The 144,179-nt window shown below is 45.4% G+C and overlaps 1 protein-coding gene across 1 annotated transcript; it reads right to left on the bottom strand.

Moving 5' to 3' along the window:
• Positions 1-42,498: 42,498 nt before the first annotated feature.
• On the bottom strand, positions 42,499-94,008 carry LOC124556443 (arrestin-C-like). Its single transcript, XM_047130392.1, has 3 exons — positions 93,939-94,008; positions 76,710-77,034; positions 42,499-42,682 (listed from the first exon to the last, which is right to left on the bottom strand). Exons 1-3 carry the CDS (start codon positions 94,006-94,008, stop codon positions 42,499-42,501), a joined length of 579 nt encoding a protein of 192 aa, XP_046986348.1.
• Positions 94,009-144,179: the final 50,171 nt, after the last annotated feature.

The following is a 144,179-nucleotide window of genomic DNA, read 5'->3' on the forward strand; positions in this document are numbered from 1 at the left end:
AATTAGCTTTTCCTTTTAAAAGAGAAATATGTTAACACCGAATTAACTTAAGGGCTAGAAAATCTTTTTCGGAAGTATTCGTTTGGAGTGTAGCGTGTAACATTACGCGTATGTAGGCAAGTTAATCACCCACCCAAAATTGGTATGCGGTGAATTGGTTTGAACGGCAGAACACTATCGGGCCGAGGGCTCAGGGCTCGGCCAAGGTACCGTGGTCGGGCAAGCCACGGCGACCGCTCCAGGAAAGCCCGTGTGCAAAGACGTCAGCAGAGGACCGCATGCGGGTAAATCCAGGTAAGGTCGACTGGATGACAGTCAGGTGCTCAGAAGAAGAGACGATTCACCAGAAATGGTGGAGTATCAGACAAGCTGAAAAAAGGTTTCTTACAGCACTTTAAAATTCGATAATAAATGGCAGTTACATAATAAAGCAAATCTGAACACATCGGCGATCTCAGGTAAATGACACGCATCTAATGAAACAATAATACTTTAATATCGTTAAAACTACATGTGTTAATATTTTACAGTGACTAAACAATTTCACAACGAACCTCTGAATGAACAACTTATAAACACTTATTGCGATTTCAACAAACGATATGTTATATGATATTATTGCAGTATAGCTATAATCCAGGAACGCTATGTATCTATGTTTATTTCATTTCTTGATTTATTACGACTTTCATTATTCCCCACGGTAACAGAGCAATTGAATGTAGCACGAATACCTCGTATCTTGTCACAAGTTCTGTATTTGCTTAATGAATATTTTACTATTTTTGGAAATATTTATTTAACTACTGATTACAACTGCTAGTAAAAAATCATGGTACCTTAAGAAGTTGTCAATCGTAGATGTTAGCTTACACCACTATTGTACAATAGGGCCAAAAGACACTTCTGTAACTCTGGCCTATATAATTGTTTAAAAATATCTAACGACAGTCTGTTGCCATGTAACCTGAGCGCACTTGCAGAGGAATACTGGCTTATTTGTTAATGAATAAACCTTTATTTATATTTATTGTAAATGATCTGACTGTTTCCGAGTGTTTATAACATTTGTTTATTTAAATAGTGTTATAATATACGAGTTTCGTGCAGAAATTGGTCAAGTTAAGTCAAATAATATCTGTAGAGTGTGTGTGTTGGGGTTTATGGGCGCTCAACATCGCATATCTGTAGAACCTAAGAACGATGTATTTTTGGTGAGGACGGCCTTCAGCCAATGGAAGAGCAGACAGTTGCAGAACACCACTGAAGTCAAGTGGAGACCTTTTTTTTTCGAGTGGTGCACTTAAGGGAGCGGTGTGGACACTTTTAGTTTCTGTCTTGAAGAAGGCAGACGAGCCGGTGGCATCGTGGGTGATGGATTCTGGCCGCTAAAAGTGTCGAACTTCTTCGGGATTGAGATTAGACAGAGTATGAGTTTCTCCTCGTTGCCTCGTATGTGTTAATTGTCATGTTACACTCTCAACTATTTTGAGCTTGTGAATATTACATGTATTGTGATCACGAAATGGACGTGGAAAACTGTTTAGTTTTGGGATTCTGCTACCATTCTTGTAATGCTCTCCACACAGCTCTACTGCATTCAGTACCGCTATTTTCTGTCAGTATTTTAAATGGGAATTGTAGGAACGCTTTCCGTTTATTTGAGATGTCCTTTCTTAAATAAACATTATCAAACATATGTCTCTGTTGTCTGCACCAATTACATGTGTTAGAATGCACTGTTTATTATATTATTCATTTATCTTTTATTTTATATTCCTGTGGGTTTTATTAATTCGCTATTCTAGCCAGCGCATAGACTCTCTTACTGCAGTATCACAGCTACATATTATTATTTGCAGTGAGCTAGCTGTCGGGCATGAAAGCAGTCATGAGTGACTCGACCGTATGACTACATCGAGCTTCCTTTTAAAGAGAGCCGCTCATAGTCCGACAGCCTAACGGCGAGCAACATCAGGTAAATTCGGAATTGGTCTGCTATTAAGGACTGCTGGTTAGAGAGCAGCTACTCAGCAGAAAACTGTTAGGTGACTGAAACGTGGACGATGAACAGTAAAAATATTAATATTTTTGAAATGCGATGTTACACATAAATGCTAAAGATTAGCTGAGTAGATAATCAAACCTAGCGAAGTTGCGCAGTGGTAAAATTCTGGATTCGTATTACACAGAGCGACTCTTCAGATCTATATCCTTCCATAATTCTAGTTTGTGTCCCATCTTTAGTGACCTCATTATCGATGGGACGTTAAATCTTACACTTGGGCTCTTCTTTTGGGTGATCGAGGAAGAGGTATAGAACCGAATTGGCAGAAAAGAGTCTTATGGTAAAACTTAACTAAAGTAATGGATAGGTTGACAGGACACATCCAGAGGCATCGACGAAAAACTGAATTTGAAGTAAATAATGGGAGGATGTAAAAATTGTATAGGATCAGAAAGTCTTGAATACAGTAAATAGGGGAAAAGTGTGTAGGATGTACACTGATGAGGCAAAACAGTATGACCATCCGCTTAAAAGCTTGTTTGTCAGTCTTTGGAACCAAATACAGCACTGATTCTGCGTATATGGGATTGTTGCTAGGTTTGGGGAGGTATGTGGCATTAGATGTCTATGCACAGGTCATGTAAACCCCAGGCCCGCTGATCTGTGTATGCGGTGATGGCACTCGATAGCGGCAGAGAACTGACATCAATCGAATTTGGTCGCCGAGACATCAACATGAGTTCACAATAGTGCTCCTAAAACCGCTGTAGCACGGTTCTGGATCCAAGACTCGAACAGTTATACTGCTGAAAGACGACATCGTCGTCAGGGAAGACATCAAGCATGAAGGGATGCCGGTGATTCGCAGCTGTCAGCTTGTCTTCGATTAATACCTCAGGTCCCATGCAAGAGCAGGAGAATATCTACCATTGTATAATACTGCATGGCCCGCTGCACGTTTCGAGTCGCCATTCACCTCGATGACGGCGTTTGTGGAGAAGACTAAAATGTGATTCACCCGAAGAACCGACACGTTTCCGTTGATCGACTGTCGAATCCCGATGGTCCCGTAATTGACTACGTCGTTGGGTCAATATGTGAACCCGTAGGGGTGGATGCTGTGTGTGAGGTAATGGGCGAGTGGCGCCCCGAAAATATTCTAATTTCGGACTTGGCGTGGCCTCACGGGCCGCTAGGCAAGCCGGGGCTCGTCAGCAACCGCGTGGTCCGGACGGTAGCCGGAGCAAGAGGGTAGCCCCAGCGCGTGGTCCAGGCCTGGGAATTCGATGTTGATGCTGTGACAAGGACTGTGCTTTGTGTCGATGAAGAAGATTTGTATGCCGGGAGAGCCAAAATGGCCAACTTTGTGAAACCGTATGGCAGAAATTTCATAGTTCATGTACAAATTAATGATAGCCAGAGGAATCATGATACCCTAAAAAGAAACTTGTACATTACCATTATTTCCACGACAATTCTGATGGTGTAATCAGATTGTCAATATCTTTATCAGTTTAAAGTTTAGTATCTGACTGTAAATTATACAAGTAACACGCAGCAACGAATTTCCAAAATCTAAACGGTTCATCCGACTTTGTCGATCGACGTGTTTTTAGAAAGCTATTAGTGTAATCCTCAACTGGTATGAATTACAGGCATGTAACGTGAATAGCACATGAGTTACTGGAGGTCTAAGTGGCAAAGTACTACTGATCACGTCAAGGCCATAAGTACTCCACAGTTACACGAAGAAAACGATAGCAGCATGTTTATACATATATTTATTCGCCTATGTCTTTATTTATATCCGATATATACTATTCATGAAGAAATTGGTCAAATATTTGGCTCTGAGCACTATGGGACTTAACAGCTGTGGTCATCAGTCCCCTAGAACTTAGAACTACTTAAACCTAACTAAGCTAAGGACATCACACACATCCATGCCCGAGGCAGGATTCGAACCTGCGACCGTAGCAGTCGCGCGGTTCCGGACTGCGCGCCTAGAACCACGAGACCACCGCGACCGGCGGTCAAATATTTTCTGTGTTTAGAAAGCACAGAACATTAGGCTACTGGTCTACTTTTGCTTCTATTCCTTTGATATATGTTTATTTGACTTGTTTATGTATTTAATAATGCGTATCAGAGCGTGTCTGTGTTCCAGCCGTAGGAATATTTATTTATTTTCAAGTTATTTAAATGCAGTATTTCGTATGTGTTTCAATGTTTTTGAGTGTGCGTTGGCTTGGAAACATGGCGGGAATGCTCTAGCCAAACACAGCGCTCGTTACTACGGTAGGCGACTGACTACCAAAGTCAGTGGAGGGAGTAGTGAACAGGACGGTCTCACAGGACACGGGGGAGTGCTGGACGGGAAGGCGTGACGGGCGGTCGCGGGAAACACTAGGAGAGTGTTGGGCAGTTTGCGCGTGGTCGCGGAAGATAGAAATATTTCGTAGTGCCGACTTGTGCACTTGTGACAATTCCATGGTTTCTGCAGTGAAGACATAGTATGCGTTTAGAAGTGACTATCTCGCGAGCAACGGTGTTGCTCATAACTAATTACCTGAAGTAGAAATCTATTGGTTCCCTGTTATTCAACTTATATTTTATTTAATTGCTGGACCATAGACATCAATAAGTGTTCTGCAATAATAAACGGTATTCTTGAAGGTACTTCTGCTATCGTACTCATCATCTAAAGTCGTTAAAAATAGTACCTGCAGATTTTATTTATTTGCAATCTTTCATTTGAAAATTTTTATGTCACATTCAAAATTCACAATTGACGAGTGATAGGAACCTGCGACCATTCAATTCATGTGTATATTCATATTGTATACTGTAGCCTTGCAATCTTTCATTTGAAAATTTTTATGTCACATTCAAAATTCACAATTGACGAGTGATAGGAACCTTCGACCATTCAATTCATGTGTATATTCATATTGTATACTGTAGACTTGCAATCTTTCATTTGAAAATTTTTATGTCACATTCAAAATTCACAATTGACGAGTGATAGGAACCTTCGACCATTCGATTCTTGTGTATATTCATACTGTATACTGTAGACTCATCAGTATTTGACTTATAATGCGGCAACTACGTATCCCAGCCCCTAGACAACGAAACCAGCCAAAACTTTAAATATTTCAACTCTGAGTATGAGGGTACGTAGTTGAGGGCCAAGCATCATTAATTTCATTTGAAAGCCCCCATGTGGAGCTTCCTGTTCAACAACTTTCGATAAACGGTGTGCTCCAAAACACTTGAGAGCGTGCACCAGCATTGTGCTCTTTCGGCAGAGATACCAGAGACACCATCTATCTTACTTTACATAGCAAACAAGCCTCCGCAGCCCACATTCTGAGAAGAGTCGTGGACGTCCAACCATTTAGCGCCTAGTGATAATTTCATTGTCCTTCTGCCTCTTTCCGTAGATGCTCACGTCAGTAGCACGTAAAAATTCGACCAGCTTCACAGTCTTCAAGATACTCGTTCACAGGCTCTGCGTAATAATAATCTGTGCTTTGTTAAAGTCGCTTGTCTCAATGGATTTCCCCATTTGCGGCCCATATCTTCGATAGGGTGATCCCCCGTCCGTGTCTCCTCCGTTTACTTACTTCTGTTACCGCGTCACTTGCACTCAACGCCACCAGGCGGCATCAAAAGCGCGGTGTGCAGTAGTCATAACGTTTAGGCTTATCAGTGTAGAAGTTATGTAGATATTAACAGACTTACACAATTAGACTGACCGCTGCATCAAACAAGTCTTTGGTCTAAAAACAACAAGACGAATACAACAAGTTTGAATCTATTAGAAGACAAATGCAGCAATAGCAGCTTTACGGATGTAAAATAGTGGAACTGTAGAAAATATAAGAGGGAGATAGACGGTAAATGACTCACCGGTATCAGAAATAAGGGCGGTAGGAGATGGAACAGAGAACTTCTAGTGTATGGTCAGCATATCAAGACGTATCCAGAAGCTTTGTCAAGCCACCCAGCCCCCTTGATGTGTCATCGTGCGCGTATCCTCGTCCCGTATTCTGGCTGAGCGACAAACGGTGCGTTGTGGTCCAGTCTCCCAACCACCCCCCCCTTCTCTCCCTGCCCCCTTAGCCGAACCCCCCCCCCCACCCACACACTCACACCAACCCCTCATTACGTCATCACTTCCAAATTCCGCCACTGCGTGCTGTTTCCTTCTCGGGAGAGCGTTTTTCCGGCCGTAACGACAGCACGGGATGTAGTACAGGCCGGACTCCATACAAAAATTGAGAGACGGACTCAGCTCGATGCCTCCTTCGGATTCTCACAAAGTCACGCTGGAGAACCTTGCACAAATGTCACGGTTTGTCAGAATTTGAGCTTTCTCAGCGAATTTCATCGACGAAAATTTCTCGTGTTACTAGCAGATTGATTACTCTGCCATTCATACTTCAGTATTTGGCAGAGGATGCCGGACATCACTTTCAAACTACATCCCTTCCGTTTCATTCTCGAATAACACGTGGAAGAAATAAACATTAAATTTTCCCGTGAGATCTGTGTTTCCTTATTTTATCGCGATGGTACTTTTTTAAATTTTATTTATGGTCCTCGGACATGATTCACCCATTGTTCGTCCGCTAAATAGGTTTATATACAGGGGATAGGCAAAATAAAGTTAACACCTGTACTTACTTGGGAATGGTTTATTAATAAAGGGTTGGACCCACATTTGTCCTTAATACAGCTGCGATACTTCTTGGGATACTGGCATATAATCATTGTATAGCCTCCGGTGGAATGTTATGCCACTCTTCGATTAGGACATCTTCTAACTCCTGTAGTGACGAGGGAGGCGGATATCTGCTCCGGAGTGAGCGCCCCATTAGCGACCACAAGGGTTCGACAATGTTCAAGTTCAGGGACTGTGCTGGTCAGGGAAGACGCTGCAATTCAGTTGCATGCTCCTCATACCACGATTATACTGTCCAGGCTGTGTGAATGGGTGCATTATTGTCCTGAAATATGGCATCATAGTTGTGGAACAACATTTGAATCATGGAATGCACCTGATTACACAAACTGTTCACGTAACTGTTGGCTGTTACACGGCCTTTGACAGTAATGATGGGACCAGCAGAATACCATGATATGGCTGCCCACACCATCACACTTCCAACTCCATGCTTAGCCGTTGGAATCAAGCAATCAAGATTGTAGGCTTCTTTCGGCGTTCTCCAGACTTAAACTAGGCCTGATGGTGGAAATAACGAAAACGTCGACTTGTCGGTCCATATGACTTGTTTCCACTGGTCAGCCGTGCAGGATTTATGCTCCTGGCACCACCTTTAACACTTCTTTGCGTTGGTTGTCGTCATTAATGGTTTCAGTATAGCAGCTCGTCCACGAGTATTCGCTTTATGGAGTTCTTGGCGGATAGTGTCGATAGATACGGGGTCTCGAAGATGGCTATTCAGCTCTGCAGTCACTTTAGCCGCCGTAGTTTTGTGTTATTTTGACACAATTCGTGTTAGCGTACGACGATCTCTGTCATTTGGTTTTGATTTGCTGCCACTATTACGTTTACACGATGACGTATTTCCATGTTTTGTGTAGGCCTATCATGACTATTGAAACAGTTGCTGTTAAAACATTCAATACGTTGGCTCTTTTGGTTACCGATGCTCCAGCTAATCGGGCCCCCACAATCCGCCCTCTGTGGAACTCTGTTAAGTCTTTCATTGCACGTTGACGTCGGCCTCTGAATGCAAATACGAAGTGTGCACTACTCGTAAACAACCTGCACTGATACCTTGTCCGTACTGAACACGCACAGTCCAGCGCGACCCGTGTTTTACCTACGTTGTTGACCGTCAAACACGACCATCCCATTATTACCACTGTTCACATTATTTTGCCTATCCCTTGTATGTTTATTCAGAAACACTTTATCCGCTATGAGTGGCTTCTACACTATGGTGGGAAGTTGTACTCAACGAAGCACAAAACGTTGCAGGAAACTGGTTGCCGCGTGGTCGCTGGCGGGCAGCCCTAAATGACGAGGTCGATGTTTCCTCCGTGCCACTATCGCATAGGGCGGGTCAATGAGTTCTGGACGATGAAGCTGCTGTTGGAACGGCCCGCGGAGGCGGAACACGGTGAAGAGATTCTACAGGAGTAGCACGGTCATTCAAGGATACTGATGCTGAATAAGTGTTTGAGGAGACCAAACAGCTAAGTCCCTCTTCTCCTGCAGTGTAGCCTATCTATGAGAAAGTGTTCTAAACGTTTGCACAGAGTGTATCTGAGGCTGGAAATGGCGTTAATCTGCCGGACGGATTCTGTCCGGGACTGGCATACTTCACCATTCCGGAAGCTGTCGCTTTAACACTCGCAGCTACCCGGGTGGGTAGTTCAAGGATGTTTGGTCATATAGCTACATAATGACCTCCCCTTTGTTGCCACGCTCTGTCTGCGCGGGAAGTAGCAGAAATATTGGCGATCGGAGAAGAGAGTTTTTCACATATATTTCGTTAAAATACTTCGCGTCTATATTTTTATAACAGCCGTCTGAACTCGCTTATCGCACCAGCGAAATACTCTCTCCGCGTTCGTGATAATAGAAAAGGAGTTCCCCTCTTTGGACATTTTCGATGCCTTCTTTAAATCATATTTTGAAAAGATTCCACACTGTGAAACTATACTCTAGAAGAGAATGGACAACTATCGTGTAAGCACAGTAGTTCTTTCACTAGATTTTTTGCAACTTCTAAGTGTTTCGAAAATAAAACGACGTCTTTGGTTCAGCAACCCTATAGCGTTTTATATATGACCATTCCAAGTCCAATTGTTTTAAAGCGTAACACGTAGATATTAAAGTAAAACTGTAACCTTTAAATTTGTGTCATTTCTCATGTAAGAGAACTTCTTAGAACTCACGTGGAAGGCCTCAAGCGTTTTACTGTTGAGGTTCAATGGCCACTTCTTGCACTTGATATATCTGGCGTAGATTGTTAAATCATTTTGTATTTTGGTTTGACTTTAAGTTGTTTCCACTCGACGGTAAACGGCAGCATCATCTAGGAGGGCTTCTTAGGTGGTCTCCTAAATCTATTACACTACTGGCCATTAAAATTGCCACACCGAGAAGAAATGCAGATGATAAACGGGTATTCATTGGACAAATATATTATAGTAGAACTGACATGTGATTACATTTTCACGCAATTTGGGTGCATACGTCCTGAGAAATCAGTACCCAGAACAACCACCTCTGACCGTAATAGCGACCTTGACACGCCTGGGCATTGAGTCAAACTGAGCTTGTGATGGCGTGTACAGGTACAGCTGTCCATGCAGCTCCAACACGATACTATAGTTCATCAAGAGTAGTGACTGGCGTATTGTGACGAGCCAGTTGCTCGGCCACCATTGACCAGACGTTTTCAATTGGTGAGAGATCTGGAGAATGTGCTGGCCAGGGCAGCAGTCGAACATTTTCTGTATCCATAAAGGCCCGTACAGGACCTGCAACACGCAGTCGTGCATTATCCTGCTGAAATGTAGGGTTTCGCAGGGATCGAATGAAGGGTAGACCCACGGGTCGTAACACATCTGAAATGTAACGTTAACTGTTCAAAGTGACATCAATGCGAACAAGAGGTGACCGAGACGTGTAACCAATGGCACCCCATACCATCACGCCGGGTGATACGCCAGTATGGCGATGACGAATACACGCTCCCAATGTGCGTTCACCGCGATGTCGCCAAACACGGATGCGACCATCATGATGCTGTAAACAGAACCTGGATTCATCCGAAAAAATGACGTTTTGCCATTTGTGCACCCAGGTTCGTCGCCGAGTACACCATCGCAGGCGCTCCTGTCTATGATGTAGTGTCAAGGGTAACCGCAGCCATGGTCACCGATCTGATAGTCCTTGCTGCTGCAAACGTCGTCGAACTGTTCGTGCAGATGGTTGTTGTCTTGCAAACGTCCCCATCTGTTGACTCAGGGATCGAGACGTGGCTGCACGGTCCGTTACAGCCATACGGATAAGATGCCTGTCATCTCGACTGCTAGTGATACGAGGCCGTTGGGATCCAGCACGGCGTTCCGTATTACCCTCCTGAACCCACCGATTTCATATTCTGCTAACAGTCATTGTATCTCGAACAACGCGAGCAGCAATGTCGCGATACAATAAGCCGCAATCGCGATAGGCTAAAATCCGACCTTTATGAAAGTCGGAAACGTGATGGTACGCATTTCTCCTCCTTACACGAGGCATCAGAAAAACATTTCACCAGGCAACGCTGGTCAACTGCTGTTTGTGTATGAGAAATTGGTTGGAAACTTTCCTCATGTCAGCACATTGTTGGTGTCGCCACCGGCGCCAACCTTGTGTAAATGCTCTGAAAATATTTATATATCACAGCATCTTATTCCTGTCGGTTAAATTTCGCGTTTGTAGCAGGTCATCTTCGTGGTGTAGCAATTTTAATGGCTAGTAGTGTACATAGATGAAGAACGGTAAAGGGCCTACCATAGTTCCTTGTGTAACGTCAGATATAATTTCGGCTTCACTAGATGATTTCCATCAGTTACTATATTCTGTGACCTTTGTGATGCGAATTGGCGAATACATTCATATAACGAAGACTTCTTTCCATCGAAATTTCATTAATATTTCTGTTCGCTTTTTGTGCTAAAATGACTTCAGTGCTAGGAATTCTCCTTAAACAAAACTGGTCTTGTAATTGACCATGTAACTTAGTAATAACAATTTGTGCACGGAGGTTTTGCATATTATTTATAATCGAGCAATTTGAGGTATGCAGTTAAAGGCTCAGTGGGTGTTTGCTTGTTCACTCAACTGACCGAGGTACTTATCTGTACACCATTATCAATCCTGCTGTGGGTCTCCACCCTTACAGTCATGTAGCAGCCATAAGGAAGAGAATGGAATACAATTTCTACTGAAACCCCCCCTAGGGGTTGCCTCTCGCTCGTCTGTGTACAATGTTTGGGAGTGCGAGGCATTTGACATGCGTATATCAATGTAGTCCAAAAAGGTTGGTTTTGACTTAAAGAAGTGGCCTCAACTGTTGTGACCACGAGTCGCAACGCCCGCAAGACCGACTTCTCTGTACCTACTGAGGTTGAACGGGCAGCCTGCACGCCAGCTGGAAAGAGTCCTCTAGCAGAGTCTAGCTGCCTACGCAGGGGTCTCTAGCAGAGCAGCAACTACAAGGTGTCAACAATTAAAATTTCGTTTTCTAAACGCTTCAGAAAGTGAACCAATGCTCAGGATGATTTCAAATTTGAACACCATATTATTGACGCAGGGGGGAAACGACATACAACGAAATAGAAGGTGCTGTAAGCGCCAGAAAATGCACACCAAGGGACACGTACAACACGGCTGTTCCTCAGTTTGCGTCCGAGACACCCAGCATGATTGTCTCCATGAAGTACTGGCAAAGTTCTTCTAGAAGAACGGTACCAGCGTGCCAGTAGCCCTACAGAAGTTACGAACACTCAAGGGTATGAGTTGCAATGTCTGGAGAAAATAATTACTAAACTTGAAAAGACTGGTTCTTTTAAGGGCAATGTGGCAGAGGGAGGAAGGCAGTTTATCCGGCGTCTGTCGAAGATGCGGCCACAGCACTGCTGGAGGGGTTGAGTGGTGGTGTGCAAAAATGCAGTGCGCGGGTAATTGCCCGAGCGTTGGACGTGCCTACGAGCACGATGCATAAAATCCTAAGAAACATTTTGCATTGCTAACCGTAGAAAATCACCCACGATCCGCAGCTGCCTCCTGCTGACCTGCCAGCGCGACCTGCAAGCCAGCACGAACAGCTACTGAAAATTCTGTGGATATGTCAAGACGCAGAATAGCAGAATACGGGCAACGAAAAGTTCGCACGCATATCAAACAGTACATCTTCATTCTGCAAATGTGACAGTGTGGTGTTGGTTGACGGCATCGTTAATGAAATGCCGTATTTTTTCGAGGAAATGAGTTCGGCGGGTGCTGTTACCTGTATCATCATTAGTAAATGCTACCTTGCGGTTTGTTCTCAATGTCAAATGAAGTTACAGCATCAAACGTGCAACGCATGATTTTCTAACCCGTTAAACACAGCCAAGAGGGCGAGTTTGCGCTAGGACAGTAGCTGACTGTCCGTTTTTTGTGGGCCTTTTTGTCGTTGCATAACTTTCCATCGAGACGAAACCTCAATAGGGATGGCTTCTGTTCGATACAGGAATTGTAGAAATATTCGGCAAGGATCGTGTTCTAGAAACCATCACGGCAATCGCCTGCAACTACCGAGAAGGACCACAGAAATCTAAACTTGGATGAGAAACCCAACTGATATTAGCATTCACCCTACGGCTCATCGGTCGATATTTTCAAGGACTCATTCGAATGTTTGTCAATTCCAGCAAACAGCTCTGAAACTGTTTGGAAGGCTCTGCTTTGTATGCTCTGCTAGGCTTATTCAAACTTGGCAATCGTGTATTGAATGAGCTGTTAATAATCTCTCTGAGGTCTCGGAATATGTGCACTTCCCTGCGTGACTCCGTACGCACCCCGCAGCCTTTATCGGCTTACATCATTTCTTGGTATTGATTCCGCCATCGTCAGTACCTCGAACGTTTCCCTCTACAAGTACTGTTACAGCATTCTCCACATTACGTTACTCTGCGCTCTATCAAGGACCTTCTACACATCCACGGCAACTGAAGAAGCTCAGGACATTATTCATCAAGCGAGAAACTGCGGAAACAGGTTCTGCTGCGAAGTTTTTTTTAACATAAAATCGTGCTCCGGCAGCTGCTCACGTGCTTTCTTACGAGACGTATTTTTTAATTACGTATGTTGCTTAGAGTACAATTTACGAAGAATTAGCTACTTAAGTGATGGTTTACAGACAATGAAAAACAATTATTTAAAGAAATCACGAAGCTACTACAAAAAATTTGTTAAAATCTGTTATATTTCGAATGATATGAGTACTTGATGCTTGACGGGATAGTTACAGCGGCAAGAAAATGTCTACCCAGATTTTAATATATGAGCTTCCACTGAAAAAACGTGTCCAATATTAAAATTTTTTCAGTGTCACTGAAGCTAGCCACCGAAATACATCGTATTTCCTAACTTTTAGACTGAAAATACGTTATACTTTTGGTTCGAAAAGCGCAGCGTTTACTACGCATGGTTCCAGTGGAAGCAGTAACTCCTACCTTTCCCAGACTTTTGAACTGAATTATCCAACCAGTCATAGGGAGACCTGCAGCTGAACTGTGCAACGTGACATTTTTCTCGTTAACATATCATTGTCAGAGATGAAAGAAGTGACAGAAAAGACTCCTAATACCGACTGAGAACCGAAGTACGGACCTGTGGACTGGTAGCCTGTCACGTACCCACTGATCACGTTTTTCTGACTAATTTTATTGAAACGTTTGAGTCTGAATTAAAAAAGCTCTTTTATAGAAGAGGGTCCTAATCTTAATATAATGTATAAAACAGACAAAGAAAATGGTGAAAGCTCACAGACTATTTCCTTCACGCAAAAATCTATAACAGTTGAAATTAAATTCTCAAAAGTACCACACGTTTACACTAAAACGTTAATTATAATGTTACAAGGAGCACTATTCATAACGTAAGCTATTAATAATTCTTCACGTCGACACTTTTTCTTTCTGGGGTTTCTTTTCATCTCTCTGGAAAGACAAAAATCTAAATGAATAAGATCCGACGAACTAGATGGTCAACGAATCTAAAAGATAAAGTCCCTCCTTGGGTCAGAGAATGTTAGATTTAGATGTTTTCTTGATTGTTACAAGTTTTTATATTAAATTTTATTGCAAGCTGGTGTACGTACCATGGAGAGAGTACCATCTTACATTGGGAGGGCATCTGATTATAATAAAATATTTATGAAGGTAAATCCAAAGCACGTGGTATATGACAATTACACAGGTTTATTCATAAATACCTCCTGGGTGACTGTAAGAACTACAAGACATGCAGAAAAATGAGATGTGTCGGTGGGCAGAGCATCTCTCCAACCTTTGATTCGTAACACGCCCCGTGGTTTTGCTGCACTTGGGGGGAAAACGTGTCAGAACATGTAGGAAAATCATCTGCTCCTCATTGTCGCATCGAAGTGCAAGGGGATTCGGGTGAAGTCTTACCGGTCGCGAAATGGAAACGATTGATAAAAAACCCTTTATTTGCAACAGTTGGCTACACCTTCCACCTACTTCTCCACAAAGTCGCCGCTCCGACTTTGACATTTGCACCAACTTTCGAATACCCTCGTAATAAAAAGCACCCGCCTGTGTTTACCGCCAATTGTCTTCGCTGGTCTACAGCTCGTTGTCTGTGCCACAATGTTGCCTTCATAGCCAGCGTTTCATGTGAGCAGAAACGAAACTCAGGAGGAACCAGTTACTGGAAGTATAGTGGGTGATTAAACAGTTCCCACCGAAAACGCTGCAGAAGCATCATTTCCTCTGCACAGTGCGGCCGAGCATTGTCACGAAGAAGGAAACGCATGGCACTTAAGTCATGTGGGCTGCGTGACATCAGGCGAAATCTCTCAATAGGTCCACATACTTGGCGGGAGAAACTATCTATGTAGACATTTTTACGCGCTCATTATGTGCTCAGAACTGAAAAGAGCGACGTGAAGCTATGGACGGGCATACTAGAGGCACTGCGCAACAAGCAGCGCGAAGCTACATCGGATTTTCACTGTGGTTTTCATTTCACGCTCGAGCAGACCTTACTTTCCGAACAGCCCTCGTAGTTCGCGTTTGGAGATAGGCAACAGAATAAACAAGTTTCTAAAGCGGACTACTGTCGCGTGTTCCTGGCATTTTAGCGACTAATTGCACACACGATTGACGATATCCACATCGCAAATGGCGCCTTGTAAAACCCCAGGGTTGCTTACGAATAACCCTGCGCGTGTAAGTTATAATCTCTTACAAAATAATCGTGGACTTTTAAGGTATTTAATTTTCCTATGCAAGGATAGTTGTGATGGTAATAATAAACTGGTGATTCATTCGCGCTTAGCCCCTTGCTGAAAGTTACTTCCTGCACGTGATAATATTCACAAGACAGGAATATGTGAGACACCTCACCTTCTGATGTTGAGCTGCAGAAACAAGTGGATGAGTCTTTAACGCGTATCCTCTGGATCTAACTGGAGCCGTTAGCGTAACTGAAATACATCCTTATTATTGATGTTACCTATTGGCCGCCTCACATTCTATTAGTGAACCGTGATCTTACAGGGGAGTAGGTTCCAAATTACAGTACTGATAGCCTCTGACGTCATATGTCTTTCCATGTTTATTTACAGGAATTATATGTCCTTGCTAAGGTGCAGTGATCTGATTGGAAGTCAGAGATAAACAAGCGCCAGTCACACGGTGCATCCTGTGCGAGCACAACCACGTGGCCGATTTTTTGGAGACTCTGTACCATTGTATCCAGAAAGCTCACCAAAGCTTCATATGGTTAGAGTTCAACCACATACTGCATTTTGTTCATCAGATGAATTTTCCTCGTGAGGCTACAATCGGTATGTCTCATATATGTGAATTAACCACTGAAATAAAGGCTGAGATGAACGGCAAGTAGCAAAAGTGTTGCAGCGAGGCAGCGGAATTAGGCAGCTGAGGTAGTTTGCGTGCTGGGAAAGAGAGGATGGGGCGACACTGCGCGGGAATCCCATCTCACTATGTACACCGTACTGCCGCCTGCTTGTGAGGCACGAGCTAACTTGGTCAATGTTGGATTGCGCCATTGTTTAAAGTCTCAATCATTCACCAAAATACTAAACTTGCTCCCATAAAAACTACAACAAAGGTGAGTACAACACTGAAGTCGTAATAAAGAAACAATTCCAATAAAATCAAAAGTGTACAACAAATATTAACGATGTTATTAACGTTTGTGTATAAAATTGTTTGTAATTACAGCAACAAAGTTACAGACATACTACACTTGCATATGGTACACCATCAGATAGAAACTGAAGTCAGCTACAAAATGAGCATACTTAACATACCGATAAACAAACCAATTATTTTTTATAAATAAATTACTAAATCATTGTTTACTAACTGCCAAAAAAGAGTTATGCACATATACACTAAAGGTTAAATTCAGAATGAATTATTTATACCATTGTTTATAGCTGTTTATGTTTATTCAATAAGAAAAATTGTCAATCAATATTTGTAAAACAGTTACTTGAGTTAATGTAAGGGAAGCGGCAAGAGAATAAAGCTGCACATTTAACTAGCGATTGCGGTTCTGGTTATGCGATGTATGAAACTATTACTTGAGGTTAATTACGTGGCAGTATTTAACTGTAATGAAATAATATTCATTTACAATAATCCAGACATGTATAAGGAACATATTTGGCATATGTAACACGCAACAGATTTAATTAAGAAATAAAAAGAAAGAATTTGCTGTCCCACAAACATATATTAAAGAATAAAGCAATTATTATACGTAAATCGTCTTTCTACGTTGCTGTACATAGTCTAACTCACGAGAACGATAAGTCAGATTTTATCTGATACTGGGAAACCAACGTTCACAAGAATTGGACTGACCCTTCTAATTGATCTACTTTTTAAATTGTATATATAAGGTTGCTTTATGCAGTATTCATATAATCTCTCCCACATCCCCCTCTCTCAACTAACTTCACCGCATCCCTTCAGTTCTTTCCCCGGTTCTGCCTCCCCCACTTCTATCTTTTCGCTTGCCCTTCTTCCATTCTCCTCTCTCCTTCCCCAGGATGGTGGTTAAATTAGAAGTTTTGGCATGCCGTTAAAAGAGACAACTTCTAGTGTACCAGGCTGGGTGGAAACGCACTCACAGCAGGATGAGTGGCGGGTGGTAACGCGTTCGCGTCGCTCAAGACGGAGGACCAATGTGGAGGCTAACTGGCTGGCCACAACCATTCACCCTGCGAGTGAACAGCTGGCCGCTCCTTCACCAGGGTCCGAGCAGGCACACTCAGGGAGGGATTTACTAGTTATCGGGAGCTCCAACGTCGGGCGCGTTATGGAACCCCTTAGGCAGATAGAGTTCATGACTGGAAAGAAAGCCAATGTGCAGTCGGTATGTCTGCAGAGGGCTCTCATCCGAGATGTGGAGGCGGCCTCGGCTGCGGCTATCGAGCGTACAGGGCGCAGCCTTCTGCAAGTTTTGGCTTACGTCAGCACCAACGACGCCTGTTACATGGGTTCTGAGGCCATCCACAGTTCATACAGGCAGCTGTCGGAGGTGGTGAAGACTGCTCGCCTCGTCCACGGGGTGCAAGCATAGCTCGCAATCTGCAGCATTGTTCCCAGAGTTGATCAAGGTCCTTTGATGTGGAGCTTAGTGGAGGGTCTCAACCAAGGGCTTCATCGACTCTGTGACGATCTTGGCTACAAATTTCTAGAGCTGCGTTATTGTTTGGGGATTTGCAGGACTTCTTTTGATTGGTCAGGGGTGAAGTAAACAACGGAAGCAGCTACTCCGGTACCAGAGTACTTGTGGAGTGAACATAAGGGTTCTTTAGGCTAGATGGTAGTTTGAGGTGCTCCGACGAACACTCGCCAGTCGATACGCAGCATGGGAAGCCAGACAGAGTTCAGAGAAAACACACTTCTGCTGTCAAAATTTCATCAGTAAACTGTTGAAGTGTTCGTAAGGAAGTTCCGAATTTAGTGCCCTCCGGGAAACCTCTTGCTCTCAAGTTATCCTTGGAACTGTGACCTGGTTGAAAACCAAAGTGGAAAGCTCTGAGATATTTTGCGAGTCGTGGAACGTATATCGAAAAGACAGATTATAGGCCGTAGAAAGAGAAGTGTTCATTGCATTTGACAGAAATATTGTCTCTATTGATGTCGAAGGTGGGTGTGACAGTGACGTTATGTGTACGCGTATAACAAGTGTAGGTGAAACCAAGTTGATGGATGTTTTTACCGGCCACCCCATTCCGCTGTGACAACTCTAGAGTCATCCAAAGAAAGTCTACGGTCACTAGTACTTAAATATCCACATACTAGTTGGAGGCGACTTTAAACGACCAAGTGTAGACTGGGAGGCTATGGATTCATTGAGTGAGGGGGGCTGGGGGGATCGGTTGGTTGGTTGGTTGGTTTAAAAGAGGGGGTAAGGGACCAAACTGCTTGGTCATCGGTCCCTTGTTCCGCATAAGACAATGCCACAAGGGGGAGAATAAAAGAAACGAGACGAACAACACAAAACGGAAAGAAAGGAAAAACCACAAGAACGAAGGAAAGGTAACAAACACTAAAAGGAATAAAAGAGGGCAAGAAAACAACAGAGAGACTCAAGAAACAGTTAGAAGAGAGTAAAACAAAAAGCAGATTACAGTGGCTGGCCAACCTTGGGAATACAAAGGAGAAGCCAGCCACTGTGCAACACATTAAAAACTCCACCCTAAAAACGCTAGGATGGAGGACACACAGGGACAAAGGACATGTGCGAAATCTTACATCAAATGATAAAATCCACCCTCACGAATAAAACGTAAAACTAAAGCTGCTGTTGGGACATTGTCGCATAACACCGAAAGCAGGTTGCTGAGAAGGATAGAGTCCGCCGCAGAGCGGCTAAAAGTGGGCAATCCAGCAAGAGGTGGACGACCGTCACTTGTGAGCCACAGCGGCACCGAGGTGGGCCTCGCGACGGAGGAGGTAACTATCAGTTAGCCACGTATGGTCCATGTGGAGCCGGCAGACGACAACTGATTCCCAGCATGGAAGACTTCCACACATTGGCAGTCTCCTTAATGACACGCAGTTCCGTAGCCTGTTTGGCCACCCTGTCGGCAAGTTCGTTGCCAGGGATTCCGACGTGACCTGGGGTCCAGACAAACACCACTGCACGACTGGACCATTCTAGGTTCAAATGGTTCAAATGGCTCTGAGCACTATGGGACTTAACTGCTGAGGTCATCAGTCCCCTAGAACTTAGAACTACTTAAACCTAACTAACCTAAGGACGTCACACACATCCATGCCCGAGGCAGGATTCGAACCTGCGACCGTAGCGGTCTCGCGGTTCCAGATTGTAGCGCGTAGAACCGCTCGGCCACCGCGGCCGGCACCATTCTAGGCCATAGATGGACTTCTGGATGGTCATTACCAAAGTATGACGACGGTAGTACTGGACGATAGCTTGTAGGCTAATCGAGGAGTCAGTACAAAGAAGAAACGACTCCCCAGGGCATGAACTGATGTGCTCAAGAGCAAGAGATATAGCCACTTGCTCTGCAGTGAAAACACTGCAGCCATCGAGCAAGGAATGCTTTTCAGTATGTCCTCAATGGACATACGCGAAGCCGACGTGACCATCAGCCATCGACCCGTCGATGCAAACCACTTCGTGGCCTCTGTACATGTCAAGAATCGAGAGGAAGTGGCAGCGGAGAGCCGCAGGGTTAACTGAGTCCTTAGTTCCATGTGATAGGCCCAGGCGAAGCTGCAGCCTGGGTGTACACCATGGAGCAATACGTGAACAGACTTCAAGTATAGGTGGTAAATGCAAGGACCGCAGTTCGAATAGAAGGGATCGGACGCGAACTGCAATTGTAAGCCGTGACCTGGGCCGCCGATGCGGAAGACGAACCACCGTGGGTGGGAAAAGGAGACGGTCATTCGGATGCGCAGCAGAACTACGAACGTGTGAAACGTAACGGGCGAGCAGTTGTGCACACCTAACCTTCAATGGAGGGACCGCAGCCACCACCAGGGCGCTGGTCACCTAAAAGCTCCCGTCGCTGGTCGGTTCAAATGGTTCAGATGGCTCTAAGCACTATGGGACTTAACATCTGAGGTCATCAGTCTCCTAGACGTTGAACTACTTAATCCATGCCCGAGGCAGGATTCGAGCCTGCGACCGCAGCAGCAGCGCGGTTCCGGACTGAAGCGCCTAGAACCGCTCAGACACAGCGGCCGGCTGATAAAAATCGGGAGCGGCCTCAGAGACCCCAATCGTATAATGTGGCAAGGATATGATGTCGCCAGGTGGTGTCATACGCTTTTCGTAAATCAAAAAAGACGGTAACAAGCTGTTGGCGTGTGGAAAAGGCTGTTCGGATGGCAGACTCGAGGGACACAAGATTATCAGTGGTAGAGTGACCCTGGCGGAAACCGCCGTGGCATGGAGCCAGTAGGCCACGTGACTCCAGGACCTAACCGAACCGTCAACACACTATACGTTCAAGCAGCTTACAAAAAACACTAGTGAGGGTGATGGGTCGATAGCTATTCACATCAAACGGGTTTTTGACGGGTCTGACTACTAGTATGATGGTGCTCTCCCGCCATTGCGTTGGAAAAACGCCATCGCACCAGATCCAGTTGAAGATGACGAGGAGATGTCGCTTGTAGCGAGACGAGAGATGTTTAAGCATTTGGCTGTGAATCCTATCTGGCCCAGGAGCTGTGTCGGGGCAATGTACAAGAGCACTGAGGATCTACCGTTCTGTAAATAGGGTGTTGCAATTTGGCTGTGAATCCTATCTGGCCCAGGAGCTGTGTCGGGGCAATGTACAAGAGCACTGAGGATCTACCGTTCTGTAAATAGGGTGTTATAGGGTTCACTGTGGTGTGTCGTGAACGAAAGGACTTTCCCTTCCATCCGCCGTTTGAGAATGCGAAAGGCTGGTGGGTAATTCTCTGATGCAGAGGCTCGAGCATAATGCTCAGCAACGTGCTCGGCAATCGTATTTGCGTCAGTAGATTACACGACACCGATGGTAACGCCAGGAACACCTGTTGGGGGTCTGGTACCCAAAAACAAGTCTGGTCTTCATCCAGGCTTGGGAAGATGACGTATGGCACCCAATGGTCGAGACATACCTTTCCCAACAGTCCTGTTTCCGCCTTGTGATAAGCTGGCGAACGCGGGCATGGAGCCGTTTAAACACCATTAGGTGCTCTTCAGAAGGATGCCACTTATGTCGCTGTAGACCTCGCCGACGCTCTTTAATTGCCTCAGAGACTTCCGGCGACCACCAAAGTACCGATTTTTGCCGTGGGCACCCCAAAGAACGCCGGCCGCGGTGGTCTCGCGGTTAAGGCGCTCAGTCCGGAACCGCGCGACTGCTACGGTCGCAGGTTCGAATCCTGCCTCGGGCATGGATGTGTGTGATGTCCTTAGGTTAGTTAGGTTTAAGTAGTTCTAAGTTCTAGGGGACTGATGTCCACAGAAGTTAAGTCCCATAGTGCTCAGAGCCATTTTTGAACCCCAAAGAACGAGGGATCGCATTTTCCGCCGCGGAAACGATCGTTGTAGTTGCTTGCCCCACCCCAAAATCGATGACACCATGTGGGGGAGATTCAGCGGTGACAGCCGAGGTGAAGGCTTCCCGGTCTGCCTTGCAGATGGCCCATCTGGGTAGGCGTCCGTGGGTATGACGCCGTGGGAGTGACAGGTTGGTTTAAATGAGGGGGTGAGGCGTAGTGCCTTCGCATCGCTCCTGTCACTTGTTAGGACGACATCGTTACGGGCATGAGTCATCGACAGATTTCACCAGCTGACAAGGACCTGAGTTACAGAGCTGCACGTAGCTGTACTAGTAGGCAGCAGAGGTCAGCAGTTGACGGACAGTGCTAGCAGTCGTAGTCAAAACAATGCTGTAAAGTTATGTTTGATTAATATTTTATATATTTGCATAATTATAATTGTTTTATATGTGTAGTAATTAGCAGTGTGAGTGTTGTATGAGTGAAGAAGAACAGAAGGAAATGAAAATTGTTTTGTTTATTCATGAAGTACCAGTTACTATAGTTAAATGTGCAGTCAGTTTATGGTACTAATAAATCGTGAGTAGAAAACAAATTAATCGGTAATTTCAGTAGGAGTAATTTTATATTTGATACGTTTCTAAATTTATTTATTTAGCAATTGCCATAGAAAGAAATGTTTTACTATGATTGGTCATTGAAGTAAAGCGCGGGTTAGCGCGGGATAATACTGCAACCTGGTTTGCTGTTTGTGATGTCAGCGAATCAGAAAAATGCAGGCTCGCGCCAGTCTATGCTGGGAACAAAGCCTTTGGTGTGATCTAGGGGGGTCGGGACTGAGGGTTCGAACTAGTAACATCTCATTGAAAGCAGCTCCGATGAAAGTACTCTAAAATCGCGGAAAAATGCTAATTAGCAGTTCGCGAAGTAGTACAAAGTGTATTTAAGTGAACGGTATAGTGGAAGTCGTGTGGAATTTCGGACGGAATATCAAAATTATTGCTTTTGACTGTTAGTTAAAACCACGTGGCGTGTTGTGCGATCTAATACTGGAACAGGTATTACGTGTAGAGCAGAGTGCACAACATCTGAGCGAGCATTTTCATAACTAAACGATCCGGTGAACTCTGTTAACTTCGATAGTGGGTGTAAATACCATAAACTGGCTACGTGTGTGATTGTGGTGTGCGTGTGAACTTTACATTGTGTTGCCAATTAGTACGGACTTGGCAGTATTAACAGTGATCTTTATCGTAAAAATACACCTGAAAATTTACATTGCCAAGTTAAAACTTTTATTTCAGTAGCTAACCACATCCCGTTTACCGGAAAATTCTATGTATGTTGCGACCTGCAATAGACAGTAGTGGTCTAGTATTTTCTACTACAGCTTTTAGCTAGACAAATGAACATTGCTGGACACTAGCGGGTCGGTAAGAAGAAACGTGCCGCGCCGCCGAGGGAAATGACCAAACTGCGAGGTCATCAGCCCCTTGTTCCTGGTAAAATAATTACATAAGGGAAAGAAGAAAAGAAAGGAGACCTACAGCACAACAACAGGAGAATGGAAGAACCAGAAGAACGACAGAAGGGCAACCAACATTACTATGGACAAAACAGGAAAAGAAAACCACAGAGAAAAGCAAGAAACAGCTAGAAGGGATAAAAACAAAGAGCAGATAACTGTGACTATCCGAGCACGAGAATAAAAAGGAAAAGCAAGCCACTCTGCAACACATTAAAACATCCAGCCCAAAAGCATTAGAGTGTAGAACACAAAAGGGCAAAGGACATGTGCGAAAACTTATATAGAATGATAAAACCCACTATCACTTATAAAGTATAAAGCTAAATTAGCCGATGAGGCGTTGTCAACTAAAATTAATGGCAATGAGTCCGGTAACTGAAGAGTCTGTCGCAGGGAAACCAAAGAAGGACAGCTCACCAAGATATGGGCCACTGTCAGCCGGCCGCCACACCGACACTGCGGTGGGTCATCACGGAACAGGAGGCAGCCATACGTCACCCAAGCAGAGCTGACAGAGAACCACAGAGTCACTACGAGAGACCCGCGTGGAGGTCTTCCACACATTCATAGTCTCTTAATGACACGCAGTTTGCTGTGCGTACTGAGGTTATGCCATTCCGTCTCCCAGAGCCGCAAGACCTTGCGGCGTAGTACTGAACGCAGGACAGTTGCAGAGAAGCCGTTCTCCATAAGCGGTTTCCACGTAGCCTGTTTGCCCAGCCTGTCGGCAAGTTCGTTGCCTGGGATTCTGACGTGACCTGGGGTCCAGATAAACACCACTGAGCGACTGGACCGTTCCAGGGCGTAGATGGACTCCTGGATGGTCGTTACCAAAGGATGATGAGGGTAGCACTGGTCGGTAGCTTGTAGGCTTCTCAAGGAGTCAGTACACAGAAGAAAAGACTCCCCAAGGCATGGAACGGATGTGCTTAAGAGCACAAGGTATAGCCACCAATTCGGCAGCGAAAATACTTCAGCCATCGAGCAAGGAGTGTTGTTCAGTATGTTCTCCACGTTCATATACGAAACCGACGTGATCATCAGCCATCGGGCCATCGGTGTGAACCACTTCAAGGCCTCGGTACAAGTCAAGAATTGAGAGGAAGTGGCAGTGGAGAGCCGCGGGGTTAACTGAGTCCTTAGGGCCATGTGAAAGGTCCAGATGAAGCCGCGGCCTAGGTGTACACCATGGAGGTGTATGTGAATGAACCTCAAGTTTAGGTGGTAAAGCAAGGACTCCAGTTCGGAAACAAAGGATTGGACACGAACTGCAATAGGAAGGCCTGACTTAGGCTGGCGATGCGGGAGATGAACCGCCATCGGTGGGAAAAGGAGGCGGGAGTGACAGGAAGATGGGGAAGTGGCCACTACCACACAGGTCGTCATGTGCTCTCTAGTGGATAGATGGGAGAAGTCCTGGGCTGAAAGGTGATAAATCATTGGCCAAGTAACTACCATGAGCCACAATGAAATGTGTGGTGGCCACAATATTTAAGAGGCAGAGGTCGAACTGAGACAGTAATGTTTCGACATCTGTACCTCGGCCAGTAAGCACGATGCCACCCCACAATGGGTTATGATCAACAAAATCTCCCAAAGGTAGGAAAGGTTGAGCGAGTTGAGCAATCAGTGCAGCCAATGTGTTCATGGGTACTGCACCATCTGGAGGAAGATATATGTTGCAGACAGTTATTTCCTGTGTCGTCCATATCCTGACAGCCACAGCTTCAAGAGGGGTTTGACAGGACACAGGCTCACTACATACTGAGTTCAGGACATAGGCGCAAACTCCACCTGACACTGTATTATATTCACTATGGTTCTTGTAATATCCCAGGGGACTGCATTGCCAGCAACCAGTTTTCCTGGAGGGCAATGCAGAAAGCAGGTGTAAAGCTTAACAACTGCCGTAGCTCAGCCAGATGGTAGAAAAAACCACCACAATTCCACTGGGGAATAATGTTATCATGAGGCTGGGAAGGCATGGAACATTCAGTGAGGGAGTTTATGCTTCAGGGTCAGCTGCCGCTACCGACTTATTTCCTGAGCAGTCTATATCCATCGTTTCTGAGGGTCCAGCAAGATCTAGATCCCATGCAGAGCTTGTAGGTAGCAGTGGTGTGGGTGCCACCGCAATTCCCTTGGTATTGGGAATCTTCTTTTTGGGTTTCTCTCACTGCTCCTTGGGATTCTCTGTCTGGGAGGGCTTCAGTTATTCATTCACAGGAACTGAGGATGATCGTGAAGCCCTATGACCAGCTGCTTTTGGGCACTTCAGCCACTGGCAGGTGTCATCTTACCCACTAGCAGAAACCTGGGAAGGGAGTGACCCAAGGGACCCCTTCCTAGTGAGAGAAGCCGAAGAACACTTACGCTTCTCCAGCTGAGAAGTACGAACTGGTGTCCCCGATGGTTGGGGGGGGGGGGGGGCAGTGCTCCTGAGGTAGGTGGTGCTGGAGCAACAGGGAGGGAAGTGGCCCCCAACATCAAGGGTGCACGAGTAGTCTTCCAGCCCTGAGAGCCGACTGCAATTTGTGGAACTGATGGGGCAACAACTGTTCTCGTAGTGGCGTAAGAGGAGGTCATAGCCACAAGATGGAGGCACTGAAATTTCCTCTTACCCTCAGAGCAGGTCAGTTGGTCCAGGGTCTTATATGCCATGATTTTCCTTTCTTGCTGCAAAATCCTGCAGTTTGGCGAGCAAGGGGATTGATGCTCTCTGCAGTTGACACAGATGGGAGGCGGGGCACATGGAATATTGGGATGTGAAGGACGTCCACAATCTCGACATGTGACGCTTGAAGTACAGCAGGACGACATATGGCTGAACTTCCAGCACTTAAAGCACTGCATTTGGGGATGCATATATGGCTTGGAATCACAGTGGTAGACCATCACCTTGACATTCTCGTGCAGTGTGTCACCCTCGACGCCAAGATAAAGGCACCAGCGGCAACCTTGTTATCCCTCAGACCCCTATGGATGCGCTGGATGAAATGAACTCCTCATCGCCCTAAGTTGGCGTGCAGCTTGTCATCAGACTGCAAAAGAAGGTCCCTGCGGAATACACACTACTGCCCATTAAAATTGCTACACCAAGAAGAAATGCAGATGAGAAAACAGGTATTATTGGACAAATATATTATACCAGAACTGACATGTGATTACATTTTGACGCAATTTGGATACATAGATCCTGAGAATTCAGTACCCAGAACAACCACCTCTGGCTATAATAACGGCCTTGTTACGCCTGGGCATTGAGTCAAACAGAGCTTGGATGGCGTGTACATGTACAGCTCCCCATGCAGCTTCAACATGAAAGCACAGTTCATCAAGAGTAGTGACTGGCGTATTGTGATGAGCCTATTGCTCGGCCACCATTGACCAGACGTTTTCAATTGGTGAGAGATCTGGAGAATGTGCTGGCCAGGGCAGCAGTCGAACATTTCCTGTATCCAGAAAGGCCCGTACATGCCTGCAACATGCGGTCGTTCATTATCCTGTTGAAATGTAGGGTTTCGCATGGATCGAATGAAGGGTAGAGCCACTGGTCGTAACACATCTGAAAAGTAACGTCTACTGTTCAAAGTGCCGTCAATGCGAACAAGAGGCAACCGAGACGCGTAACCGATGGCACCCCGTACCGTCAAGCCGGGTGATGCGCCAGTATGGCGATGACGAATACACACTTCCAATGTGCGTTCACCACGATGTCGCCAAACACGGATGCTACCATCATGATGGTGTAAACAGAACCTGGATTCATCCGAAAAAATGACGTTTTGCCATTCGTGCACCCAGGTTCGTCGTTGAGTACACCATCGCAGGCGCTCCTGTCTGTGATGCAGCGTCAAGGGTAACCGCAGCCGTGGTCTCCGAGCTGATAGTCAACGATGCTGCAAACGTCACTGACCTGTTCGTGCAGATTGTTGTCTTGCAAAGGTCCCCATATGTTGACTCAGGGATCGAGACATGGCTGCACGATCCGTTACAGCCATGCGGATAAGATGCCTATCATCTCGACTGCGCCCGCCGGAGTGGCCGTGCGGTTCTAGGCGCTACAGTCTGGAACCGAGCGACCGCTATGATCGCAGGTTCGAATCCTGCCTCGGGCATGGATGTGTGTGATGTCTTTAGGTTAGTCACGTTTAATTAGTTCTAAGTTCTAGGCGACTGATGACCTCAGAAGTTAAGTTGCTTAGTGCTCAGAGTCATTTGAACCATCTCGACTGCTAGTGATACGAGACCGTTGGGATCCAGCACGGCGTTCCTCATCACCCTCCTGAACCCACCGATTCCATATTCTGCTAACAGTCATTGGATCTCGACCAACGCGAGCAGCAACGTCGCGATACGATAAACCGCAATCGCGATGGGCTACAATCCGACCTTTATCAAAGTCGGAAACGTGATGGTACGCGTTTCTCCTCCTTACACGAGGCATCACAACAACGTTTCACCAGTCAACGCCAGGCAATTGCTGTTTGTGTATGAGAAATCTGTTGGAAACGTTCCTCATGTCAGCACGTTGTAGGTGTTGCCACCGGCGCCAACCTTGTGTGGATGCTCTGGAAAGCTAATCATTTGCATATCAGAGCATCTTCTTCCTATCGGTTAAATTTCGCGTCTGTAGCACGTCATCTTCGTGATGTAGCAATTTTAATGGCCAGTAGTGTAATACCCTGGACCATATTTTAAGCTCTTATGCAGCGTTATGATAACAGAAACATCCCCCAGCTTGTCACAAGCGAGTAATGCCCGTGACTAGGCAGAGGATGCCGTTTTTATCAAGTCTGACCCTGTCCGCATTTTGGACAAGTCCTCCATCTCCCCAAACTTGTCCTCTAAATGCTCAACAAAAAACTGAGGCTTCATTGAAACAAAGGAGTCCCTATCAGCTCTCGTACATTCAAGGTACCGGGGCGAATAAGGTTCACTACCATCCTTATCATGGCGTTCCTCCCATGGTGTGGCCATGGAGAGGAATGATTTAGGGTCCTACGTCCTTCTGTTGTACTGAGACTTGGAACGCTTAGAGACTGCTGGAGTGTGATCACCACAAGTGATGACATGGTACGCTTCATCGCCGTCATCCGCTCTGATGCCACCCACTCTGGCCATGGCCCTCCCCACAGGCGGCAGCCAGTTACAGCAAAGGCCACCAGCCAGGATGGCCATTGCCGGGAGGCCCGATGCCCCAGGGTGATGGCCACTTATTCCTTGGCGTACGTGGGGGGTTAACGGCGCAGGCATCAGCAGAGCGATCCCTGTGCTGTCAGTCGGCTACATGGCGGCCCTACCACAACGGACTGGCTATCGTGCTGGATATCAGGTGCAACCAAGAAAACAGGTCCATTATCATCGTCAGTACAGAAAATGATACTGCACAGGGGCTGGAGGAAAACGTACCCAAGAGCGTGACTTCGCGCAACAGCTGGAGAATGAGCGGAAGTGCAGATACACGTCGAAGAAGGATGCGAGAGGTGTCAGTGCATGATGGACAGGGTGCACCATGTAAGGCGCCTTTCCCCAACTGGCTCGCTCTTCGGGAAAGTTTGGAAAAATGGAGGTCAAGCCTGACAAGGGACCATTATATAAAGGCCTAAACGTGTGAGTCTCCTTTTAATCGCCTCTTACAACAGGCAGGAATACCTCAGGTCTATTCCAACCCCCGGACCCACAGGGGGATGTGGGGTACGGACAGCCAGCCATGTGAAATAATTTTGAAGACGTTTTCTGAAAACTGTCTTGAGCAGCTAGCTCGGCAGCCCACAAGCAGTGGAAATATCTTAGACCTTGCATCTACAAATTGACCAGACGTCGTTGAAAATATCGGTACAGAAACAGGGATTAGCGATCATGATGTCATTACAGCAATTATGCCTATGGAAGTTCAAGAAGGGTAGGAGAGTGTTTCTGTTATATAGAGCAGATAAGCAGTTGTTAGCATCTCACTTAGAAAGTGACTCTACATCACTTAGTCCCAGTAAGATTTACGTTGAGGAATTGCGGGCAAAGCTTAAGCAGGTTGTAAATCGTGGCCTGGGGAATTATGTGCCTAGTAAGTGGATCAAGGATGCAAAAGACCCACCATGATTTAGTTACAAAATTCGGAAGATGCTGAGGAAGCAGAGGCCGTTGCACTCTCGATTCAAAAGAGAACTCACAAATGACGTCAGGCAATGGTTGAGAGAGAATCGGGCGTCTGTGAAAAGATCTATGCGCGAAGCATACAACAACTACCACCATCATACCTTAGAAAAAGATCTGACAGAGAACCCGAGAAAATTCTGTAGTTATTAAAATCGTTCAGCGGGTCTAAGGGTTCCATTCACTCCTTGTTGACCATTCTAGTGTTGCAACTGAATTTAGGAAAACGAAATTCGAAATTTTAAATTTCACGGTCAAGAAATCATTCACACAGGAGAATCGTACAAACATACCGTCATTTGACTATCGGACAGACGTCTGTATAGACGACATAGTAATTAGCATTCCTGGCAAAGAGAAACAACTGACAGCTTTGAAAGCAAATAAACTACCAGGGTCAGAAGGAATCCCAATTCGGTTTTGCAAAGAGTACTCTAAGACATTGGCACCTTTCCTAGGTTGCATTTATAGTGAATGTCCCGCCCAGCACAAAGCCCCAAGCGATTGGAAAAAAGCGCTGTCCTGTATATAGGAAGGGTAAAAGAACGAAACCGCAAAATTACAGGCCAATATTCCTGTTTGCTGCATAATTCTTGAATATTTCTCAATTCCAATATAGTAAACTTTTTTGAGACAGAGAAGCTTATGTACACGAATCAGCGTGGTGTCAGAAAGCATCGCTCGCCCTTTTCTCACATGGTGTACTGAGAACATTGAATGAAGGGCAACAGCAGATTCCATGTTTCTAGATCTCCCGAAAGCATTTGACATGGTGTTCCACTACAAGCTGTTGACAAAAGGTACGAGCATATGGAATAAGTTTACAGATACGTGAGTGGCTCGAAGACTCCGTAAGTAACAGAACCCAGTATGTTGTCCTCGACGGCGAATGACAAGGGTATCGTCAGGAGTGCCCCAGGAGCGCTGTTGTTCTCTGATTTGGCGGTCAGGGAGGGCAGCAGTCTCCGGTTGTTTGCTGATGGTGCTGCTGAGGTGTCGAAGCTGACCGACAGTAGGAAGATACAAGGCGACTTACACTACATTTCTAGGTGGTGTGATGAATGGTAGCTCGCTCTAAATGCGTAAAAATGTAAGTTAATGCGGATGACTAGGAAAAACAACTATTTGATGTTCGGATACAGTATCAGTAGTGTTATGCTTCACACAGTCAAGTCGTTTAAATGTCTGGGCATAACATTGCTAAGCGGTATGTAATGGGACGAGCATGTGAGAACTATGGTAGGGAAGGCGAATGGTCTCTTGAGTACTGCTCGAGTGCTTGGAACCCATACCTGGTGTGGATTAAGGGCAGTTAGAACGGAAATTTTTTTCACATTTTCGGATTTTTATCTTATTATAACATTTGCAATTTCCTGAATAAAATGATACGTAAATATCACTTATAAGCTCACATGGGAAGTACTTTTTTATTTTTTAAAATTAATCTACATCGGTTAAAAATGTTAAAATATTTAGTGCATTACTTAAAGATCTAATAAAATCGTTATTTTTTGTATAGAAGGCTGTGTATTGCTGTGTTATAAAGGTTAAATTACGTGTTTGTATTGGCAGCACTGTCAAAACAGTATCGTATCCTTTCATAGTATAAACACACGTTGTATGTCGAAGTGCTAACGTTTCTCCGAGAAAAAGTGACAGACAAAATGATTGATGAACTGCATTAGTACTATGGGATGGCCATTAGCAATAATCCTGACGAATTGTTGAAAATGAAGAAGGCAGTATGGGCTGCCTTCTTCCAAAGACTGTCAACTGTTGAAAAACCAGTACACCACCTTTGCCCTCCTGGACCTGAGTAATGGCGCAATTACCGCACTGCCCAGTACTCAAACAGTTTATACAGCCATAAACATTCCATCCCAGCAGCAGTCGTGGATATCATAAAACATATTTACAGAGACTTGGCCAATCCTGAATTACTGGAGAAGTTTCTGCATGGTCAGACTCAAAATCCTAATGAGTCGTTCGGTAATCTTATATGGACTCGCTTACCAAAAAACGTTTTTGCTGGAATGCAGACACTAAAGTGGAGTCAGTGATGCTGTTATTGTTTTTAATGGTGGCAACATTGGTAGGATGAAAAGGCTACAGCATTTCGGAATAAATCCTGGAGCAAACTGCATCAGAGAACTTGAACGGATGGACAAAGTTGGCATTGATAAACCAGAGTATGCAGCACAGTTGGCCGCTAAGGAATACAGAAAGAAGAGAAGAAGAAAAGACTTGAAGAAAGATCAAGATATACAGTATGGCGCAGGGTGCTTCTGAGTGACTAAAAGTAAGTCTTTTGAAACTTTAGAAGCCGTTCCTAAAAATTTACATTTTCTATTGTATTATTCTCTAAATCTCAGAAACCACTTCGAGTAGAGTATTCAAATTTTCAGGGAGTAATAACATACAAATCCTGAGTCTACTGAACTAAAAGAAGAACATAATGCTATGTATAATTAAAATTATTTAGGATAACGTACAAAAAAGTACACAAAATTTTAACCGTGTAGTTAAAAAATTGTATTTCCGAAAGCAGTGGCTGAAATGCAGTTATTATAGTTTAGTAGACTCAGAACATACAGTTTAATATCCTGTAAAAGTTTCGTGTCAACAGCTACAGTAGTTCCTGAAATACAGGGAAGCCAAGTTACTAAATTTAACATTGTTGGGATATGGCATTCCAACTCCTCTTAAAGGAAGACATCAAAGTAATTCAGAAACGAGCTGCTAGATTTGTTACCAGTAGGTGTAGGTTGGAACAACATGTAAGCGTTACGGAGATGCTTCGGGAATTCAGATGGGAATCCCTGGAGGAAAGGCGACGTTCTTTTCGGGAAACAACACTGAGAAAATTTAGAGAACCGGCGTTTGAAGTCGACTGCCGAAAGATTATACTGCGGCCAAAATGCAATGTGTTCTGGCGTAGCCACAAGCGCTGGAAAGAAGAGGACGAACTGAAGACCAGAGAAGGTGGTGAGGAAACATCGACCAATGGTGCGCGGAATTGGACCGCGCCGCGCCAAGAGCGACACCTGGAAGAAGCGCATATTAGCGCCGCTCCTGGTAGCCTCGGCCACTGACATTAGTGAAAGGTCTTTGCGGAGCATGTTAAAAGAAGAATTAGTTGTCATCCTTATCAGTTACTTGTCTGGAATTTGACTATAGCAAAGACTATTACTGTTCAAAAATGGTTCAAATGGCTCTGAGCACTATGGGACTTAACATCTGAGGTCATCAGTCCCCTAGAATTTAGAATTACTTAAACCTAACTAACCTAAGGACATCACACACATCCATGCCCGAGGCAGGATTCGAACCTGCGACCGTTGCGTTCGCGCGGTTCCAGACTAAAGCGCCTAGAACCGCTCGGCCACACGACTATTACTGTTCGCATGTCATTTTCGACACCGATGCAACTCCAAAGTTAAGTATTTCAATGTGCTTTATAGAAATAAAACTACTAATGTTATGTGTGAATTGTTGTGTAGCATCCCTTAGGCACCCTGTAAGCGATGAGTGGGCAAGATCTCATACATTACGCTTAAGGATCACGAAGATAAGAGACGAGAAATTAGGGCTCATATGGTGGCATATAGAGAGTCGCTTTTCTCTCGCTCTGTCTGAGAGTGGAACAGGAAAGGAAGTGACTAGTGGTACAGGGTTCCCTCAGCCGCGCTCTGTTCTGCTTGCGGAGTATCTATTTAGATGCAGATGTAGATGTAGATGTAGAAGATGGTAAATGGTTTGACCCCTGTCATTGTTTACGTTGCACATCAGGTTGTTTTACCAGTGAGAGGGGTTCTGTTCTCGTGAAAGTATCCCAGGATGTTCTTTGTACGTTTTTAATACTTGGTCGGGTCTATTCTGTTTTTCGCAATGATCGTAAGATCATTAGTAGTGTACTACTAGAGGGGGGGTTCTGTTCAGTATGTATGGACTTTAAGCATGATGTTGTACGTTTTATTGCTATAATGCAATAGGTGATGCAATAAATTTGTTCTGTTATGTGTGTAGTTCGAATGAAAGTGGATATATTGCAATGTGTTTTATTGTCAATAAGAAGTAATGGAGCGTTGTTATGCTCGTGGCTAAGTGGTTTTTGACACTTTAGCTTATGTGGTTAGATACATTGGACTATATATCATCATGTACTATACATTCATTTAATGTTGTTCTGATTGGGCACTGGTAGTGCTACGAAGTATGGCGTAGAAGCGTTCGTAAAATTCTTTTTGGGAGTTGTTACCTGTTATATTATGACTTGGATATTTGACAAGATTGCTTTTGTACATTCATCTTTTGTGTTGTGACTATGTTTTGACATCAAATTAAAATGGATATTATTTATGGTCCTATGTAACCGCCATTCTGTAATTTTGTAAATTAAGACAAACTATCTCCTCTTGGCGCACTCCTTTCAGTGCCCCCTATCTGAGTTTACCTAACGATGTTGAGTGCTCACGTAACGTTGTTTTGACGAATGCAACACTAGCCTGTCGTATGCAGATTGTACGTGGCACTTAGCCACTCGTTCGAGCAATGTGGCGAGGTCTACACAGTACGGTGTTATGATAGGACTTAGGTGGTATGTAATCATCTTGTCAAATGTATTTGTATTTTGATTGTACTTATGTACTGTATATATGTGATATTGTAACATGGTACACTCTGTTCTACAGGATGGCTCCATAATGGACTTAAGTCTGAAACTGGTCGCCATTTAAATAAAAACAGACTTCTTCGAAACTTCGGCATTTTATAATTTCACTCAATAATAGTAAGTTGCTGCCTATTGCCATCCAGCATCTTGGAAGTGAGTAAAAACTTATGTCTAAAAGAATGGTGGTCAAACTTGCAGATGCTAACTTCACCGAGTAGTCGGTCACGTGGCAAATTTTAATAAATAAGCGAGCAGAGAATTTGTCAGCGTCTTTTTGTCTCTACTCTTAGATGAGTAAGATCTTTCGATGTTCGAGTTTGGTAAGGTAAGCTTTATAGGATTAGTACGGCCTGTGAACCTGAATGTTGAGGTGATAGCGTGGCGTGAAAACATTCTGAGCTCACAAGCATGTAACGTCGCGAGTCAATCCGCAATAGTGTTTTAATGCAGTACGGGCTCGTAGCGTTGGAGCCGGTGGCGGTGACAGCCGCTTGTATCTCAGCGTGATTCACTCGCACCTGTCGCTAGCGCGGTGGTTGGAAGTGCTACTTGTGTCATTTCAGGCAATTTGGTAAAACTTAATATATAGCCTTTTGTTATTAAAAATAAGCTCGTTACAAAATCTCAGCTTTCTGGCTGGGGTATTTTCAAAATTAGAGAAAATTACCTAAAATACCAAAAACCGAAACTTAGGGAATTAGATTCGGTTAGGAACTATAATAGTTTATGTTTTGGTATTATTTGAAAACATAAACAGAACTCTCGCCGTGCAGAATTAATTAATTGAGATTATCATATTAAAACTTTAATTTTCATTTTCGTAATTTAAAATTCAGACAAAATTATTAGTTGTGTCTTATGTCGTTGTGGGAGTAAATGAGAGTGAGTGAGAGGGTGTATGTGGGACATACGTTAAACTTCAAGAGTAACTTCATGTAATGCATTATTCAATCATAGTGTGGGAAAGATGTTTGTACCCACATTGCTGATGACGTATGTCCAAGGTTACTTGTTTTTGTAAGGAGGCAGCCAGAATAGTTATTTGTAAAGTAATGTTTTCCTAAAATTATCTCAAGATTAATTTTTGTTTAGTTCAATGGTTCAAATGGCTCTGAGCACTACGCGACTTAACTCCTGAGGTCATCAGTCGCCTAGAACTTCGAACTAATTAAACCTAACTAACCTAAGGACATCACACACTTCCATGCCCGAGGCAGAATTCGAACCTGCAACCGTAGCGGTCGCTCGGTTCTAGACTGTAGCGCCTAGAACCGCACGGCCACTCCGGCCGGCTTTTGTTTAGTTTCAGTTAATAAGCATTATAGTAATAGCCTGCTTGTCGAAGTGACGCCAATGAATCTGATATAGTGACTGGCTCAGAACAGTTTAGGCACGAATATGATCTTGAAAGATCGATCTGATTGGCTTTTCATTTGATCAACCAATCAGAGTGAAGTCTTTCCCACGCTCTATCAAGTAGTAAATGCGCTGTAAGCAACGGCGTTGAGAGACTCGTGGACTAGCTTTTGAGACGCGAAGGTCATGTTAAATGTGTCCGTCCGTAAAATGTGTAAGATGAAGAAATGTTCGGTGCTTCGCATTCTGATGGATTTGTAATGGTAGCTTTTGTTGCTATCAACAATTTGTAAAAGTTTGAGAGTCGTGGGATATTTTGCTCGGTAGATATACGCGTGTGACTTGTTGGACTTAGAAAATTCCGCATGGCGATGTTCTATGTTCTACTACAGAATATACACAACTGGCCATTAAAATTGCTGCACAAGAAGAAATGCAGATGATAAACGGGTATTCATTGGACAAGTATATTATTCTCGAACTGACATGTGATTACATTTTCACTCAATTTGGGTGCATAGATCCTGACAAGTCAGTACTCAGAACAACCACCTCTGGCCGTAATAACGGCCGTGATACGCCTGGGCATTGAGTCAAACAGAGCTTGGATGGCGTGTACAGGTACAGCTGCGCAAGCAGCTTCAACACGATACCACAGTTTATCAAGAGTAGTGACTGGCGTATTGTGACGAGCCAGTTGCTCGCCCGCCATTGACCAGACGTTTTCAATTGGTGAGAGATCTGGAGAACGTGCTGGCCAGGGCAAAAGTCGAACATTTCCTGTATCCAGAAAGGCCCGTACAGGACCTGCAACATACGGTCGTGCATTATCCTGCTGAAATGTAGGGTTTCGCAGGGATCGAATGAAGGGTAGAGCCACAGGTCGTAACACATCTGAAAAGTAACGTCAACTGTTCAAAGTGCCGTCAATGCGAACAAGAGGTGAAGGAGACGTGTAACCAATGGCGCCCCATACCATCACGCCGGTTGATACGCCAGTATCGCGATGACGAATACACGCTTCCAATGTGCTTTCACCGCGATGTCGCCAAACACGGATGCAACCATCATGATGGTGTAAACAGAACCTGGATTCATCCGAAAAAATGACGTTTTGCCATTTGTGCACCCAGGTTCGTCGTTGAGTACACCATCGCAGGCGCTCCTGTCTGTGATGCAGCATCAAGGGTAACCGCAGCCACGGTCTCCGAGCTGATAGACCATGCTGCTGCAAACGTCGTCGAACTGTTCGTGCAGATGGTTGTTGTCTTGCAAACGTCCCCATCTGTTGACTCAGAGATCGAGACGTGGGTGCACGATCCGTTACAGCCATGCCTCTCATCTCGACTGCTCGTGATACGAGGCTGTTGGAATCCAGCACGGCGTTCCGTATTACCCTCCTGAACCCACCAATTCCATATCCTGCTAACAGTCATTAAATGTCGACCAACGCGAGCAGCAATGTCGCGATACGATAAACCGCAATCGCGATAGGCTACAATCCGACCTTTATCAAAGTCGGAAACGTGATGGTACGCATTTCTTCTCCTTACACGAGGCATCACAACAACGTTTCACCAGGCAACGCCGGTCAACTGCTGTTCGTGTATGAGAAATCGGCTGGAAACTTTCCTCATGTCAGCACGTTGTAGGTGTCGCTACCGGCGCCTACCTTGTGTGAATGCTCTGAAAAGCTAATCATTTGCATATCAGAGCATCTTCTTCCTGTCGGTTAAATTTCGCGTCTGTAGCACGTCATCTTCGTGGTGTAGCAATTTTAATGGCCAGTAGTGTATTTGGCGAGCAAGCTCTGTGAAAGAAATCCACTGAATGACTTAACTAAGAAAACAACGACATATGTAGAAAGTGACTGTATATTCGCGTGATTATTCTCGGAATGGACTTAGGAGAATTCTGGCTGCTTTACGGGTGACATAAACTGGGAACTTATAATAGCAGTTTTGCATACTAAATGTGGGCTGATGACACATGTTTAAGCAACGAAAAAAAATCTACTTTTATCAGATTTCCGAACTTCCAATGAAGATCAGGACTCCATTTTCCCCCCGAAAATTTATTATGAATATTTATAGGAACAATCACAACGAGATTTACGCGGCCTCAGTAATTGTAGATATTAGGTGCTGTTCTCATCAACGCTGCTTTTTCATCACCTTGTAAGTATTTACGTTGCAGAGTGAAGGGACGCTGAGCAGACGCCGATCTGTGGTAGGTGAATATCAACTTGCAGCTTGCTTCAGTGACACTGAAACTCACAGAAGCAGTTCCGCCGCAAGCAGACCGCACAGCAGTCGGATTTTTGTAATTCTTTATGTTTCCGGTACGTCAAGTTCAGAACTTAAACATCCGTAGCCCAAAGCAGTTCACTGAACTCTAAACAATTCTCTAGAAAGATCGATGTTGAAGTTATCGGAGCGTCTTTAATAATGTAATTCCCTGCTTAATTTATGGATGAGGCACATGGCTCTGTGATAGAATGCTCGCGCGGCCTGTGTGCAATTCCTGGATGATGCAAATTTTTAGATAATGGTGCATGTTCTACGAGCATTTCCGCGAATCGTTAATAACATAAAAATGAAGGAAATTATTTCTAATGTTTTTCATCCAAACGATCTTTATTACGATATTTTATAAAATATCGGTAATTCCGAATTTATATTTTGTGTATGATGCGTGTTCAGAAACTGTACATTTTTCATAAAAAAAGTGACAAATATATTTGTGTTATTTTTCGTATGTTTGATGCAGGTTACATATAAATGACGTAGGTATTAGATGAAGAGAAGATGCAAAACAAAAAGGAAAAAAAAATACCGAAACGAGACTCGAACCAGCGCTTACCAGTATCAAGCGCTACCGATTTCCTTTTTTCCCATGTTTACGTATTTTATGCTTCACGGGAATGTTTGTAAAACATGTAACATTGTTAAAAATTTTACATCACATGTAAATCGAACTGGTCCACCCACGGAAATGCTTGTAGAACATGCACCGTTGTTAAAAAACTTACCTTAACCGAAAATCGAAGCTGGGCCAGCCACGTTGCAGGCGAACGTCCTAACACAGAGCCACGCGACCCAGCGGCAAAATCGACCGTAAATTACTGAATTAACGACGCTCGGAAAATTTCAAAGTCGATTCTCTCGAGAATTTTTGAGAGTTGCATCTAATTGCTTTAGGACACTGGTATTTGTGTTCTGAACTTTATGTACCATAAATATAAAAAAATTACAGAAATTAAATTTCTGTGCAGTATCCTTGGTAGTTTCTTCAGTGCAACAGTTCGCCACTTAGAGAGAGTATGATCGATGAGTGCTGGTATAGATTATTTTGTTTCTGAACAATGGTATAGCGAATTAGTTAATGGATACAGACTCGAGTAAACTGACAGAGTCTTAGGATTTGGTACAGGTTTCTGATTCTGGTGCACTGCACTATGCTTGTGGCTTATATTCGTCGTTGGCTGCGAACGCTCTGCTTGCTCATCTAGGTCATTTATTTCATATTTTTTCATTGTGCATAAAATTAGCATGTGTAAGGTCACCATTCAACGTAATTTGTCTTTGAGTTAAATAAATGACTGGGAGTGCATCTTAACACTGTGCTCAGGTATTATCTTTGTCCCGTGGAACTATTACTATATATCCTCTTTTTAAAACTGTCACTTATTTGTGTTTTGTATATCATTAATTATTCATAGGGCTTGGCGTATGTTATTTAAAGGGTTTCATAAGGGCACAATTCAAGAGCGCACAACTTAGTTCGTTTACTTGTCTCCATTCGTTTGAGTCCCTGTGTGTGTCGTGATGTTCGGGTTGTGATTCCCGTTATGTTTCGACGTGTATGTGAGTATCCCTCGCAGTACAGGACGATGTGTTCAGAGGATCCGTGTGCACCACATTCGCAGTTGCTACCCACAGAAAGGGACAAGCGTTGTAGGTGCGCTGGATATGCATCATGACCAGACTGGAAATGGACCATGCCACGGCTGGGATTGGCATGACTCACCCATAACCGTTCCCTGAAAATCGGAAAAGTGTGTGCACCCTACTACCTTTATCACTTTGATACCACTTCCGTTACCGGTCATCAGGCTGCCAATTATTCATTTATGTTTGAGCTCGATGTCTCCCCCTGTTAGCCGGCCGGTGTGGCGGAGCAGTTCTAGGCGCTTCAGTCTGGGACCGCGCGACCGCTACGGTCGCAGGTTCGAATTCTGCCTCGGGCATGGATGTGTGTGATGTCCTTAGGTTAGTTAGGTTTAAGTAGTTCTAAGTTCTAGGGGACTGATGACCTCAGACGTTAAGTCCCATAGTGCTCAGAGCCATTTGAACCATTTTAATCTTATGTCGTCTCTCTTAAGTCAGTAAAATGGTTCAAATGGCTCTGAGCACTATGGGACTAAACTCCTAAGGTCATCAGTCCCCTAGAACTTAGAACTACTTAAACCTAACTAACCTAAGGACATCACACACCTCCATGCCCGAGGCAGGATTCGAACCTGCGACCGTAGCGGTCGCACGGTTCCAGACTGTAGCGCCTTTAACCGCTTGGCCACCCCGGCCGGCGTTAAGTCAGTAGCATGCAGCTTGATATCTTAGTGCGTCATGCCCCGACAACCTCAGGAGTTCGATGTCCACGTCTCACTGCTGTCCTCTTGCTAACAAAAGCAATTCTGTGTGTCGATACATTTACTGCGAAGCTCACCACCGATCGATTCATAGAAAGCGCAGTGGTGTGCTGTGATTTGTGTGATTGGTACTATGTACGAGTACTGTGTAGTGTTTATGCGTGCAAGTTAGTAGATTATTTTCTCTGCTTTGCTGGTAGTTACGCGAATGTGTTGGATGTAATGGTATTTTCGTATTATGTGGCTGTTTCTCATTTAATGTTTATGTTGTGTATTTTAATCGGTGGGCATCACTTTAATGCGCATTTCACTAATATATATGCTATCTTGTGTGCTAAAATTATTAGTTTATTCATGTTGCAATAATATTGTATAGTGTTTATGATACCACTGGCTTTGCTCTTTAGTGACGACACATTGTCTGCGGAAACCAGTACTAACAGGTCATCGGCGTATGCCAAGACTCCGCCAGTATTTCAGTCCTCGTCTATGAGATGCATGAGGGGCTCTATTGCGTTGTCTCAAAATGTGGATTTACAAATCGAGCCTTGCTGATATTATAATCGAAAAAACAGTTGCAGGGGGAAGCAGGTAGCTGAAGGTTACGGAATCGAGCAAACAGTGCAAACTGCCAAAGACTGTCGAAGCCGCCTACAATACCGATTAAGATAGCAATAGCATACTAAAGTTGAGTGTTCCCTATGATGTTAAACACTGTATTTACTGCATTTTCCATTGATTTTCCTACTCTGAATGTGTACTGATGGGTTAAGGACGTAGAGTTCTCTATGTTCCTGTAAGTGGTTACGTGGAAGTCATTGCTGCGCCTTAGCTAGGGAGTTTATGAGACTTATAGGTCTGTTATTCAATCTGTATATTGAGCAAGCAGTAAAGGAAACAAAAGAAAAGTTCGGGGTAGGTATTAAAATCCACGGAGAAGAAATAAAAACTTTGTCGTTCCCTGATGACATTGTAATTCTGTCAAAGACAGCAAAGGACTTGGAAGAGCAGTTGAACGGAATGGACAGTGTCTTGAAAGGAGGGTATAAGATGAACATCAACAAAAGCAAAACGAGGATAATGGAATGTAGTCGAATTAAGTCGGGTGTTGCTGAGGGAATTAGATTAGGAAATGAGAAGCTTAAAGTAGTAAAGGAGTTTTGCTATTTGGGGAGCAAAATAACTGATGATGGTCGAAGTAGAGAGGATATAAAATGTAGACTGGCAGCGGCAAGGAAAGCGTTTCTGAAGAAGAGAAATTTGTTAACATCGAGTGTTGATTTAAGTGTGAGTAAGTCGTTTCTGAAAGTATTTGTATGGAGAGTAGCCATGTAAGGAAGTGAAACATGGACGATAAATAGTTTAGACAAGAAGAGAATAGACGCTTATGAAATGTGGTGCCACAGAAGAATGCTGAAGATTAGATGGGTAGATCACATAACTAATGGTGAGGTATTGAATAGAATAGGGGAGAAGAGGAGTTTGTGGCACAACTTGACTAGAAGAAGGGATCGGTTGGTAGGACATGTTCTGAGGCATCAAGGGATCACCAATTTAGTACTGGAGGGCGGCGTGGAGGGTAAAAATCATAGAGGGAGACCAAGAGATGAATACACTAATCAGATTCAGAAGGATGTAGGCTGCAGTAAGTACTGGGATATGAAGAAGCTTGCACAGGATAGAGTAGCATGATGAGCTGCATCAAACCAGTCTCAGGACTGAAGACCACAACAACAACAACAACAGGTCTGTGGGACTAAGGTTCGCCAGCCGGTGTGGTCGTGCGGTTCTAGGCGCTTCAGTCTGGAACCGCGTGACCGCTACGGTCGCAGGTTCGAATCCTGCCTCGTGCATGGATATGTGTGATGTCCTTAGGTTAGTTTTTCTTCAGAGTGACAACTGCCAATGAGACCTCTTCCCTAGCAACTGGGTATGTAATTCATTAAGTTATGTGTTCCCTGTACAGTTCATTCTCAGTCTTTGTTGTATTGTGCCAGTCATAGGATCATCGTCTGGGAGTAGATTATTAAGCGGAAATTGCGCCAAGTTTCTCCATCCTTAGCCCATAGGTTCATCGTCCTCGCTTAAGGTATGGAAATGGAAATGAGCGTTTGGCGTCATTGGCCGGGAGGCCCCTCGCGGGGCAGGTCCGGCCGCCATATCGCAGGTCTTATTACATTCGGCGCCACATTGGGCGACCTGCACGCCGGATGGGGAGGAAATGATGATGAACACAACACAACACCCAGTCCCCGAGCGGAGAAAATCTCCGACCCAGCCGGGAATCGAACCCGGGCGCAGAGGACGGCAATCCGTCACGCTGACCACTCAGCTACTGGGGCGGACCTCGCTTAAGGTGACCGGAACTGAGGGAGATTTTATTTTTTCGGCCTTTATTTTATGTGGCTGACCCTAGGTGTCAATTTGTAATTGCTTTGCTACGTGTTCCTCCCAGTGCTCTCTTCTTGTCTCCTTTAGTTTGCCTTGAGTAGGTCTTTCCCGTTGTGTAGTTCTGTTGTGTCATTTGTCTGCCTCTGGCTGTGTTTGCCCTCTGGCAACGTCTCCTTTTCCGTCTTGTGTCCTGTTAGTCAGGTTAGTTCAGCGCCCTCGAGGGTGCAGCAGTCTCTGTCTTGTTTGTTAAGCGTGATATAGTGAGCGCGAATCAGTCTTTGTGGCGTGGTTCTTTATATTCTGTTGAACACACTACTGCTGCAGGCTAGCCTCTGTGGGCAACTGTCGCTGCATCCTGCGCTGGGGTCCCTGGTTCCCTTCTGTAATAGGGGTTACCTGCTCTCTGCCGCACGTCTGCACTAGCCCGTGTGACCTCTTTCAGCGAGGCCTGTCATTGCCCAGTGCTGGCCTTCTGCGTGGGGCCGGATCTCCACCTCACTCGCTATAGCGCTATCAGAGTGTCTCTGCGTCGCCGCCACCTGTTCGGCGACACAACACTGTGAGCTGGCCGTGTTTTCAAGGCTGCTTGTTGAACTCAGCACACTACCGACACACCAGAAGCGGCGTACATAGCTGGGCGCTAATCGCCGCAAGACAACATTACGGCTGCTGTACTCTACGTACTGAATAAACACACTTCTGTTTATTAGTCCTATGATTCGTCAACAGTCGAACACATGACCCCGCCTTGCCCTACCCACTTGCTTTCAACGTAACCGCAAGGTACCTAAATACACCAGCCATATCCCGACGCCTGGCACAACGTGAAGGAAACACTGAGCACGAATTAGCTTTGGTCTCACCAGTAGCCAAACAAATAGAACAAGGTCGAGGAATGTTCAATACACTGCCAGTACAATGTGGTAGCGATGGAGGATTGTATACTGTTCAGTGTATGGATCTCCACCGAGTGGCTGCAGATGAACAAATCTGAGCAATGCTCAGTCGCACGGTCATTATGATGTCTGGAGGAGAAGGTGTGTCCGAAGTTCGCCATACATTTCTAATAATGGTAAACGCAGCCATCGGTTTTTATGCTTTCCAACCGAATGATATCAGTGGGTACTTCGTCTCAACAATTCAGGTCGCTTTTAACTAATCGTGTCGTTTTCAGCAAAGATCTTGTGAAAGAGCTAATCTCTGAGACTTGTGACTCACAGCTATCGAGTATACTCGTGTGAATTACGCATCCCATAGCAAGGATTTTTGTTTCCCAGCTTTCAGTTTCTGACAAGGAAAACTCCCCATCGTAAGCCCTCAGATTTAGTGGTGAAATGTCCTAGTGGACAGCCCTTCAAAAACTGCAACCAGTTCAAGCATGACCCAAGAAGAAGGTGTACTGAACCGTGAAAAATGAAGCCACATAGAAACAGTGAACGGTCCCAGCTCAAGATGTGCAACATCAAGCAATTTGCACGTACTGTGGCGACGTGGCCGTGTAATCACGGTGTTGGGCTGCGAAGTGGGAGATCCGTTTTCAAGCCTACTTCGTGTCAGTTTTTCATTTTTTTCACAAAATTATGACCTGTCGGCCTGGTCATTGACGTAGATGTTCTCCTTCTGTAGTCATGGCAGCCGTGGTGATTGCTGGTGTTAAGTTCCTACAGGAGGAAACAGCTGTCATCGGTCCCTATGCTTACACGCTACATAATCTAACTTGTGCTAACTTACGCTAAGGACAACACACACACACACACGCACACACATTCTCGAGGGAGGACTCGAGCCTCCGACGGGGTAATGGAAATGTCGTGTGGCTAGGGCCTCCCGCCGGGTAGACCGTTCGCCGGCTGAAAGTCTTCCGATTTGACACCACTTCGGCGACTTGCGCGTCGATGGGCATGAAATGATGATGATTAGAACAACACAACACCCACTCTCTGAGCGGAGAAAATCTCCGACCCAGCCGGTAATCGAACCCGGACCCTTAAGATTGACATTCTGTCGCGCTGACCACTCAGCTACCGGGGGCGGACCTCCGACGAGGTGAGCGGCACACACCGTGGCAAGGCGGCCGGGACCTCGCGGCTACACCGGGCGGCCCTGGCAGTCGTCACACTACATACTACTCGTAATTATAGAATATGAGTCATATGGTAAGAATACAGCACCGTCACAAGTAAATGTGATGAATAGTGAGTGCCTCATAGACCTCCCACAGAAATGATAAAGCAAATAAACGGATGTGAACTAAGTTACAACGAAGGAATTCAAGAATCAATATTTTCAAAATGGAACGCAAGAAACAGTACATGTGGTAGTTGTGTAGAACAAATAGCAGGTACGTACGTCTGGAGGTCCCTTCGTTACACGTCGCTGTTGTAAACGTATGTTATACACGACACAGACACAGATTTGAATACAGCGAACAGACACGTCGATAACCGGACGGACAGTTCGCAATTTTCTGAAAAAAAAAAGAAAAGTTATAAATGAGGGAAAATTGAACCCGGATCGCCCGCTTCGCAGTTCAACACCGTGACCACATGACCACGACACCACGGTGATGAAATGTTGCTTCGACCGGTCACTTTTTCTATTTTGCTTCTTTTTTCCACAGTTCAGTACACGTCCTTCCTGTTTTCATGATTCAACTGTGTTCAGTTTTTGACGGGCTATCCAATGAGCCATCTTACCACTATATCTGAGGGGGGTGCGATGTGGAGCTTCCCTTGTGAGTGATTAACCGCACCGTGTGAAGCCAGCACGCTGTCACAATCCAAGCTGTGAGGTCTGTCATCACACATTGGCTGTGGCCTGGAGGGAGGGTTTGTCCTGCGCTTGAGATACTCACACACAGAGCTGCCGCCTATGCCTTTAAACTGGATGGGCATCGAGCTGAACTGAGCTCGGATGGGAGATACGGGTACGCCACTCCATGTTGCTCGTACTTCTGTTGTATGCTACGGTCCACCAACCTTAGTAGCTAGAGTGATCGCGTGCCTGTCTCTTGGCTCGGCTATCCGAGACCAAATTTATTCAGTGGATGAGCGATCTGGAGTATATACTGTCCAGAGAAACAGTCGGACACAATCTATACTTTTGTTTAGAAAAAAAAAAAAAATAGAACACCTCGAATGACGAGAGAGAGGACGTTCCTATTCACAGGACATGTACATTAATATGTTCTGCAGAAATAATTAGCACTTCAATCATCTCGGTTCAGCATGTGTCCTGTTGCCTAGTAGGCATAGGGTCAGCCATGGGCCCTGATAATTTGTTCCATGCGTGATGGCATCGACGCGTATAAGGCGCCAAAGCTGTCCTGTGGTGTAGACATCCATGCTGCATTCTCCTGGTTCCAAAGTTCATCTACGATGATCGGCATTAGGCCACAGTGCTGCACCCGTCGTTTCACCATATCCCACACATCTTCTATTGGCGACAAGTCTGGTGATCTGACGTGTCAGGACAAAAGGCTGCCATTCTGCGACACCAACAACGCACACGTGTTCGTGCAGCAACATGTGGTGGTGCATTGTCTTGCAGAAAAACGGCGTCCGGTGTGTCGTTCAGAAGAGGTATGGCTACGGGTCGCAGGATGTCATTCACGTCGGTCACAGTGCTCTGGACACGCACCAACTGCGATTAATGTTTGTACCAAAAGCACCCCACATCATAAGGCATGGAGTTGGCGCTGTATGTCTTGGGTGAATGCAGTCACTGTGATGCCACTCCCCCTGTCTGTGACGAACCAAAATGCGGCCATCATTTCCAAACAAACAGAAACTCGATTTGACCGAAAACACTGTCTAATACCAGTCCCGACCCCAGTGAAATCGTTCCATATAGCTTTGCCGTCTAGAACGTTTCTGCACATTCATCAAAGGCAGGAGGAAAAGTGGATGACGCGTACGAAACCCATGGCGTAATAAACAGCGACGGACTCTCACCCCTGGTAATGTACGATGTGTTACACTGTTCCACTGTTGCGTAGAGGACGCAGAATCTGCCCTGCAATGCGATACGGATGAGGTGTCGATCTTTTCACGAGTTGGTCTGCGTGGTGCGACCTGACCCATCTCGTCGTGTTCTACGGCCTTCCGTGAACCATTCTACACACATCCGTTGCACTACCGAAACACTTCGTCTCACACGAGCAGTAATTTAGCGGACGGATGCATCTCATTCTCTCGTGCCATTAATTCGCCCTCTTTCAAAGTCATTGAGATGATGGGCGGTTCGCGCATACATCGGCGAGGCATCCTGCACGTTTGCTCAGGTCACACTGATCCATTACCTTCAGTTTGTAGCGACAACGAGGGTCGCACGCACGTTTTACCGGTAGGCGGTGTTGCACCGCAATATCGATGTTGACACTGAACCCTCGACCCGACATGGTTCAAATGCTAATCATTTCTGTGGAACATACTAAAGTAGATGTCCTGTGAATATGAACGTCCTACTTCTAGTCTTTCAAGGTGTCGGTTTCTTTTTTCTGAACACGAGTGTATATCACAGTAGGTCACGGCAGCATGGAGATTATGTGGTCTTTTGTTGTCTTGCGGAAGATAACGTCAAGGACACCTCGGTTATAGAACGGAGCCTCCGGCCTTAACACGTCATAAATATAACATATGCTGCCCATATTACTGATTATTCGAACCACAGGTGATCGTGTTATGTACACAATGGCACCCCATACCATCATGTCAGGTGCTGGGCCCATATGACGAGGACAAGTTCAGTCTGGAAACGTTCTTTCTCAAATGGCTCTGAGCACTATGCGACTTAACTTCTGAGGTCATCAGTCGCCTAGAACTTAGAACTAATTAAACCTAACTAACCTAAGGACATCACACACATCCATGCCTGAGGCAGGATTCGAACCTGCAACCGTAGCGGTCGCTCGGTTCCAGACTGTAGCGCCTAGAACCGCACGGCCACTGCGGCCGGCGAAACGTTCTTTCTCCTCCGAAACTAAACACACAAATATGTTCACCACTGAATGCACAAATGAGACTCATATGAATAGACGACGTTCTTTCTGTCGTGCATCCAGTATTGGCGTTGGGCGCATTTGTGTCGGCGTGCGCGTATCTGCTGCCGCGTCAAGGGCAGCCGCAACAGTCGTCACTGAGTGCTCCAGATGCTGTCATATTGTTAGTGTGCATTATTGTATTGCTGGATACAAGCCCATTTCCTTACTAAATTGTATGAGCCTGCATTGCTGATAGAACCATGTAACTGCATGCTCGGGCGCTATTCTGCTGTGGCAATGTGACCCCTTGAATGGTGCCGAATACTGTCCTCCTGAATCCATCGTTCCAGATTCGCATTTTAATGGTGACATCCCGAACAACGCAAGCATAATATCGCAGAACGATAAAAACAGTCACCATAGTTGTCGAATTCCAAAATTTGTTGGTAGACGCTTTTCCTTCATACAAGGCATAACACGATCTTCACACAAACACCCAATACTCAAATGAAATTTCTCAATGAGCAACACGCTGCTTAATCTCTCTTTATATACAGAATGTAGATGGAATTACTGCTACCTACCTTTTGCAGATGTGCTGATATCTTAATCATTTTCATATCCAAGCATTTAGCACACTTCGTGCCAAATTTTTGTTGTAGGCCCCTTTCATGATATTGCAATATTAAGGGCCACCAATGTACATTCGATGTTCCATTCCATTCTTCAACAAAGCTTTATTATGGGCGGATATTAATTAGAATTTTATTAATTACATTGTCCTGAAGTATATTTCACTAAACAAACATCATTTCTCAAAATTGCTACCAGCGATGTGAAACGTATGATCCGAATTCGCTAATTCCACTTTGACTGAACGATTTATTCCAGCGTGTGGATTACTCTATAATGGAATTTCCATACAGCTGATTACATCCAGACAATGCCCAGAAAATTAATAACGCAGCGCAAAAGCACTGTACGCAGAGAGATTCAGTTCAGTATCACCAACCGCGTCAACCTATTAGCTATACACACTATTTATTCGTCCGTTACTTAGTAGACTAAGAAAGCCATAAATATACCAGCAGCTCCAAGCGTATGAAGGTTTTTACATACACGACTTTTTCCGCACTTCTAATACATTGAAGTTGTTTTTTTTCATATAAACCTAAACATAAATTTCCACCACCTGCCAGTGTCCAGCCAACTTTTCTCTGGAATTTCAGTGTCTCATTTACCTGCAAATTATTTAATTTGAATCAGTTATTGAAAAGTACCTCATGAGGATCACTGAAAAAATAACGCGCAGTAATCTTGGATTCATGGAGTGGTTTTTCCACCTCAAGAATTTACTCGATACTTTCCTACTGAAGCTGGATGAGAAATTTCCCAGCAGCCATTTGCGAGGACATCTATAGCTAGTTTAACGTGGAAAGAAAACAGAGAAACAACATTTTTTACAGATACTCAGACTTTCAAGAGGTTAGTCACCGTAAGTGCCGAAATAAATCCAAGAATGAGAAGGAATCGTTGCACTGTTACGTGAATAACCAAGATTCCATCCGGAACCTCGCAATGGTCTCACACAAGTTCGCAGAGACGGCTTATCGTGGAGGAGAGAGATTCCTTATCTCAGTGTCTCATGTCGCTTGTTAGTGGTGCGTAACAATTTTGAGTAATTTCGACAGAACTGCAGTGAACTGCGAATTCAACATTTTGTCCTACGTGCGGGTTATCTTAGGTCCTCGGCATCCATTGTAACAAGAGCTAATGACAGTCTAAAATGTACGTCAAAAGACCGAAATATATTGGTTTTGAAATATTCAAACTTCTGTGGAAGGTACAAGTGATTTTCTTCCTCACTTGCACATGAATGTAGATAACGATAGCACCTCTATGGGTGGCAGCCCCCTTTCAACTCTCCAAGGAGAAGAATTTATGATACTCGGAAACGGAAGTCTCATCCTGCCCCTCTACACAGACAGAAATATCAGTTCAGTGACAGTTTGGAAAATGCCAGAATATGTAATGGAACTTCACTAAAAATCAGCATACACAACGAAATCTAAAAATTACTTCGCCGTTTACCGCTCTTCTCCTTTACATGAAAAAGCCGGATGGCTCTGGGTTTTAACGGCTTCCAGCAGCCTTTATTGGTGCAGATATGTGCAGTCTAAGACAAATGTAAAAAACCGGCCTCTTGCCCTAGAGTACTTATTTAAGCAAACAGCTCATTTGGACCTTGTTTTGATTATTATTAATAGATTACAAAAATGATTCAAACGCCTCTGAGCACTATGGGACTTAACTGCTGAGGTCATCAGGCCCCTAGAACTTAGAACTCCTCATACCTAACTAACCTAAGGACATCACACACATCCATGCCCAAGGCAGGATTCGAACCTGCGACCGTAGCGGTCGCGCGGTTGCAAACTGTAGCGCCTAGAACCGCTCGGCCACTCTGGCCGGCAATAGATTACAACTGTAATTATAATTAAAATTAATAGTACGTAACTGTTCTTATAATTGCAATAATTTATAGTCAAGATGGCGGCTAAGTAGTGCACTTGCACTCATGTTTACCTAGGTGTTACTGGTCAAACGCTTTTAGCAGGAAGTTATAACTTCCAAGACAACACACTGCGTCCTCTCTACCAAAAAAAACCTCAGTTCAGTCACAAATTCTGTTTAAAATCCCATACGATCGTACTTTTGTTAATAAGCGCTGGTGTTGACCCAGTCAAATGCTGTTTAGCAGCCAAGAAATATGGCACGTATCTAATAGCCTTAATCCATAGCTTTTAGGACGTTATGTGAGGGATGCGTGAGTTCGTTTTCGATAGACCAATGTTTTCAGAATCCATACTGGTGCTCATAGAGGATGTCATCCTGTTCAAGATTCTTCGTTATGCTTTAGCTTTAAATATATTTTAGGACTCTACAACGCATGGACGTTAAACAGACTCTATGGTAGTTTTGTGGATCATTCCTACAGACCAGTGTGATCTGCGCTTACTTCTAACCACTAGACGCAGTTTTCTGTTAGAGGGATCTACGGCATATTGCTTTTTCTCCTATTGCTATCCACAGTTTGGACTCCTGATCTATGAGTGTCTGGACACTAACATTGGTGCGACAGGCAGCCTCTAAGCATGAGCTAAATTTTAAAATGATTTTTCTGTGGAAGAGTCTGAAAGCTTCATGTACTGCAGTCATAGGTGTTTCATTCAGCGTCTTTCATTTTGAAGCCATGTCTTTTGGTTTCCTTTCTTTATGCAGTAGTCGCTGCTTCTTTATGAGTGATTGTAGACGGTATGTATCGGTTTCTCCCCTTCCTATTCCATTCACGGATGTTAGGCGTCAAGTAAGATCGTCCCAGCGCTTTTGTCTGAGCTTGAATTTCTCTTATTCTAGTGGCTCAGTCATTAGGCACAGTACGACATTCATTCTTCCCTCCACGAATCAGCATGGATTATGGAAAACCATTAGCAAGAAACGCCACTAGCTTTCTTCACACACGGTATCTTCCAGATAGTATTCCTTCATCCTTAAAATGGAAAGTAATTTCTCCTTCATCTGGAACCCCATACACCTCTCTTATTTCTAAAAATTCAACGTATAGGTCTTTATAAATACAAACAATTGTGATAGATTGTCGAATTCTAATCGCTCATCATCTATAGCAGCTGCGGTTCTTGTTTCTTTTTCATCAAAATTCGAGAAAGAGATAAATCAAATTTCTCCTCCTAAGTTGTGGCAAATTTTCTTTCAACTGCGTGTATCCTACTTTGAGACTATAAGGTGCATTTAAAATGCAAGTAACATAATGAGTAAAAGTATTGCTGTTAATTACAAGGTAAAGGTAAAATTGTACTGATAATTTCGTTTGTTTTACAGCTCATAGTGTAATGTTGCCACTTTCAACTTAAATTCCGCGAGACTCGGTGTTTCTGATGTTATCATATAGTGTACAAATTGACCCGATAGTCAGATTACCATACGGTTTTTCTAGCTGGAGCATCGATTTTGGTCTGGGATCACAACTTCTTGTCTCCTGACATACTGCGGTGACACAAGTTTTGCTGAGTCCATTCGCATATTCCATGTGCGTGTTGACATGTGAACTAGTGTATATGTGCATTCTCTTCATTAAACTTATCACAATTTGGTGAATCCGCAAGGTGGATAGAGTATAACTTCGTGCAGACTGCAATCGTTTCATTGACTATCGTGTACCATTCTGTCGTAACAGCTGACGTAAGCTGTTTGTTGTGAATATTCTTCCACATCTCAGGCCCACTGAAATGGGTGTATTTAGTTCCTGTTCTGGTAGGACCTGAACGTTTCTTAGTATGGTGGTACCATTGCTTTGCACGTTTTATCTTCCTGAGCTATGTAGCTGTATTCAACTATGGTGGTTTTGAGAAAGCTGAAATTTGAATGTACTTTGCCCGTACTGACTGGTGCTACTTGGTTTTTCTGGCTGAACCGGTTTTAGAAGTATACTTGTCAGGCCGATAGGGCTCAATTATGACCGTTCAAGGACATTGTGTACTAGTAATGCTTTGCCTTTTGCTTCGATATCTATTGATCCGATCCCATCTTCTTCAAAGGGTGATGTTATTGTAATGCATTTTATCTTGATAATGTATCTATGGCATACGAAACATCCTATCGTTGATAGCAGACTTTGGGCTATCGTCACTCGTGCTGGCTATGTAATACACATTTGTTAATATGAAGAAATTCACTAGTTTCACTTTCTGGATCATACTGAGACTTCGCTCGGATGTAGCTGTATGCTAGCCCTAACTTGGTTCAACATCAATCGATAGTTGGTAGTCTGCATCTTTCATGGGTCTGACATCACATATAGCCGTAGACCTCGTATCTCTGTTGCTGTGGTAACCATTGTTGTTCTTCCAGCAGTAGGCTACAAGTAGCCGACTTATCTGTAAGTCATTCTATCATCTTCGGAAATAGTATTGATGCAGTCAATCGTTGTCGGAAGACAACGACGGAGGGGGCTTGACACACTTCCGTAGCAGTTAACGTAGTAGCACCATGACGCGTAATCGGTATTCCTTCGACGAATATGCCTGTATGCATTTACCATACGGCTACGGGTCAAAATGCTCTGTATTTACGGCACAAGATTTCCGAACCCCGTTACTACATCTACGAATACGTTTCTAGCGGTCGATAGGCGATCAAGGGAGATCGGAAGTTCTGCTGTAGACAAAATTGAGCTAGACGACAACGCTTAGTGCAGACAGTTTAATACGAAAAAACATTCTTGATATGGTTGTTGCAAATCGTACTACCAGCTCGAGGGCCAATGGGAATTCGTCGAGAGTAAGTAATGTTAATGCAAAATGCATCTAAATTTCAAATTTCGATGGGAGAGTGTTGTGGACAGAAGAGGCATGTTTCACCAGAGAACGATCACTCAGCTCTCAGAACAGTCATTTTTAGAATGTCGAAAATAGGAATGACACGTATGTGAAGTCATATTAGGTTGCCGTGAACATTTGGCCAGGTATCTCAGGCGACAGCTTCCCAATTCCTCCCCGTTTAAACGGACGGACGTATTCAGCGTTCCATGTAAACGTCGTTCTGTTGCATTTAGAAGATGTTCCTCACGTCGTCCAAGGGTACAGCTAACAAAAGTAATGGGATACCTCCAAATATCGTCTCGGACCTCTTATTGCCCGGCGTGGTGTAATGACTCGACGTGTGATGGGCTCAAAAAGTCATTGTAAGTCCTCTGCAGAAATATTGAGCTAAGATGATCGGGACTGATCTGACCGAGCCACTGTTTTCCAGTCGTCTGGGCTTCAACCGACATCGTCACGAGGCCAGGAGAGCCGCTGCAGGCGATGTCGTACTGTTTGCAAAGGCACTCGCTCCCGTCGTCTCTTGCCATAGCCCTTTAATTCCAAATTTTGCCACACTGTACTAATGCCGTACGTCCGTCACTCATTTCTGCAGATATTTCACTCAGTGTTGCATGTCTATTATCACCGATAACTCTACGCAGCTGCCGCTGCTCTCGGTCGGTGTAGGCCGTCGGCCACTGCGTTATCCGTAGTGAGATGTATTGCCTGAAATCTGGTATTCTCGGCACACTCTCGATACTGTACATCTCGAAATACTAAATTCCCTAACAATTTCTGAAATGGAATGACCCTTGCGTCTAGCTCCAACTACTGTTCCGTGACATTTCAGACTGTCCCGACGGATCTGTTGCAAATACACTCCCAGGGTTTCCCGCGAGATCGTATATTGCAACTCGCACAATATTTCATCGACGAAACTGCTCGACATTTTCAGGTGGTGGTAGTTGCTGCTGTCACTGCTGCGAGACGCTACTGATGATAGTCGCTCTTTTTTTTTTTTTCATTTATTGAATTTCAGTTCCCCCCGAAGGGGGCGGGCTGGCAGCAGCTTAGTATGCCGCTCTTCCGCCGACAGATTTTGTGACAAAGATCAAGAGAGCGAATAATAAAAAACAGGCGATAAAATCGGAGACTTAGAGAGTAACAAGGCGAAAAGAAATCGTGGAACTTAAAACAACAACACAGGGATGATTACGCTAATAAAAATACATACGAAGCAGACAGGGAAAACAATAGACAATTTAAAAAAAAAACACGGCGACAGTCTGGATTCTGTTCGCAAAGGACATAAAATTCACACCTAGCGACAGCATGGTTTCTGTTCGCAACACGAGAAAGACAAACAACACTGAATAGTCACTGGAACACTGCACTAAAAAGTGGGCAAATGTGACACCACAGTCGAGAGCAGGTGGGGGGAAATTGGACAGAAGATGGGAAAACAAAAAAGGGGGGAAAGGAGAGTAAAAGCGAAGGGGGGAGCCGGGGAAAGAGCTGAAGGAGGATGAGGACCCATAAGAGGGGTGGGGGCAGACGCGACAGGGAGTGGGGTAGGCAGAGGAGGGGAATACAAAAGGACTGGGGGGGAGAAGGGAGGTAGGGAGAGGTTTAGTGGGGAGAAAACAGGACGGAAGGGGGGGGGGAAGAGGGAGCCCAGGGAAAGGACAGAGGAAAGGAGGGGGATTGAGGATCAGAGTTGATAGGAAGGATAGATGGAGGGAGAGAGGGCATCATCCGGGAGGGGGAGTTGACGGAAGCCACCTTGGGAAAGGAGATGGAGGGTGTAGAGATGGAGGGTAGGGGGGACACAACGGTGAAGACGTGGCAGGGGGCGGGGATGGGAGAGGAGAGGAGCAGCCAGGGGGTGAGGGGGTTCAAGACAGCGGGAGGTGTAGAGGATGCGGATATGTTCGAGGAATAGGAGCAGATGGGGGAAAGGAATGAGATCATAGAGGGTCCGCGTGGGGGACGGGAGGCGGATACGGAAGGCGAGGCAGAGTGCATGACGCTCAAGGATCTGGATGGACTGATAGAATTTGGGGGGGGGGGCAGATATCCAGGCAGGACTGGCATAACAGAGGATGGGACGGATGAAGGATTTGTAGGTGTGGAGGATGGTAGAGGGGTGCAACCCCCATGTCCGGCCAGAGAGGAGTTTGAGGAGTCGGAGGCGGTTGTGGGCTTTGGATTGGATGGAGCGGAGATGAGGTATCCAGGTGAGGTGACGGTCAATGGTGAGGCCAAGGTAGGTGAGGGTGGGGGTGAGGCGGACAGGATGTGCGCAGACAGTAAGGGAGAAATCCAGGAGCCGGAAGGAGCGAGTGGTACGACCTACGATGATTGCCTGGGTCTTGGAAGGATTGAGTTTCAGGAGCCATTGGTTACACCATGCAGAAAAAAAGGCAAGGTGATTCTGGAGAAGGCGTTGGGACCGTTGGAGGGTAGGAGCGAGGGCGAGGAAGGCGGTGTCATCAGCATATTGCAAGAGGTGTACTGGAGGGGGGGGGTTGGGGCATATCTGCCGTGTACAGGAGGTAGAGGAGAGGGGAGAGGACAGAGCCCTGGGGCACACCAGCAGAGGGGTAGAAGGTGTGGGAATTGGCATGATGGATGGTAACATAGGAGGGGCGGTGGGAGAGGAAGGAGGCAACCAGACGGATGTAGTTGATAGGAAGGGCGTAGGTTTGGAGTTTAAACAGGAGACCGGGATGCCAGACACGGTCGTAGGCCTTTTCGAGGTCAAGTGAGACAAAAATGGCGGAGCGACGGGAGTTAAGCTGGAGGGAGAGGAGATGAGTGAGGCGGAGGAGTTGGTCATCAGCAGAGAAGGAAGGTCGAAAGCCACATTGGGTGTTTGGGAGGAGGTGGTTTTGGTGGAGGTGGAGATGGAGATGGATGCGCCGGGAAAGGATGGATTCCAAGAGCTTGCTGAACACCGATGTGAGACAGATAGGACGATAGGAAGAGGCATCAGATGGAGGCTTATTGGGTTTGGAGAACATCAGGATACGGGAGGTTTTCCACAGGTCGGGATAGAAGCCAGTGGCAAGGATGACAATGTAGAGGGTGGCAAGGAGGGAAAGGAAGGAGGGAGGGCAGTGTTTGAGGTGGCGGTAGGTAACGCAGTCGTGGCCGGGAGCAGTGTTGCGTTTAGTGCGGAGTGTGAGGCTGATGTCCTGTGTAGTGATGGGAGTGTTAAGTGCAGAAGGTGGGGTGTGGCCCAAGTACTGGAAGCTAGGAGCAAGGGGAGGAACAGAGGTATTCGTATGGTCCATGACATCAGGGAAGAGGGAATAATCAAAGTGGGGATCATCTGGGATGGAAAAAACATCAGAGAGGTGGGAGGCAAAGTGGTTGGCCTTACTGAGGTTGTCAGGAAAGGGACGGTCATTAAGGAGGAGAGGGTACTGGGGGGTGGGGCGGTTCCGAGTAAGGCGGTGGAAAGCAGACCAATACTTGGAAGAGTTGATGGGGAGCGTGGTGTTGAGTTGTGTACATGTCTGGCGCCAGGCTCGGCGTTTCTTTGCAACAAGCAGGTTGCGGATGTGTCGCTGTAATTGCCGGTGGCGCGTAAGTGTATCCCGGTCACGAGTGTGGAGAAAAGAGCGGTAGAGGCGGCGGGACTCTCGAAGGAGAAGGACGGCCTGCGGAGGCAGGGCGGGGCGGTGAGGGTGGATGGCTTTGGTGGGGATATGGGTGGCGACGGCGTCAGACAATGTCTGGTGCAGAAAGGCAGCAGCGCGAGCGATGTCATCAGGAGACTGGAGGGTAAGGTCATGGCCGTCAACCTGGGTGTGAATGGAATCCCGGTAGGCATCCCAGTTGGCACAGGAGTAATCATGGACAAGTTTAGGAGGGACGTCAGGGCGAGGAGCGTGGCGGGGATGGCGACCGTTAGAGATAGTGAGGAGGACAGGAGCATGGTCACTGCCAATGAGGTCAAGGACATCCGCGGTGATGCGCCCAAGGAGGTTTGGAGAGGCAAGGACCACATCAGGAGTGGTGTTGGATTCGGGCCGGGTGTGCTGAGGCAGGGGAACCAGGTCTCCCTGGAGAGTGGTGAGAAACTGATGCCACCGCCGGAGGGGCGGAGGGCCAGGAAATCGTACGGGATGGGGGTGCGAGGGCGGACATAAATGGTGGCACAGGTGATGGTAAGGGTGGGGAAGAAGAGGCTGAGGGTGAGATGCTCGGCAGGATTGTTAAGGAGAGGTTGGGGCCGGACAGGGAGGTGCTTGAGGTGGCCTATAGCAACTCCGCCATGCGCGAGAGGGTACGGGTTATCGGTGTGGTGTAGAGTGTAAGGAGCCGTGGAGACGGAGATACGGGGTTGAAGGAAGGTTTCATTTAGGACGAAGGCATCCACGCGGTGCTGACGTACGGTGTGGAGGAAGAGGAGTTTGTGGGTGGGCAGGGAGCGAATGTTGTGGTACAGGATACGGTACGGTTGTTGTACCATGGGAGTGGAGAGTTAGACAAGGGTGGTGAGGGGGGTGAAGGTGAAGTGGGCCTGGTTGTGGGAGTATGTGGCATAGGTGGTAAGATGGAAGATGGAACGGGCAGCGAGGGCGATTTGGGAAAGAGTGTGTGAGCGCTGGAAGGGGTGGATGTTTTGGAGCACAATGGTGGTGAAACAGATGATGTCCTCAGCAGTAGGGGGAGGGCGGAGCAAGTTGTTGGGGTGGATGAGGTCATCAACAGGACGGACAGGCACAGTGAGCTCAGGGGTTACCGGTGGAGGTTTCGCTTTACACTTCGAGGAGTAGGTAGGATGTGGTTCGTTGCAAGTGCTGCAGGAGGGGGGAGAGGTGAGGTTGGGGCAATGCTTGAGGAAGTGGGAAGCTTTGCAGTGGGGACAAGTAGGGGGGTTCCTGCAGGCAGAGGTAATGTGGTTGTTGTAGGTGAGACAGCGTTGGCAGCGGTAGGATTGGACGGGGGAACGGGAGGGATCCACCTTATGGCGCTGATTGTAGATGAGGGCTCCCTCGGTGAGGAGGCGGTCAATGGAGGAGGAGGATTCGGTGAATATCCGCATGAGAAAAGTCGGCCCGGCATCATTGAAGATGCGACGGGCCGGGCGGATTTCAATGTCGGGCCGGGAGTTGAGTTCCGCCAACATCTCAGCCTCCGTGATCACGGGGCTAAGCTTCGTGATCACAGCGGTGAAGGTTGGGGGACGCCGGGGAGGTTTTGGCTGACGGGGAGAGGACGGGGTGTGGTAGGGGGTGAGGGTTGCACGTTGGCAAAATTGGATACGGGGGATGCGGGAGAGGAGATTGGTGTGGAGGGAAGCACTGGGGGATTTGATGAGGACCGAGTCCTTGCGAGGAATCAGTTGGGAGATGGGAGCATTGGGGTAGTATTTCCGGATGGCGAGGGTGAGGGAGCGGGCATCAAGGAATTGAGGGTCAGGATTGGAGAGGACAAAGGTGTGGGTGGCAGGCGGGGCAGGGGCGGGGGTCGGAGCCGCGTCCATGGGGGTGGGTGGGTCACGGGGGTTGGGGGATTTTTTGGAGGAGACTGCGGGGGAAGGGTCAACATTCGGGCGCTTTGAAGGTTTCGTGGGCACGACCGGGTGGAGAGGGGGCAGGGGTACGGGTTGCAGGGGGAGATGGCGGGGGGCAGGACCACCCTGAGCAGCGGATGACGCAGACGGAGGGGGCATGGGTGTCACTGAGACTGTGGAACGTCGAGCAGAGATCCGTGCTGGCTTGGAGCCTGTCGGAGGCGGTGCGGGGAGCGGCGGAAAGTCAGTAGCTGTCGATGGGGCGACAGTGATAGGGGAGGAGGAGTTGGGGGTGGTTACAGCCGAAAGTGGTGCAGGGGTGGGGTGGACAGGGAGAGAAGGAAGGACGGGAAATGGGGTGGAGGAGGAGCTCCATGTGATGGTGGTTGGAGCAGCGGAGGGAGAGGTGAAAATGATAGTGGTGGTGGTGGTGGGTTGACGGCGACGGCGGCGACCGGCAGGCGGCGGCGGCGGCGGCGGCGGCGGCGGCGTGCACCGTCAGGCGGCAGGTGGCAGGCAACGGCGGCGAGCACCGGCAGGCGGCGACCAGGCGGCGGCGGCGAGCCCCGGCAGGCGGCGACGGCGGCGGCGGCGGCGGCGGCGGCGGCGAGGACCGGAAGGCGGGGACGAAACGGCGGCGCAGACGGCGACGGCGGCGACCGGCAGGCGGCGGCGGCGGCGGCGGCGGCGGCGGCGAGCACCGGCAGGCGGCAGGCGGCAGGCGACGGCGGCGAGCACCGGCAGGCGGCGATCAGGCGGCGGCGGCGAGCCCCAGCAGGCGGCGACGGCGGCGGCGGCGGCGGCGGCGGCGAGGACCGGAAGGCGGCGACCAAACGGCGGCGGCGGCGAGCACCGGCAGGCGGCGGCGAGGAGGGCCGGACGGCGAGCAGTATGGACGGCAAGCAGACGACACGGCAAGGAAACGGCGGGAATCTTCCACGTCGAAGTTGCACCCTGAGAGTAGCCCAGGCAGTGAAACTCTTCGATGAAGGAGAGAGGGAATCCAACCCTCGAATGATAGTCGCTGAGCGGTGTCGAAATTTATCGGACCAGGAGCAGGCAACACGCATGCGCGGGAAGACGCTCGCAGCTGGAGGAAAGCAGCGCCCCTAGTGCCCCTAGCTGGAAGCCTCGGAACCGCAGAAAGGCCTTCCGCACATTCACTGTGGGAAACGATTGTGCTGTCGGACGCTCCTGTGGCTAAAAGCTGAATAAAATCTCAGCAGTGCGTTGCATCGACTCACGAATCGGAAGTTCATGTTTTCCCTCTTTTGATTTAATGTTGGCAAATGCTGGATTCCAGGTGGCGCTTAACTGAAAACCTACATCCCTATAAGACTGTCCGCCCTACGGATATGAATGGCCCTCTTAACAACACAGATGAGGTCGGGGATACGATGCTCCGTGTCCAGGCAATGCTCTGCCACCGGTTGCCCCAGGCGTGTATGACGATGGTGTTCGACGCAACGTTACTTCACGGTTCGGAATGTCTGCCCAGTGTGAGATTTTCCACACTGGCATGGCTTCTCATATACGCCACGTTTCCTAAGGCCAAGGTCGTCTTTGACCGAGCACAATAAATTCCTCAATTTTACTGGTGGCCGGAAAACACACTTGATGTCGTGCCTTCTGAGGACTCTTTCTATTCTTGAAGAAGTGCTGCAAATGGGGCAAGAACTCCGTTGTAATGGATGCCTCTGCATGTTCATTTACATCCCTGCTTTGAATTTGCTTAGAACGGAATACACGACGTATCTGTCTAGTGGGATAGCCATTCTGTTGGAATACCGCTCTTAGATGCACACCAGGTAGATTACCGGCATCTGAGACCACATGTGCTCTATGCACCAAAGAGCGTAATACACTACCGCGTTGTCCAGAGTGATCACAACTTGTGGCCTGCAAATACAGAGCTCCACGTGAGTTGGTTTACGATAGACTCTATGCCCCAGTATATCATCGGCTTTTCGTCTGACCGTGACATCCAGGAACTTTACGCCATCTTTTTCAGCTCCCATCGTGAACTGTATTCGGTGGAGCGAGTTCAGATGCCGGAGAAACACAGGTAATGTCTCTACTCTGTGGGGTCACAACTCAAATATATCGTCTACATACCGCCAGAAGCAGGAAGGTTTGAGAGTTGCTGACTGCAGTGCTTTTTCCTCAAAGTTTTCCATAAAATGCTTGCTCACCATGGGAGACAGAGGACTTCCCAAGGCGACACAGTCAACGTGTTCAAAATATTGGTCATTGAATAAGGAATAAGTTGAGGTAAGTACATATTTAAACAATGCCACAATGTCTTCCTCAAACTGGCTACGGATAAGCGCTAACGAGTCCTGCCGAGGTACTCTCGTAAATAAACATACAACGTCAAAGCTGACCAAAAAATCAGACGGTTGTGGCTTAAGTGTCTTTATGCGGCATGTGAAATCCTCTGAATGTCGGATGTGGTGGTCATACCTGCCTATGAGAGATCCCAACAGCGTAGTAAGGCGTTTGGCCAGAAAATAGGTAGGAGCTCCATTGTTGCTCACTATGGAGCGAAGAGGAAACTCAACTTTATGTATCTTCTGTACGCCGTACAGTCTTTGGGGAACTGCAGCCTGTTGGCGCAGGCTCTTAATGACTGTAGAAGGAATAGATGTCTCATTGAGTAGGTCTAACGTTTTCATGTGGGTCTTGCCAGTCGGATCCTCTCTTACCTTGCAATAAGCAGGATAGTCGAGTAGCGCCTCCATCTTGCCGCTGTATTCAGCTCGTGAGAGAAGGACGTGACGTTCTCCTTGTCAGCAGGTAAAATGACGAGGTCTTTATCCCCTCATAAGTCTCGCAGAGCCTTCCTTTCTGCTAAGCTGAGGTTAAACTTTCTTGGTGGGGCTCGTGTTAAAATTCGGCAGGTGTCCTTTCTAATCTCTTCTGCAACGTCACTGAGAAGCTTCATAATTGCATGTGCTATACCAGCGATGACATCTCGGATTGGAGCTGTCCGTGCTGTTGGTACGCAGTTCAGACTTCTCTCGAGCAGTGAAATGGCTGCATCGTCCAGGATTCTATTCTTGAGAATAAACACGGTTCGTCGACGTGGTGCATTCCGTTCTTGCCGTTGGGCTTCGAGACTAGTATACTTTGACATTTGGCGAACCTTGTTTTGACCAGTCAGCTAGGGCCCAGGTGGCGCTATCTACCCAGTTCCGGGATACAGCTGGGAGTTTCGAAGAGGTCTTCAGATGCAGTAGCGTCTTGCAGTAGTGACAGCAGCAACTACCATCAACTGAAGATGTTGAGTAGATGCATCGATGAAATAATGTGGGATTTACAAAATACGGTCTTGTGTTAATATTCGTTGTGCGGCCATAATCACGTCGGAAAGCTGTTCATATGAAGTACCTGAGTACAGATGACAGCTCCGACAATGCAGTGCCCTTTTACGCCTTGTGTTTTCGGTACTACCGCAATCTGTATATGTGCATATCGCTATCCCACGACTTTTGTCACCTCAGTGCAGATACGTTGTATCCGCAGAGTTTGTCCTTGGACAGTTCTTTAGATATTTATCTGTGGGAGCATGTGCAGAAAATTGTCTACGCGACTCCAATAGACACCGTCGAAGAGCATCAAGGAAGGATGATTTTAGCCTTTGATGAAATCTGGGAAACCTCTGATTTCGGAAAAATTGCGGTCTCCATGACGCAGCACTGCAATGAGAACATCTAGGTTGGAAGAGGACGCTATGAGCAACTGTTGTGAATAGTTAGTGTTACTCTTCGACCTTGACTATTTTGCAGTTACATGAGCGACTCGAGAAAGTGTCTTATTTATTGCTTCATTATTATTTTCCCTGGTTTTGTTGCATTTCTCGTTGTTGAGTAACAAGGAGAGGTCCCTGGAGATGGGATCCTCGTTTTGAAACCATCGCAATTTCGCGTGTTGCGTTAGTATCTTATATATAAAACTAGTGGATAGATTGGTGGCGTAGCGTATTGGTCAGTGGTGAGGCGAGTGCTTCTTGTCTGCGTCTCGCCCGTTGTGCTGCTTGCGAGCGAGTGCGCATTTGTTTACTCCCGACTTCGTCGATTGTCATGGCGTTTCCCTACCGCAAGGCCACAATTATATTAACTTTTCCTTAGTATAATGAAGGACCAAAGGAGTATGAAGTGGAACGGTTTATACCGGACGAAATGGGTCTCCCGCCGCAAGGCCTTCTCGGAATTCATTTTCCGATCCTCGGTGCTATTGTGTACATAAAGCTGGCGAATGAAGAGTTGTGCGTCGACTTTTTGCGGCGACACGATAACGATCTCAAATTCCTATTCTGACGGCCATATAGGGACTGTCGGCCGTCGGACGTGGTGGTAGCTGGCTTCAAACCTTACGGCAACGTCGTCAGACACATCGCTAAGGGGTGGAAGACGTTCGAAACCTACCACGTCCTCAGTGGTGTCCGTCAGATAAAAATTCAACTGAGGAAACACGTGCCTTCCTTCTCGGTTATTACCAGTTGCACGGCTGTCGTCATGACATTGGCCAGCCGAGCATTTGTTCACGTTGTGGCCAGGAATGCCGTGTCCCTTCTGAACTTCTCCTACCTGGACTGGTACAGCCGCCGATCGGAGACGTCGCTCTGCCTGCGGCACTCACTGTGTTGTCTCTGGCTTTACGCGTCTGCTCGCTGCGTCCGCTCCGAATCAGTCGGCGGCAGTGTCGACTCCTCTCGACGTGGCGATCGGCGTTTCGCTGTCTTTCCTACACTGCCGTACCAACGGACGATAGCCTTCAGCAGATAGAAGCTGTCATTCCCGACTCGTGGTAGTTGATCGTGGAGGTATACCGACATACGCTTTTCTGCCGCCTGTCGAACGGCAGCCGCCCCCCATCCGACACGGAAGAACATGTTGGCCGAGAAGACAGAAGAGACAAGCTGTCCTCCGACGCTCTGGCACCAGACGACGTGACGTCTCTCCCCGCCTCCGTCTCAGCATCCACCTGAAGATATCGACCTTCCCCCGTCTACGTCTGATGCAGTTGCCTCCCTTTCTGTGTCTGACGCTACCTGCGGGCACACCTCCGATGGTGTTCCACGGAACTGGCCTTGCGAGATGTCTGTCTGCTGGCCGGAAGATGTCGATGCTGAGGATGGACCTTGTGGAGAGGTACAGATAGATGGAACCCCGTTGATAGGGTCGGCCCCTATCAGTTACATTGATGTGCTCTTCCACGGGGGCCTAACAGGAAGCTTCACGTGCTTCCCCCATGTTTGCATCCCCTGCGCTCCTGGCGATGGCAGCTTTTCAAACTTATCGCACAGCCGCAGTCCGTTTCAGTACCATCGATGCACGCCACAAACTGCCTTTACTCCGTGAAATGCTGCACGCTGCGGACGTTGACGTTGCCCCCCTTTTTCTGCTCCGCATGACTTAACAGCCCACGTCTCCCGTGCTTCCCCTGCTAGCATCTGGATGGTGATCCTCCTAAATGGCGGTATCATCGCTCTTACTGTTTCCAGAGATATGGCTCCCACGTTTAGTGACGTCAGGGTCATCGACGTCTATGCGCCATTTGGTTCGGATCGCCGCCGCGAACGTTCGACTTCCTTCTCTGGGGCAGTCACGTAAGTCTTCCTGGGTCGGCATGATGCATTTATCGTGGAAGGCGACTTCAACTCTACCCAGTCGCCCAAGGATCAACTGCCGTGGCATACTCTGTGCGTGGCGCTAGGAGCAATTCTCCATTACCTCAATCTTGTTGACTCTTCGGACCGTGTTCATGGTGATCGTTTGGGGTTTAAGCATTTCGCTAGCCATTTTTCCAGCAGCCTCGATCGTGATTATATCTCCCGCGATATTAAGAGTGTTTTTTTTTTCATTTGTTCCTATTATTCTTTTTGACCTACCATCTAATTTCTTAAGATTAGTCTTTATTTGCCTCTTGCGCGCTGTGATGGTGTGTGAGGTCTGAAGGAGTCTCTTTGAACCTCCTGGCTCTCACTTCCCATCACACTTTTCCCCATGTCCCACCCCGTGGAGGCGGGTTTTTCATTTTTCATTCCTACTGTTTTCCTTTGTTTTTTTATTTGTTCCTTTTTGCTTATTTACTTTTGTTTCTTTGTTATTTATTTTTCTTGTATTCTTGTGTCTGCAGTTAATGGAGATATCTTTTAAATCAACAATATTTGGAAACTGAAATGTTGCAAAATGTGTTATTTTAGAAGAGAAAAATAGGAAGTTAGGAAACATGATGGAAAGAAAAGTGTCCCTAAACCAAATGTGTGTGGCTGTGAGTGTCTTGGAATTAATTTCAAGCCGTCGACCGCCATTCACATAACTACCAGTAATCACTAAGTCTATTTACTAAGAAATCTACCTCACTAATATCTAAAAACTACGTACAACATTTCACGACATACAGTTGGTAGTCGACCTTATATACACAGTTGTGCTTATGAACTTAATTACTGTTAATTATTTATAGTTATGTTTATATCGGTGTGGCACAGGCAGCTGAAGTCTGGCCCGTTGCCTTCTCTGACCATTACGCTTATATCCGTGCCATCAGTCTCTGCCGCCAAGGGGTGTGGCGCGAGCGGGAACCGTGCAAAATGAATACGATCTATCTTACTTTCCCGATTGCTGGCAGCTTATCTAGACCACGTGGACAGTTTGTCATCAACGCTGTGATGCATATCAGTCTGCTCTGTTATGGAGAGTCTTCTACGCAAAGCATGACCTCCACAAGGTCGTGACTGGTTACGGAAGAGTGGTCCAGTGTGGCGGCGACGAACCCGGGACCTCTACTTCATTGTTCTCCGGGAATGCACTATGAGGCCAAGGCGCAGCTCACATCCCTCTCTCGACGTAATCTTGAAGGATCTATGGTCAGGGTGCGCACGCACCACGGGTTAGCGTGCGTGGCGTCAGAGTGGACGGAAATTTGCCAGGATCTTATTTAACCTCTTGTGCAGATTCCAGACGGTTTCCTCGATGGTCTCGTTATTTCCATCCACAAGCCTCAGGATATATTATGGATATGCGATTACCACCCCTTGACGTTACTTAACAGCCACACGAAGATCTTTACCTAGCCGTTGGGCTGCACAGCTTAAACGGACGGCCCTGTACGTGGTTTCCCCTGGTCAAACTTCTTTGGAAGGTGCCAAAAACATCCGCTTTGTCACTATCGAGATTTAATCGCTCTTGCTCACGCTCGTCGTGTGCCTGGACTTTTGGCAGCTGTTCATTTCAGCCGGGCATTCGAACGGGTCGGTTACGACTTCCTTTAAAGGGTGTTCCGTGAACCATCGACGTCGTAATGCGTCTCCTTCGTGGATCTGCGTCCCGTGTACTCTAAAATGGCCATCTCACTCCTCCCATCTTTATCCATCGTTCGGTGCGTCAAGGCTGCCCACTCTCTGCACTGTTGTGTGCGTTCGCCATAGAATGGTTGCTCTGTGACCTCCACCAACGCCTGTCTGCGATGTCTCTCGGTAGCCACGTATTCAGATGCACTGCTGATGCGGACGAACTCGTATCGTTCTTGCTAGCGGTGTTGAGTTCAGGGAGTCACTGGCATGGGTTACCACCTACGGCGAAGCCTCTGGTAGCTGCCTTAACGTCCACAAATCTACAGGTGCGGGGCTTCCTGTGGACAGCACTGCTCCTTTCCGTGTAGCCGACGCTTAGGAATCGATTTCGCTATTGATCTGCGGTTCACGATTGTCCTCAACTGCTGGCGCCTGCTGGCCCAACTACGAGCTGGGCTCCTAGAGCATCGTTTACGAGCCCTCGATCTCCCCCAACGGCCACAATATGTGAATGTATCTTTGGCGTCACGTATCCCCCACATGCCACAGACACTTCCTATTCCGCCGTCCACGGTCCGCCTCATGATAGCGGCATTGGGTTCATATGTTTACCATGGCTTGCTGGTCAAGATAAGCTCACCCTCCCACGGTGCAGGGACAGTTTAGATCTGTATCATGTCCGTAAGAGAGCGATGACCCATTTCGTCAGCTGCCAAATGATGCTGTGGTGCCACTTTCGTACGTGCCTTATCAGGCTCATGCTGCAGGTCTTTGCACCGTCCTCTCTCTCTGCTTCTATCCTGCTTTTGTACGTCCTGCACACGTTCCCTTACTTTCGCCATTTTTTCCTCGAACTGAGCTATGTCCGTACTACAATATTGCCTACGCGCTTGACATCCACGAAGGTAATCTATGGCTTTTAGCAGCAGCACAGGTCACCGAATGAGGTTGAGGGGAAGCATCCTTATGTCGACTGGCGTGCCGTATGTCGATAGCTCTGCGCCCTCTATCTTGCCACTGACGGGCAGTCTGCATGATAACCTGCCGTCAATAGGAAGCAAGTATGCCGGTCACTCCTTCGCGGGATTCACCTTGCAGACACCCAGCTTTATGTCGCCTATGATGTTCTGGACACAGACCACTATCGTCTGGTGTGCGGATAGGCGATAGGTGTCTGGTTCTGCCGTGCGGGATTAGCCGAGCGGTCTAGGGCGTTGCAGGCATGGACTGCGCGGCTGGTCCTGGCGGAGGTTCGAGTCCTCCTTCGGGCATGGGTGTGTGTGTGTTTGTCCTTAGGATAATTTAGGTTAAGTAGTATGTAAGCTTAGGGACTGATGACCTTAGCAGTTAAATCCCATAAGATTTCACACACATTTGAACATTTAGTCTGGTTCTTGGTGCGGCAGATGCTGTCTCTAATTAGACTACAATTCCTCATTAGATACCTCGTCACCGGATCCTCTTTCTGGACTCGGAATATTACGCAAATACGGAGACGAACTCTGTGAAGTGGATTTGTGGACACACAGTTCACTACTTGTTTGCTGACTGGGAGAAATATCCCCTTCATTTTTTGGCACCTCTTAGTGAGCGCCATTGTGTAGTGGACCGCAATCCCAAATACAGGCAATTTTTCTCTAATTTTCTATGTTGTGTCTTTCTAAACCCACCCCAGAGTTGGGGTGTTACTGCAATGAAGAGTTGATCCACGCCATTTCCACTCTTAGAACCGGTTATTCTCTGCTCATCGGAATGTTCTTCTCCGTAAAACTATTCGGCGATAGTCTCATCGAGTCTGCCAACTTTCCTCTCCGTCCTCACGACATCGGGCTCCTGCTGTTCTGGTTGGTATTAATAATTATTAAAAAACAAAGAAAAATATGGAAATATAAATAAATAATCACTGATGTTATTTGTGACTTTATCCACGTTCACTACGCTTTCTTTGCTTCCTTGGGAAGGGAACGGGACATGGTGGCCGCGTCTTGGGTTGAGACCCACTTTGCCCCCAACCCTCTCTTTGGGTACCCGAAAGTTCCTTAAAAAAAGTGGTGAAGGCATATTTTTCACTTGGATATTGTTGTGGGCTCGAATCTCGTCGGTTACTTTGGCATTTTTTAAATTTTTAAATCTTTATCGAAGTTACTTTGATCATCATGTTTATTCAGTTACTTGGCTTAAAGGTAAATTTTAATTTCTATCATTTTGTCACATGATTGTAACCATCGTATGAAATTTCTCATTTGCTCCCACTGTCAATTCTGTCATTCTTTTCCATTTGCCATCTTTTTTACTGATTTTGATTATTTTTATGCGCTGACGTTGATTTCATTTTGTCTGTTTTAACATCATTTTCGTCGCGTTACTACTTTCATTATTTCTGTTTCTCATTGTGGTTGAATTTCGGTTTTACATACAATCCGTTCTTTCGTTTCGATCACCATCTGCTTTTCTTGTTCCGTAGTACAACAGAAATTGATGTTTTAAATGTTTGTGTGACGATTACTATACGCAAGATCCGTATCTTGTACCGAAAAATACATTTTTGATGCCACTGCACTGTCAGCATAAATGGGTTATTTCGTATTTTGGTTTTTAGCTGATGAATCGCCCATTTCAAATGTCTAAGTATTACGATAGAGGAATAAAAATAATGTAAATTACTTGCAAAAAGATTTCAATAGATAAAACAATGATAGGAAGAAGAAATGCAGATGAAACGTTGCTACTACAGTGATTAATATGACGTTACACAAAAGAATAAACAAAAACATTACATTCAAAGCAGAATGAAATTTTCACTCTGCAGCGGAGTGTGCGCTGATATGAAACTTCCTGGCAGATTAAAACTGTGTACTGGACCGAGACTCGAGTTCGAGTTCGAGTCTCGGTCCGGCACACAGTTTTAATCTGCCAGGAAGTTTCACAATCAAAGCAATTAACTGCATACAAATAATGATAAAAGTCATTTCGATATCCAATTGCAAATAAAAATTTCAAATCACCTAACGATATTCGAAGTCCCTTTACAATTACGCTATGCCTGCACTCAGTGCAGTATTATTATTTTTAAGGTACTAGGGTATCACGCGGAATCCTGCAATTTTTGTTGATTACTCGCAAACGAGGACCCACCTGTTTGAATGGCTGGAGGTTCGATCCTCGATATCGTCCAATGATTTGCCGTGTTTTGTTTTGTTCGGTTTCCGCTAGTCAAACGATGGACACGTTTGTTAACACCGCCTCTGGAAAGCCGCTTGAATCTGGCGCACGACGACGATCGGCTAACTTAAGTGCTAAGCTCTGACATGGTGCAACGTATGGAATTTTTTTCTTAAGTTATTTCTCATCATAACGTCCCTGGTAAACCATTGCAAGCTTTTGAAACTGTTTCTGACTACCTTGTATGGATGTGTAAAGTCAGGAGTTCCGTGTGGCTTTTCGGAGAAGTTATAGTATCAGATGTCGCGATGCTACAAAACTGTAGCGACATGCCGGCCGGGGTGGCCAAGCGGTTCTAGGCGCTTCAGTCTGGAACCGCGCGACCGCTACGGTCGCAGGTTCGAATCCTGCCTCGGGCATGGATGTGTGTGATGTCCTTAGGTTAGTTAGGTTTAAGTAGTTCTAAGTCTAGGGGACTGATGACCTCAGAAGCGAAGTCCCATAGTGCTCAGGGCCATTTGAACCATTTTCGTAGCGACATGCAGGAAGTCCCGCAGAGGATCGACGAGCCGTGCAAAGGCTGACAGTCGACATTCACTGCTAGCAGAGTTCACGTATCGCGCACAAATAGGCATAAAGTCCCACTGTCGCAGGATTACACAAGTACAGATCTATCACTGGAAGCAATAACACCCACAAAATGTCTTAGCGTATGCGTACGGAGCTATTTGAAATGAAATGAACACACCATCGTAGATGAAGCAGACTGAGATTCATTAGAACAATCCCCGGGAAGAGTAATCAGCCCACACAAGAGATAGCTTACAGAAGCCTCGTTCGACCAGTACTCCAATATTGCTCGCTAGTCTGAGATCCGTACTAGACAAGACTGTAGGAGGAAACAGAGAAGATTCGAAGAAGAACAGAGGTATCCGTCCCAAGTTTATTTAGTAAGCGTGAAGGCGTCACGGATATTTTCAGCCAACTCAAGTGACACACGCTGCAAGACAGGGTTTCCACATAATAACGTGATTTGTACAGAGACAACCAACATCATGTTTCCTCCCACGTACTCTCGCAATTAGGCAGATCAGCGCTCACACGGAAGCTTACCGACAACCGACAGGTTGTCGACAAAGATACGGAAACACTGCGAAAATGCGTGGCTGAACTTGCAGGCACTAGTCGAGACTACAGGTTGTGCCGCTGTGTTTAGCCACAAACAGCACCAAATGTCCTCAATACGTTGCAAGCGTCAGTTGTGATGATCAGAACAGTGTTCGATACGATATTGTAGCGCCTGTGTTATTCCAAATTACGATGCAAAATTCCTTGCACGCATGTTATGAAGTACAGAAAATGTATTCAGAGTGTATATGGACTAACATCAGCTGTATAATGGAAAGAAGATAATGAAAATTTCTACCGGACCGGGCCTCGAACCTGCCGATGCCGAGCTGGCGACTTTGAACTAAGATGTCTCCTCTGGACAGTAATATACATAATGGATGTAAGAGTACAGGTTGTTGACGACATACGGAAGTTAGGGCTCTGGTCGTGAGTCGTGCTCGGATAGCCAAATGGTAAGATGACAGCTCACGGTATGTGGGAAATCCCGGTCCGCCACCTATTTTCATTGCCTTCATTCCATTATACACCTGATGGTGGTCTATATTCGCAATTGCGAATACATTTCCTGTATTTCATGACGGCTGTAGTCGCCGCAGTGCCTCTTCCTTCGAACATGCATGCATGTCCGAAGGAAATTTCCATCGTAATTCGGAATAACACAGGCACTGCAATATCGTACATATCCGCCGACGCTGGGCAAGCGGATTTTCAGTCAGATGTCTCCCCTGTACACATAATGGATGTATGAGTACAGATTGTAGACACATGGTTGACGACGTATGGAAGTTTGTGAGAAAAGTGCACAGTACTGTGAACGTATCCCATTTCTGAATTCAAAAATTGGTTCAAATGGCTATCAGCACTATGGGACTTAACATCTGAGGTCATTAGTCCCCTCGAACTTTGAACTTTACCTAACTAAACTAACGACATCACACATATCCATGCCCGAGGCAGGATTCGAACCTGCGACCGTAGCAGTCGCGCGGTTCCGGACTGAAGCGCCTGAACCTCTCGGCCACCGCGACCGCCATTTCTGAATTGTCACGGGGAAGGTGCGAAGCAAGGCCAAAATATCGAACAAGAAAATGAATGAGTAGCCAATGAACAGGATTCTCAGATAACTGAATACTGTCGTTTAAATACTTTGTACGCTTTTAGTTAAAGATAACCTGTTGCCCTGCTATTCTACGGCGAGAAACTATGTAAGAAAAACGGAGAGAGCAAAGCGGTACACAACAACAGATCTAGAAGTTGCTGTGGAGGGGATGCAATCTGGACGAATGAATACATATGGCGTTTCTAAGATATAAATTATACCAAATTTTACGTGAAGGGATCATGTATAAGGGAGAAGTGGGACCAAATCATCCTCTCGTGGTAGCTCAACCACGTTTTCACCTGACGCCGAAAAGAGCGTGTCAGCAGAGTTGAAAATTACGGTTTTCGACTGTCGAGACAGGAGCTTTGGTCATTGGCAAGCGAGTTTCTTAAAAGTAGTAAGGTGCGCGGAGTGGCCGCGTGGTTTGAGGCGTCATGTCACGGTCTACGCGGGCCTCCCGCCGATGGTTCGAGTCCTCCCTCGGGCATGGGTGTGTGTGTTGTTCTTAGCATAAGTTAGTTAAAGTAGTGTGCAAGTCTAGGGACCGATGGCCACAGCAGTCTGGTCCCTTAGGAATTCACACACATTCGAACATTTGAGCAAAAGTAATAAACTGAAAACGTCATTCACAAATGATATAAAAAGCTATGATTGGATACAAACGTTCATGAAACGCTATGCTTTATCTGTTAAGAAATCTCAAAGCATTGAAATGTGCAGAAAAAATTTTGTGGTTCCATTTATCATCCATCCCTATTTCAGCCTCCTCGAAGTCACCACAAAAGCCTGTGGGCTTGAAAATACACCAAATATAATTTTTAGTTTATACGAGAGAGGATTCTCTAGGGATTCTTCAAAAACTAAAGTTGTGGGAGGTAGGGAGTTTCCTCAACAACAACAAGTTCTCCAAAAGGGGATAATATTTCTGTTTTTTTTTATTGTATGTATGTGTCTTTCAGTATATTTGGTTGTCATTTATTGTTTAGTAAAACTACTGCTAGTTTGGCTATCATTGTAGTGCTGAAGATGACGAGATTTGCTGTCAATTGTAATTTTCCCCTTTATTGTAAGCTATTTATGTGTAAAGATGTGCATCTTTACCCTTTGTTAATCTTTTATCCTGATGAAGAAAGACTGTTTTCTGTGATACCTCATTAAAATATACTCTTTGACACAATAAATCTTGCCCGCATCTCGTGGTCGTGCGGTAGCGTTCTCGCTTCCCACGCCCGGGTTCCCGGGTTCGATTCCCGGCGGGGTCAGGGATTTTCTCTGCCTCGTGATGGCTGGGTGTTGTGTGCTGTCCTTAGGTTAGTTAGGTTTAAGTAGTTCTAAGTTCTAGGGGACTTATGACCACAGCAGTTGAGTCCCATAGTGCTCAGAGCCGTTTTTTGAACAATAAATCTTGGTATTAACGTTACGTATAATCTAGAGCTCCACAAGGATTGTGACACATCAGGGCACAGAAGTTGATAACTGAAAAAGTTTTGTTTCAACTTTGTATCTTCAGTCATAAAAATAAATATCAGAATATGTACTATGCGGAATTTGCCACAATACTACTGCCAACTAAAAGGAGAACTTTCACAGGCTATCTTGTACACTTACCCCGCTTTGGCGTGGTAGGCGCGTAACTAGACATTTTTCAAGAATCTTTATATCGTCCACAGTAAATGCTTAGCAAACAACAACTATTGAATATGTATATCTTGAGAAAGGACAGTCTCATTATCACAATTCAGGAAAATAAATTGATGTAACCGTATAAACAAAGGTTGTACTCCCTCTCGAAATCTAACTTCATGAATTTACCTACGTACTTATCCCACCTTACCTTACATTTAACATATTTCGCACGTATTTGTACACACATTTTACCTGCATCTCCAGCGAATTTCGCCTTACACTTTCGTTTTCAAGCATCTCAATTTTTTATGACGCCATCTTTCCTAAATACGTGCTGTGCAATAATAGAAACTTATTTTTCTGGTATATTGAGTAGCGTATGTGAATAATGTCAGTCAAATGTGTCCCGAATAAATTTAGTTGGAAAGAATTAATAAATTAGAGCGTCATGTTTCATGCGGCAGTATTACTTCAAATGGTTCAAATGGCTCTGAGCACTATGGGACTTAACATCTGAGGTCATCAGTCCCCTAGAATTTAGAACTACTTAAACCTAACTAACCTAAGGACGTCACACACATCCATGCCCGAGGCAGGATTCGAACCTGCGACCGTAGCGGTCGCGCGGTTCCAGACTGTAGCGCCTAGAACCACTCGGACACCCCGGCCGGCGCAGTATTACTGCAAGAATAGTGAAAATATATGATTTTGTAGGGGCTGTCAGTGAGAAAAAGCTTCGTAAGGGTTTGAAATTATGTGTGAAGTTTGTTGCAGGTCTCTAAGCGCTCTCATTCTCAAATACTGGATGACTAAAGTATGGGTATTCGCGCACTGTGGGCTACACTGCGTATTCACCCTCACCCCCGTCCCCTTGATGAGTACGTGGATCTTACCCCCACATCGATGGTTTCCAGGCAGTAAATGATACGTGCACAGAGTTTGGTTGAAATTGGTCCAGTGTTTTAGGAGTTATATGGAACATATGAGGGCCGTTCAGAAAGTAACCTCCGGTTGATTTAAAAAAATACACCAAGTTAAATAAAAATATTTTAATATACGAGTATACATCTTACAACTACATCTTTGCACTATTTTTCTACATAGTCTCCATAGCGATTGAGGCACTTATTGTATCTCTTCACAAGCTTTGAAATTCCTTCTGCATAAAAATCACCCGCTTGTGCCTGGAGCCAGCCTGTGACCGCATCTTTGAGCTCTTCGTCGTCATCAAACCGCTGTGACCCGAGCCATTTCTTCAAATGCATGAAGAGGTGATAATCCCTTGGCGCCAGGTCTGGGCTGTGAGGTGGATGGTTGATAACGTCCCACTTGAAGGACTCAAGAAGGGCCGTTGTTCTGCGAGCAAAAAAACGATACCGGAAGTCAGCATACCACGGCGTTTGTTCTGTATAGCCCGTCGTAACTTTTTTATTGTTTCACAGTACACGTCTTGATTAATGGTCGTACCACGTTCCATGAATTCAACCAACAACACCCCTTTGGCATCCCAAAACACCGTTGCCATCAGTTTTCTGGCAGAAAAATCTTGCGAGGCTTTTCTTGGTTTGGTAGGCGAATTTGAATGTGCCCACATCTTTGATTGTTCTTTTGTCTCAGGGTTCACGTACTTAATCCAGGTTTCGTCACCAGTCACGATTCTGTTTAACAATGGTTCTCCTTCGTCCTCATAACGTGACAGAAAGTCTAATGCAGAGGCCATTCTTTGAGTTTTGTGGTGGTCGGTAAGAATTTTGGGCACCCATCGTGCACAGAACTTACGGTAACCCAATCTTGCTGTCACTATCTCGTACAAGAGAGCCTTAGAAATCTGTGGAAAACCAGTAGACAACTCCGACATTGAGAAACGTCGATTTTCACGAACTTTTGCATCAATTATCTGAACGAGTTCGTCAGTCACCAATGATGGTCTACCACTTCTCTCTTCATCATGAACGTTTTCTCGTCCACTTTTAAATAAACGTACCCATTCACGGACAACTCCTTCACTCATAAGTCTTGGTCCGTACACGGCACAAAGCTCACGATGAATAGCTGCTGGAGAATATCCTTTGGCTGTAAAAAACCTTATGACAGCACGCACTTCACATTTGGCGGGGTTTTCTATTGCAGCACACATTTCAAACTGCCACAAAAACTAAACTAGCGCAGGTACGACGTTCACTCGACCACGGCTTGATGCCGACTGACCTGTTGAGTGCGTGAACGCACAGATGGCGTCGCTACTCCCCCCACAACCCGCACTGTGACCAATCAGAGGTTACTTTCTGAACCGCATACATATATTGATGTGTACATACATACAAATGATGGCTGCAAGTCCTAGTGCATGACGCATGCCTTTCTGGTGCACTCTCTCAGAGATCTCTGGTGTATGTTGCACACTGGAACAGCCAGTAGGAGATAAACAGCATACACCACTATGCAGTCTGATCGACTGCACACCGACCGGCGCAGCGCCATGAAATGGTATCGAGAAGGCAATGACTATTACACCAATGGAAAGAGCGGCCAGAGTTGAATGCCCTCCCCCTTCCCTGTCAACACTGATTTAACTAGCCGCCCATCGCTGGTCGGCCCAGTTCGGCCACAGAGTTGGAGAGCATCAGTACTGAGTCTTAGGAAGACAATATTAACAAGGAAACTCCCATCCCCCCCTCCCCCCCCCCCCTCAGATTTAGTGACAAAATGGCCCAGTGGATAGTCCGTCAAAAACTAAACACATATCAAGCATGAAAACAAGAAGAAAGTGTACTGCACTGTGAAAAAAAAAGCAAAATAGAAAGGGAACGGCCCAAGCTCAAGAAGTGTAACATCGAGCGGCTTCCAACAACCACGACACGACGTAGTAGCTGTGCGGGCGTAGTGTTGGAATGAAAAGCCAAAGATACGTGTTCAAACCTCCCTCGGGCTCCAATTTTTTTCCACAAATTCACGAACTGTCCGTCCGGTCATTAACGCTTCTGTTCTCCTTCTGTAGTCTTGGCAATTGTTATTCTATACCACGGTTACAGAATATGAGTCGCGTGATAAAACTATGTTATCGCCGCAAGTTAATGTGATGAATAGTGATAAAAGGCGAGATCCTGCATAGACCTGTCGCAGAAATGAAAACAACAAATAAACGGGTGTGAACTATGTTACAAAAAAGAAATTGAAGAGTGACAACTTCCAAACGGAACGCAGGAGGCGTAACATGTAGTGTTTGTGTAGAACATATAAGAGGTACGTACGTCTGGAGGTCCCTTCGTTAAAGGTTGCTGTTGCAAACGACACAGACACAAATTTGATTACTGCGAACAGACGTGTCAATGACCGCATGGACTGTTCATAATTTTGTGAAAAAGAAAAGTGGAGCGTGAGGGAGATTTGAACCCCAATCTTCTCCTTTTCAGTCCAATACCGTGACCACATGACCAAGACGGCACTGTCATTTATAGTCGCTCGATGCGCTACATGTTGTTCTTGGACCGTTTACTGCCTCTGTTTTACTTCTTTTTTCCACAGTTCAGTACACTCCTTACTGTTTCCATGCTTGAACTGCGTTCAGTTTTTGACCGGCTGTCCAGTGGTCCATATTACGACTAAATGTGAGGGGTGAGGGGGGAGGGGGCGGCGGGAAGTTTCCCTTGTTAGCCTGCGTTCTGCGAGTAGTAATAGATTGTCAAAGTACTTGCACGTATGAGGCACAACAAGTTATGCAATGGTCCTCTTCTTTATAGAAATAAAGCTTTGCATTAATGTTAAAGTTTAACGTACAGACCATTTTGGATTCCTGCCTCCCGGCCATCGTGACTTTTCTCCTTCCTCGTTCGTGTCGGTGCTGACTCCCACAGTAGCCGACACAACCCCTACCCACCAAACGGACATACTGTACACATCTTAGGTCGTGTGACGACCACACGCATCGCACTGGCGCATTACCCACAGCCTCATCCCCGGTATCATCTGCAGTATACGAGAACACACCTCACCGTGCACACATCACAAGCTGTTTGATGCAATGGACAACTGACACCAGGGCAGGTTAATGCACCGGGGCGATGCACGCAGTCGTCACGTAATCCGTGCGCTACGAGCAGAACTCGGTGTACTACGTCTCAATGGTGGTCAGGCGTATTCGCTGTTTATCACCCACTGCCTTTTCAGTGTACGACAGACACCTGGGACCTTCGAGAGACTGCGGCAGAACTGCAAGCGCCGTTGCAATGCGTGCAATGAGACTGGAGGTCGCCACTTGGAAAAATTACAATGAACTCCGTGTAACAGAATAAATACGAATTTCAGACCATTGGTTTCCTATCTCAATATAATCGGTTGTGGAGCCACTATCACCTGTTTCGGTTGAGCCCAAAAGGCTCGAGGCGCCCAGTATACGTACACTGGTTTCTATAGTACGTACAGATTTACACGTAGATGCAGAGTGATTGGAAGGAGAAGCAGCCGCGGTACACAGCTGAGCAGCAGGCTGACCTTGATGCGGCGCACGGTGCGGCTGGAGTCGTTGGTGACGGCGACGTGGACGCGCACCTCGTCGCCGTGGCAGTAGGCGGCGCGGTCGAGCGCGGCGCGCAGCTCGACGCGGCCCTCGCTCAGCAGGAAGAACGGCTTGAAGGCGTCGCCCGCCGGCGGCTCGCTGGGCAGCGAGGCCTCGGCAACGCGCTGCACCACGCGGATGCCCATGCGCACCGTGTTGCGGCGGTGCAGCTGCTCCTCCGGCCGCTCGGCTGCGCACACAACACACACAAACACACTCCTCAGCGGCGTACGCGAAAGCCCGGCCCGGCTGCAAAAAAGCACATTGCTTTGTCTTCGTGCGGTCTTTGTTACAAATAACGTTCGATTTAATGTAATCGTCGAATTCTTAAGCTCATTTTACACGTACGACTTTCTGGTAAAAACTCAATAAAAATTGGTTCAAATGGCTCTGAGCACTATGCGACTTAACTTCTGATGTCATCAGTCGCCTAGAACATAGAACTAATTAAACCTAACTAACCTAAGGACATCACACACATCCATGCCCGAGGCAGAATTCGAACCTGCGACCGTAGCGATCACGCGGTTCCAGACTGAAGCGCCTTTAACGGCACGGCCACACCGGCCGGCCAAAACTCAATACTCATTGCGATTGCGATTTTCATGCCTGCGTGTTAATCGGCAGCCAACCGCGTTACGCATGTGTGTATGACGTCAATGATCTATAGATTGTGTCGAGTACGGAGTTCTAAATTACCGAGCACGTTTCACAGTGCGCGTGCGCAGAAACGTGAGACTGTGCCGGCGTCAGCTACCACCTGAAGTTAACCTATTCTGTCCGCGCTCACTCCTATTATAGAAACGAATTTTGTGCTTTCGTGTCTACATAATCTTTATCGTGTAGTTTGCTTTCTTTTCGTGACAGACAGTAAAGGTTGCACGTGGTACTGGTATTTTTGCTACTAGTGTTCTCCAGCATGAGGGACATAATATATGAAAGCAAAAAGGAGTTGAAATTTTACAGAGAAAAGACCTACGCTATACATAAGTAAGAACGTAAACAAATATAACTGTTTTAATGTCAATTATTGCAACGGTGAAAGGTCAGAATTCTTTGATGAGAAAAACAGTTCTCGATGTTATACATAAAGTAAAAAGGCGTTATTTACTGCCTTCTAGATACTGTTTGACGTCTTTGCAAGTACATATTTTCTCGAGCAAATAAATATGCTTGTTTTGAAATGTTTGGACGACACGTTTCCTGTTCTTCCAGTTCTCAGGATTGTTGAGGTTTTACCACACGACCACTGACAAGAGCATCCACTGTAAATTTTCTTTTGGTGATTAATAAACTATATTCTACAGTTACTGCAGTGACAGTATTTTACAGTGTCCGTATAGTTCGATGCATGGATGCATGTCTGAAGGAACAAAAAAAAAAAAAAAAAAATGGTTCAAATGGCTCTGAGCACTATGGGACTTAACTTCTGAGGTCATCAGTCCCCTAGAACTTAGAACTACTTAAACCTACCTAACCTAAGGACATCACACACATCCATGCCCGAGGCAGGATTCGAACCTGCGACCGTATCAGTCGCGCGGTTCCGGACTGAAGCGCCTAGAACCGCTCGGCCACTCCGGCCGGCTCTGAAGGAACAGACACTGCTGAGAACCGCCGTATTAAATTAACGAAACGTATTCGAAAATTACATCAGCTGTACAAGGTACTAGCGACACATGCAAACGTGTGCCAGAATGCGATTCGAACCCGGATTTCCAACATATCGCGAGCAGTCATGCGTGCATGTCTGAAGGACATTTGCACCAGACTATACAGACAATGTAAAATAAATTCTCTGCAATAACTGTATTTCATGGCAAAGCAAGGCAAACTGACGAGAAAAGCATTGTCGTTAGCTGTGGGGGATCACACGAACTGTGTGCAAGCACTATGAGACGGAGAGACTGTGACATACGGAAGTTTGAGTCAATCCGGGAGTCGTGCACAGGTAGCCGAAGTGGCATCTCTCCTCCGTTCATCGACGTCTTCCGGCGTCTTTACAGCGGTGCCAGTTAGCGACTTCAATTCGACGAACGTTTGGCAGGGCCGGTACCCATCCTCCGCTCAAACTGGTATGTGTATCGCCTCTCTATCCTCCTACATGCTATTGCCCAAGAGCCCCTCATTGGGAGCCCGTCGACCGAATTCTCCGGACTCACCCTTCGCCAACACACCTTTCGTTACCGGGCCTACACTGACGACCTCCTACACTTCGACCGCTCCGGCTCCGAGATTCGAGCGGTACTTGACTTGATTACGCATTATGGGGCTTCTGCTTGTCACACGTCATCCGAAACGACGTCCGCCAGAACATCCTGCAGCGCCAGAATTCATTAATCGTTATGTGACGTCTAAATTAGTCCTCGGTGCACAAGTGCTCCCTCTGGCGATTGGGCACGACCTTCAGGCGACCTTGTCCATTGGCTTTCGGTTGTTTCCATGTTTGAAGTCCGTTACGACACTCTTACTCGCCTCCCACGTGTTGGTGGCCTCGGAGTCGTCAGTGTGCGGATACGAGCCGCGGCCTTACACACTGAAGAGCCAAAGAAACTGGTAAACCTGCCTAAAATCGTGTAAGGCCCCCGCTAACACGCAGGAGTGCCACAACACGACGCGGCATGGACTCAACTAATGTTTGAAATAGTACTGGAGGGAACTGACACCATAAATCCTACAGGGCTGTCCATAAATCCGTAAGAGTATGAGGGGGTGGAAATCTCTTCTGAACAGCACGCTGCAACGGATCCCAGATATGCTCAATAATGTTCATGTTTGGGGAGTTTGGTGGTGAGCGGAAGTGCTTAAACTGAGAAGAGTGTTCCTGGAGCCACTCTGTAGCAATTCTGGACGTGTGGGGTGTCTCATTGCCCTTCTGGAATTGCCCGTCGGAATGCACAATGGACATGAATGGATGCAGGTGATCAGACAGGATGTTTACGGGAGTATCACCTGTCAGGATCGTAACTAGACGTATCAGGGGTCCCATATCACTCCAACTGCACACGCCCCACACCATTACAGAGCCTCCACCAGTTGGAAATGTCCTCTGCTTGTAACGCCGGAAATGCATATCCTCCTATTTCCATCTATTGTACTATAATTTTTTTCCTTATTTTGTCACCTGAAGATATGATATTTCTGTCTCTTTATTGTAATTGTGCCGGCCGCGGTGGTCTAGCGGTTCTGGCGCTGCAGTCCGGAACCGCGGGACTGCTACGGTCGCAGGTTCGAATCCTGCCTCGGGCATGGGTGTGTGTGATGTCCTTAGGTTAGTTAGGTTTAAGTAGTTCTAAGTTCTAGGGGACTTATGACCTAAGATGTTGAGTCCCATAGTGCTCAGAGCCATTTGAACCATTTTATTGTAATTGTTTTACTGTTTGTATGCATTTATGTCGGTGTATAATTGGTTTGTTTTGTGAATATTATTTGTATTTATACGCTCGGTCTGGCCTAGGGAAAACTATGCTATCGAACGAATACATCGATAGGTCGGGTGGAGAACCAAAGTGTTTAGGATCTTTGGTAGTGTTAACTCTGTCGCGTGGAGCGCGTTCAGAGGGGAGTCTGGCTGGAGGAGGGCAGTGGAGCAGGTGTGTTGTGTGACGCTCCCGCGAGTTGCCGCGCTTTCGGGGTTTGGCAGCATGTAATTTCGCTCGACTTGCTATGATAGTTTCTGACACGGTGTCGCCGACGGGAAGCATTAGCTGGTGCACTTGAGGAGCCCGTTTCGCCTGGTGACAGTGTTGAGAAGAAGGCGCGCCAACATCCAGCTTCTGCAACAGCGACGGCCGACAATGAGTGACTGTCGCTACCTCCTCGATCGACGGCTTCAAACCCTCAATCAACCAACAAGGAAGACTGGAAGCACGTAAAGTTTTAGAACTGTATGGCAGACCTCAGCTTTTCAAACTGTTCGATTTTCATAACTAAAATTACAGCAACTTAGCATGAACATTAGTTGCTCATTGTCCCAATTGCATTACCAAGCAAGTTCCCTTCCTTTTCCGGAATGAACCCGAGTGTCGTTGAAATTCAAACGCCAGCATTAAAGTAATGTCATTCCATTTCACTGTGTTAATTTCAAAGTTTAGTTTAAGTATTCATAACTGGCTACAATATTTAGATTACACAAGCACAAATTAAGAGTGCGAGTTTTGTTACCATATTTTAGCTTACCTGTGACTGCAGCTCAGCTTGGTACGTACTAAATTTTACTATTGTTAATTGTTCAGAGTCATTTAATTCAAGTTCAAAGTTAAATCTCTTATTTCTAAATTGCGTATATTCAAGTAGCTTTTAAAATGATTGTTGAGGTAGCCCAAGACTAACCGTATTTTATTGAATTTCGATGTGCTTCAGAAACGAAGCTCACTATTAATTTCAGTCACTAAATTAACTTTCAATTTTCCGGTTTTATTAATTCTTTTGCTAAATTAAATCGAGTGTAGCGAAATTTATTACTTCTGACAAACTTTCAGTTTTCACACTACACGTGTCAGTCAACCTTCAGTTGCCACGCTTCTAGTGCTAATTGTATGTGTAATAACCTTTCCTTTTCAGTTACTACAGTAACTGTCCATAGGACTGGCGACCGTAATTTCCCCCAAATCTCAAATATCTAATTATCGCTAGTTAATTGTTAACGTAACGGCCGCACATTTACTTTCTTTATAAACTTTACCCCTTTTCAAAATTAATATCCACCAGTTTCATTTGCATTTTTCCTTTCATTTAGATGTAACCCTTTCCTCCCTCTTTACCGACAAATTAACTTCGGTGACGATTGCTTTTTCCCAAATTTCCATTAGGTGCACGCAGTTTAATTTTTCACTGTCATTAAGGTCGATAAGTGAGGGGGAAGTTACATGCTGACATGCATGACCCATGGATTCATGAGGTTGTCTCCATACCCGTACACGTCCATCCGCTCCACACAATTTGAAACGAGACTCGTCCGACCAGGCAACATGTTTCCAGTCATCAACAGTCCAGTGTCGGTGCTGACTGGCCAGGCGAGGCTTAAAGCTTTGTGTCGTGCAGTGATTGAGAGTACAAGAGTGAGCCTTCGGCTCCGAAACCCCATATCGACGACGTTTCTTTGAATGGTTCGCACACTGACACTTGTTGACGGCCCAGCACTGAAATCTGCAGCAGTTTGCGGAAAGGTTGCACTTCTGTCACGTTGAACGATTCTGTTCAGTCGTCGTTGTTCCCGTTCTTGCAGGATCTTTTTCCGGCCGCAGCGAAGTTAGAGACTAGATGTTTTACCGGAATCCTTGATATTCACGGTACACTCGTGAAATGGTCGTACGGGAAAATCACCACTTAATCGCTACCTCGCAGATGCTGTGTCCCATCGCTTGTGCACGGACTATAATACCACGTTCGAATTCACTTAAATCTTGATAACCTGCCATTGTAGCAGCAGTAACCGTCTGCTTCATGTCTGCTGTGCAGCGAGCTACCTTAATTTAAGTATTAACTGTATTTTTCTTGAAACTTCCTGGCAGATTAAAACTGTGTGCCCGACCGAGACTCGAACTCGGGACCTTTGCTTTTCGCGGGCAAGTGCTCTACCTACTGAGCTACCGAAGCACGACTCACGGCCGGTACTCACAGCTTTACTTCTGCCAGTACCTCGTCTCCTACCTTCCAAACTTTACAGAAGCTCTCCTGCGAACCTTGCAGAACTAGCACTCCTGAAAGAAAGGATATTGCGGAGACATGGCTTAGCCACAGCCTGGAGGATGTTTCCAGAATGAGATTTTCACTCTGAAGCGGAGTGTGCGCTGATATGAAACTTCCTGGCAGATTAAAACCGTGTGCCCGACCTTTCTTTCAGGACTGCTAGTTCTGCAAGGTTCGCAGGAGAGCTTCTGTAAAGTTTGGAAGGTGGGAGACGAGGTACTGCCAGGAGTAAAGCTGTGAGTACCGGCCGTGAGTCGTGCTTCGGTAGCTCAGTTGGTAGAGCACTTGCCCGCGAAAGGCAAAGGTCCCGAGTTCGAGTCTCGGTCGGGCACACAGTTTTAATCTGCCAGGAAGTTTCATATCAGCGCACACTCCGCTGCAGAGTGAAAATCTCATTCTGTATTTTTCTTACTTGTCACTTCTTCTTCCAGGTGTTTTTGCTTTTAGGAAGCTTTAATTGTCGAGTGCTAGTAATATTGTTCCATAGATTTCGTGTTTGTTTTGAATACAGTCAGAGAGAGTCCCTTTGGTCAACCATAGTGCCAGTAGTGCTAGTGTTTGTTTTCAATAGACAGGTAGTGCTATTTTCATTGTTTTCTACAAGAAGTGGCTAGCAACCGCAGGTTAGTCAATAATCAGCCGCCTTTAGTGAATTAGCAGTCTAGTTAAAAGTTGTGATTCTTGAGTTTCTCCCGGCGTATTTGATAATCAAAATATCCACGGGTGTGCTGCCGGTCTATAGTATCCAACGGGCACAATATTTCAGCGATCATACATGTCGCCATCATCAGGTGAACTGACGGACTGAGCTCCTGTGCCGGCACGAAGATCCGTACGCTATGGCTGCTCAGAGGGAACTGGGTTCGGTCGCGGCGGCGGCCGATTTAAATACTCTCCGCCCGCGGCGCGCTCCCTCCACTGTCCGCGCCCCGCGCCACGGTTGCGCGGTGGAACAGATTGCGACGGCGTCTGAGATGACGAAGGTGTGATGGCTCTGTCCGCCGTGGTCGTCACAACTATACGTTTGCTCGATTTACTCTTGATTAACCCAATCGCTGGTTCCCAAGCCTTGCTAAGATTATAGCCACAGTCACGGTTTATGAGGTCGTCATTGGTGCGAATTTCGATGGCCTCTCTAACAACGCTATCTCAGTATCTCGACGTCTGTACCAGAATCCTCGTGTGGTCATACTCCATGGCGTGATTTTCGGACAAGCAATGTTCAGCGACCGCCGCCTTGCTCGGATACATCAGTCGAGTTTGCCTCTGGTGTTCACGGCATCGATCCTCGACGGTACGCATCGTCTGACCAATATACGACTTGCCACATTGACACGGAATCTGGTACACGCCGGCCTTCCTCAAACCGAGGTCATCTTTGGCGCTCCCCACCAGTGCACGAGTTTTATTTGGAGGACAAAACACAGTTCCGACCCGGTGTTTCTTCAGAATGCGGGCGATTTTCCCCGAGAGTGCGCCTGTGTGTGGAATAAATGCAGTGCCTACTTCCTCCCTCGTGACTTCATCCATCTCAACAGGTTGTGCTGCAGTGGTTGGGCGGAGAGCACGTTGAATCTGCCACGCTGAGTACCCATTTCTTCGAAATACAGTTCTCAGATGTTCCAATTCCTGGGGTAGACTCTCTGCGTCAGAGATAGTGCGACCCCTATGTACTAGAGTTTTAAGTACACCATTCCTCTGTGAAGGGTGGTGGCAGCTGTCTGCGTGCTAATACTGATCAGTGTGCGTTGTCTTCCGATACACCCCATGACCTAGGGTGCCGTCAGGCCTTCTCTTGACCAAGACGTCAAGGAAAGGTAATTTACCCTCCGTTTCAGTCTCCGTAGTGAATTTGATGTTGGGGTGTATGGAGTTTAGATGTGTAAGGGAGTCAAGGAGTTTATCCATACTATGTGGCCAGATGACGAACGCGTCGTCCACGTAACGGAAAAAGCAAGTAGGTTTCCATACAGATGACGACAGGGCTTCCTCCTCGAAGTTCTCCATGTACAAATTCGCTACCACCGGTGAGAGTGGGCTACCCATGGCGACTCCCTCCGTTTGTTCGTAGTATTCTCCATTGAAAAGAAAATACGTGGAAGTCAAGACATGCCTAAAAAGTTCAGTGGTCTTCTCGTCAAACTTCTGACTAATCAATTCTAGTGACTCTCACAGGGGTACCCTCTTGATTAACCATCGATTGGGTTAATCAAGAGTAAATCGAGCAAACGTATAGTTGTGACGACCACGGCGGACAGAGCCATCACACCGACGTCATCTCAGACGCCGTCGCAATCTGTTCCACCGCGCGACCGTGGCGCGGGGCGTGGACGGTGGAGGGAGCGCGCCGCGGGCGGAGAGTGTTTAAATCGGCCGCCGCCGCGACCGAACCCAGTTCCCTCTGAGCAGCCATAGCGTACGGATCTCCATGCCGGCACAGGAGCTCAGTCTGTCAGTTCACCTGATGATGGCGACATGTATGATCGCCGAAATATTGTGCCCGTTGGACACTATAGACCGGCAGCACACCCGTGGATATTTTGATTAGTTAAAAGTTGATTAACTCTCTACAGTAAATTGATTTCTTAGGATGGATAGGATGTATGACTGCTGTGTACGGACGCAGGAGGAGCTGGCCACTGTTCGCGAACAGCTGAACGTGTTGATGGCTGCGGTCAGCCGTCTTCAGGCTGCTGCCTCGGAGTGTAGCGGCAGTGGGGAGTCTGGTGCGTCGCATGGTACACCCCAGGTGTTACGTGCTTCACCCACTGTCCTTGCTGTCGAGACATCTTCGCGGGTATCGGGCGCGGTTGGGCTATCCTCTCCCCAAAGGGAGTGGCGGGTTCAGCGGCGTTCGCGGGGCACGAGGCGGAGGGTAAACGTGGAGGCTGGCCGTGTGGCATCGCCCGCTCTGCCTGTGAGTGGACATATGGCCGCTCCTTCAGCAAGGTCCGAGCAGGCACACGGGGGGAGGAGTTTATTAGTTATTGGGAGCTCCAACGTTAGGCGGGTGATGGAGCCCCTTAGGGAAATAGCGGAAAGGTCGGGGAAGAAGGCCAGTGTTCACTCTGTCTGCTTGCCGGGAGGTCTCATCCGAGATGTGGAGGAGGCCCTGCCGGCCGCGATAGAGAGCACTGGGTGCACCTGACAGCAAATTGTTGCTCATGTCGGCACCAATGACTCCTGCCGTCTGGGTTCAGAAGTCATCCTCAGTTCGTACAGGCGGTTGGCGGAATTGGTGAAGGCGGAAAGCCTCGCTCGCGGGGTGGAATCTGAGCTAACTATTTGTAGTATCGTTCCCAGAACCGATCGCGGTCCTCTGGTTTGGAGCCGAGTGGAAGTCTTAAACCAGAGGCTCAGACGATTCTGCGGAGATCTGGGGTGCAAATTTCTCGACCTCCGCTATAGGGTGGAGAAATGTAGGGTCCCCCTGAATAGGTCAGGCGTGCACTACACGCCGGAAGCGGCTACAAGGGTAGCGGAGTACGTGTGGAGTGCACATGGGGGTTTTTTAGGTTAGAGAATTCCCTCCCTAGGCCTGACAAGACGCCTCCTGAGACGTGGCAAGGTAGGAGTAGGCAAAATGCAACAGGAAATAACAATATTAATGTGCTAATAGTAAACTGCAGGAGCGTCTATAGAAAGGTCCCAGAACTACTCTCATTAATAAACGGTCACAACGCCCATGTAGTACCAGGGACAGAAAGTTGGCTGAAACCAGACGTAAACAGTAATGAAATCCTAAACTCAGATTGGAATGTATACCGCACAGACAGGCTGGACAGTGAAGGGGGAGGCATGTTTATAGCGATAAGAAGTGCAATAGTATCGAAGGAAATTGACAGAGATCCGAAATGTGAAATAATTTGGGTGAAGGTCACGGTTAAAGCAGGCTCCGACATGGTAATTGGATGTCTCTATAGGCCCCCTGGCTCAGCAGCTGTTGTGGCTGAGCACCCGAAGGATAATTCGGAAAATATTTCGAGTAGATTTCCCCACCATGTTATAGTTCTGGGTGGAGATTTTAATTTGCCGGTTATAGACTGGGAGACTCAAACGTTCATAACGGGTGGCAGGGACAAGGAATCCAGTGAAATTTTTTTAAGTGCTTTATCTGAAAACTACCTTGAGCAGTTAAACAGAGAACCGACTCGTGGCGGTAACATATCAGACCTTCTGGTGACAAACAGACCGAAACTATTTGAAACAGTTAACGCAGAACAGGGAATCAGCGATCATAAAGCGGTTACTACATCGATGAATTCAGCCGTAAATATAAATATTAAAAAAGGTAGAAAGATTTTTCTGTTTAGCAAAAGTGACAAAAAGCAAATTACAGAGTACCTGACGGCTCAACACAAAAGCTTTGTCTCAAGTACAGTTAGTGTTGAGGATCAGTGGACAAAGTTCGAAACCATCGTATAATATGCGTTAGATGAGTATGTGCCAAGCAAGATCGTAAGAGATGGAAAAGAGCCACCTTGGTACAACAACCGAGTTAGAAAACCGCTGCGGAAGCAAAGGGAGCTCCACAGCAAACATAAACATAGCCAAAGCCTTGCAGACAAACAAAAATTACGCGAAGCGAAATGTAGTGTGAGGAGGGCTATGCGAGAGGCGTTCAATGAATTCGAAAGTAAAGTTCTATGTACTGACATGGCAGAAAATCCTAAGAAATTTTGGTCTTATGTCAAAGCGGTAGGTGGATCTGTGGTGTCACCGCCAGACACCACACTTGCTAGGTGGTAGCCTTTGAATCGGCCGCGGTCCGTTAGTATACGTCGGACCCGCGTGTCGCCACTATCAGTGATTGCAGACCGAGCGCCGCCACACGGCAGGTCTAGAGAGCACTCGCCCCAGTTGTACAACCCACTTTGCTAGCGATGGTTCACTGACAAAATACGCTCTCATTTGCCGAAACGATAGTTAGCATAGCCTTCAGCTACGTCATTTGCTACGACCTAGCAAGGCACCAGTAGCAGTTACTATTGATACTGTAATAATGTACCGTCAAGACCGACGTTCACCATTTATGGATTAAAGTTAAGTATTCCACCAGCTACGTCCGTTTTTTCTTAAGTCTAATTTCCCTGTCCTGTTCCAGACCTCACGCCAGCCTGCGTGAGCTAAAACGCGTGCCTTTCGGCTTCCTCTAGTAACCCGGTGTTGGCTCTCGTGCCAACCCACAACAGGATCAAAACAAAATGTCCAGACACTCTGTGACCAAAATGGTACTGAAACAGAGGATGACGGACTAAAGGCCGAAATACTAAATGTCTTTTTCTAAAGCTGTTTCACAGAGGAAGACTGCACTGTAGTTCTTTCTCTAGATTGTCGCACAGATGACAAAATTGTAGATATCGAAATAGACGACAGAGGGATAGAGAAACAATTAAAATCGCTCAAAAGAGGAAAGGCCGCTGGACCTGATGGGATACCAGTTCGATTTTACACATAGTACGCGAAGGAACTTGCCCCCCTTCTTGCAGCGGTGTACTGCAGGTCTCCAGAAGAGCGTAGCGTTCCAAAGGATTGGAAAAGGGCACAGGTCATCCCCGTTTTCAAGAAGGGACGTCGAACAGATGTGCAGAACTATAGACCTATATCTCTAACGTCGATCAGTTGTAGAATTTTGGAACATGTATTATGTTCGAGTATAATGACTTTTCTGGAGACTTGAAATCTACTCTGTAGGAACTAGCATGGGTTTCGAAAAAGACGGTCGTGTGAAACCCAGCTCGCGCTATTCGTCCACGAGGCTCAGAGGGCCATAGACACGGGTTCCCAGGTAGATGCCGTGTTTCTTGACTTCCGCAAGGCGTTCGATACAGTTCCCCACAGTCGTTTAATGAACAAAGTAAGAGCATATGGACTATCAGACCAATTGTGTGATTGGATTAAAGAGTTCCTAGATAACAGAACGCAGCATGTCATTCTCAATGGAGAGAAGTCTTCCGAAGTAAGAGTGATTTCAGGTGTGCCGCAGGGGAGTGTCGTAGGACCGTTGATATTCACAATATACATAAATGACCTTGTGGATGACATCGGAAGTTCACTGAGGCTTTTTGCAGATGATGCTATAGCGTATCGAGAAGTTGTAACAATGGAAAATTGTACTGAAATGCAGGAGGATCTGCAGCGAATTAACGCATGGTGCGGGGAATGGCAATTCAATCTCAATGTAGACAATTGTAATGTGCTGCGAATACACAGAAAGATAGATCCTTTATCATCTAGCTACAAAATAGCAGGTCAGCAACTGGAAGCAGTTAATTCCATAAATTATCCGGGAGTACGCATTAGGAGTGATTTAAAATTGAATGATCATATAAAGTTGATCGTCGGTAAAGCAGATGCCAGACTGAGATTCATTGGAAGAATCCTAAGGAAATGCAATCCGAAAACAAAGGAAGTATGTTACAGTACGCTTGTTCGCCCACTGCTTGAATACTGCTCAGCAGTGTGGGATCCGTACCAGATAGGGTTGATAGAAGAGATAGAGAGGATCCAACGGAGAGCAGCGCGCTTCGTTACAGGATCATTTAGTAATCGCGAAAGCGTTACGGAGATGATAGATAAACTCCAGTGGAAGACTCTGCAGGAGAGACGCTCAGTAGCTCGGTACGGGCTTTTGTGAATTTTCGAGAACATACCTTCACCGAAGAGTCAAGCAGTATATTGCTCCCTCCTACGTATATCTCGCGAAGAAACCATGAGGATAAAATCAGAGAGATTAGATCCCACACAGAAGCATACCGACAATCCTTCTTTCCACGAACAATACGAGACTGGAATAGAAGGGAGAACCGATAGAGGTACTCAGGGTACCCTCCGCCACACACCGTCAGGTGGGTTGCGGAGTATGGGTGTAGATGTAGATGTAGAAACAAATGCATCAGACACTTGTTGTCGTATTTAGACGTTGCCGACCGCAGCGCCGTACTCTGCCTGTTTACACATCTCTATTTGAATGCGCATGACATTACCAGTTTCTTTGGCGCTTCACTGTATACGAGTACTATGAGAAAACAATGGACTGGAAGGGGCACGTCCCTAACACGTACCTTGCTTGAGGTCCGCCTCTCTGGGTCTACTTCACCAGTGATGTTCAAATGGTTCAAATGGCTCTGAGCACTATGGGACTTAACATCTGAGGTCATCAGTCCCCTAGAACTTAGAACTACTTAAACCTAGCCGCGCGGGGTTAGCCGAGCGGTCTGGGGCGCCGCAGTCATGGACTGTGCGCCTGGTCCCGGCGGAGGTTCGAGTTCTCCCTCGGGCATTGGTGTTTGTGTTTGTCCTTAGGATAATTTAGGTTAAGTAGTGTGTAAGCTTAGGGACTGATGACCTTAGCAGTTAAGTCCCATAACATTTCACACACATTTTTGAACTTAAACCTAACTAACCTAAGTACAACACACACATAGAACCTGCGACCGTAGCGATCGCACGGTTCCAGACTGAAGCGCCTAGAACCACTCGGCCACACCGGGTGTCCGTCGACCACATCGCGCCTCCTCTGTCTGACATTTCGGCCTTGATCGGTGACTACAGTTACGCACATACCGACCTCCCAGAGACGCGTGCGCTGAGGACGGCGTTCCCCGTAACGTACTGGCGATCAAATCCATCCGTCCGGTGTGGCGTACCATCTACCAGCCGTTCCTCCTTACCGACGTCTGGTCGAAGTGGCACCACATAGTCAATAGGAAATTTGCCACACGGCAGCGACTATGCAACATTGGTTTGTCCGATTCCGCTCTTTGTCTCCTTTCCTGAAAACTCGTCACTGAAGACCACCGTCTGACCTGCGCCTCTTCGCACGATATGTGGCAATTAGTATAGCAAATGACGGCCTGCTACAACAAGGTTCCACTGGATGCAATCGAACCGCGAATACTCGGAGATGAGGTATTTTTCCGTCGCCAAATATCCTGCCCTTACGTTAGTAAAGTGGTAGGTGGTCAGTGACCTTGGCCTTGAGGGAGCAAAATCTTGCCCCACTTAGTAGGGGAGTACAGGGACCCTCCTTCCTGCGGTGTTTGAGTTTTGCCCGCCTATGATGGACTCTACCCCCGATCTCCGCGGATGGGAGAGCGCGCAGTAAATGCGTGTTTTTTGCTTGTCGTTTTGCTTTACCCCTTTTCTACCGCCCAGTACTAACCACCTTCTGGCCCCTACGCATGACAGACTGACAGACGTTGGCTAGCTGCATGGTAACGTGAACCCTCCATTCATTTTGTCCCCTTGTTCCCAGATTTGGGCTTGACACACACATGACCGTCCATGTTGCCTCTCTGGACATCCCTGCCCTCTTCAATCGTTTCTCCTTTCTTTCCTCTAAGGCTTCTGTTTTCTACGTAGGTGACGTATAACTTCATTTGATTCCCATGTCTCCCATTTCCTGTGCCACATCGGCTCTGTGGCGGTGGGAGGGACACTGTTGCCAGACGCCTGGGATTCGGCCCCTGCCCATTATGCCCCCCGAGCCGTCACCGATCCATTCCTCTTCATAATATAAATAAATTTAAAAAATCGGTAGACGACTAGACCCGGCCCTGGGGTTACGGAAAGAAGCGATCACGGCATTCGACTTTAAAAAACAAAAAAGGGGTGGAATAAAAAAATGTGGTTAAGGTGACCACTCGAGATAAGCGATAAATCTGGGTTCGAATCCTGGTCCGGCACAGATTTTCACGTGTCACTAGTACCTTGTGCAGCCGCTGTGACATCCTTCTCGCGAATATGTTTCCTAAATTCATTACTTCTACTATTATCGCATTTTCTTACAATTTTGCCACTGTATCTCGATTTTTTCATAAAAAAGCATAGTCCTTCATAACGTACTGGAGACCAAATATCCGCCCGTCCGTTGGCCTATAGTGTGGCGTACCATCCACCAGCCTTTCCTCCCTACCGACGTCCGGGCAACGTGCAACCACACAGTCAACAGGAAATTTGCCAATCGTCACAGCAGACAACCACCACAACTCATACAATTTCGGCACTGAAGTGTAAATGGAAATGACCAGCCGAGACACAGTATAGGAATAAAACGCTAGGGGCCGCTGCAGTAGACTCACTTGTCTTGAGTAGTTGAATGAGACAAAAAAGTCCAATGGTTCTAATGGCTCTGAGCACTATGGGACTTAACATCTGAGGTCATCAGGCCCCTAGAACGTAGAACTACTTAAACCTAAGGACATCACACACATCCACGCCCGAGGCAGGATTCGAACCTGCGACCGTAGCGGTCCCGCTGTTCACAAGAATGTCGCTCGTGTAAAAGTGGCTTTCTTATTTCGAACGTTTCAGGTTGTAGCCGAACAGCGTCACGGGCTAGACGGACACACTATTCTTCAACACTTTCAGATGTACCCAGAATTAACATTGTAGGGTTTAAGGCCGCTGATCAGGCACAAGAGACTCATCGTCCTACTCATCTTCTGGGAAAAACGATGTTGAGGTTTTCACGAACAGTGATTGGAAGTTGATTTGTGCGCCATTATGCGTTAACCTCATTGGCTATTCTAGTGATAAATGTGTTGCACAATGTCGGTTTTCAGTCTCAATGTGGACCCATACAAATTAATAATGTTCTATCTTTTCGTTCATCTTTAAAATGTCAGTACCCAGTACACGGGCTGCTGCGAGAGTGGTACAACCGTGTACCGAAGTCCAGGAGAAGCACAGAGCTCATACGAAGCCACATCACAATCCAGAATTCTTTCAACAGCCAATCAGGAGGCGTGGGAGAGAGGCCACGTGTCTGCCTACCTGCACAGAGGCACTTGTGAATCTCGGCCACTTTTACTTCAGCTCTGCCACAAGCAGAGGCCGTCTGCCTCTGTCTCCCTTGTAATTTGCATCTCAGTCAGCATCCCTTGTAATTAGCGTCTGCTTCGGCCTCTCTCTATTATTTCGCACGTACCTTTGGCCACCACCCCTGTCGCAAGTGACACGGCGTATGGTGTAACTCAATCCTTCCTGGGTGATCGCCTTGCAAACTGTATAACTGCAAGACACGCAGATGTTATTTTCATTATATTTACCGACGCGGATAGCCCAGAGAGTCAGCTTCCAGGTTCCGGGAAGGATCGAATTCGCCCGGCGGGTTAACGATGAGGGCTGGTGTGCTATCCAACCTGGATGTGGTTTTTAGGCGGTTAAAGACCTTCGAATAAGTTAATGCGGGGATGGTACCCACGTCTCTCCTCCGTTATGTGATTAGCAGACTTTAGAAAATGTTCGTACATTTTCACATGAGATAACACTAGCAGCGGAGGGGGACGGGAAGTTGGAAGGGTGGCAACAGGAAGACCATCCGGCGAATCTTTACCACTAACATCGCCAAATCCGACAATTAACATGCCGACATCGTGAAGATGCGTGATGAACGCCGGGAAAAGGAAGAAGAAGTTATTTTCATTATAATTTGACTTTCTACCGCCCTTGATCCTTGATTCTACCACGTCTTTCAGCCTACCCACATCCTAATCGGCGTTATGTACAGTACATTTTCAAGGAAAAAGAAGGGTGAGGGGGGGGGGGGGGGGGAGGAATTCCGCATCTAGGCGTTGTGAGACGAAAAGGCTCAAGATAGAAGAAATAGGTTGTCGCCAATAATTCCTGCCCCAAAAAATGGCTAAAACGTCGCTGATGCGACGCTTCCAACATTCCCACAGCATTTTCTATGTCCCAAAGATAATGACCGTGTAGGCTTATGATACATATACCAATGGTCGCTATATGAGTGAAGAGTACTAATGACAGAAATCACACAGTTGCAGCCGGCCGGGGTGGCCGAGCGGTTCTAGGCGCTACAGTCTGGAATCGCGGGACCGCTACGGTCGCAGGTTCGAATCCTGCCTCGGGCATGGATGACCTCCGATGTTAAGTGCCATAGTGCTCAGAGCCATTTCAACCATTTGCTTCAGTTACACAACATCAGAGGTTAAAATGCTACCGCACAATAATAAGGAATTACAGTGACCGCAGACAGATGGAACACGCAACTGTTTTCCATGGGAAGAATGGAGGGGAAGATAGTGGCGTCAGGAAAGGCAACCGGCAAACAGTATACTAACAGTACATCAGCCATAACAAATAGCGAGGCGGCTCCGTAAAAGAACCGGAACACCGCAAGAAAAAGAAAACGACAAAGACAAAAAATAATCACTGTCGCTATGTTTTCCTCATTAAAAAAATAAACAAAATGATAATAAAAAGCTCTCACTGCTCTGCAAGCCGAGCGTGATACATATGCAGAAATTACATGAGCCGTCTGCGTGTAGAACGAGAAAATTAAACTTCGCCGCTACCGCTGCCCCTCTACATGACATCAAAAACTGTGAAAGATCACAGCGCTGCCACTCCAATGCCAAACGATTCTATTGTACATACTTTGACTGTAGAAGCCCTGGTGAAAAGCGCTGTTTGGACTTTTCAGGGCCTGAAACAAATCACATTCCATCGTTTGACAATAGCTTTGTGAAATTCCATTACATGTTACATTCTCCCCAGCTACCATGTCCTGGAGACACCATACTCTAGCGAGCCTCTAGTGCCGTTGCCAAATGTTGCAGCAACCATCTCACCTTTTTTCTGAGTCACTTTACCTACTCATAACGAATTCGTATTGTCATCATTGTGACATTAACGACAGTATGTTTTTCGTGTGAAGAATGTTGTAGTAAAATGATTGATCGTAGTGATTCAGGCATGCTAAATTCAGTAATCACAGGGAATATTTGTATCAGCTGGCACGATGCTGAGCTGCGTTATCGAGTTGTATACACAACTGTAGCCGGCCGGGGTGGCCGAGCGGTTCTCGGCGCTTCAGTCTGGAACCGCGCGACCGCTACGGTCGCAGGTTCGAATCCTGCCTCGGGCTGATGTGTGTGATGTCCTTAGGTTAGTTAGGTTTAAGTAGTTCTAAGTTCTAGGGGACTGATGACCTGAGATGTTAAGCCCCATAGTGCTCAGAGCCATTTGAACCATTTTTGAACACAATTGTAGATAACATCCGCCGCTGTTGTAATCAGTTGATTTTACAGTTAAGCTTGTGGAACTGAACTGGTGACCGTATTACACTACTGGCCATTAAAATTGCTACACCAAGAAGAAAGGCATATGACAAACGGGTATTTCTTGGACAAATATATTATACAAGAACTGACATTAGATTACATTTTCACGCAGTTTGGGTGCATAGATCCTGTTAAATCAGTACCCATAACAACCACCTCTGGCCGTAATAACGGCCTTGATACGCCTGGGCAATTGAGTCAAACAGAGCTTGGATGGAGTGTACGATATCACAGTTCTTCAAGAGTAGTGATTGGCGTATTGTGACGAGCCAGTTGCTCGGCCACCATTGACCAGACGTTTTCATTTGGTGAGGGATCTGGAGAATATGCTGGCCAGGGCAGCTGTCGGGGAATGAAGACTCCTACGCCATCTGTTGGTGTTCTGTTAAGTCTGTACATTGTGCTGCCCTCTGCAGCGGATATATTTCTACGATAACTGTAAAATGGACGTGTGAGAATAAAGGTGTGTGTGAGCAGAAGTTTTACTGTGTCCTTGATTTCACTAGTGTGTAGCAACATTTTGGTGCCGAAACCCGGGAGAACACGAAGAGATAGAGTGCTACTACACATTAAAGAGGACTCGACGCCGGCGGAGAAGGTTTTGAGCGACTTCAATCTCAAAATCCGGTCACGTCACGCCACGTGCAGCTCACACAGATAAGTTGCGGCATTGCTCTGAAACTGTAGCAAAGGACACTGCGGGGCGATTGATTTGTATGTGATGTTACTTGGTGCATGTTTGTTGGTGGCAAAGCAATAGAGGGCAGTTGGCGTATTATTTGCAAAGCACAAAGGGGACTTGCTGAAGTATTGGTAGACTGCAGCGCCATCTGTTGGCAACAGCGACCACTACTAAAGGTCGCGGAAGTTGAAAACTGCACGGCGGCGCCATCTCTTGAGAACTACAAACATCACTAGGGGCTGCTAACGGTTCACACTCCAGGACAGCGCCATCCCTTAGCGATAGCATCCAACTGACGGGGTGTCTTGACCTTGAACGCACTCTCGCGACAGAAAGCAAAACCACCAACTCACCATGGCAGAAGCAGTAGCTACGAACTTGGGGAGGCTGCGCCGGAAGCGGACGACCTTGCGATCGAATGCGACGCGTTTCGTCAGCCAAATAAACGCCTTCGATGGTTCTACAGCTGTAGAAGAAGTAGAACACTTCCAGGAACGCCTACAAGAAACATTAGAAGAGTTGGCCCGACTCAACGATACAATACAGGACTTGCTGGATGACTCTGAATACGAAGCCGACACGGAAGCTTGTGAGGAATATACTGATAAATGCAAACGCGCCCTCCGAAAGGCGAAAGGCCTTCTAGGAGGAGCGCGCTCAGGAGACAGAAACGTGACGTCAGCGGCTCAACAACACGCCTGTATGGACATAAAATTGCCTACTATCAAACTGCACGCATTCTCAGGGAATATAGAAGCTTGGCCTCGATTTTGGGAGCAATTCACAGCTTCCATAGACGAGAATCCGATGGTGTCAACAATGAACAAGCATGTATTCCTCCGTGGTTACCTTGATGGGGAACCTAAGGACTTGGTCGATGGCATTGCTGTTACAGCTGATACATATGAGCAGACTAAGCAAATTTTGAAATTCAAATATGGGGATAAGAACAGAATTATCCAAAGTCACCTGGATTTCTTGGAGAATCTTAACACTTCGACTTCAGGCAGTCCAGAGGCTCTCAATTCCACCTACATTGAGTGCCATAAGCGCATCCAAGCACTACGAGCACTAGGAGAAAATGTCGATTCTTATGGGAGAGTGCTTGCACCCAAACTTCTTCGAGCCTTTCCTGAAGAAATTTGCAAAAATTGGCTTGTTCATGCCCGAAGGCAAAAGATTGAAGAAGGGAACCTCACCCACCTTATGGAGTTCTTAAATGAAGAGGTGGAAGGAGCTATCAACACACGCAAAATTCGTGGAGATACTGTACCACACGAAAATTACGTACCAACAGCATCTGCCTTCCACGTAAAGGTTAAAACGAAGAGGGACAAGAAGAAACAACAGAATTCAGAGCCCTTCTGTGTGTATTGCGGCGAAAGAGGGCACTGGGGCCAAGACTGCCAAAGGATTGCAAGCTTGCAGGCAAGAATCGACGCCCTCAAGACAAGGAACCGTTGCTTTCTATGCCTGAGACGTGGCCACAACAGAAATCAGTGTTTCAAACGGGGAAAGGCGTCCTGTGCGAAATGTAAGGGGGAGCATCACATTTCTATCTGCAGTAGCCATACCACAACAGTAAATAAGATTGAAACTATGACTTCTAACTTCACATACCTGCAGACTGCTCGTGTGAGTATCACAGGACCCACTGGTAAGAGCAAACAGACACGTGCCATCCTGGACACAGGGAGTCAATCGAGTTTCATTCACCATTCACTGATCGAATCTCTCCAACTAAGTGTCATTGGAAGCACTACTCTCGAGATAACTACTTTCGAATCCAGTTACAGTTCATCACTCTCAAGGAAGAAGGTGCAGTTTAATATGATGGGGTGCTCCACTAATTCCCACATATCAGTAACAGCCTTTGAAAGCACAAATAATTTTTCACAGCAATCAACAGTGCCACAAGATGTAGGAGATATGGCCTTGAGGGGTGGTACACCACTCGCAGATCCTAAAGGAGACACTGAAGATCTACCTATTGAGATCCTGATTGGAGCTGATTATTACTGGAGAATCGTGACTTTGGAACAACCAATCAAGGTATCACCATCATTGGTTCTTCTCCCAACAATCTTTGGATATGTTCTCAGTGGAAACAGATCTAGCACCACCGTCAACAGAGCAACTGTCAACTTTATTCAGGGCGGCTGCAGTGATATATCTGATGGGTCAGTGCGCCGATTTTGGGACCTGGAGACAATCGGGATAACAGAACATCAAGAGCGAGCATTAAAACCCATGGACCACCCCATTTATCAGGAATTCCGAGAATCATACTGTGTGGAATATGGCCGCAGAGTTGTATCTCTGCCTCGAAAGAAGGATATGCCGCTCTCCTGCAACCGAACAACTGCTGAAGCGCGTCTTCGCTCCTTACAAAACAAGCTGCGAGGGAATGAAGAGCTGAAGGTCATTTACCACGAGACCATGTCGAAATATATTGAGAAGAACCAGGTAGAGGTAGCACCTGAGGACTGTACTGCTGGAAACACATTCTACCTGCCACACCACATTGTGAAGAAATGCATCAGTGGAAGTGTGAAGTATAGAATAGTCTTCGATGCATCCTCACATGAGCCAGAGTCTCTATCGCTGAATAATGCCCTCGAAAAGGGACCAAATTTACTTCCGGATATTCTAGCAATCTTACTACGATTCCGCACACTTCCAGTGGGATTAGTGTGTGATGTGGACCAAGATTTCCTGCAGCTAACGTTGAAAGAAGAAGACAGAGACCTCACGAGGTTCCTTTGGTATCGTGTTGAGCAAGCTGCAAGTGGTGCCTACATGACCACAAATGACGTGATTACATATCGCTTCAAACGTTTGCCATTTGGACTTGCACCAAGCCCATTCCTGTTGTCAGCTGCCATAAGGGAGCTAGCAGTACTAAATAGTGAAAAATATCCACTATCCTCAGGACTTGTAAACAAGTCAGTGTTCATGGACGATTTCGTAGCCAGTGTTAGAGACAGCGACACCGCTGCAACTGTTTACCATGAACTGACAGAACTTTTCCAGCAGATAAGTCTTCCATTGTCCAAATGGGCGACTAATTCGAATGATCTGAAGGCAATATGGGATGTCAAAGGCCTTGAAACAAAGACCACAACCCAAGTTTTAGGAATTAATTGGAACACAGAAGATGACTCTATCTGTAGTGACTACGAGAAGATAGCTGAAAATCTAATGGACAAACTGGCTACTAAGAGAAATGTTCTTCGAGCAGCTGCTCAGTTTTATGACCCCCTGGGTGTGTTCACTCCTGTTGGGATCGTTTCAAAGATAATTTTCCAAGCCACATGGCTGAGGGGTCTCACATGGGAGGAAGTTTTGCCCACAGATCTTGCATGTCGTTGGCACTCATGGGTCTCAAAGCTTCATCACTTGTCATCACTACATATTCCTAGATGGATAGGGGCGCTGGGCTCAGGTGGCTCTGCAGAGGTGCATGTATTCTGTGATGCATCTGAAAGAGCCCACGGCGCTGTTTTGTATATAAGGACATCTACTGAAACTGGATACACTGTGCACCTTGTCTGTAGCAAGAACAGACTGGCTCCTATCAAGAAGGTAACTCTACCCAGGTTGGAGTTACTTGCTGCATTGGTCGGATCACGACTCCTTCATTACTTTTGCCAGGAAACAGGGTTTGATGCCAACAGAGCTACCTTGTGGAGCGACTCAACAGTCACTTTGGAATGGGTACGGAGTGATCCAAACAAATGGAAAACATTTATCTGTAATCGTGTGACAGAGATATTGACATACACCACACCCAGCCAATGGAGGCATTGTCTGGGAAGCCAAAATCCTGCAGATCATCTCACGCGGGGACTAGAAGCAAATCTGCTAGCCACTCTTGATATCTGGTGGGGTGGCCCACCATGGCTTTCAGAAGACAACCAGTTCTGGCCACTGGAAATCTCAGCCCCACCTCCATCAATGCCAGAAGCCAAAACGAGAGCAAATGTCACTCTGATCACCATCACTGAACCACTACTGGACATTGCAAGGTTTAGTTCATATTGGCGAGTACTGCATATAACTGCCTTTGTATTTCGATTTATCAGCACAACAAGAAACAAAAATAGAATCTCGGGCAGTTTTAGTGCTTTGGAATTACAAAATGCCCGGACCTACTGGATCAGAAGAGTTCAAGAGGAACTATTCACTAGTGAACTGTCTGCATTGCGTAAGGGAGAACAATTGCCCATGGAATCAAAGATTGCTCGATACAATCCCTTTATATTGGATGGCATCCTTCGTCTTGGTGGTAGGCTGCAATGTGCTGCACTGTCACACTCAGAGAAGCATCCAGTTATATTGGATGGACGTCACCATTTCACTGAGCTTCTCATCAGACACACACATGTACGACTGCATCATCTCGGTGTGCGGATTGTGTTAGGGGAACTGCGAGAAGAATTTTGGATTCTGCGAGGATGACAAGCTGTTTGGAGAGTTCTTCACTCTTGCCTGCCATGCAAGATAATACACAGTCGCCGGTATGAAGAGATGGAGGCCCCACTACCACTGGACAGAGTTCAGCCTTCAAGACCATTTGCAGTAACAGGCATCGATTTTGCTGGACCATTATATGTCAAATCTGGACATCAAACAAAAAGGTCCTACATGGTCCTATTCACATGTGCAACAACACGGGCCATTCATATTGAACTTGCAACTGACATGTCCACTGACAGATTTTTGATGGCCATGCAACGCTTTGCAGGACGTAGGAGCCTACCAGTCACTGTCTACTCAGACAATGCTACAACATTCCATGCAGCCAACTCAGAACTGGCAGAGCTTTTCAAAACCATGCAGCATACTGACGTACAGCTCTACTGTGCCCACCATGGAATCACTTGGAAATTCATACCACCACGTGCGGCTTGGTGGGGAGGCTGGTGGGAACGCATGATAGGCTCAGTCAAGCGCTGCCTGAGGAAAGTTCTTGGTCGCTCCCAGGTGGATGAAGAGAGCTTAAACACCACCTTGATCAGCATAGAAGCCGCAATAAACTCACGACCCATCAGTCAAGGAGAGAGCGACACTGCATTGACGCCAGCTCACTTTCTGAATGGTGGGAAATTAGTAACAATTCCATGTGGGCCAGAGCCAGCAACTAGAAAGGACCTTGCCAAGGAGTTCCGACTCAGACAAAAGGTCAATGACGAAATCTGGCGCAGGTGGAAGACAGAATACCTCCTGCTGCTAAGACAATATCATGAGGTGAAGGGATATCCTTCGCAAAGGAAACCGAGAATTGGAGAGGTTGTTCTGCTCCAAGAAGACAGCAAACCACGGCACTTGTGGAAGAGGGCTGTGGTAGAAGAAGTGTGGCATGGCAGAGACACTAAAATACGGTGCATCATCCTCCGCCAGCCAGATGGTATGAAGATCTGTTGACCGGTCCAGCTGGTCATCCCCCTCGAGATGGACCAGGGTGGGGAGGATGTCGGGGAATGAAGACTCCTACACCATCTGTTGGTGTTCTGTTAAGTCTGTACATTGTGCTGCCCTCTGCAGCGGATATATTTCTACGATAACTGTAAAATGGACGTGTGAGAATAAAGGTGTGTGTGAGCAGAAGTTTTACTGTGTCCTTGATTTCACTAGTGTGTAGCAACAGCAGCAGTCGAACATTTTCTGTATTCAGAAAGCCCCGCACAGGACCTGCAACATTCGGTCGTGCATTATTCTGCTGAAATGTAGGGTTTCGCAGGGATCGAATGAAGGGTAGAGCCACGGGTCGTAACACATCTGAAATGTAACGTCCACTGTTCAAAGCGCCGTCAGTGCGAACAAGAGGTGACCGAGACGTGTAACCAATGGCACCCCATACCATCACGCCGCGTGATACGCCAGTATGGCGATGACGAATACACGCTTCCAATGTGTGTTCACCACGATGTCGCCAAACACGGATGCGACCATCATGATGCTGTAAACAGTACCTGGATTCATCCGTAAAAATGACGTTTTGCCATTCGTGCACCCAGGTTCGTCGTTGAGTATACCATCGCAGGCGCTCCTGTCTGTGATGCAGCGTCAAAGGTAACCGCAGCCACGGTCTCCGAGCTGATAGTCCATGCTGCTGCAAACGTCGTCGGATTGTTCGTGCAGATGGTGGTTGTCTTGCAAACATCCCCATCTGTTGACCCAGGGATCGAGACGAGGCTACACGATCCGTTACAGCCATGCGGATAAGATGCCTGTCAGCTCGACTGCTAGTGATACGAGGCCGTTGGGATTCAGCACGGCGTTCCATATTACCCTCCTGAACCCACCCATTCCATATTCTGCTAACAGTCATTGGATCTCGACCAACGCGAGCAGCAGTGTCGCGATACGATAAACGCAATCGTGATAGGCTACAATCCGACCTTTATCAAAGTCGTAAACGTGATGGTACGCGTTTCTCCTCCTTCCACGAGCCATCACAACAACGTTTCACCAGGCAACGCCGGTCAACTGCTGTTTGTGTATGAGAAATCGGTTGGAAACTTTCCTCGTGTCAGCACGTTGTAGGTGTAGCCACCGGCGCCAACCTTGTGTGAATGCTCTGAAAAGCTAATCATTTTGCATATCACAGCATCTTCTTCCTGTCCGTTAAATTTCGCATGTGTAGCAATTTTAATGGCCAGTAGTGTATTTCAAAATTATCGTAGCTAATTTCAAGCAACTAAATTACTCAACCAGTTCAAATATTTATTTCCGTGAAAGGTCAGTAACAGCTTTCATCCTTTTATTCATGAGCACTTCCACATCAAAAATATTGTCGTACTTGAAAGATTTGTAATTACCATGCTCGATAAGGAGTTACATATATTTCCCTACTCGATTCGGCGATAATTTAACTTCCGGACTCCTTACGTAGGTGACCACACGGTCAAGTGGTGTAACCTATTGGACTGTGGGAGCGTTATACACTAAACAGATGTACAAGGTGGGGCAGTTAAAAGTGGTCTGGAGAACAGAATTCCAGGGTAAAAAAAGACACAGTAGAGGAAAGGAAGTACAGTACAAACTTGGCTATAGTAGTTATTGAAAGTGACCACCATTCTTCTCTTGGCACTCCTGGGCCCTCGTCAGCAAGCTGCTGGAGGCGGATCGAAGCTGGACTGCTGGAATTATTGCAGTCTCATCTGAGATGTTTTGTTGCAGTTGTTGAAGACTATGAGGATTGTTGCGAGCCACCTTAGACTTGAGGGCTCCCCACACAAAGTAATCGCACACTGACAGATGAGATGGCCTGGGTGGCCAGTTATGACCGCCACCAGACTGATCTCTACCAACAACTATGTGAGGCGTGAAGATTGTGCAAGTGTGCTCGAAGGTTCGGCCGGCTGTACGGGCAGTTGCTTCGTCCTGTAGGTCCTTTCCTCCTCCGTTGATGCTACCACGTCCTATCGTATCCACTCGACCGCGACAATTGTATTTGCCCCATCATGTGTAACGTCCCACCCCATTTCTTTGAATAAGAAAGTCTTCGTATCATTGATGAAGCACTGTATATCAATAATCATCATTCCACACGCGGTCATAGACAAGCTGCTGCAACTGAGAGGTAAGTATCTTGCATCAAGCGACGTATGTAATAAGTCAGATGTGTAGAGAGTGGACTAAAATTACCATTAAAGGTAAAAATGATACATTTTTTAGGCACTTCCGTTACTCTATAACCCGGTACACTTTGTGAAGAACTTTTCAATTGTGTATTCTAACTTGTTATCAATGTATGACTTGATGACTGTTGGGTTTCGACCTCCGATTGGTCGTGAAATTAAAACCACAACGAAAATTCGATGAAACTTTGCACTGAAGTGGTGCACAGTTTGCCCGTCGATCGCGCCACGTCGCTTTTCAGTTCTGAGCGCGGAGTGAGCACGTCAAGATTCTTAGAGCAATATTGACTCACGCCAAGTGCGAACTCAACCCACGTAACGCAGCTGTCATGCGTTTCTTTCTTAATGACAATGCTCGACCGCACACAGCAGGGGTAAGAATGACGCGCCTGCAGTGGTTGATCACCCACCATACAGCAAGGACTCACATGAAACGCTGGTTATGACAACATTTTGAGGCCGCGCCGAGTCCTCCCTCGGGCATGGACGTGTGTGTTGTTCTTAGCATAAGTTAGTGTAAGTTAGTTTAAGTAGCGTGTAAGTCTAGGGACCGATGACCTCAGCAAAATGGTTCAAATGGCTCTGAGCACTATGGGACTTAACTTCTGAGGTCATCAGTCTCCTAGAACTTAGAACTACTTAAACCTAACTAACCTAAGGACATCACACACATCCATGCCCGAGGCAGGATTCGAACCTGCGACCGTAGCGGTCGCGCGGTTCCAGACTGTAGCGCCTAGAACCGCTCGGCTACCCCGACCGGCTGACCTCAGCAGTTTGGTCCCTTAGGAATTCATACACATTTGAACATTTTTGAATAGAATTTTGAACAGAAAACGGGCTGCAGACTAACGTAAGGAATTGGCAGAGAGAAAACGGGCAGTTGCTTTCTATGACGAGGGTATTGGAAAGCCGGTACCACGCTGCGACACACGTCTAAGCCGCAGCAGCGACTATGTAGAGAAGCAGCTGAGAATTTTAGCTAAGTGTTGCAAATAAAACAGTTCTTACTTTCATTGTGGTGTCCATATTGCGACCGATTGGAGGTTAAAGAAGAAGGAGAAGAAGAAGAGGACGAAATAAAAATAGGAAGAAGAAGAAAAGAGAGAGAGAGAGAGAGAGAGAGAGAGAGAGAGAGAGAGAGAAAGAGAGAGAGAGAGAGAGACCCTCGTACAATTTATTCGTGCAACTTTCACGACAAGAACCTAAGCAGGTAAATGTGATTCGTGTGATTTACCGCTTTCTGGTGCTTACCCTCGTTTTGAAGAAAACCCCAACAGACAACCAATTGAAATAACAACTTAGAAACAGAGAGGACAGTTATTTGTGTTCCACAATTGATCATATTGGTGTTGACGCAGACCACAACACTTCTGGTGAAATACGTACTTAATTGTATTAGCATTGACGAAAACTACAACGCCTTTGCTGAAATAACTAATTTAAGTACTAACGTTAGCTGTGTCATAGGGACCTAATGGTATCTGCGACTTCATTACTGTCTGATCTCTTAAAAAATAGTAATTCAGGTTTACTGATGTGACGTTTGCAATAAAACTATATGCCTGGAAGTCGATTCGTCTTGTAATGTCTGCCCCACTTCTAAACTAAATTACAGGGAAATGCAAATGTATTAACATAGAGGTTCGTCGAAACCCAGAAAATGTATATGTCATCCTAAACCTCTAGCAAATAATCTTTTAATGATATGATGAAAACATGTTCATGCTATTTTATTTGCATGGAATAGCAGAAACGGTAAACCCCTGTGCACATAGATGAATGTGTTAAATTTTTTATGCTAATTCGTGTTACAGAGCACACTATTTCTTGAGAAATATTACCATAGTTCTGTGGTATGAGGTTCCTGAAACCATCAAGGTAATTCATTTTGCGCTGCTCAGAAGAAAATGGGTAACAGAAATATGGCTGACAATCGGTTGTGTATTGTAACGTGGTCTAGAAGAGAATAGTAAACGTTAACGCAATTGGGTCAATATTATGTGACTGACTATTTTAAATGCCAATCAAGTACAATGATTACACGATCACACCTTTTCAGCATAGTGAATCTTCCAGTATGATATCGGTCAAAGGGTCATTTGTGTGGCCATGGGATCGGTAGCTGCTGGATATATAGATTTTTAAGTCTCGTGCTGTGAATGCAACTGAGCTAAAATGTTTTTTTATTCGTGATACATATTTTTTATTTTGTTAAAACATCGTTACAGTAGTTGGAAGGAGAGATGACAGTGGTTTCTCATTAATTTTTTGCTTACCGTAAAAATCTGATGTCAGCACGAACACGACTTTTTATCTTTAACAATGTTGACAAAAACGTGAAAACATTAGCGAAATTTACAAAGTATCTTCAGATAATAAATACGAATAAAGTGTTACAATGCCGTACTAAAGATTTCATCAACGCTGGGCGTAATGAACAGATGTTAATAGAAACTGAAGATACGTGTAGATGAGTTGTTTTTATTCAAAGAGTAGTTTCTCCCGTTATAGAGGGGGGGTGATCAAAAAATTCCCGACGAAGACCATACATTCCAGAATCGGTATGCCAATCATGCAAAATCGCCGTGAGCACTGATGCAATCATCCCACCGACGCACCAGACAGATGATACCCATTTGGTAAAACGCGGAATCCTGCTGCGCGAAGAAGAACGTAACTGCCCACTGCACATACTCGTCTAACAGGAATCTTCGATCCCTTCAAGGACTATTTTAACGGACCGAAAGCATATTAACCACATTGGGAGAGATCAGGACTATAGAGTGGGCTCTCGAGCGTCTCCCACTTTAGTTTGCGTAACCTCTGCTTTACGACAGATCGACCGTCGTCTTGTGTCGTATCCGGACCAGCACGGAACGTGTCGCACCACGGCACAACGCACGTTTTCGACAGACATGCTGCCCCGTACACATTCTTCAATCTCCGATGGAAGTCTACCGGTGTTTGTCCTTTAGTATCCAAGGAAAGAATTACAGCACATTGGTCTTGTTTGGACGCATTTGGTAATAACATTGCCATAGTTCAAATTTTCGCATTTACTGCACACACATCGGAGAGACACGAATACTACACTAATCCATTGCCTACACGCTCGTGCTTATTTCCACGAGTCGGAGTCGTCCTAAGTTGCATATACAAGCAGCAACACCATCAAACGGAAAGATTTTGATCGTAGACACTGAAACTAAGGAATATTGGAAAACCACTCTATACGTGGCGACATCTCGATGTAAAGGGAAATCAAACAATATGGAGACAACGTTGAAAGAAATCGAAAAGTTACACACAAATTTTCACAAAAGACAAAATATTTTCGGAGCTACTGCTATTTCCCTGTAGTTCATAAACGACAAGTAGGGAGAACATAAAACTAATAAATTCTTATGAAAAAGATCTCGTAACAAAGGTTTCATGGAGCTGCTTCATCTAAACGAAGTACGTTTGTCGCAAAACGCGTGTTAATTTTCAGTAATGAACCAAACAGTGCTAGCTGTGGATACTTCATACTCCCTTCAGGCTTGGGTGGGAGCAATATAGGCAAATTTCTTCTAGTGAATGCCCTTGTACACATACTGACGGTAATGGAAAGTGTTACACCACGAATACCTTCACCGAACGCTACTAAACTGACATTACAGCATTACCATGCCTGTGGGTATAACGATTACAATTTTAACCTTATGCGAGTTTATTTTCGGCGCAGAATAAAAGCCATTCCGACAGCTGCAGAATGCATGAGCACATGATGGCTGTTGGCTACTGAGTGTGTCGGAGGTCGTAACCCAGCAGGCAGGGAGCAAATGCACGTACACCTTAACTCCATCCTTCAGAAGTTGTGAAAGCATGAGCGACACGGGAATATCATACCGACACATCGCACAAATGACTGCAGCGCTATGACTGCGTAAAGAGTGGTGGCGAAATGGACTCAGGACCACAGTATGGCAAGAAGAGTAGCCAGAGGTACTTCTAGAAGGATTATACCACGAGAAGATCACAGCATTGTTCAAGTTGCTCCGACGTATGGTCGGGCAGAGACCACATGTAGAGTGATCCTACGAACCGTCGGGAACAGAATACTGGAAGCTGGGTTGAGATTTGGAGTTTCCATGCGTCGTTTACCGCTGACATCACACCGCTGACACACACATTGGTGTAGAGCTAGAGTTAAATGAGAGGCTGAGTGGCGTTCTGTGGTGTTCGAGGATGAATCTCGCTTGTATCTGAGGTGGTCAAATCGACGCCAACATGTCTGTAGACGATCTGGTGAAAGAAGCTGATTCTCGAAACTCATACCTATCCAACTCCTGCACGTAGATTCCGCATGGAATGAAAATAGAATGATTTAATATCCATTCTGGACGAATATCTCCATGAAGTTCCCATAAATATCGGACTGTTGCTTCCTCATGAAACACTTTCCCTTTCCGTCAGTGTTTTTGGTGTGTATTGTCAATATAAACCAGCAAGTCACCTACATGATTTCTTGTTTCGACATCTGCTGAGGCTGAGTTCGACAACAGACTGTTTTAGATGGCCGTTAGTATGTGCAAAAAACTTTAACACTGATTATTTATTAAACGAAGGGCCAAACAAACCAATAAATTGAACAGAAATTTTCATCTAAACGTTATTTGTACCTTCTGCAGCCGACGTTTTCATATTCATTGAAAAGTTATCCTTTACAAAGAACAGACAGCAGTGCATGGTGTGACCAGAAAGGACTGGTGCAACGTGATCATGAGTCATTCAAGAGTAGGAATTCGCAGTTTCGTATCACAGAGAGAAAGATCGATAAACTTAGAAGAACTTTTGCATATAAATGTGGTAAATGCTACGGCTTGCAATGCACTGAAAACAGTAAGATGTTCCGTGGCCAAGAATAATCTATGACCATCACGGACGATACCACGGAGCCACTCCGTAATGTTTACTGATTTTATGACATGCTGTACTCTGGCTGACGGGAAAATTAGACGTTAGACACCCACAAGCTTACTCATAGGGAACTTGCGCCAACAACTGAAGTTCTGACAGTGTGCCTACGACGCATATGAACACCCGGTTCTATAACTCAGTCCCTTCAAAAATATGCTAATAATAATGAAGATGTTGCGTTACGCAAACACTTTGTACGACACAATTAATTTATTTCACTTTAATTTAAAGTATTACGTATGAGTTTACTATTGCCGATTCTTTACAGTACCGTGGTCTTTCAATTATGTAACAACTTCCATGATGCGAAATTAATCATGTGCTTCTAAATTATTACTTTAACCACGATCGCTTTTCTCACAAACATACGCGTCCTCTTCGAGTAATGGCTCTGGCGCAACTGACTCATTCCTTCGCACCAACCAATGCGCAGGCGCGAACCTGACGCTTCTAGAACAATGGGGCATCCCCGTCAGCGATACCGCTGCGCTGTAGCAAAGAAGCGTAAGGGTAGACTAGATCCGTCAAGAGCACAATCGATATCTGTACGGTACAAGCCTCGCAAAAAAAATGAAGTGCGTAAATGCAATTCGGCTATGCATCATATTTCGAGTATCAAACGAAATAATCCTACAGATACTTCCAGTGAAGAAGTAGTAATTAGTTAACTGATAAGTTGGAGCAGACAATTGTAGTAAAACTGGCAATATTATTAAAACATCTTGTTTGCACTGTGCTTTCTATGGTCCTGAAATATTGGTCAATATTCATTAACAGGATTAGCCACAACATTGTAAAGCAATAAACGTGAGTTTTTTCATCCATAAATGTTTGGAGTGTAAGACAAAACATTCAACAGAAACGACGCATCGCGCTGTATACGTCTACATGCAAAGTAACTATACTAGCGTTTTTTTTTCATGCCTGTTACGTGATTTGCGAACGCAAGATTGCGACGTGAATTTTACATGACAGCAACGGCCGCTGACGTGAGCAGCAGTGGACGGACCACAGAAACGGCATACCGCACCTGAGGGAAGCAAAGCCACACCTCCAGATATACGTCACCCCAGCTCGAGGCAAATAGCTGCGGCCTGCAGCCGCCACCATGATCGAGGAGCGCCCATTCCGTCTGTGGTGGCACACCCACCATTATACCATTAAGCCACGTCAACCTCCTACCCACGTGGTGATCTGGAGAGGCGAGAGGCCTGTAAATAATTGTAGTGTGCATGTTGGGAATCCAATTCCTGTGAGTGCAAAAAACTTAATAAAGTTAAAGGTAAAAAGCAATTTTGTGTAATCAGAAAGCGTGCTTGTTATTTTTTGCCTACAAATTTTTCTCCAGACCTGTTTTTGACAGTCCACATGATCAAGATTAATGGAAGTATGTATTTTTTTAAATTAGCAAACAAGTAATGGTTTCTGTGCAGTCAAGCATTGTAGAACCCTGTGCCAAGTCTTTCCGAATCTGCGTGTACAAACATTTATGTGCCAATTTGTTAGAATGACTATGTATTAGTGGATAATGTGCAATTTAATGGACGCCTAGTATCATGTCGTCTGATAACATTATAAAACTATATGATTATTATGACGGCACAAAAGAAAGATTGCTGGTAATATGTCTCTTCTTTCAGACATAATTTAATTTTAATTAGAAGTAATAGCTATGTAGCAATACACAGTACGCGATGTGCTCGGTGATTTAAGTTTATGATTCTATGAACATAACAATGGTAATTTCTTATATGTACTTGCCACTACGGCAACGTGAGAAAATGGTTCAAATAGCTCTGAGCACTACGGGACTTAACATCTGAGGTCATCAGTCCCCTAGAACTTAGAACTACTCAGACCTAACTAACCTAAGGACATCACACACATCCATGCCCGAGGCAAGATTCGAACCTGCGACCGTAGCGGTGGCGCGGTTCCAGACTGAAGCGACTAGAACCGCTCGGCCGCAACGGCCGGCAACGTGAGAAAGGCATATTTCGAGAATATCTTAATTCGTACGTATTATAAAATCCCCCATCACGTTTCTTCTGTTTGTCTGTATGTGGTGACTCATCTCAGAAGCTACTGCAAAAATTCTGATACGATTTCCACTAATACATAGATTGACTCAAAAGGAAGGTTTGTGTGTATAATTTATTACAGCTACGTCAAAAAGGTTGTCCGGTCGTAAACAGTGCTACCAGTGTGAGGAGAAGCGGGTCTCTTCTTTTATGCTTTCCAAGTGATAATAATCATTTATCCCTTTTATTGCTCGTTTGTTTTTCAGCGATTTGAACTGTGAGCGACTCACTGATAATTAATTAACTGTAGTCTATTTGTTTGATTTGAAACATTGGAAATGGTTGGTGAAAACCTAGGGTTAGTCTATGAAATAACTTTCCCGCTACCAGTCACAATTTTCTTTTTGCTTGTATTTTGAACGACGCATTTCTGGAAATGGTTCCGGTTTTCAAGTGTGTTTTTCGTATGCTCTGCCATTTATTCTCACGCGTTACTATTATTGGCAGCTTTTTGGCACTTTACTTCCTAGATGGACACATCCGGACAAAGTTACCATTATCGAGAAGCTGAACTTAGAGACAGAACTGCCATTTCCAGTTTTATCGTGGAAGTATTCAAATGGTTCAAATGGCTCTGAGCACTATGGGACTTAACATCTTAGGTCATCAGTCCCCTAAAACTTAGAACTACTTAAACCTAACTAACCTAAGGTCATTACACAACACCCAGCCATCACGAGGCAGAGAAAGTCCCTGACCCTGCCGGGAATCGAACCCGGGAACCCGGGCGTGGGAAGCGAGAACGCTACCGCACGACCGTGGAACTATTAACTTGTATAAATAATGCACATCACGTAACATGTTTCCATGCAAAACACTTTGTCTCATCGACTGCCCCTCATCATTGTTTACAGGCAAGGTCTTCATATCACAAAAAACTGTAAATGTCTTCAAAAAACACAAAGTAAAAATTGAGTTCGCTACATTTAAAAACATAAAGTGTAATCAGTACCTTGACATCCAGCCACGTGGAAAAGTAGAGCAAAGTGTCAAAGTATTCCACTGAATAAACAAAGGTCATAAAATGGATTTGATGGAAGAAATGGAGATATACCCACATTTCACAAAATAAAAACAAAAATATTAAATGAAAAACTGAAAGTAAATTAGTGAACTTCTTCAGCTGCTTCGACAGCATACTTCAACAAAAACAGTGAGCCACAGAAATAAGTAGCACTAGAAATGTATACAAGCAAATAATTAATCAGATTATAAAAGTAAGTACCCTTAGTACGAAAGTTTACGTAGTCTGTGGACGACTTACAGCGTTACCTCTATGGAGTACATGTAAAAACATATTTGTAACTGTTTGTTGTCATAAATTTGCTATTTTCATTGCGTACTGTGCTCAGAAAACAGTGTGAGGTTTAATATACGTGCGATTCTGCATAGATGGACCACAAGAAAACCGTCAGCAGAAGTTCTCTACAGATTCTGCCACCACCTCTATACAAAGACTGATCATTAATTAAAAGCTGCGCTTGTTTTTGTATATTACAGTAGAGGAAACAGAACTTGCAGAGCTACACACATCGAAAACGTAACGAATAAATAGCATAGCACATGGGAAACGCGCTTGAAAAGTGGAATCATTTCCAAAAACGCGTCGTGCAAAATATATATGAAAAGAAAATCGTAACAGGTAAGATACAGGTTATTTCATAAAGAAAGCCACTGCAGTCTCATTTTCCATAATACTTTACTGTTCCACCAAGCGAAAGTTAATGTGGCTTTCCGAAAATCAATTATTGTGGCATACTCGCTAGCCAGTCTATACCAACAACGGACGTAACACAAAGTTCCTGAACTCGTATGTATCAAAAATTACACGTACGCAATAATACTTGCTTCTTCAGCACCTTATTACAGTGTAGTACCGTACATTAAGCCATATTCATTGCCTTAGGATCCTGGGAGTCACTTGTTTCTTCTTGAAAGCTTCATATAAAGTGAAGACTTAACTACCTGATTCAGCTAATGGTATTATGTGCCTACCATTCAGATTGACTTCTAGAACAAACTTAACAATCTCTCTGTTTATTTCTCTTCTTCCAAGAACGCATCCCTTTTTTCTTCAATGTTTCTATGATGTATTATTCGCAATTCTGCGTAATTTCGTGATTCGGCATCATCTAACCCTAGAGACCACTATCCATTGTGTCGACATATTAGTGAACTATTTTCATCATTCCTATGTTCTTTCTCTTCTTTCCTCTGGGTTTCTTTGCCGGAAAGATGAAGTACCGAACCTGCGTAGGACTTTAGTCCATCTTCCTCGATAATAGTTTGATAGTTACAGACACTTTTATATCTCACTCCCACACCATTTTTATTAGGACGCTGAGAATTTTATTCCATTCTTTGTACTGTTCGTTGTCATCTTTTTTGGCTCTGCATATCATGCGTCAGCGCATGTAATTGCTAAAGTACCATTAGTAGATTGTACAATTCTCTTCTTGATAGTATTATTAATTTTTCTTATAGCCTCCATATTCTCTTTTTTAAACGGGAAAATGAAAATAATACTTTCCCTTCCAAAATTGCCGAATGAATTCAGTGTAGCTTCTGGCTCCACTTTGACCAAGGCGTCTTGCTTATAAAGTACAGTCGCTTTTTCTGGACTGTAAGCTGTCACACCAACATTGCTTTCAAAATTCTGGACTGTAAGCTGTTTGACCGATATTACTTTCAAAATACTGTCATGAATTTCTTCGTGACTCTAGCTTGTCGTTATCAGCACTCATGCCTCACGATTAGGTGCTCCTTGTATCCTACTCATCACCTGTTTATCGTCAGAGGTACCATGTATCTGGTTACACGCCTTCAAGCTGTCTGACGAACGGTAAAAGATTACAGATCCCTATTTCTGGAATAATCACAGACTTTGAGGCAGTGTTTCTTGAAAACACTCCCCAGATATTAAGTAAATTACATGATTTCCTATAGTTTTGAATATTTTGGCAAAGGTTGTGTCGACTTCTCAGATTTCCTTCATTTTATTTTCAACACCCACCAACTTTTCATCAAGTCTGACTTTGGGCTTAACAATTTTGATTTCTAGTGCAACTTGCGCCCTTGTTATTTCACTAATCTTACTATTCTATTCGCAGTTTTCGACCACTTCTTTTACCTTTTACGCTGTTTCATGCAAGTTAATAAATCTCTTTCATATACAGGGTGTTTCAGAAGTGGTCGTCAATATTCAGCGATATAACAGGAATGATCATTCGAAACAAAAATGTCAGGTAAACAGGGGGCCTAAAACGCATACCTTAAGAGTTATGAGCAATTCTTGATATTCGATACTGTGAAACAAATCTCTTCTACTGCGAGCTTTTTGCTTTCCATGTTTTGGGAAGTGGTAGCATGGACCAAAACAAGAAAAAAAATGTCCAGTGAACACTTGCTCGAAAATGCATACCTTAAAAGTTATGAGCACTTGTTCATTAGAAGAGTTGTGTTTCAAAATAGCGAAGATGAACAAGTGCTCATAGCTCTTAAGTTATGCGTTTCAGGGTTCATGTTTACTGGACTTATTTTTCTTCTTTTAGTCCATACTACCACTTCCCAAAACATGGAAAGCAAAGAGCTCGCAGTAGAAGAGATTTGTTTCACAGCATCGAAGATCAAGAATTGCTCATAACTCTTAAGGTATGCGTATTAGACTCACTGTTTACTTGACTTTTTTGTTTCGAATGATTATTCGTGTCATATCGTTACTACTGACGATCACTTCTGAAATAATCTGTATATTTCTACACCTATTCCTGGCTTTTACAGTATGAATTTAAATCTGTATCTTTCTTCCTTCATTAGTTCGGAATGCTTGCTTTGGTCTGATTATATATATTTTAATTTATAGTTCATTTCTTTAATGGATGGAGCTACACACTAAATTTCGGAAGTTATGAACATGCATAACAGAGTTTCGACAAAAATGATGTCAATACGTAAGTGAGATTGTCAAATGGTTCAAATGGCTCTGAGCACTATGGGGCTCAACATCTGAGGTCATCAGCCCCCTAGAACCTAGAATTACTTAAACCTAACTAACCTAAGGACATCACACACATCCATGTCCGAGGCAGGATTCGAACCTGCTTCCGGACTGAAGCGCCTAGAACCGCACGGCCACCGCAGCCGCCAGTGAGATTGTCGTCTCTGACAACAGCTTCTAAGGACCACTCTGGTTGGTCTAACTGGTCTAGTATACCTTCAATTTTAAACCTTTTTCGTCTGCTTACTCACAGTGCTCGGCTTCTTTCTCACCTCTCAAATATTTTCTATGACGTTTGCACTCAGAAATTTTTCATTTTCTCACAATAACATATACATGACAACATCAAACACTACTTTCTCCGATGTGATGAAGTATCAAACCTGGTATACTTGTTACTTACATTGTATTGTGCATTGTATGACAACTCGTCTCCTATCTTATCCCACTACACGTTCCACGCAGTTCATTTTGCTAGTTGATGACTCGTCCACCACCATGGCAGTCTCTCCTTATGCATTCTGCTAACTTATTCCTGGACATTCGATTGACACAATTTCTACAATCCTATTCGCACCAGGATCTGGGTAATGATAGGTGCTAGTCATGCAAAGATAACATTAATTTCACATTTATAGTGGTTTACTTACGACCAAGATATAAAACGTGGAGTGTACCTATTCGGCAAAGCGATAAGTTTAGGGAATCTGAACCAAACAGGGTCAGGGTCGTCATTAATAACGAAGGCAAAGAACAAGTTTGTAAATTCTTTTACCTTGGGTATAATATTACTTACATAGAAATATAATGATATGAGCTGATAGCTACAAAAATTCTAATAATTACGCGGTGCAATGAAACGGAGTTTTAAAAACAGCAAAAGTAATACATTGTTTAAACTGTATAATGAAACGGCAGAGACACAGTAGTTGTTTGCTGTATGACTGTCAACGTTGAAGCTTACTAAATGACAGAATGACGGATAACAAAGACAGAAATTGCAGAAGTAAGATTTCTGAGACTGTTAGCTCGCTACACAATACTGATTATGAAGAAAAATGTTTGACGTTGTCATATGTATGTTATTGTGAGATAATGAAAAGCTTCTGAGTGAAAACGTCATAGGAAATATTTGAGAGGCAAGAAAGAAGCTGTACACTGTGAGTAAGCAGAAAGAAATTGAACATATTTAATCTAAATGACGAAACAGTGAAGTACAGGAATAGATGGAAAGAGCATGGAACAAGAATGCAAGAAACCAGGACACTGAAGCCAATACTCCAGTATGAACCAATAGGAGGAAGATCGATCAACCATAAATATATGGACAATTCAAAAATAGATCTATGTTTACATCTACATGACTAATCTGCAGTTACCACTTCAGTCTTTTTCTAGATCGTTGTGCCCTCGAATAGCTCGCACGAAAAGTGAGCACGTAAACCCTTCCGTGAGAGCTCTTATCTCTCTTATTTTACAACGATGGTCATTCCTCCCGATGTAAGAAAGGCTCAACAAAATATTATCGCACTCGGAGAAGAAATACTTGATGGCGGAACAAACCAAAGATGGCTGAATCAAGTTGCACAATAGTTGGAGGAGGACAGGGATTCAAATCTTTCTTCCGGTATCCAGGTTTATGGAGAACTTCTTGGGCAGCAGACAGTACCACGTGATTGGAAGAAAAGGCAGACCATTCCTGCTTCGACAGTGGACAAAAGAACGCTTGCACTCAATTAATGTACGTCTATTTTGGGATCCTGGAGCATGTGCTAACCTCAAACACTATGGCATACTGGAGGAAAATTAGCTTCTAACCAAGAATCAAAACGGACTCCGCAAAAACCCCTCGTGTGGACCACATCTTACTTTATTCATAGATTGCATCTTTCTAGACACTTATCATCTTAGACATGCATTTAGTTCAATCAATTGTTGACTTATACAACCAAGTGCTTCATACTGGACGGCGAATGTTCAACATAAACGAAAGTAACATGTTTCCCAAGGAAGTGTAATGATATCTCTAATGTTTTCAGTTATGATATCAACGTTAAGCTGACGACCCTGTTGTCTACAGGAAAATGTCGTCGTTGGAGGTTAGTTAGCTGATTGGTTATTTAGTTAGTTAGTTAGTTACACGTGCCATGGACCATTTTGCACGATAGATCGTAATGACGTGAAGCGAATCATTCACATTGCAAATTATACTGATTACATTCTGAACATGTCTATATACAATACAAAAAGAAAAAAAACCTGATACGAGCTAGTAATTCCTATCCACTACCTTCTACACATTACAGTAATAGAAATTCTTCCACAGAATGGAATGAACTGTGAAGGAGAAACTGAGTAAGTAATCGTGGTTCATGGTGTGGGTTCTTGTAGTTATGTCCTAGTTCATGAACCACGGGCAACATATGAGTGGCCAAGCAAGTGGTTCCGACAGTCGGGATACCAGTTACTTTGGAAGAAGACTGGGCATCTCGGACATATTCTGAGTCGTGGTCACCTTTGTGCTCATACGGCAAAGACTACCAAATCCACCAGTTTGTACCCCAACCGTTAGGGGTAAAACCCAATGGGACTCGGGGCAAGTATGGCTAGCAACCTGCTTCCCTGGTACTTTAAATATGATGCTGGCAACAATCAGAGCAAATTGCCTCGGAACTTTGGAGGTGACGGAGTCCCACCTGTAACTGACAAACCAGGGACTCCTAAGATACGACTTGACAAACAAATGGTAATGAGATGGGGAGCTATTAATATCAATGGGGGCTACTCTGGGAAGAAGGTAGAGCTGGCAGAGGCTGCAAATAAGATGGGGCTGGACGTTTTAGCTGCTAGTGACATTCGGGTAAGGGGTGAGAAAGAAGAGGAAGTGGGAGAATACAAGGTCTACCTGTCACGAGTCAAAGCAGGAATAGCACAATGGGGTGTAGGGCTTTACATCAGGAAAGAAATGGAACCCAGCGTAGTTGCAATAAGATATGTAAACGAACGACTGATGTGGATAGATTTGACAGCGTCTAGCAAGAAAATTAGGATTGTGTCAGTATATTCGCATTGTGAAGGGACAGATCAAGATAAGATGGATAGTTTTTATGAGGCACTCAGTGATGTAGTTGTTAGAGTAAAGGACAAAGACAGTGTTCTGCTCATGGGTGATTTTAATGCCAGGATTGGAAATCGAACAGAAGGATATGAAAAGGTTATGGGTAAATTCGGAGAGGATATGGAGGTCAACAGGAACGGGAAACAACCCTTGGATTTCCGTGCCAGTATGGGCTTAGTAATCACAAACTCCTTTTTTAAACATAAGAATATTCACCGGTATACTTGGGAATGCAGGGGAATCAGATCTGTCATTGACTATATAATAACAGATCAGGAATTCAGGAAGTCTGTGAGGGACACACGTGTATTCAGGGGATCCTTTGATAACACTGATCATTATTTAATCTGCAGTGAAATTGGGATTGTGACGCCGAAAGTGCAGGAGGTCAGGTCCATATGTAGGAGGATAAGAGTGGAGAAACTTCAGGATAAGCAAATCAGGCACAAGTACATAACAGCGATCTCAGAAAGGCACCAGTTAGTTGAATGTAGTCAATTACAGTCATTGGAAAAGGAATGGACAAGGTACAGGGACACAGTACTAGAAGTGGCTAAAGAATGTCTTGGAACAGTAGTGTGTAAAAGTAGGATGAAGCAAACAGCTTGGTGGAATGGCACAGTCAAGGCAGCCTGTAAAAGGAAAAAGAAGGCGTATCAAAAATGGCTACATACTAGAACTCAGGTAGACAGAGAAAGTTATGTTGAAGAAAGAAACAAAGCCAAACAGATAATTGCAGCATCCAAGAAGAAATCTTGGGAAGACTTTGGAAACAGGTTGGTGACTTTGGGTCAAGCTGCTGGAAAACCATTCTGGAGTGTAATTAGCAGTCTTCGAAAGGGAGGTAAGAAGGAAATGACAAGTATTTTGGATAGGTCAGAAAAACTGCTGGTGAATTCTGTGGATGCCTTGGGCAGATGGAGGGAATATTTTGAAAAGTTGCTCAATGCAGGTGAAAATACGATCAGTAATGTTTCAGATTTCGATGTACAATGGGATAGGAATGATGATGGAAATAGGATCACATTTGAGGAAGTGTAGAAAATGGTGAATAGATTGCAGTGTAATAAAGCAGCTGGGGTGGATGAAATTAAGTCGGAACTCATCAAATACAGTGGAATGTCAGGTCTTAAATGGCTGCACAGGATAACTGAAATGCCCTGGGAGTCGGGACAGGTTCCATCAGACTGGACAAAAGCAGTAATCACACCAATTTTTAAACATGGAAACAGAAAAGATTGTAACAACTACAGAGGTATCTCTTTAATCAGCGTTGTTGGTAAAATCTTCTCAGGTATTGTTGAAAGGAAAGTGCGAATATTAGTTGAGGACCAATTGGATGAAAATCAGTGTGGGTTTAGGCCTCTTAGAGGTTGTCAGGACCAGATCTTTAGCTTACGGCAAATAATGGAGAAGTGTTATGAGTGAAACAGGGAATTGTATCTATGCTTTATAGATCTAGAAAAGGCATATGACCGAGTTCCTAGGAGGAAGTTATTGTCTGTTCTACGAGATTATGGAATAGGAGGCAAACTTTTGCAAGCAATTAAAGGTCTTTACATGGATAGTCAGGCAGCAGTTAGAGTTGACGGTAAATTGAGTTCATGGTTCAGAGTAGTTTCAGGGGTAAGACAAGGCTGCAACCTGTCTCCTCTGTTTTTCATATTACTTATGGAGCATATGTTGAAAACAATAGACTGGCTGGGTGGGATTAAGATATGTGAACACAAAATAAGCAGTCTTGCATATGCGGATGACTTAGTTGTGATGGCAGATTCGATTGAAAGTTTGCAAAGTAATATTTCAGAGCTAGATCAGAAATGTAAGGGCTATGTTATGAAGATGAGCATCTCCAAAACGAAAGTAATGTCAGTGGGAAAGAAATATAAACGGATTGAGTGCCAAATAGGAGGAACAAAGTTAGAACAGGTGGACGGTTTCAAGTACTTAGGATGCATATTCTCACAGGATGGCAACATAGTGAAAGAACTGGAAGCGAGGTGTAGCAAAGCTAATGCAGTGAGCGCTCAGCTACGATCTACTCTCTTCTGCAAGAAGGAAGTCAGTACCAAGACTAAGTTATCTGTGCACCGTTCAATCTTCCGACCAACTTTGTTGTATGGGAGCGAAAGCTGGGTGGATTCAGGTTACCTTATCAACAAGGTTGAGGTTACGGATATGAAAGTAGCTAGGATGATTGCGGGTACTAGTAGATGGGAACAATGGCAGGAGGGTGTCCACAATGAGGAAATCAAAGAAAAACTGGGAACGAACTCTATAGATGTAGCAGTCAGGGCCAACAGGCTTAGATGGTGGGGTCATGTTACACGCATGGGAGAAGTGAGGTTACCCAACAGACTCATGGGTTCAGCAGTAGAGGGTAGGAGGAGTCGGGGCAGACCAAGGAGAAGGTACCTGGATTCGGTTAAGAATGATTTTGAAGTAATAGGCTTAACATCAGAAGAGGCACCAATGTTAGCACTGAATAGGGGATCATAGAAGAATTTTATAAGGGGGCTATGCTCCAGACTGAACGCTGAATTCATAATCAGTCTTAAATGATGATGAGTAAGTAATCAAAAATTTTTATTGCAGCATTGTGCAACCCTGTTTGTGCTAAAGACAACATTATTGTGGAGTGATAAAAGTCATTTTTTCTTCTGATATTGTAATTATGTGCACCATTGTTCCTTTTGAAAAGCAGTGGATTAATTACAACAAACTTAATGCGGATATAAATATACTGTGAAGCAGTATTCAGAATGCCCAACTCCTTAAACAAATATCTACAATATGATAGTGGGTGAGCACCACATATTATTCTTACACCACATTTTTCTGCAGTGAAAACTTTTTTTTTAAAGATGAGTTGCCCCAGAACATTATTTCATATGATATTATTGAATGAAAATATGTCAACTTATTGATTTGTCTGTTCCCAAGATTTGCAGTGATTCTAAGTGCAAATGTGGCTGAACAAAATTGTTTTAGGAGTTCCAAAATGTGGCTTTCCTTATTTAAATTCTCGTCAGTATGAACACCTACGAATTTCGAAGTTCCCAGTCTATTTATTATCTCCTCACCATGTATTACACTTTTCATTGGAGTACTTCCACCAGATGTGCAGAATTGTAAATGTTGTGTCTTTTTAAAACTGAGGGTGAGACCATTTGCAAAAAAAAACCAGTCTACGATACTTTTAAGAACTTTGTTTACCATTTCTTCTCTTTCTATACGTATGCTTAGAATGATTACAATATGAATCTAATCTGCACAAAGAATTAATTCAGCTTGTTGTATATTACACGGAAGATCGTGTGGACCTAAGATTGAACCAGTGCATGTCCAGCAGCCTAAATGGAAGCTTTTTGCTTTCCTTCGCTCCTAACGGCACCTTTCCTTGTGTGTTTAAGTGTATCTGTTTAGTGTACGTGACTTCTCTAATGAGTGTGTGCGCATCGCCTGGAGTCTTCTTCGTGTTAGATGGTAATGAGAGAAAGGATGGGTGAAACCTGACGACGCATTATCTGCTCCTCTCGAGTAGCACCAAGGCGGCCGCCGAGATTAACGGACGGATCACCATCAACAGTGTCGCATGCCGTTACTTAATGAGACGCTGCGGAGGGCAAGACTGGTGATCAGGGTCCTTAACTAATTACCCTTCCTTCTCTCTTATCGCAAAGGCAAAGGAAAGGCAGCTAACAGGACGTAGTTCACCATGGTGGTAACCCATCCAAGTTCTGGCTACACTCGACGATCTGAACGTTGGTTGATCTGACAAGAATCGGTGTATTCAACGAGGCATGGCAGCTGTCTATTCGGAACGTTGATGCTGATGAGTAAAAGATTCATTTAATTAAAAAACTAATTTGATTTCAATACAGTTGCCTAGAGTATGAAATTAGAAATCGGAACAACTCTCTGTGGATTCTTTGGTTAACTGAGAATAACTTTAAGCTTGGGTGACTCTCCATAATAATATGCAAATAAATAAAGAAACCAAGGTCTGCAATAAGAAACCAAGGAGACAGTATCAAAGCTGATGAAACTCTGTTTGATGTGTATATAACACGTGTGGTATCAATAAGTTTAATATAGTTTTTATTCTTAAAAAGTCTGGGCGTGATGGACGAGAGCCATTAGGCAATAGTTAATTGTGAATCGCGATGAAACTGGCATATTGCCTCATGCCGAAGGAAAAAGCGGATAAGAGCTAGTTGTGTGACATAATCGGAGGTATAGTTTTAGCAACAATTTACACAGTACATGTATTTTGCGAGTTTGACTGCAGCATAAGGCCGGCGGCCGTATTGGGGGCAGTTGTGGTGCATGTGCTCGTCGAGACAAGATATGTATGAATGTGTGGCACATTAGTGACTTCCAAAACTGTTTAAAATATTTTTGCAATGTTTTGTGGGCTTAGGAAAGATTTTTATAGTAGATTTTGTAGGCTTCAGGTCTGAATGGCAGCATGGTGCTCGATGTTAAGTGAATTCTTGAATGTGTTCACTGATCCCTTTCTCATTGCACTCACGGAAGTTAAGCAGTGAGTAATAAACAAGTTATTAGTGACCTGTAGCCACATTCTCTTGAGAAAGTTTTATTTCAGGAGCCATATCCTGCCTGCAGTAAAATCAGTTTTCAAGAAATAACACGACAATAATATCTGGCGATGCGACAGAGGTGTGGCCACCCTCCTCCCCTCCCTCCTAAATACAGACGACGTGAATATCTTGGATAAAGACAAGATAATGTACACTGTGTGATCAAAAGTATCGGTTTACTCCTTTGTAATACGGAACTCATTGGATGCCATCTAAGTAACAAATCCATTAGCGTTATTTCTGTCCTTCTACGAATGTCCAAGTCGACTGTTGATGATGTGATTGTGAAGTGGAAATGCGAAGGGACAACCACTGCTAAACCGAGACCAGACATTCCTCATGTATTGATGGATAGGGGCCGTCGAGTATTGAGGATACTGGTCATAAAAAATCACATGAAGTCAGCAGAAGGAATCACTCGTGACTTCCAAAGTGCTACCAACAATCCAGCTAGGGCCATGACTGTGCGTAGGGACTTAAAAAGAGTGAGGAAGAATCGTCCACCTGTTGTGCATAAGCCACATGTTTCAGTAATCAGTGCTAAGCTACATTGATGTGATGTAAAGACCGAGGCCACTGGACAATGGATGACTAGAAACGAGTGATTTGTAGTGATAAATCACGCTATACCTTGTGGCAACCGGATGGAAGGGATTGGGTTTGACGAATGCCATCATGTATAGTGCCAACAGTGAAGTATGCAGGAGCAGGTTTTACGCAATTGAGGGGTTTCCTGTGGTTAGAATTGATCTACTTATTGCGCTTAAGATAAAGCTAAACGTGGAAGGATATGAACGTATTTTATAGCATTGTGTACTGCTTAACTTAGAGGAAGAGTTTGGAAACGATGATTGCTTGTATTGGCACGACAATGTGCCATGTGATAAAGCAGCATCTGTGCGGCAGTGGGTTGTGGACGGTAACATTCCTGAAACTGAAAAAAATGGCTCTGAGCACTATGGGACTCAACTGCTGAGGTCATTAGTCCCCTAGAACTTAGAACTAGTTAAACCTAACTAACCTAAGGACATCACAAACATCCATGCCCGAGGCAGGATTCGAACCTGCGACCGTAGCGGTCTTGCGGTTCCAGACTGCAGCGCCTTTAACCGCACGGCCACTTCGGCCGGCATTCCTGAAACTGAATGGCCTGCCTAGAGTCCTGGCCTGAACCCTGTCGACTTCGGTCCAGACCCCAGTGTCGATCATCACTACATTTCTGGTTTTTAGCTCTTGATGGACATGCATTACCCCACAGACATTAAGTAACCACATCGAATGCGTCCCCACCTGAGTTCGAGCCATCAGAAAGGCGAAAGGTGGACGCACTCCATACTAATGTCTACTAATAGGTTTCCGGATACTTTTGATGATATAGTGTACAAAACGAAGGGAAACAATCTGATCGTATGTAAGTAATAAAGTATTGATAATATCTGGAGCACGACACAGCATTTAAATTTTTAAGGATATTTGGAATAAGTGATGCGAAAAGGGGTGAACACAAAAAAGTGTGTTGTAGGGGAGGCGAAAGGCAGACTTAGATTCGTTAGAAGGATTCAGGGAAACTGCAGTGTGTCTTTAAAGGATACAAACCGCTAGTGCGACTAGTTTTAGAGTAGTTTGCAGTCTTTATCAAGTAAGCATGAGAACAGAAACCGTGTGAATTCAGTGTCGTAATACTATAGCCCATAGGAAAGTACAACAGTGTAGCTTTGAGCACTTTGAGGAGGTTGTAAGCACAGAATGTACGAAGGACTGGTACTTGTAAGGAAAGGGAATTATAGTGGAATTTTGAGAGAGAAAAGACTAGAGGGACGATGGTTGCAGAGGCAGGTAGCTGAAATGATACGTTATTTTCGTATTATTGTGTTAATTTTACTGTGGATGAGTAAGTAATGCAACATAGCGTCTTATACAGAAATATAGAACAGGCTTTCAGTATTACATAAAAGAGTAGTGGGACTATTTTAATGTTCGGTAGTCAACTGGGTCACTGTAGACGGAATGTGGGATGGATTTAGATGGTGCCGTTATTAGGAGCACATAAAACTGTTAGACTTAGTGCGTTTTTAAAAACTGTCTGTTAACTGATGAAAAACGCAGTTGTTTTAGTAATAGGTCTGAGTTGAAACCTTACTCTGGTTACTAGAGGGAGAGGGTGTGCTCAAAGTATGAAAGAATTAGCACAAACTGCGCTTATTTTCGTTCATTCACTTCTGTAACTGTATGCTAAGAAGGACTTGATATCAAACGTACTTTCAGAAAGTGACAATACAGAACAGATGTTTTAATAGAAGAACTTTTTCATTTAGTAGTAGTAATTCAGACTCATTTCAGCAATATACCACAATCAAATATATCTGTGCATCCCGCTGTGCGGCTAATTATTTACAGCTTTTCTCAGCTGAAAAACATTACACGTCGCTTCAGGGCTGGCAGTGGAATAGTTACACAAGCTCAGTTATAACTACGTAAATTAGATGATGGACTTTGGTTCATTGTTACGTACCGGTAAAATGCAGCTAGTCTACAAAGGAGATTAGTTACAGAACCCGCGTCTGATGCGTAATAGAGTAGTGAGCAAGCCCGTGGAATTTATACAAATAATGGCAGCACGACGGTTCACATGTTTGTTTGACTAAGGAGTGAGCTTCACGGAAAAGATAAAAATCCTGGACTGACAAACGTTTCAAAATAGACGCCAACCACACTGCAAAAGCCGGCTTACAAATTTTGAAGAATCAGTATTAACTGAGCAATCTAGGAACATACTGCAGCCCCTGCGTATCGTTTCCATACGGTCCATGAAAATAACATTCGACTAATTACAACGCGCACAAAGGAGTCTTAGCAGTCATTCTTCCAGTGGCCCATACGAGCTGTTTAGTTCCAAATCGGAAGAAAAATGAGAAAATTGACCTCATATTTTTGAAGTCATTAATAATGTTCACATGTGTCAATTACTGTAAATGAAAACAACTTTCACAAAGGTACCTCTTAAAATTTTGCTAGTTTTAGAGTTAAAATTCGGTAAACTTTGCGTAATTTTCCGACCGCGACAATTTGTCTGTTGTGTAACTCAAGAACCGTATATCATATTTCAGTGAACTGCAATTCATTTTGCAGTTGAATATCTGTTCTTGATGGAGGTATGAAACAACATCATAACAATAATTAGTATTTTTATTCGTGTATTAAGCGTAAACACAATTTTCATGAAATTGAAACTTACATAGGCTTGAAAATCTTTTCATTACACATTCATTTCAGTTTTAGGATTTGTGGAGCCTCTCGTCTGAAACGTGGGAAAAAATTATATGATAAATAATCAGGCTCACACAGTACATAGACCGCGCTGGGCTGCCGTGAAACGTAGCAGGAGGCGATCGACAACGACCTCTTCACGATTCATGGGTGTTGCCGCAGTTTCTATTTACTTTTTAAGTTTTTCTATAGCTCTCCATTTAAAACATCATAAAAACTTACTAATACAGTTTTTAAATGAAATGCTGAGCATTATGTGATAATTCTTATTCAATTTAAAATGGGGTTTTTCAGAGGAAATCAGAAAAATGAAAATTAACATTAAATTTAAGTTCTAAAAATACCACACGAATACCACCTCAAACTGTACAATATTACTTACATTTTGAATTTTATTTTAGAATTTTACTTCGAATAATTTCTGCGTTGCGGCTCTCATAATCCCGTGATTTTATTAAAATACGTTAACTTTGACCCATAAAAAACCTCGGAAGCCCTTGTTTGCCACAGATGCGGGTTTGCACAACTTATGAACTTTACACCTACTTTAGATGACAGAAAACTGAACCCTCACAAAAAACTGCAAGGTTCCCTGCTGTCCGAAATGAAATGAGACTGCTAGTACGTGAATGGAACGAGAGGAACCTTAATTAGTGGATAACTGGGAAGTAATCTTCGCCATTTACAGTGGTTTTCAGACCGTTATAGCCGCAAATGCAGGCATGAAATTTTCTTCGAAACCGCGCTTTAGGTACAACACTTACAGGTGGTGGACAAAGATATGGAAACACCACAAGAAATCCATTGTTGAACGTAAATGCAGATGATAGCCAAGCCTGCACTTTGTGCTTTTGTATTTGACCACGAAAGACACTTCTGCAATGTCAACTAGACGTTTCCAACTGTACGTCGCGGACGGAATAGTGTTGTGTGTAGTTGTGAGTGCATTGTGTCGGAACTGAGTGAGATTGTTGGTGCTCGTGTGATGGGCGCTTCCGTCTGAAGAGGCATCGTGCCGAAGGTTTATACTGCGAAAAGTGGAAGCGAGAAAGCATCGTCCGCTAAGTCACAACTCGGACGAAAGTGAGCATTGCATGATCATGACAGATGGTCATTGAAGAGGATTGCGACGAAAAATGAGAGGTCTACAACTGAAAAAGTCACTGCATAATAGATGTCGCTTTTAGGAACCCTGTAAACACCAGAACAAGACGACGGGAGCTCCACAAGCAGACATTTCCAGAGGGAACTAGAATTTCAAAATTACTCATCGATGTATCATATCCCCTAACAGGAAAACGTGGTGCCGAGCCCATAAAACCTGGGCTATGAGTAGTGGAAGAAAGTCATTTGGTCGGATGAGTACTGTTGCACATTGTTTTCAACTTTCAGCCGGGTTTACGTACCAAAAGTGAAATATGGAGTAGATTCGGTGATGTTTTAGGCACCCATACCGTGGTATGCCATGGCCCCCATCATTACTCTGCAAGGTCACATTACTGCCAAGGATTATGCGACCATACTGGCTGACCAGGTACCTCCTATGGTAAAATGTTTGTTCTCCAATGGTGACACTGTGTTCAAAGGCTACAAGGGTCCGCCGTTGACACAGCTCACACCGTGCAGGACTGGTTTTGTAAGCCCAGGATGAATTTCACATCTCCTCTGTCCACCATAGTCACCAGGTCTCAATATTATTGAGAAGGCTGCATGGACGCTATCCACCTCCATCATTGTTACCTCAACTTGCCACTATTTGAGTCGAACAATGGTATAACGTTGTCTTGAAAATATACAGGACCCGTATTTACCCATTCCAACACGATTGGAAGCTGCTTTGAATGCCACCGCATTTCCTACTCCGTATTAGCCATGGTAATGTGTAGTGTTCTTGGTGTTTGCATATTTTTTCCATTTTCCTCTTACCAATAAGTTGGTTTCACGAAACCACTCATTAAAACATGTATAATTAACCTCATTATCATGCTTCAGGTTGACCACTTGTAGTTTTTTCAAATTACGTTTGGAATGATCTCACATTTATTGTTATAATGAATAATAATAATAGTAATAATAATAATGATTACAATAATTTTAGTCTAAACTCTCACATCACGTGTATCTAAGACTCGATATAGTGTAGCTTGCGACAGAGGAAATACCAATATTACTCTTAGAATATTAGACTTCAGATTCGACGCACTGTCCTGAAAGAATGTGCGGCAGCATAGCAATAACATTAATCCGTGTACCTCGCGAAAAGAGTCAGATTCGAGTTAACATTGAGGCTATCAAGAATTTTTCTTCCAGCGAACTATTTGCGACTGGAACAGGAAAGGGGGCGGAGGGGGAGTAGCTGTTATGCAATGTACCCTCAGCCACACAACATACGCTAACTTGCGGTGTATAGATGTCGATGTAGATTTAGACGCCTTTTTTATTTGGGTATATTTTTACTATGTTCTTCATGTATGTTTCTGTGTGACACGCTGTTCCAACAACAGTCGCTGCCCGAGAGAGATGAGACGGGGACGATTAGAGGAAAGTGCCTTGTGTTCATGGGCAACACGAATGCCGAAGTCTTAAGCGGTCCCTAGACGGTCCCGTAATACTGTGCAATAATATTGTGATTCGGAATGTTGACGATAAAGACACCGCTGCTGTGATAATTGCTCAGCTTCGTTGCTACAGAAAAAAAGGTGGATGAAAAATAAGGTCAAAGATCACTCATGAAAACTTGTTGATAGAACTGAGACTGAACGGAAAAAAGAGAAGAAAAAGATTACCATAAGTTTTAATGTGTTGACAGTCCGATACCTCATGTATTACTTGTTGTCGTCCCCATACATAGGCACCTGTACCCTCGCTCCTCCGCCTCCTTTGTATTTCGAGTACCGTGTTTTTATTAGTTACAAAATTCTTAAACACTTCTAGAACAGATTTACTATGGTTCCGCGAAACCTGTCGTTTAACCGAATGTAGCGCTACGTGGCTGACAGCAGTGAGACAATACTACGCCTTCGGCATTTACTGTATAATCGTTTGTTGTTTTAAGTATCGAAGTAATGTACGTGTGAGTGGATAACCATCAGTGCTCTGGGATATATTGTTTTTTGTGTCACCTATAAAATTTAGTTCTTGTGGCACAATAAACAAAACTGACCAACCCAGTTACATCGAAAATGGTATTGGTAGAGTCTTGCATCCCCCTCCCCTGATAAATTTCTGCGGATGCCCATTCCGCATGATCAAAATATTAAAGAGTAAGCGTTTACCTATTACGATAAAGTACCTTGCCACTGGCAATTATTTCGAAGATTTTAAAGTTACAAGTGTTGTTTCATCTTAATGTATTTGAGAAACAGTAATGAAAACGTGTCATGCAAAAATAAATTCACTAAACAATTATATTCGGGTAGGTAATGTATACACAAACATAAGTATCTATGTGTACTTTTATTTATAATAATGCATTAAATTTTTTTTAAAAAAAACGTCGTCCTTCGTGGAATTTCACCGTACTTTTGACCGATAAATCATACAATTAAATCGAAGTATTTCTGTTTCTTTTTCTTTTTTTCCACTCATCTGTCCTAACATCCCACAATGGTGACAGTCACATTTCGATGCATTCCAATTATAATACTCTTTCGTCTTGTTCTGCACCCATTTTCAACACCACAACAAAACTACAGTGAACACACTGACATCCACAGTCTCTCATGCGAGGGACTGGCAAGAATATTGTCAATACTGCCCACAGACGACACACTATTTCCGGCAGCACAAAATATTTCAAACGTTTCTGATGTTCTCATTGTTATTGGGCAATCTCTCAGTCTCAGCCCTAGAATTCAATATTATTGTGCTTCAGGAAAAGCTGTATAATATGACTGACTGTGTATGGGGTACTTTAGCCGGAAATATCAGCCGTCTCATTGTGGGCGAATGTTGGTAATTCAGGTTGTAGCGTCGGCCTAGATGCTGCTACGACTTCTCTAGGTGCGGAGACTGTACATAGGAAAAACAAGTCTTCGGGCGGATGTACTGTGTTACTTTGTTTTCACTAACAACAGTAACATACTGCAGCAAATGATTTTGGTTTTGGATGTATACAAAGCTTAACGAGCACTTCTTTTTCGTGTTCTGTAACGAATGTTAAAATTGTTCCCATTCAGGAGACAGATTGTTAACGCTTCTGGAGGGAAGCAGATACATAAATTCCCTCCAGAGCGTGGGGGACGATACAATCTTGAACTCTTGCAACGCCATCATCAATTCCCTGTCCTGTAATTACAGCGCTGAAACATGTTCAAATAGTTTTGTAGTTTAATATGTTAGATCTTTTTATTCTCGAGGAACATAATTTTCGTGTTTAGCCAGGTTATACCTGCCAGATGGTGTCAGGTGATGTTGATGGATGGATCTGCGGCAGACGACAGCTATGTCATTAGCGCCTGTGCCGGAGTTATTATGGAGGTGCTATGAAAGCAGTTTTGTGGAGCTCGTATTTTTCACTTTCAACGTGTTTAGTGGAGCTGCCCGGCGCAAAGCCTGATAGCCACTGCTTTTGATTACCGAAAGGGCTCCAAGATATGAATTTAATAGATTATCGTCTGACATACAACATTTGAACAAGCTATAAAGCGATCGATGGCAAATGATGTTGCTGTTCCTATACGAAACATGCCAGATATTTGAAAACTATTTGGTATTTTAAGTACTTGGGAAAAAAGCTGACCACACGTACACCTTATCTGTTAACGTTAATTTCCCATGGGTATGATAGAAAAATCTGTGTTCCGGAATTCAGTATGTACTGTGATCTATGAGAACCACATTGGCAGATTAAGCGATGTTCTACCACACTATTTCTAATTGACCGTAGGTTTCCACACCATTCCGTGCGCTGCCCACGCCAGCTCAACTGCCCTCATCGTGACGCCCGCTGGCGATGACTCTGAAGTACAGTTGCCCTAAGATAATAGCTAAGATATTGCAGAAGAAACCATTCACAGAACTGTACCGTGTAGGAAAAGTAACAGCTAAAGGTGCCACTTACGCTGTAAATGGCACGCATACAGCAGGGTATCATGTAACACAGACATGTGGTCGACGTTATTTGTCTTACGCTGACACTAGGGTCGTTGTCAACTTATGAAGAATTGCTTCCAGAGTTGCGATGTCCACGATCAGGCTTTCCCCAGTTGCAGGTAGCATGCTGAAACGTATTATGCTCCCTAAGACTACGATCTGTTGCTTTAAACGTCCTCTTAGTAATGCATCCTCGTTTAGGAAATCTTACCCGATGCAAGCATTGAGAAGCACAGACGTTACCGCATGTTAAACCATACATCAAATGGACGTCTGACAACTCAGCATTTACGTTCGCTCCTATTGCTGTATACCAGAAAAAAGCTCTGAACTGCACTTGAGTAGACAGCTGTGCGTTTGCCAAACCCAGAATGATTGTTAAACAGATGATACTACGAGGCCGTGCTAAAAAGTAATGCCTCCAAATTTTTCATGTGAAAACTTTTAAAGCTTTGAAAATAAAACAAACATTATTAACATTCTACAGCTTTATTCATGTCCAAAAAATTATTTCTCAACATGGCCACCCTGGCGACGAGCAATTTTCTCCCAACGACAGACCAGTTTGTTGGTACCGTTACTGTAGAAAGCTCGTCTTCGTTGTCAGAGACACTACCTTACTACCAGGGTTACATGCCAGCCACCCAATATTGGTAATTTTCACTCCGCACAACGGCTGACAGGTGTGGTTGGGCATCATTGATCGTTCATTGGGTGGTGTTGCAAATAGAGCCCACCAATGGCAAAGATGATATGCAGGAGAAAGTGAGGGAGCCAGTAACAAATCTGCCAATCAGGAGACAGTCACACAGAAGACTGTAACGAACCAGTCAGTGATCAGCAGCAGACAAGTAGTATTCAGTAAGTAAGCAGGAGAACAGTCAGTGAGTTAGTAACGCAGAGAGAAAGGGATTGGACAGATGAAGAGAGGCAGTGAGTTTGCCTTCTGGATGCATACTAACCTAATGATTAACTCAAGTTTTCGGACCTTGAGTCTGTTCCCTGCATTAATTCCAATGGCTGTGTTCCCTTTCTGACAAATTCGTATTTCGTTCTGTTACGTTATTTCTGCACCACTTGTTAGCAGTTCCATATTGAACTGATTTCCCTTGCGGTCTAATACTCAAGACTTCAAGGATCTACCTGCACTACCTTCTCTGGTCTCATCCTGCAAATACTGGGAATGCCGTCTCTGCAAAATAATCACCACAGACAATAGTTGTCGAGAGCGCAAGCACAAGAACACGTTAGCACTGATGACGTTGCGCTATACTTGAGGGATTAAGTCAGCCAGAGCGGGAGAAGGAAGGAGATAAATCACCCTAGATGTCATCGCATAGTCATAGAACACAGAAGAAATGTTTCGACTGTCAACCCAAAGCTACACAAACGAGAGATGGTCGACGTGTCGCGCCGACCTTGCATCTGCCACACTCGTCGTCATCCAAAGCTGACTCTGTCGAGTGGAGAGATGAGATAGTCCATTCTACCCTTACTTACCAAGTTTCTGAGTTGTGTCTACGCCCATTCAACTCGGTCCGGAGATTTATGTTTACATTGATAATATAATAATAAACGTACATGTTTCCACTATTTAATCCTTCAATAAATTTGTTTTGCCACAGCCTGAGTTGCGTATTAACTTTAATTTTATTACAGGCTGTTAGTTTCAAACACAACACTATTAAGTTTGTAGTGTACTGTGTAACAGACTGCAAGTTACTGGCAGGTCACTAGATCAGAGGATGCTACTACTTGTAAAGTAGAGCCACTGCACATAAATTAGCTATAGGGCTAATGCTCCAATCAAATACGAATCTCCGGTGGTGGCACTAAGATGGTGAAACGGCATTTATTATCTATCTGCATCATAGAAAAGAAAAATCTGACTACGAACGCCCTTTTTCATTGAAACGTTACGTACAGGAGTTGGACAAAAATGCGGAAACGCCGCAAGAATGCATGCTTCGACACAAAAGCAGATGCTAGCCAATCCTGCAGATTGTGCTGTTGCATGTGGCCACGGACAGGAACTGTGCAATGTTTCAGTCGTGGTCAGAACAGTATTCTGTGTAGTTATGAGTGCATTATGTCGGATCTAAGTGAATTCGAACGTCGATAAATAATATCTGCGCTAACATCGGCACAGAAATTAGAGGAGGACGTTTATTAATACTTCTGTATTAAACAACTCATTTGTGGCAATTATTAGCCATGGTTGCAACAATTACCAGGCTCAGTTATGGGCTTTGTGATATTCCTGGCTCTGGCCGCCAGTATTTTATTTTGCTGGAAGCTCGCCTTGATGCAGCTTGATACACATGAAGTAGCATATCGTACAAAAGTGAAGTGAGGTACAAGCAGCAGATTGTACAGTATGTACTGTTCCCGTGGGAGAGTCCGTCAATTGTACTGAACTTGCTTCTGATTGATCGGCACACTCGGGTGTTAGGCGCCAAAACACCTGACTTCTGTTATTAATTATTTACATACTTTTCATTGTATTTAATCCAGTTTTCAGTACGACAATCTCTCATGGTTACCCTACGAGACTATCGTTTTTGTTTATTAAATTTCACTAGTGCCCGGGTTCCCGGGTTCGATTCCCGGCGGGGTCAGGGATTTTCTCTGCCTCGTGATGACTGGGTGTTGTATGATGTCCTTAGGTTAGTTAGGTTTAAGTAGTTCTAAGTTCTAGGGGACTGATGGCCATAGATGTTAAGTCCCATAGCGCTCAGAGCCAAATTTCACTAGTTTTGCGAAACAGTGAGTGTAGTGATATTATAGTGTGAGTAGTGATATTATAACCGAAGTTCTTTGGATACCTTTGGGTCTCTTCGCGCGCCTGGGGCCTTATTCTATATCATTCATACCGATCGGTGCAGTAGGTTAGTCTCTGTAGTGACGTCATTTTCGGTTCTTTATCCGAATTTCCTATTCAGTATGCTTCTTAGACTGCCAGTTTTTCGACAACTGTACTGAGAGGTTTTGGATTTCGGTATGGCTCTGTCGTTCAGTTACCTGTTGTTTATTTACACCAATAATTTGTTATTTTAAAGATATTGAGCGGTTTTAGCTTTGGATTTAGTGATTGTGTTACTAAAGAATCACCACAGGAAGCATCCGGTTGGAATGTGAGATCATAGCAGACTATTTTCGTTTGTTAGAACTATGGTTAGGTTAGGTTATTACTGTGAATGATATACAACATTAAAAAAAGTTTTCGGTCAATATTCTATCAAAACACCTTTTATTTTATGCAATTAATAGTTTAATGATCATTAAATATCAAGAACCGGTCGGTGTGGCCAAGCGGATCTAGGCGCTTCAGTCTGGAACCGCACGACCGCTACGGACGGAGATTCGAATCCTGCCTCGGGCATGGATGTGTGTAATGTCCTTAAGTTAGCTAGGTTTAACTAGTTCTAAATTCTAGGGGACTGATGACCTCAGCTGTTTAAGTCCCAGGCCGGCCGGAGTGGCCGAGCGGTTCTAGGCGCTACAGTCTGGAGCCGCGCGACCGCTACGGTCGCAGGTTCGAATCCTGCCTCGGACATGGACGTGTGTGATGTCCTTAGGTTAGTTAGGTTTAAGTAGTTCTAAGTTCTAGGGGACAATGACCTCAGAAGTTAAGTCCCATAGTGCTCAGAGCCATTTTGGTAAGTCCCACAGTGCTCAGAGCCATTTGAACAATTTTTTTTTTTAAATATCAAGACATCGGCCCTGCTTACGTATATTACATGAGTGTTAGCTGAAATTACTAGTGACTTCGCGTACTCTCTTTTCGGCAAATGGTTTACTTTTCAATTTTCGAAACGCCTTTAAAACTTTTAAGTAACAACGCAAAGGAATTTCGTGAAACCTGATAGAGGAAACCTTCCAAAATTTCATGCATTTACGGCTTACGCCCGTGTCAAACGGCAACGAAGTCAGCCTGCGTCTCTCTCGTTGGGCATTACATAAAATAAAGGGGCGGTAGTACGGAAGCTGTGGTAGCGAAGTACAGTCCGGGATTCGCCCCCGTGCAGTGCGGACGTGTTGTTGTTTCTACCAGCGGAACGCGCTCGCTCGCTGTTGTTGTCAGTTCAGAGGCCGTCACTTACGTGTCGCTTACGTGTACTAGAACCATGGCCAACCGCTTTAGAAAATGAACACTACGATTAAGCTTCTGCAACGACTACGCTCGGCCAAAGGCCTCGGAACTGGAACGCTTCCTACGCGACGTTGCTAAGATCCCAGCTTCCGACATCTTGGCCATCCATTTGTCCATATTAAGCAGTACGGTGTACGTCAAAGTCGTCAGTGACGCGATGTGTGAAAGAATACTTCGTGACACCAAACAAGGATTATGCTTTTGCCACGCAGACGGAAATGTCGGTGCGGTCACTGTCGACCGTGCAGGCTTGGGAATGCGCGCCATACGAGTTTTCGAACTCCCTTTCGAGCTCCCGGCGGAAGCCGTTATCACGGCTTTACGCTCCTGTGGCACTGCACCATAAGGATCAAGTGCTCCACTACAACACCAGTCAAGAACTGCGCCTTGTCTTCCGAGATCTGTTGCTCTGCGACACTTGGGAAATTCGGCACTGCGACGCGCCTGGATATACTTACCAGACGAGTCACTCCGCAAGCCGCCTTGATAGAATTTATGTCTCTCGGGAACTCACACCTGCAGTCCAAGGTGCAGAAATTTGGCCCTTGACCTTTGGGGCCACTGTGCCTACATCTGCAACATTCTCCTCCCCCAGCGAGTGGTGTGGCATATTAGTGCACCGTGCAAGATAAACACCTCCCATCTTCATGATCCTGAATGTCTTGAGCGTGTTACCGAGACATGGGCCACCTCTGAACGTCGCTTACCTAAGTACTGCACGACCTTGACCTGGTGGCTGGAATGCGCCAAACCTGCCATTCGACGTACCTTGATTCAGTATGGCAAGGAAGTAGCTATGTGGAACCGCCACACTACCGACTATTTCTACGCCGTTCTCTGTGATCTGGGCGCCCAGACGCCCACCCCTGACACCCAGAGGGAATGCAGCAGGTTTGAGGCACAAATTGAAACGTTCACACGCCGTAGACTGCAGGGGGCGATGGTGCGAACCCAATGTCAATATTCGGCGGAACAAGAACATCCCACCAGGCATCATACTACCTCCGATGGGAAACATCGACGACAACGACTCATCACCGAGACCTACAGCTGTCGCGCCCAGCAAGTCACTTGCCAGGACGAAATCGTCACTGCCTTTGTAGACCACTACCGCACAATGTACCAGGAGGAGACTCCCGACAACCACGCTGAGGAGTCTGTGTTACCACACGTAACTAGTACCCTCTCCAGCGACGAAGCGGACGAGCTGACAGAGCCAGTTACCCGTGACGAAGTCCTCGATGCAATCAACAAAGGTGCTCTGAATAAGTCATCTGGTGTCGACGGATTGCCGATAGAATTTTATCGCGCTTTCCTCACACTAATGGCGTCACGGTGGACAACGATATTTCATGAACTGCTGACGATGGGGAACGCCGTACCGCCGTCCTTCGTCACGGGAATTATTATACTCATCCACAAACCGACACCAGGTGTGACGACAGCACATTACCGTCCCCTGACTCTGCTTAACGCAGACTATAAAATTTTTACACGCCTACTGGCGACGCGATTCCGGAAGGTCCTCTCTAGCATTCTATCCCCGCAACAGACAACTCCGGGTGGCTCAGTTAATATACAAATGGCCACAGGAGAACGTTGTGATATAATTGAACTGGCAGCGGCGTGCAGACTTGATTTTGACAGCGAATTTGACAAGGTGGGGCATCGTCTTCTGTTCTCAGTGATGAGCCGAATGGGTTTTCCACCAGCCTTTATGGATGTCATCAAGCGCCTGTACGGCACCGCCGAATCGCAGATTCAGGTTAGTAGCCGTGTGGCGGCACGACCCGACGTTCCGTACGGCAAGGCTGCCCACTTTCGACCCTACTCTATGCCATAAACCTGGAGCCACTCATCGGTAGTCTGACGAGCCACCTTTCTGGTCTCACTTTGCGACAGCACAGTTTTCGATGTCGTGCGTATGGGGACGACCTCTTCCTCTTCGTCCGCTCACGGCATGAAACGCAAACGGTACTTGATTTGATATCAATGTACGGAATCTCAGTGGGCAGTAACATGAAAGTGGCTAAATCCACAGTGATGTCCACTGGACGCGGCCTTTCACACGACGACTTAGCACCTATCCCGTGTGTACAAAAACTACGATACCTTGGTATCATTTTCACCTCCACCGTGCGCCGCTCCGCTGCCATCAATTTTCGGCGTGCACTCCAAATTTTCCGCACGGTGGTGCGACAAAATCTCTTCCACCGACTCGATTCTTTACAACTGGTCCAATACCTCAATCAACATGTGGCGTCCAGAATGGTCCACATCGCACAGGTCCTCCTACTGCCGTCAACTCTTGGACGCTGCCTCCAGGCTGCTTTCGGAAACTTTCTTACGGCCTGTACGCTCTTCAAGGTCCGCTACGGAACGTTCGCCCTTCCCCCGCGAGCGGGAAGCCTCGGCCTTGTCAATGTGCGACTCCGAGCGGCGTCCTTGTACATGTCCACCGTGCACAAGCAGTGGCACGGGGGCACCTCCCTCACGCGCAGCTTGCTGGAAATTCTTGTACCCGCGACCATAAGGCCACCAGTACCAGTCGGACACATCAAACACCATCTGACGCACATTTCTGATTTCATCGTCGACTTCAGTTATCCTCACACACACTTACCGACCACGCGTTCTCCTTAACCTAAAGATTTTTACACCCCACTGATTCGTTGCATATCCAGCAACAATATCGAACTTAGACATCCGTTCAAGTGGTGGCCCACGGTTTGGCGTCATATCCACCAGCGTTGTCTTCCCTCCAACGTCCGGGCAACACGGTACCACGTTGCAAGTGGAAAATTCGCCACAAATCAACGTCTTCACGCCATCGGACTAACAGACTCTCCACTTGGTTTCATTTTCCACCTCATGGATGACGATGTCCACAAACTGACTTGTGCTGCCACCTGTGACGTCTGGAAACTTGGCCGACAGTTCGTTGCCTATTACCTCGGCGTTCCGCCGGATTCGATTGACCCGTGGACTTTTATCCATCCTGAGGATACTTTTTTCCCCGCCAGCAAAAATGACGCGATTGTATGGGTCAAGGGATGGACGATCACCTACCTGTATAATGATGGCGACAAATCACTCCTTGATTTCTGGCAGTACTTACAAACTGCTCATAGTGAAGCGGAGCACCAACAGCGCTACCGCGCCTTCTTCGCCAGTTACCTAAACGTAATCTTTATGTAACCCCGCTAAGCTGGACAGTGCCACATGCAAACACTCCCGTCCTCCCCCCCCCCCCCACCCCCACTGCTGACATCTGAAACAACTCTCCCCGCTACTTTCTATATCGTAACAAACAGTGGAGTAGGCTCATGTACACGCGCCTCCTTTCTTTTATGCACTATACCAGAACACGTTGGTTATTCCCCTCATTCTACTGTCTATTGCTTCACACCTCTTAGCGTACATCAGTATTATTATTATTTTTTTCCTACACCTTGTTAATAAAAAAAATTATTCTCCTTGTTCCCGTGTAATGTCTCGTGTTATTTCTGGCGGAAGGATGGCATTTCTGTTGTATTTCAGCTTGTACCAATAAAGATATTTTGTTCGTTCACCCTGTTCCTGGTAAAAAAAAAGAGATAAATAGAAAAGCTACTTTGATGGAGTGATTCAGGGATGGGAGGGGGAGGCATAGCGGCCGGGCCTCGGGTTTCGATCTAAAAAAAAAGGAAAAAAAGGGGTAAAGAAAAAGAAAACACAAAAAAGTTGGTAAGACGACGAACTGCCGCGACAAAGGTCGTAGGTTCGTACACTGCAGGATGCGAAAATTTATTTTTTCTCTTCGTGTTTGCAACGCATTGTGAGACTTCGTTAATCATCAAAGTTAAGCATTTTTCTGAAATATTCGTTGTAATTTACACGTAAGAGCGCGCTTTCTCAGTAACGAGTATCTCCAATTTCGTGACTTCCATATGTTCAAGAAATGGAAGAGGAAATTACTGCACGTGAAACAACTGACAGTGACATTTATACTTCTTCTTGTCATAAATAATTCACCATTTTTTTCGGAGTATGTAGCGACTTCCGAGAGTGTGGTGAGACAAGAATCTGAGAACACAACATAAATTACTGCGAGGGAGACTAGCAGGAGTCGTCTTTATACTTTAGCTTGTCACAAGTATTTATCGTTAACAACAGTAGAAAGAGATGAAAGGTTCCCGCCACAATATTTTCAGACTATAGCATCATATGTGCCCACCAGGTTAGCTGTTCGGTCTAACGCACAGCTTTCCGGATTGGGAAGGAGCGCCTGATCCCCAGCACTAATCCGCCTGGCGGACTTGTGTCGAGGTCCAGTGAGCTGGCCAGCCTTTAGGCGGTTTTCCATCTGCCACAGTGAATGCGGGCTGGTTCCCCTTATTCCGCCTCAGCTACACTATGTCGACGATTGATGCGCAAACAAGTTCTCGAAGTACGCGTATACCACCAGTACTCTACAACGCAAACATACGGGTTACACTCGTCTGGTGTGGGACGTTCCCTGGGGGGGTCCTCCGGGTGCCAAACCACACTATAACCCTGAAAGAGTGGTTCGGTGTGGGGCGGCGGAGGGGTGAAGTGGACTGCAGTAGTCGTCGTGGGGTTGTGGACCACTGCGGCTGCGGTGGGGACGGAGCCTCACCGTCGTTTCTAGGCCCCCAACATACAGTACAATATAATAAAATACCACCATATATGAAACATTTTGATTCATCACGTGCAAGCTGTAAATTACAAGGAACTTCTATAGCTGCACTCGCCATATGCTCTCGAAAAGGCGATATTTTAATTTTTGTTTTTATGAATCAAATCGTTGATTTATCATATAGGGAAGTAAGTTACTTCATGATCTGGATCTGTAGGAAAATGGTTCAAATGGCTCTAAGCACTATGGGACTTAACGTCTGAGATCATCAGTCCCCTAGACTTAGAACTACTTAAACCCAACTAACCTAAGGACAGCACAGAAATCCATGCCCGAGGCAGGATTCTTACCTGCGACCGAAGCAGAAGTGCGGTTTCGGACTGAAGCGCCTAGAACCGCTCGGCAACAACGGCCGGCGATCTTTAGGAGCGAGCTACAACAACATTCTAAGCATCTTCTTATTCTTTGACACTCTCTTAAACAATTTTTCAGGCTCTTGGAGATGTGTTCCGTCTATGCAACTAATTGGAGGCATTTTATTCCCATACGCGTTTCGCTTCTTTTATTTGTGAAGCATCATCATGGATAAAGGAAGCGAAATGCGTATGGGAATAAACAAACTGCCGAATCTTAAAGCAACTAATGACGAGGGAAAAAGGAAAAAATGACGAATTTTTGGGTGTTTCTACAGATGTATTTGTACAACGTGGTACTACACTCCATTCCTAATTCATATTCCGAAAAGTAAAATCCAAAACGGGACATCGATGTGAATGAGAATAAAATGACACAATGTGACATTTACGACAGTTTCCAGGACACAATCAATATTCTGTCATTATCATGCATTCATGGAAGCCCATGGTCAGCGAAATTTAACGGTATTACGTACTCTAAGCACACTTTTCGGTACTGTGAAGAAGCCTGTGTCGGCTGCTAGCCTCTTTGAATTCGCGCCGCCGTGGCGCTGCAGTGCGCATGCACGGGTGTGAGGTAGATTGCTTTGTATTAGTTGGCGTAAAGAGAACTGACAACAGCGTTTCGGTTCGCTAGGACCGTTCTGGCTCAAAATGGCTCTGAGCGCTATGGGACTCAACTGCTGTGGTCATAAGTCCCCTAGAACTTAGAACTACTTAAACCTAACTAACCTAAGGACATCACACACATCCATGCCCGAGGCAGGATTCGAACCTGCGACCGTAGCGGTCGTGCGGTTCCAGACTGTAGCGCCTTTAACCGCTCGGCCACTCCGGCCGGCAGGACCGTTCTGCATCACTTTCGGAATGTGCACTGAATAATGATGCAGCTCTGTTTCGAAAACAAGACCGGTCGGTACGCTCGCGTACCGAACCGATCGGCAAATGGTGGAAAGATACACTCCTGGAAATTGAAATAAGAACACCGTGAATTCATTGTCCCAGGAAGGGGAAACTTTATTGACACATTCCTGGGGTCAGATACATCACATGATCACACTGACAGAACCACAGGCACATAGACACAGGCAACAGAGCATGCACAATGTCGGCACTAGTACAGTGTATATCCACCTTTCGCAGCAATGCAGGCTGCTATTCTCCCATGGAGACGATCGTAGAGATGCTGGATGTAGTCCTGTGGAACGGCTTGCCATGCCATTTCCACCTGGCGCCTCAGTTGGACCAGCGTTCGTGCTGGACGTGCAGACCGCGTGAGACGACGTTTCATCCAGTCCCAAACATGCTCAATGGGGGACAGATCCGGAGATCTTGCTGGCCAGGGTAGTTGACTTACACCTTCTAGAGCACGTTGGGTGGCACGGGATACATGCGGACGTGCATTGTCCTGTTGGAACAGCAAGTTCCCTTGCCGGTCTAGGAATGGTAGAACGATGGGTTCGATGACGGTTTGGATATACCGTGCACTATTCAGTGTCCCCTCGACGATCACCAGTGGTGTACGGCCAGTGTAGGAGATCGCTCCCCACACCATGATGCCGGGTGTTGGCCCTGTGTGCCTCGGTCGTATGCAGTCCTGATTATGGCGCTCACCTGCACGGCGCCAAACACGCATACGACCATCATTGGAACCAAGGCAGAAGCGACTCTCATCGCTGAAGACGACACGTCTCCATTCGTCCCTCCATTCACGCCTGTCGCGACACCACTGGAGGCGGGCTGCACGATGTTGGGGCGTGAGTGGAAGACGGCCTAACGGTGTGCGGGACCGTAGGCCAGCTTCATGGAGACGGTTGCGAATGGTCCTCGCCGATACCGAAGGAGCAACAGTGTCCCTCATTTGCTGGGAAGTGGCGGTGCGGTCCCCTACGGCACTGCGTAGGATCCTACGGTCTTGGCGTGCATCCGTGCGTCGCTGCGGTCCGGTCCCAGGTCGACGGGCACGTGCACCTTCCGCCGACCACTGGCGACAACATCGATGTACTGTGGAGACCTCACGCCCCACGTGTTGAGCAATTCGGCGGTACGTCCACCCGGCCTCCCGCATGCCCACTATACGCCCTCGCTCAAAGTCCGTCAACTGCACATTCGGTTCACGTCCACGCTGTCGCGGCATGCTACCAGTGTTAAAGACTGCGATGGAGCTCCGTATGCCACGGCAAACTGGCTGACACTGACGGCGGCGGTGCACAAATGCTGCGCAGCTAGCGCCATTCGACGGCCAACACCGCGGTTCCTGGTGTGTCCGCTGTGCCGTGCGTGTGATCGTTGCTTGTACAGCCCTCTCGCAGTGTCCGGAGCAAGTATGGTGGGTCTGACACACCGGTGTCAATGTGTTCTTTTTTCCATTTCCAGGAGTGTATATTGTAGGAACCCTGGGAGACGCTGTACTTTGGCTGCGCTAGTCAACCTGTTTCGGGTGATCTTAGTATTGGGACAACGTATTTATCAGTCCAAAGTGCTGTTATCCAAGATGGCGGCGATGACGTCATCCAAGATTGCGCCCATGACGTCAATCAAGATGGCGGATTTTGGGGGGAAGATAGGACACTTGGCCTATCATCACTAACCAAACACCCTCCCCCCAAAAAATGGCGCGAAGTTCATATTCCAACACCCCGGTTATCTCTACTAAGGAAGGAAAATGGCGGGAAAAAAGGACTTGCGTTTTTTATTTTACCAATTTCAAACAGGTGTGTTCGCCACTGGGTCTAGACTCCAACTGGCTTAGTTCATATCGTCGCCACCAGAGGGCGCCCTCCTGACGTGTCGCAAGCACTGTTATTCGAGATGGCGGCACCCAGTGTGTTCATCACGAGCTCCAGAGCCCAGCTGACTTAGTTCATATCGACACCATCAGAGAACGCTACCATGACGTCGGGTGGTGACTCGAGACTATCTGCCATCTCTCTCATGCCGCATCAGCAGAACGCCGAGCGAGTGGTCGCTGACACCAGAGCCTCCAGCCTAGACCTTTATACTCACGCCGGACATAGTCTTCTGTAAATATTTTAAATAAAGTAACACCCACATCGCCCATCAAACCTACTGATTATAATTATAATTAATTATAAGTACTTAATTCCATTTCAATTTTAATCATATTCAATAAGTCAATTTACAATTTCAATATTCAGTGATCAAATGAGAAGTTCCATCTATGAGCGCAGTGTTCATTCTTTACCTAGCATCCCCCATCCCGAGAATGGTGCACTCCTCTTGGCTACTGCATTAGTCACGTGATTCGACTTCATAGAACCTAGGACTTGGAATCAATTTTCACGAATGCCACACCCACCTGGACTTGGAACCAAATAGTTCAAGTCTCTACCACGATCCTCAAGCGACCGCCACATCCCCCTACCACTACATGTTGTTAGGCTAACGTGCACTAACGTGTATCAACATGCACAGAGCATGACGTAATCCAAGATGGTGGGGCGAAATGGCGGGAAAACAGATCTAAACACAAGTCTTTATTTTGCTTCCAGTTTCTCCATCACGAGATCTAGACTCCAGCTGACCTAGTACACATTACTGCCACCACAGGGTACTGTCATCTCTCCTGTGACCTAATCCCACATGGTGGTCTGTAGGAGGAAAATGGTGCGAAAATTACTCAGGCTGCAATGTGCTGCTTGGGAGAGTAAGCAAGGAGTGCACTCTATTTAGTTTGGAACATTTTATTTAGAGATCGAATATATTGATCACACTGACGTAAAAAACTCGCCATGTTATACTTGGGGCCACAATACACAGTCTGCAGACGCGCAATCAACTCGTAATTTACGCAAATAATTTAAGTACAGTCATTCACACTCCTCCTAAACAATTGAGTACAGTCATGCCTAGACACGCTCAAAACTCGTAAACTGTCCAAATACCCATAGCACAGTCTACAGACGTGCTCGCAAAATATTTCAATCAACGTGCGCAATCACCCTTCGCTAACCCCTTTGCAGTAGAGTGCAAAGGCAACCCCAACGACGTGGCGCGGCCGTCAGCTGTCAAACCACGCATAGGCCCCCGCCCGGCTCCCACAAGAATGAGGTGGCGACATCTCATTCGTACTTCATTTCTGAGAAATTCCTATCCAAATAAGTGTGCTGACGTGATTGGGCGGGAGCGCAGCCACGAGCTGCTGCCGAACGCAGGCGAAAGTTGTATGTAGGCGCCGTTGATGATGCGATCAGCCAGGGGTGAAGGCTTATTGACAGAGTGCACGCTCTAAGCAGGGCGGGCGTGGGGCCTTCCTCAGTACCCTCACTCTAACTGTGGCCCGGCGAAGACGCTGCAGAGATCAGTCCAAAACCTGCTTTCTCCTTAACAATTCTAATGGACCGTATGTGACATTTGACTAATGCTTTGCTGCGAGTAGCTACTTACCATCGCAAGCGCATATAGCAACGTTATCAATCTTATACTCAAGCCACATTGCTATCTAAAACAACAACCACGTCTAACTCTATTAAATTCCGTAGCCCCTGGAAATACTTAATGTGTGCTTTTGTACTAGTTTTCGTCTTCTCTCAGTTTGTATGCACGGAAATTCTCTACCTAACGGAACATCTTTACGAAAATAACGCACAATAACGTCCAAGGCAGTCACCCTCGCAGACCTAACGTGATAACCACTCCATCACGTGACACCCATCCTGCTCTCAACATACGCAAATGTTCCCATATCCCAGTACAAAGCATGTGAATGAATCCAGCGTTATCCTTTGCTCTTATCGAATTTACTCGGCGAATTACTGTTGCCATTGGTATCGAAGCACCATCCACCTATTCTTTCTTGGGCTTTCAGCGGTTATTTTACACAGATTGCTGACTTGCATTGACAGTTAAACGCACAAAATCTTCTCCAGATTA

This window comes from Schistocerca americana, chromosome X (assembly GCF_021461395.2).
Source record: "Schistocerca americana isolate TAMUIC-IGC-003095 chromosome X, iqSchAmer2.1, whole genome shotgun sequence".
Classification (NCBI taxonomy): domain Eukaryota; kingdom Metazoa; phylum Arthropoda; class Insecta; order Orthoptera; family Acrididae; genus Schistocerca; species Schistocerca americana.

Excerpts from the sequence above, each read along its gene's own strand:
- LOC124556443 (XM_047130392.1), bottom strand. The coding sequence starts at position 94,008 with ATGGAATGTGATTTGTTTCAGGCCCTGAAAAGTCCAAACAGCGCTTTT. Across the intron at positions 77,035-93,938 it reads CCAGGGCTTCTACAGTCAAA|CCGAGCGGCCGGAGGAGCAG; the intron begins GTATGTACAATA and ends TTGTGTGCGCAG. Across the intron at positions 42,683-76,709 it reads CTGCATCTACGTGTAAATCT|TGTGCTGAGTTCAACAAGCA; the intron begins GTACGTACTATA and ends GTGTGTCGGTAG.